We start from the raw sequence: 144179 nt of genomic DNA on the forward strand, positions 1-144179 counted from the left end.
GAGGTCCAAAGAATAGAAAAGAGTTGGGTTTTGTAATATGTAATAAACCTCTAGCCTCAGGTGTTGTTGATACGGTTTTGCCAGATCATGATTGAAACAGTTTCCATATCTATGTGTAATTATAACTGGACTGGTTCCTTTACTAGGGACTGTATGACAAAGCCGTGTTAGCTAACTGAAAGATTAGTCAAGAAAATAAAATAGCATAACTATACTGTTAACTTGGGTATAATTGGGGGGGGGGGGTTGATATTAATATTGGTTTGTTCAGCTTACCAAACAAACTGTGAAAACCCTGACCCAGATTTGGTTAAGGAATTAGACTGCCTTTTAATTTGGTCAAGGCTATGCTTCGTGGGTTGTCAAATTTCTGCTCAAATGTTTCTTTTCCTACTGGGTGTTACTTTCTTGTTCAAAGCCCTTATCACTCTTGGTGGGTGATATTTAATTTCTCCAGGTTCACTTGGATTCCAGATCTTTATCTACATGGTATCTTTGGAAGTGGGTCTTCCCTCTAACACGTGATGTAAATACCCGATGCCTGTGACTTACTACTTGTCATGGGGTCTTAGCTGCCTCTGCAGCTCTGTGTTGGGTGTAAGTAGCCATGACCCTACTGCATTTTGCTTTCTGAGTCTTTGCTATTCTGAGAAGCAGAAGGAATAGATGTCTCCTTTTCTCATCCACTTTTCGATCTGAAGAATTACTTCCTGAATGGGGTCTAATCCTCTCCTGGGTGCACACGCTGGTGGGCGGGCACCCCGTGTAATGGCCTCGGTTACAACGAGAGCTCAGAGTCATTACTTCTGACCTCCCTCCCTGGGCCGTGGGGTTCAGATGTCATTCAGCCTGAGAGTGACTCACTCTGTCCCAGAGCCGGCTGGCAGGTCTCTTGGCTCTGCTGAATGTCCAGCTTCCCAAGTCCTACCTACGATGGCCTCGGTCCAGTGCTGTGCTTTGGGAAACGTGCTTTGTGTACCTTTGCTTGGTTTCTACTCTCAGGCCGGGCTGTGCCCATGGCCATCCGTGGACAGTTACTGGTACACCGTTTGGACCCCGTCTACAAACCCTTTTCTGTTGTCTTTCTCTTGCCTGGAGATTGCTCCCTGTGGACCCAAATCCTCTGGGAATTAAAAGGGACAGAGGTCACCATAAGTTTGTTTTTGAAGTCTGTGAGTCGGTTTCTGTTTTGTAAATAAGTTCATTTGTGTCATATTTTTAGATTCCACATATACGTAATATCATATGATATTTGTCCTTCTCTGTCTGGCTTACTTCACTTAGTATGATCACCTCTAGGTCCATCCATGTTGCTGCAAATGGCATTATTTCATTCTTTTTTTATAGCTGAGTAGTGTTCCAAAGGGGAAATTCACCAAAGGGGAAAGGTGGGGGGGGGGGAGAGGGATAAATTAGGAGTTTGGGGTTAACATATACACACTACTATATATAAAATAGATAATCAACAAGGACCTACTGTATAGCACAGGGAACTCTACTCAGTATTCTGTAATAACCTATATGGGAAAAGAATCTGAAAAAGAATAGATATATGTATTAATATGTGTATTACTGAACCACTTTACTGTCAACCTGAAACTAATACAACATTGCAAATCAAGTATACTCCAATGTAAAATGAAAATTAAATTAAAAATTTTTTAAAAAGTCTGCTGGATCATGATCAATCAATAATCAATCAATCTATTGTTTATATTTCTGCTCTTAATAAAATAAAAGAGATAGGGGTGACTCTCTCATTAGCCTGTGCTGGAGAGGTGTGTGTTTACTATAAGTACCTGCAATGGGAACTGGACCCCAATTTCCCCAGGTGTTTGGTGTATGATAGTTTCATTTTGATTTGAGATGCTTCTCAAAATGCTCCCTTACTGACCTACGTGGGAAAATCCAGAACACATATTCATGTCCAAAGGTATCAAATTTCTCATTTCCTTCAAGTTGAAAATTGATAGCTGAAAAGGCAGCCCAGGTCAAAAAACAACTCTGGACTCAAAAGCTCCACTAACTGTGAGACTCAGGGCAAATCCCTCAAGCTTGTTAGACCTCCGTTTCCCACGCAGTCAATGGACATGACATCACTTTCTACTTTTGAATGAGGCACTGTTGGGTGAAAAACACTTTTGTACTATTTTAAAAGGTGAGCCCAATTTTAATATTATTATTTGTTAAAGCATGAAATTACATTTTTCTCTGGGATTGCTCATAACCTGCATGCTAAATTTTGAAAGTGGTTGTCTGTTTTACTAAGTGTGTGTTATTTGGGCTAATGCTTCATTTAAAGCATATACTTGTCATTTATAAAATGAGTTGAAACTAGTTTATTTAGAACAAAATGGTCAGTTGTAACACACTATCCTAGTTTCTAAATTTCCTCTTTCTGAAATTATCTGAGACAGCATGACTGTATTTGGGTTCAAACATATGAAAAGAGCAACAGTGAACAAACGAACATCCTTGATCAAGCTGTCACTTCCCATACCACATGTTTGGTGCCTACAATAATTTTTATTTAAATATCAATTGAAAAATTTAGTCTTTAATATAACTGTAAGATAGGCCCTCCCCCCAAATCTGGGTCTGAGAAAAGATTTCCTGATTCAGAAATTATGTTTCTCTTTATATTCTATATAATTAAGCTTCAAAAATGCAGCTTTCAATGGCAGAACAATTCAAAAACATCTTTACAAACCGAAATTCCCTATAAACACAAACCCTTGGCATGTATACAGTGCTTTCAGTTCACAATGTCCCTTTCCTCTGACCTTTAGGACAGCCCTGAGAGGAAGCTAGGTTTATTTTTATGCCCATTTTATAGATGAGGATACTGAGGTTAGTATAAACTCATTCAAGATCACATAGCTAAGTGTGGGGCATGGTGAATCAGGACTAGAGCCCAGAGATCTACCCTCAGTTCTAACATTTGCTGTATTAAAGCCCAAAAGAGAAACAAGCTTATGCAATTTCTCTATAGCCCATCACCTAGAATTCTTCAAATCCAGCCTGATTTCTGGGCATATGTTAAGTTATTCTAAATCATACAGAGACTAACCTGTTACAGCTTAATCTTTGTAAGGTCTGTATCAGATTCGGGAATAATTCTGTCTGACTGCTTCTATCAAGGCTCAGTTTTGGTCACTCTTTATAGAAGCTTAAGACACTGAATTACGTATTTTAGCGTTACAGGAAAAGGTTAGTTCCGGAGGATCTGTTCGATTTAACAACTAAGGATTAGAGTGTGGTAATTTATGCTTTGGTGCTGAGAAAGTTTATTTTCTGTCCTGGTTTACTCCCTGTCACAGCCAGCCACCTGAGTGTTTGGGAGAGCTGTGTGGGTGTTTTGGAGTTGAGGGCTGGCCCTTACTGTATAGCCATGGGGTGAAGCCCAGCAAATGGAATGCAGTTACCTTCTGGTCAGCAGCAGCTAAAGGCTTTTGAACACTTGGTTATTTTTATTACATGACTTTAGGATCCTCACCAGGCATCCTTATGGCTCATACGAACACATGCTTTTATTAAATGCTCATTCACACTAAGTTTGGGATGAGGCCTGTGATTTCCATGACGATGTTTCTATGTCTTCGACGCTTATGCTTCCTCGGGACAGTAGAACATCCAAAATTGCTATTGCTTTTCTGTTCTGTGTGTCTGGTCCTTGTGGAAAGAGGATGTGCTGACACTGGACTGTAATTATTCCTCTCCTGTGTTGCCTAAAATGTGGCCAGCCCGCCTTCTTTAGATTTCCAGCGCACGTGCCTCGGGCTGCGGTATTTTATTTCTGAATGGGCTGCCTGTGTTTTTGGTGGTGGAGGTGACTCATTTTCATGGCACCTTCAGATATGCCCCCTCTCCTCCAGTTCACTGTCTTCACTCCCATTTTTTTTCCATCTCCCTCCCCAGTTCGACCTCAATTTTCTCCTTCCTTCTCTCTCATTGGAAGCATCTCCTGTGAAATAGGTGGGATTTTGCAAACCCAGGGCAGCTGCGTCCTTCTAACCCCTGAGTTGGAGCCAGCAGCCCTACTCACGGTTAAGAACTGCTTTTAAAGAGTGGGCTTGGGCGGGGGGCCTAGGGGGTGCTTTTCAATTACTGCTTCTCGTCAAACTGGCCACCCCGAGCCATTAAGCCGCGGTGATAGTTTTGCTAATTTGATTTCCTACATAAACAACCTTGGCTGCCCTTTGAAGTTCTCAAGAAAGGTATGAGGAGTTTCAAATTGCAATAATTCAACTCCCAGCATAAGGCGAATTCATCTTTTTTCTTTTTTTTTTTTTAACAAATAAATCAGTAAAACAGAAGTTAATTAAAGTGTAAACAATGGGTAGCATTGTGGCCGGGCCTCAAAAGAAGCCTGTGGAATTCTTTGTGTGATGGGTTTTACCTGATTACACTCAGCGGGTGCGGCTCAGGAAGGATCCTGTTACTGAGGCTTTTTCTTCTTCCCTGAACATAAAAAAAAGACAGAAAACCAACAACAACAGATGCTTTTATTTTCCCTCCCTGAGCTGGGTGATCACTTCCTAAGCCCACTCTTTCCCAGGGAGGCTGTCTGAGGGCCTCCGCCCAGTGGCCCCCCCGCGTCGGATGGCCGCTTCCTCAGTGGCTCTGCAGAGACGATGTCACTGCAGAGCGGCTGACACCAGGCCAGTTTGTGCAAAGGCTGCCCTCAGCACTGATGCCATCCCGCCCAGCTCTGCAGATGCCAACGGAGACCCCTCCCCTCACAAAGTGCAGGCTTGGCCGAGAGACAGGTGCAGGGGAGGGAGGGTGTGCCCAAAGTGGCGCAAACGCCAGAGTGATTTCAGGACAGATCCGCTTATTTTGATCTTGAGAGAATACAAAGACATGTGCTAGGAGGGCAGGCAAGAATTCCAGCATAGCCAGGGACAGGACTCGTGTGCTCTTTACAGATCAGGTGGGGTCAGAGGAGGGAATATTTTGCTTAGGGAGTGAAAATCCAAAGAGTAGTAAAGTGGCATTGCCCGCCGTCACCCATCACAGTACACCTAGCAAGTAAATGCGCTCGGCAGTGGTACCTCCTGTCCGTCTACAGCGCTGATCGCCTGCATGTGTGTGTGTGTAAGCACATGAGTATGTGCACATGCCTGTACATGTGTGTGCACGTATGTGTGGATCTCCAAGTGGGGAGAACAGAGGAGCCTGCAGAGCTGGGACCAAGGCAAGCGGGGCAGTAGGGGGTCCCCCACGTGGTGAGCCCTAAGAAGGAAGTCTCCCCTGCAAAATCATCCATCCCAGACTGTCTAGAAGACCTTAATTTCACTTTTCCTGCCAGAATTTCTGTCATTAAAGATTCCATTTTACAGATAACAAGATTCCCTTTTAACAAGCAGGCACTCCTCTTAAATGTTTATAGGCCTTTATATAAGAATCAGTTAGTCTAATGAAAGGCTTTCTTTATAACATCAAGCTAAAAAATGTCAGCTTAACGGAGAAAAGGGAGCATAGTTTTTGAAACATACAGGTGCCATAGGGATGGGAGCCCAGAATGAGGGCTCTGGGGAAAAGTAAGGGATACAAACTGTAATAAATGGTGTTAAGAGTGGGATGGGGGATTGGGAGGGAGTAGTTGCTTTCTCGCTAGTTTTTGTCAAGGGCGAGTGCCGGAGCCCAGGAAGGATTCCCACGAGGTGGCTGGCATCCGAGGTACACGTCTACCACTCACCACTCGGTGGGAACGGGGCTCCCCTGAGGCGCTCAGGTTCTCTGAGCCCCGGTGAGTGCCCTGGAGCTGACGGATTCTCTCCAGAGCTGCTGAGGTGACCAGGGCTCCCCAGCAGCGTGCGGCCTGCACCCCCGAAGGGGTCTCCAGCAGAGCCGTTAGCCAGGCCTCCAGGGTTGCCCCGCAGCCTCCGGCAGTGACATCCACTGACTCTGACGCTGAAAAGCGACTCTTACAACATCTGCCGCTCTAAAACTTACTTATGGAGCTAAAATTTATCCATAACAGCAAGTGTTTTTGTTTTTTTTTAAAGATTTATCGTTAGCTACGAAATTTACTGCAGCTGGAAGGTTAGAACCGCAGTTACCAAGGGCCCCAACTGTGTCACAAATAGTGTCTATTCATCGAATCATCCCAGAGGCCCCGTGAGGTCAGCATCCTCAGCTGCAGCATGCAGGTGAGGAAAGTGAATTCCAGAGCCAGGCAGCGTGAATGCCGGAATGCCGACACATGTATGCCCACTCCCAGGCTGGTGATCTCCCCACATGCTGCCAGGCTCCCGGCTGAGAATTGGTGCCCAAAACGTCACGCACACGTTTCCAATCTAAATGTTGGCCACGCTTGAAAAAGGCATTGTCCTTTCTATTCAGTGGATGTTAGAGAAGGAAGAACATCCTTTTCACTCCCCTTTTTCTCAAGCTACAACCTGAGAACTCAGGTGAATTGAGAACCATAGGGAATTACAGAGACATAGCTGAGAAGAACATGCCCTCGGTGGTTTTCTCCCAGGGGCACAAACGCTGCATCTGCGATTCGGGAACCTCAGCAAAGCTTGCTGTGTCTCACTTTCTCCTCTCGGTTGCAAAATAAATCCATGGACCCCCGTGCCCTCCTTGGGAATTTGTCAGATAAAACCCACAGGATGTGCTAGTGAACGAGCCCAGGCTGGTCCCTGCCCTCACAGTGCTTACCTGCTCTGTAGGAAGAGAGACAGGTGATGAGAAACAACTGAACGAGAAACAACTACAGGAGAGCATGGTGCCGGGAATGAGGACCCCTCTGTGTGTGTGTGTGTGTGTGTGTGTGTGTGGTGTGTGTGTGTATACGTGCATGCGCAGTAATCCTGTCTGCATCACCCTGAGCTCTGCCACTGACCTGCAATGTGAGCTTGGGCAAGTTCCTTAGTGTCTTTGGGCCTCAGTTTCCTCATCCATAAAACGGGGATAAGGATACTCACACATTCACAGAGTTGCTTTAAGAATTAAATGGGTTAATACGCAAAGCTCTCGTTCAGAGCAGTGCCAGCCCACAAGCAGGGCCACATGCGTGTGAGTGAAAAGGGTCCTAGGGGAGAAGCCGGTGGGCTCGTGACAGGCGGAGGGAAGGGTGAGCACAAAAGCCCTGGAGTGGAAAATAGCCCGTTTGAGAGAATTTTTTCCATATAGGAGGATTTTCCTCTACAGTCATGGAAAGCTTACCCATTTAAGTACCTACCAAAGCTTGTATCATATTGAGAAATAAACATTTAAAAAACGAGTTTCCACATCTAAATAAATGTCATGTGGATCATTTCACGCTATTTCTTAACTACTCATTATTCACATCATCTATTGCACGATGACACCAGTCAGGTTGGAGGATGGTTGGCCCCTAAACTAAACGGCCCCAGGGTTTTGTCTTTGTGAGCTAATTATCCTACTTTTACCTTTTTCTTTCTTTGTTCACGTGGCCAAACTAAGCTGCGCCCTTTTTTGGTATCTCTTCGGACGCCCAACTGTGGCAGCGTGGAGACCCTCTAATATTCTGTTTTCCATCTGCCTCGAGGTGAGAAGCCTGAAACCCCATCTGCATTGAACACGATGACAGCAGAGTTGGAGGAGGGGGTCCTGGGATGAGGCTTCTCCACTTAGCGACTCAGGCCTGCTGTGTCTGATCCTCTTACCGAGAAACACGGCTCACGGACGGGCGCCCTTCTCGGTTCCGACGGATCTAGAATAAGGGCTTTCATGTCACTGGAGCGTTACCGTGCAGCTTCAGTGCTTGATGGTCCTGAAAGGACTCCGGTGGGGCTGGTCAGTATCCCTGACTGAATACGCAGAGTCTCGCCACGGGAAAGTTGCATTTCCCTCCGGAGAATCACAGAATTTCAGAGTCGGGGATGACTGACAGGTATGCACTTCCGTGCCCCTCAGCCCCGGAGGAGAAACCCGGGGTTAAAAGAGGGGCAGGCGACGCATTCAAGGTCACGCGGCACCCAGGTGCCGACGTGGCCGGGGCCTTCAGTTTCTGGCTTTTCTGCTTCGCTGGAACCTCTCTGTCAGCGGTCTCCCAAGAGTGGTAGCTCTGAACCCCCGGCCCCCGGAGAATGAGTCCTGGCACTCGCTGGGCTGGGTCTCCTGAGTCCCCACGTGGTCCCCGCGGCCTCGGGCCGTCTCCCCACACCAGCATCCCAGCCTCTGAAACAGCAGATAAAACAAGAAGAGGAAAAACAGTCTGTGGGTTTGGAGTTTAAATAAACAGGGAGGTGAACCTAAAGGCTGGTTTCAGTAGGTTGGCGGCAAAAGGGATTCCTGCAGCTGGAGGCGATGAAATAAAACTACGCAAGGGATCTTCCCAGTCAAACTACAAGACAGGCCTCAGAGACCAGAGGAGGCTTTGGCTGAAGAGGACGAACCCTCCTTCGCCCAAGACTAGCAGGAGAGGCCTTCGTCAGCGCAACGTTTGGGGTGAGAGGGGTTTGGGGGTTTGTCTTTTTGTTTCTGTTTTCCTGGTTGCCGGGCTAGTTCCTACAATTATGATGGTTCTCAGAGAGGACGTGAACTCTCGTAATAAGATCAAGCGATGCCAGGTGCCATCTGCAGAGTGTTGGTCAGTGGGGTGCCAGTCAAGGGTCAAGAACTGGCTTTCCAAAACAGTGAAAAGAAATGAAAAAGCCCTGATTTGTGGCATTTGCCCGTGTCCGTGGTGTAGACGCTCCACGTGGGCTGATTTTAAGCTACTGACAGGGTGTCACTGTCCTCTGATTGGGAAATTGGGCAGAAGAATGAATGGCCAACCCCGCTGCCCGGACACCAGGCAGCACACAGCGACGGGGGGTTCCAAGCGACGGGAGAACACGTGTGTGTCACGGGGAAAGCGGAACGCTGGCACACGCCTGTGTACAGGGTATAACTGAACTCTATCTACTCACCCACCCACCTACCTACTTACCTCCTTGTCATGGTGGGAACCTTAATTGTGGAACCAGATTACCAACACGGCACTTTCCGGTTCTAATATTTTGTGGTTTCGTCACGAGATGTTATCTCATCGAAACACTTCATGGCTTCACCTTTGCTTTCTTTGTCATGGTGCCCATGCCCTTCTGTGTCTGTCCTCACAGCATTCTTGACCTCTCAAGATCCTAGGTATCCACTTGTCATCCTGTGTTTTCCCCAGAAGCTGAGCTCACTGGGGACAAGGCAGGTCCCCGGAACCTACAACGGGGCCTGGCTCACGGCGGCACCTGGAAGGCATGTGCTAAATGACATGGTCCAAGCTCTTCCCCGTAAACTTAGGGAAATCGAGGTCCTAAGAAATGAAGGGATTTTCCTGTCGTTTCGCCGCCAGGGATTTGTGGCAGAACTGAAGGTAGAACCCACCTCCTGAGACCCAGGCCTCTCCCCTGAATCATTCTTCGGCTCACAAAGTCCCAAGTCACAAAGGCCTAAGAACAGGCCCATGTGTGTTCCCAGGTCGCAGAGGTTACGGGAATGGAGGGAGTTGAGAGCTGCCTGCCCTGCTCCCCTGACCCTCGTGCTTTCCCCTCACGACGGTGTCCCGTCTCCTGATTCTGGTCTCTTCGGGGAAGGCGGGCCCCTGAGTTGCTCTATGTGATCAGATTAGTTTATGGTCTGAGGGCCCAGTGGAGGTGGAATTTGCGCTGATTCTGGCCCAGGGACATCCCCTTGTGCCCACGGTCATCAGAAGGCCTGCTGTGTCTTCGGCCCCTGCTCACTTCAGCAGAACCTGAAGGTCAGGTCCTACGTTAGCTGCAGGAGATACAAAGGAGGGGAACACAGGTCCCTGGTCTGCAGAAGGCCCAGGCGTCTGGGGGTGCTGGGAGAGCATGACAAACACACGCCGTGGGCAGTGTGACGACCAAGGGAAGTTCCCAGCTGTGGTGTCCAGGGCAGGGGACCCCACGCAGAGAGCGGTAGAGGTGTTCTAAAAGAGACTAATTTGGGTAATCTCGAAGCTACGTGCTTAAGGGTTTTCTCATCTCCAAAAGGAGTTGTATTTGTGAAAATGAAGGTCTCCACCCACCTGCAGAAAGTTCTACAAAAGCAAAAGGAAAGCCCCTTGGAATTCTTCTTCTTGCAGACACTGTGCCCACACTGCAGACCACTCAGCCCTAAGGTCAGGTGCCCGGCGATACCCTAGTGGCACATCCTAGGGCCGCATCAAGAGAAGGACTACCTCATGCAGCTAAGCAACTCCTTACCTGTGTCCCAGATGGACCCTGGCCATGACCCATTCGAACATCTCAGCTGGATTAAGAAAATTTACTGGATGGAAATTCAGCGGACTGAGTCAGCAGGACCATTCAGTCACAGTTAAATTACTTCAAGCCTGAGGTCGCCATAAAGTTTCTGATTTTACAAATCATGGAGAGTCTGCAGGTCCAGGGCTTTAAAGAAACCTCGCTGTGGGTTGCTGTCAGTTTTAGTTAGATGTTAGAGCCCAGCATTAACCACCTGGAGACCCGTCACCGAGGGGCTTCCTCTCCACTGCCTTTAGTCCTATGAACTCTCAGGCATGTCCACCAGAAAAAGTCAATGAAACCCAAAGTGCTTTCCTGCCTGGGGAGTCCTGAGTCTCCTCAGTTAATGGTGAGGTAGGAAAATGGCTCTGTCTCAGCCGCTGGGGACAGCTGCCCTGGGCTTTACCTGCTGACAGTTAAAAGGGAACGGACACACCAACTTTTGCTTATCTCACTTTATGAAAGTTATCACGCGGAAAGGTAAATCAATAATGGCTGAGATCAAACATACCGATCTCCTGCTGAACACACAATGCTCTCATTTAATAAATCTCAGCCCTTGACGTGTCCCCCTGTGAACACAGGCGCTGCCAGCCTGGCCGAGGCCTGCAGCTCAGGGCACTGCTGCCGGAGGTGAGCCGGGGACCCTCAAGTCCAGGGACTTCCTAATCGACCTGCTAACTGAGCAGGAGACCAGAGCGGGTGATTTGAAGTCCCTGTCTCGCTCCCCTTCTGGGGAGAAAGGCTGGCTGTGGCCCCGGGTGAGCCCAGGCCAGGAGCCAGGGAGGGGCAGACTTGCCATCTGCTTAGTTAGGCAGCTCCATCTTCCTCTCAGACCTTCAGAGGCGGCCCTGTGTCCCCCGAGGCCAGCTCTCTGTGTGGAGCTGGGAACAGTCTTAAAGGGAGGATTTAAAACTTCTGCAGGATTTTCCAACTTTGAAAAGTTCCCAGTGGTTGGGCCCCCTGCCCTCCGCTCCAAGGGCCTCCGGCTGGGGACAGAGGGGGCCGGACTGGGAGGAGCCGGGGCGGGGGGGCCTGTCTTCCTCTATCTTCCCCCCCAATGCCCAAGCAGGCGTGGGCTCTTCGTCCTCTGCCCACCGTGACGCAGTGCAGGCCGTGTGGGAGCCAGCTTGGCTGTCCCACTGGACGGTCAGCCCTCTGAGCGTGGTGTCCGGCTGGCCTGGGGCCCAGCAGTTCAGATGTGCCCATGAGAATCTGTCAGAGAATCAATTTACTGAAGGGAGTTAGAGGGTCCCAGGGCCCCCGTGTCCACTTAAAGACTTCAGTGCCCAGGGGTCCCTGTTGTATCTAAAATTCCATTGAGTGACCAGTGGCCTCACAGGTGCTGTCAGTTGCAGGGTTGTCAGTTACGGAGAGGAACTCTGAGGTGTCCCTCAGTGGAGCCCTTGGGCCAGAGTGAGGGGGAGGGTCCCCTGGTGAGAACCGTGTCGGGTGAATGTGATCTAGAGGCCGTGTCCTGGGGCACATACGGCTCATTCTGTAGGGACTCGGGGTGAGAACCGTGTCGGGTGAATGTGATCTAGAGGCCGTGTCTGGGGCGTATACGGCTCATTCTTTAGGGGCTCGGGGTGTTGAGGCCGGCTTGTCACTCCTGTCCAGGAGGTGAGCAGAAGACCCCAGGTCCTTCCTTAGTCCATCCTTCAACTCCTAGGACTGGTGAAGCCATTGTACCCTCTTACGGAAGAAAGAACACGGTGACCACCGAGGGGCATGTGTGTGTATACACATGTATGTGATATTTATACGTATATAAATGTTCCAGGGAACAGCCATGTCTATTTTTAAAACCCTTTCTGGTTCAGATCAACCATGTTAGCTATGTTAAAAACAAGACAACAGGCCCAAAATGGAGTCACTTAGGCTAAGCCTCACGTCACCAAAATGAGACTTGACTTAATTATGCTCTCAGAAATGGGGTTGTAAACCATCACTAGTGAGGGGAGGTGCCTGATAGACCCCCGCCATCTTCTAAAGGGAAGTAACCCAGCAATAACCAACCTGCTTTTCTGCTTCGTATAACTTCCTTGTCCCTCCCCCTCCCACCTACGAAATCTTCCATTTTGTACAGTATCTTGGAGCTCCTGTCTGCTAGACCGGATACTGCCTGAATAGAGCCAATAAAATCTCTAGCATTTGCTCTATTGAATTTTGATTTTTAACAGTAAGGATCTATTATTTTTTAGATAATATTCGACACGTGGGATAGAAAGGCAGGGACATGCTCCTTGCACACCATGAAGTCACGGGTTGGGGGATCGTCTGAGCCTTGGTCAACTTCTCTTTGGCTTTCAAGGTGAAGAAAGTGAATTAGAGAGATTTCAGAGAGGAATTCCTGAAACTCTCTGCTTATGGAATGATAATCTCTAATGTGATATGTTACAGCAGGATTCTAGTTTAATGAGGATTCATGATGTTAAAGTTATAAGAATATTCTGTTATGCTACCTTCTAGGATTATTAATAATGGAAAAGGCAACATGTCAATCTTTAAGATTACTCATTTTTTCATTAAGATTATATGCAAGGATTACAAATCAAAAATCTCTAGAGAAAACATTCTATGTCTCTTTCTCATACCTTCTAAGTGCTCATGGTTTAGCCAAGGAGTTAGCAAGGCTGCCATGTACGGTTGCACAGGTTGTGCACTGCTCCAATCCAGGGAGCACCACACATAGACACCGATGGAAACAGTGCCTCCGTGGAGGTGTTCACTGCACACTCTGCACAGCCATCAATGGTGACACTGCTTTTTTGGCACCTGCCATGCATTTGGAGTAGGGGCCATAGATGTAGGCCATGTCTTTTCCAACAAAGGGGCTGTGTGGTCTGACTGTCCTTGGGCCATGACAGCACCCACAGTTGGCTCGGATTAACAGCCAGGGATGACCAATCAACCTCTGCTTTGAGCCTCACTCTCGGGGTCACCTGTGTCCTGGTCATTTTCCATTTTCTCCTCCAGATCTTGGCTCAGCCCTTGTCTGTCACGCCCAGGAGCCTGACCTCTCAGACTGTGTGGCCCATGCTCCTTGGCCCTTGGGCTTCTGGTTGGATTTGGTCAAAGGGAAGCTCTGGCAGGTGGCCAGGGAGAAGGAGGAGAGAGTGTGGGCGTTCGCTTGGGCTGATCTCTCTTGCCAGGCTGTGGTTTTGGTGGCGGGTGCCCTCTCGGCTGTCCTCACAGCTCCATCCCTGGGGCTGCTGCCCCCTGAGATTCCAGGATCTCCCGCATCTCCCTCGACCCTCGCAGACCTGGGGCAGTGCCTTCCCTGGTCCTTGTCCCTGTGTCCTCCACCACGCCTTCACCTTCCGGCACAAATGTAATAACTCTGCCCAAACTCCGCTCAGTCACCCCTCGGAGAGAGCTGTGTGCTCATAAATCTGCAGTTTTATTTCACTTCCTCTAGCTCACTTATGTCCTTGATGTTGGTCCCACCATGTCATCATTTCCCATGGACACCTGGCTGCTGTCCCCTGCCCCCAGAGACAGCCCTGTAGCCATATCAGTTCTCCTTCTACCACGACTTGATTCTTTTTTTTTTTTTAATTTAAAAAATTTTTATTTGAGTATAGTTGAGCCATAATGTTATGTTAGTTTCAGGTGTACAGCAAAGTGAATCAGTTATATCTATATCTATCTATATATCAATATACATATATATGGCCATTCTTTTTCAGATTATTTTCCCATATAGGTTGTTACCGACAAGGAATTAATCTCCAAAATATACAAACAGCTCAGGCAACTTACTTCTTGAACCTTCCCTCCCACACGACTGAGCTTCAGCCCTCTCATCACCAAGGTCTCCTAAGATCACCGCCGGGCACGGTTTGGGAAGTTGATCCGAGCCTCTTACTGGAGTGTGAGCCCCAGAGCGCAGAGGTCGTGCATGCCACCTTTGTGTTCCCCATGGCACTTAGACAAGCCCCCTGCATGTCAAGGCCACTCAGTGTGTTTTGGTTGCACCAAGTAGCATTTGGAAGGAAGCGAACACGGCGCAGACGACATTGCACGTTGTGATGGGGGCACATCTAGTCCTTCATGTGGGTCTTCTAAAACTATTGGTTCAGATGGAATTGCACTGTATACCCTTATCTGCACTGTTTTTAGTTAACGATGTGTCTTGGAGAGCCGTCTGTATCAGCAGGGAATTTTTAGTCTGTTAGTTCATTGGTGTCTTTTTAAAATATGGAAACATCATATACGTGTATATATGAAAATCTCTCTTTCACAATGAAGAATTTTGGCATACATAAAATGCTGAGAATAATATAACAAAATCTTTACCCAATTTACGTATAACTTTTTTCCATTTTGTTCAGATTTTTTTTTTTTAACTAGGGAGAAGAGAGCTGAAGCCCTCTTTGTACCTCTCCTCACTGCCCCCATCGTTCCTTCTCTCCCTTGCTTTCTTCTTCCCTCTCCAGAAATCATCATTATTCTGCAGTCGGTGGATCTTTCTCATCCATGATTTTATACTTATACCACCTATGAATGTACCCATAAACAGTAGTATAGTGTTACTTTTTGTATTTAAAATCATCACAAATTCTGTTGTAAACTCTTTTAACATTAAAAACTTTTTTATTTGGTAATAATTTAAAACTTTAAAGAAAAGTTGCACTTAACCCAGATTCACCAATTTTCAATATTTTGCCATGTTAATGTATCATTCCCTCACACACAGACACACACAGGCATGCACACACACACACACACACACACACACACACACACACAAATATTTTCCTGAAGCACTGGAGAGTCGTTTATACACATGTCTGTTGACCCTTTAATATGTCAATGTTTCTTCTTAAGAACAAGAATAAGGATATTATCAAATTTAGGAAATTTAAGATTGACGTAACATATTTATCTAATCAGCAGCCCATATATTAATTTCATCATTTATCCCAATAATGTCTTTTATAATAACTTTTTCCAGTACACAACTTAGCCCAAGGTCATGCACTGAATTTAATTGCCGTGTCTACCCCCTTTATCTGGAATATTCCTCAGCTGTTCGTTACCTTTTATAATGACATATTTTAAAGCACACTGGCCAGTTATTTTATCAGATATCTCTAAATTGGAGCTATCTGATATTTCCTCATGATTATACTCAGCTGCAATACCATTATGGTTATTAACAGATCGGAACTTATTTCTTCTTTCTCTGTCTCTGCCTGTCTCTTGATATACCAAGCTTTCTCTTTATTGGATTAATTGGATTTGCATTATTCATCATTTCCTCTGTATTGGTTAATAAGTTACAGGACTCCCCCTCTTTTTAGTAGTTACCTTCAACATTTTAATATACATGTGACTCAAAGTCTCCAAGTCTTAATATTGTGGTCTAGTATTATTGTTCCTGTTAAAAATGCTTTCACTTTAGCCATTTATAGGCTGAAGTCTATAATTTACATTCCTGCTATGTTCTTCTGTGGAAGGAACCTACATTTTTGTGACCTTCGCCAGTCCCCTCAGGTGAGGAGGCAGACCTTACCTGTTGATGAATTTGGGGGAGGAACTGAGCGTGTAGAGAAGATTCTCCCTTGATTCCTTCTCCTTGGGATCTGGTCCCCACAGCTAGGATCCTGCTGGTCCTCCATTCTGTGTCTGTTACCTGGGAAACAGCACTCACCACAGTGATAAGCACAGTTCTGGGAATCAGGATAAAGAGGCCCATTATTGACATCATCTTACTTTCTCAAATATCAGATTTTTTTTTTTAGTTATGAGGGTAATATTTGATCTCCAACTACCTACTCTTTTGTGTTTTGTGTTGACTAGTTCCCTACTCAGGTGTGACAGATGCGTGCATTTTATTGAACGTCTTTAAACCCTACTTAATAGCTACTATTTTTGTTGTTGCTATCATTATTATTAATGTAGTAACATTTTGATGTATGAATATAATTTTTTCTTAGTTTTTGCTTCTTGAATCTTAATACGTTCTTCTGGGGTCAATTTTGTAACTAAAATGTGCCCTTTAATCTTTTAAATATTGTTAATCTATCGTCTTTTTTAGGATTATCCTATTATCTCAAGTTCTGGGGGTGTTTGTTCTTCTATTTGTTCTTTTGTTCTTTTGTCTTTCCTAGTGTTTTATTTCTTTTTCTGACATTAACTTTTTTGGGAAGCCCATCCAAATGGGGGTTGTTTTTCTAAGAGTTCTGTATGTATAATGCACGTTGACAGTGTCTCTGCAGAGCAGTTTTGCATTTATTTTTATCTGGGTCCTAGAGTTTTTTAACTGTCGTTATTTTCTCATATTGTAGCTTCTGTCACATAGAGGCATAGCATAAATATTGTTGCCCAACACACACACGGCTCATGTTTGGAGTTTGTGTTTCTCCCCTTTTCCAACCTAATCTTCAGTCAGAGAGGAAGTTCCCAATGTCCTTTGCTGGGGAGTCATGGAATTTTTTTGTGTCACCTTTTCATGGACCAGAGACAGTACGGTCTCTCAAGCCCACTGCCCTGATTTGTGCCAATGTGCCAGAAGTTTTATTCACCAAGGTTTTGTACAACTGATGCAAATGCCAATACAGTAAAAAAAAAAAAAAAAAGCCATAGTGTCCTAGTATTATTATAAAAATAGTTTTGACCTTTCAGATCCCACGTCAGGACCACATTCTGAGAACCAATGTTTTAAGAGGTTGTAGATTGCTATTCATATAGGTTTAACAGTGAAGGGCATGGCTTTGGTTCCCCTTAGGTTTTCACACCAGCAGGGAGTTCTCCAGAACTCTCTGAAATGGTGGTCAGGTGGTTTTCTGCTGGACTGGACAAACTCTGGTGGCTTCTGGCGACTTTCCCCAGGCAGCAAAAAATAGAGTCCATGATTGTTGTATCATCTATGTAATCACAAAGGACCTGTGACTCTTCCTACCTCTCCTCCCTCCAAATCTCTGGAACGTGGCACAGAGAAACAGACACTCAAAACTTATTTGAACGAAACTGGATTTGACTGAATGTGGCACTTATTTAGTATGAACTTTTAAATTATATCAGACTTTCTTTTTTTTTTAACATCTTTTTTGGAGTATAATTGCTTTACAATGGTGTGTTAGTTTCTGCTGTATAACAAAGTGAATCAGCTATACATATACATACATCCCCATATCTCCTCCCTCTTGCGTCTCCCTCCTACCCTCCCTATCCCACCCCTCTAGGTGGTCACAAAGCACCGAGCTGATCTCCCTGTGCTATGCGGCTGCTTCTCACTCTAAGATATATTGAAAAAGGATCCCATAGAATTCGATTTATATGTTTGACTTAATGTTGAATAATCTCTTCATTCCACAAACAGGTACCGTGCGCCTCTCACGCAGACCCCACAGATATGAATGAGCAAGCTGCTTCTTGACATTAGTGGTTACAGCCCAGCATATGTACTAAGAAATACAAAAAGAGGTGCTCTAGAGAAACTAGAGGACAAGTAGACGTGAGACAGAGCGGAGGTTCGGGGAAGAGAGTGCTCACCTTTACCTGGAGGCAGGTGGGGTCCAGAAAGGTCTCTTAGAAGAGCTAAAGGTTTGAAGTGAGCCTTACAAGGTGAGTGGGTGTTTGCCAGGCAGTCAAGTGTGGGGAGGGCACTGCGGGCAGAGAGACAGCTTGTGAAAATGCAAGAATGCAGCGGCTAGGTGGCTCAGTGTGGCTGGAGCGTGGGCGATGCAGGGAAGTGAGGGTTAAGGGTGAGGAAAAGATGAACAGGGAAAGTAGGAAGAAGCCAGATCATGTAGGAGTTGTAGGTAAGGCATATAGATACCATCCTGAAAAGGAGGAGGAACCACTAGAATGTTTTAGGACGAGGTTACATTTCAGAGAAGTCACTCAAACACAGACCTTCGTGGTGGAAGAGGGGACAGCGTTTGAGAACCGCTGTTGGGCTGGGAATCCATCCTGACAGCCTAGAACTGAGGGAGAAAGAAGAGGGCAGTGGCTACAGACTGAGGGACTTGGCTGTGTGGTCAGTTCAGCTTATAAAGCACAGTGGATCCGTAGGATAATTAGAATTCTGAAATCATTCATGCACGACTAATTTTGTTACATCATGTACATTGTTTCGGACTCATTAACAGCCTGAGTTGGAGCTGAAGCTATTTGAGATTTGCGGCTAGAATACATCGGTTTCTGTTCACACAACCGTTTACATTATTTGGGTAATTTCTTATACCTTAGGCACTAGAAATGGAGGACACACTTTATTCTTGGTGGCTTATGTCAAAGTGCAATGTTCTTAATCTCAGTCCTCGATCTTTACAACGCTCTCTATAGTATACGCCAAGAAATGTAACCAAAGGCTTTATGGTCTGAGAATTTCATTCCTTTCATTATGTCATACTAGAACCTATAATCACAAAATATCTTTTAAAGCACTAACTTCTAAATTAAGCATTTACTGTGAAGTTGAAATTTAAGTTCCACTCACATAAAGCAAACATTCTTGTGAATAACCCTTGGATTTTATGTCTTATATTTGTTTCTATCCTTTGAATTATAGCCTTAGGCTTGTTAAATAACATGCATACATAAATATATAATAAAGTAATAGGGGCTTCAGTTTCTTGAAAACACTTGGGGACATCATCAGCTGTGGAAGGTGCCACGTGCTGCTCCAGGCGTCACCTTCCAGCAAGCCTGTCGGCCTTGGTATTTTTCACCATTATTCAAGCTGGGGATTCAGTCTTGAACTGCCCTGATCACAAAGGTGTGTAGATGGTTGACTTCTCATCACTTTCCTCTAAACGTGATATGATACACTGGAAGATTTTATAGTCATTTTATCACTCTCCCTGTAGAAGAAGCCACGTGTTCTTAGACCACTTTCTATTGATATTTTTTCCTTATGGTCAGTGTTGACCCTTCTATGCTGTTCCAAGGGTGTGAAGAGGTCGGTAGAGTCCTATGTACAAGGCAGCCTTCTCTCCTTCTAATATTCCTCAAAACTTATCTTCACCTTTAGAGCAAATCAATTGTAGTGGAAATTCTTGATTTTCCCAAGCACTAGTGTTTTAGACTTCTTATCCTCTGGAAATGAAAAAGAGGAAGTTGTTAGGAGACAATCATTCATTCATTCTTCCCACATTCATTCTGTGTTAACACTGGGGCAGTGCCATGTGTAGCTTTGAGGAAATAAGGATGAATAAACAATCATTCTTGCCTTTAAGGATCTTAGTGTCTGATGGAGAGAAAGACATCTTTGTAATTAACTGGAGTGTGAGACAGACTCAAAAGATGTAGAAGAAAAGTGTAGGCGAAAATTAAAGTTAGGATGTGTAACTGACAAGATAAAGCACAAATTATGTCAAGGTACGTTGTGATTTACATGTGTGTCGTGACATCTTAAACTCTATTGGATAAGGGCCACAGAAACTGTCATCATTTGATAATAAAGGTAGGCATGGGCTCATTTCAGAACGCATTTGAGATATCATATATACTAATAATGTTGATAGTAATGGCAATAAGGATAAAATGAATAGTGGGTAGCTCCAACGTGCCAAGTACTTGTAAAGGATTTTATGAATGTATCGCATTTGATCCTAGAGATAAAACGCAGGTGTCAGGGAAACAGTAGAGCAGGTGGTCCATGAAAAGGATGTGGGATCAGACACCCTGAGCTGCAGCCCTGGGTCCATCCTAGTTACACACGTGACTCCACGCAAGTTACCGAACAACTCCAAGTCTCGGTTTTATTTCTTGGGGAGGATGGGGATGACTCACTCAGAGAGTACTTATGAGATTGTTGAATTAATTCACCTAGCACAGTGTGTTATTATTTTTTTAACCTATGGGAAAAACCCTGGTTTAGAGAGTTTATATAACTTTCCAAATTCCACAGGCAAGTTAGTGGCAGAGCTGAGGTTCACCCAGATCTGCAGGCTCCGAAGCCTGAAGTTCTTTTTACACTAATATTGGACATATTTTAACAAGTCTTTATATATATTGATGATATAGTTATATATCATTATAAATCTTAAAAACTTCCAACTTCAACCACCATGACATCTAGAAATAAAAGTTGATTTTACTTCCTCATTTTAGATTACAACTTTGTGTGCACTTCTCGTGTGTCTAATAAGTTTAGCTTTAATTAAATGACATGATCTTCTGTGGTGTTAAAAGTTGGCGTGTCTAAATCATCCCATGAGCTGATATCAGATTAGATTTAGAAAACTCTGCGTTATGATGGAGATGTGTAAACACTGGCCCACTCAGACATACAGAGTTCCCTTTCCTGACCACTGCCTACGTGATGCTATCTTTAGTTTTGTTAGTTTTGGAACAATTTGGGGAATGCGTTTTACAGCTGACTAGTGAAACTAATATTTAAGTAATGCTGACACAGCAAAAACAAAGCAAAAAAAGACTCTCTGCTGTTCTCTTTGCTGTTGTTGTGAGAAGGAGCACGTTAATAGGAGAGGACTTGGCAGCCGGGGTAGAATGGCAAGGCTGGCAGTGGCGGGCGTGTGCTCTGTGCTGCAAAACTTACAAAATTGCTTTACTGCCACATACGCCTCATTTTTCCTGAAGTTCTTTCTTCCTCATGTGCAAACCATTAGAAAGTACCAAACCAAGGCGTTAAAGCACTAGGAATTTCTTTTTTTTTTTTTTTAACATCTTTATTGGAGTATAATTGCTTTACAGTGGTGTGTTAGTTTCTGCTTTATAACACAGTGAATCAGCTATACATATACATATATCCCCATATCTCCTCCCTCTTGCGTCTCCCTCCCACCCTCCCTATCCCACCCCTCTAGGGGGTCACAAAGCACCAAGCTGATCTCCCTGTGCTATGCGGCTGCTTCCCACTAGCTATCTATTTTGCATTTGGTAGTGTATATATGTCCATGCCACTCTCTCACTTCATCCCAGATTCGTCCCTTCCCCCTCCCCGTGTCCTCACATCCGTTCTCTACGTCTGTGTCTTTATTCCTGCCCTGCCCCAGGTTGTTCAGAACCTTTTTTTTTTTTTTAGATTCCATATATATGTGTTAGCATACGGTATTTGTTTTTCTCTTTCTGACTTACTTCACTCTGTAGGACAGACTCTAGGGCCATCCACCTCACTACAAATAACTCAATTTTGTTTCTTTTTATGGCTGAGTAATATTCCATTGTATATATGTGCCACATCTTCTTTATCCATTCATCTGTCAATGGACATTAGGTTGCTTCCATGTCCTGGCTATTGTAAATAAGCACTAGGAATTTCTGGTAAGCTTTAGGGAAGGCAATCAGTGGACGATTCCTCCTTCAGCACCTGAAAAATGTTGTGTTACTTTATTCTGGCCTCCATGATTTCTGATGAGAAATCTGCTGTCATTCAAATTATTTTTCCCTATAGGTAATATATTATTTCTCTCTTGCTTTTTTCAAGATTTTAAAATTTGTCTTCAGTCTTCAGAAATTTAACTATACTGTGTCTTGAGGTGGATTTCTTTGGATTTGTGCTGTTCAGAGTTTTCTTCAATTCCTGAATCTTTAGGTTTATAGTCTTTTGCCAAATTTGGGACGTTGCAGGCATTATTTCATCGAATAATTTTTCAGCTTCATCCTCTTCCGCCTTTCCTTCCAAGATTCCAGTGACAGGAATGTTAGATCTTCTGTTACAATCCCATAGGTCCCTGAGGCTCTGTTCATTTTTTTCAGTCTCTTTACTGCAGTAGATTCTGATATTAACTGCTAATTCAGCCTCACAAGGAGCTGGTGAAATCCTTAAGAAAACTGCCTCTATTCGAATTCCAATACGAATTTATCTTCTTTCATTGCCCTGGCTCTATTAAGCGTGTGTTACATATTATTCCTATTTTATGCTAGTAATAAATAATCATTATGACGATAGTAATAGTAGAGTGGTAGTAACTGACATCTATATAGTTCCTTCTACATAAATTAAATGATTTAATACAATGACTCAATAATTAGTTACCCTTATTATTCTCTTAATACAGATGAGAATTAATGAAGGGGGTGACTCAGTGACTTGCCAAGTTCCCTCAGTTAGTAAGTGGCACAGCTGGGGTTTGAACTAAGACAGATGTGGTCACTTTTCTGTTTCAGAGAGTTTAGCGAAAATCGCAGAGAACTCTTACTAATTCTTTCAGTTGGCCATGACTTCAAGTCCAAACTTGAAGCACAGTCTTGACCCCTCACTTATTTCTCAAGTGGCTTTGATTTCTTTGAAATGTCTGCCGCCAGTGATTAATTATCCTACGAATGGCTTCTCTGCCTGATGTTCTCTGGTGCGAGACCCTCCTTCTAACATGGGCTTCTCAGGCTCACACATGTCTTGCTATGTCTCCTGAGCATGCAAGTCCCTGACTGCCCTTTACCTGGGCCATTTCTCAGGGTTTTGTTTGCACTGAGAGCAACCTTGAGGGAGCAGATACCATCCCCCCTCGAAAAAGGAGCAGGCTTACGTCCACTAACTATGAAAGCAGCGATCTCCCCAAACTTAGGGTTTCTCACCTGCAATGCACGCCAGGGTAGGAGGAGGTGTCCTCAGTCTCCCCATGCTCTTGTGGGGTGTGGGGCTTGGGGAATTGAGGCAACTATGTTGACACCCCGGCTACTGCTTTCGCTGGGAGTAATAACATTTTTTGTCTCTGCCCCAGGTGTCCTGGGTCTGCTGGAGCGTCAGTGAAAGCGTGGCAGGCTAACTTGTTAGCTTGCAGGTAGGGAGGAGTTCCAGACCCTTCAGATTTGACGGTGATGCTGGTCCCCTCTTGCTTCCTAATCGGAAGTGCTCTGGGGCTCAGCTCACACTTAGATGTGGGAAGAGTAAGTCAAACATTGAGTTCAGGCAGAAAATAATTTCAGAAGCATGAACTTGCTGATTCTTCCTGTGTAACATTATTAGAAATTTTCCTTGATTAGAGCAGTTTCACATTCATCATTCCATGCCCACAGCCAAACAGACTAAATTGATCTGTTGGTAATTTGTTATCTTATCCATCTAACTACCCAGGGGAAAATTCTAGAAGATACAGGCTGATACGTGCTTTTTTGGTCAAGTCAAAAAATAAAGACATTTTGGAGAAATGTGATGAAAATAAAGACTTTATGCTTGAGAGAATTTCCAGGATAAAAAAAAAAATGAGAAGAAATAAAAGCAGGGGGCTTCCCTGGTGGTGCAGTGGTTGAGAATCTGCCTGCCAATGCAGGGGACACGGGTTCGAGCCCTGGCCTGGGAGGATCCCACATGCCGCGGAGCAACTAGGCCCGTGAGCCACAATTACTGAGCCTGCGCGTCTGGAGCCTGTGCTCCGCAACAAGAGAGGCCGCGACAGTAAGAGGCCCGCGCACCGCGATGAAGAGTGGCCCCCACTTGCCACAACTAGAGAAAGCCCGTGCACAGAAATGAAGACCCAACACAGCCCAAAAAAAAAAATTAATTAATTAAAATATATATAAAAAAAAAAAAAAGCGGAACATACTCACTTGGAAGTTATTACTTTACACATAATGAAGGCAATGTTTGCTTTTGTTTGATTTAAACTTGTATTTTGCCTCCAAAATCTTAACTTTCTAGATACTCTTCTAAGGTGCTGGGTTTGTCACCTGCCTGTGACACAGCCCTCACTGGGTTCACCTGAGGTCACATCTCCATCCATCCTCTTTAACATTAAACACCAGACATCATGATGATCACAAGATAGGAGGGCGTAGCCTGTCCCAGAACCATTATGCAGGGTTCATGCAAACACTTAGCCGATACTTTGTGAATGACGTGTAGTAGTAGTAGCCTTGAAGGTGGTAGAGAGTTTATTGTCTGAAAAGAGGCAACTGAAAGAAACATGAACAGAAATAATCTAATGACAGCCTGGAGTGAGGTTAGGAACTGCTAGGAAATGTCAGCAAATTAGCATCAAATATTCCTCTCCTGTTGTTTTTTCTTCCAGTATCATACCAACACACACACGCACACATACACACGATTCTCACACAAACTAAAAGATTCAAGGGAGAAACTGTCTTCAGAGAACAGACTTATGTTTGTCAAGGGGGAGGGGGGAGAGGGGAGAGAGATGGAGTGGGAGTTTGGGGTTAGCAGATGCAAACTAGTGTATATAGGATGGATGAACAACAAGGTCCTACTGCAGAGCACAGGGAACTGTATTCAATATCCTGGGATAAACCATAATGGAAGAGAATATGAAGAAGAATATATATATATATATATATATATATATATATATATATATATATATATATATATAAAACTGAGTCACTTTGCTGTACAGCAGAAATTAACACAACGTTGTAAATCAACTGTACTTCCATAACATAAATTTTAAAAAAAGCAAAAGAGAAACTGTCTTGTAACCACTTCAGACTAAGCTGTGTCCTTCCAGCAACCCAGACAAAGTGGAGATGAGAACAAGCCGGGAGGTTAAAGTTTAAAAGTCTCCCCCTCAGCTTCCTCCTTACTGAGAGAGATCTGACACAGTAGGCGATTTCCTCAGGGCAGAACACTCTGGAGAAAGATGAATTTCAGTGTCTCTTTGCTCCCCACTTCCGTTCTTTCTCGCTCCTGGCCATCCCGTTGTCTAAACACACTTGCCCATGCTGGTTTGTTTTTTTTTTTTTTTTTTTTTCATAGTTTGCTAAATATGCCTTTTAAATATCCTCTTTAATTTTCTCTATTTTTTTCCCTCTGGTTTTTGTCTTTGTTTGTCTGGTTTCTGGGCAGGAGGCTCAGCCTGGTTTACATGTCTTTTTGTGTGTGTGCTCTTTTCAAAACAATTCCTTCCTTTCTCATTATTATTCTCATTCATTTATTTTCTCATCAGAGAATTGAGTGATGTGCAAAAGGGACTTCCTAACTGATCCTTCGGGGTGAATGTTTCCTTCTGTGCCTTTAAAAATATTCTTTGATGATGTTGGAAGACGGGGTTTAGTGCCTTCCTTACACATTTTGCTGCTGAGTGAAATGATATTTGTTTTGACGAATGATGCTCACTTCTCTTTCCTTCCTCTACGGAACTGGGTAGAAATTGTGCACATGTCTCTGTGTGTTTGCAAGCCTGAGTGTGGTGTAGCTGCTGAGGAAATGCTCTGTTTGTGCTGGTGTGTTTGTGTGTCTGCGGGTTTGTGCGACCGTGTACGAGGCAGGGGAGATGCATGGAATAATGCTCCACTGCGCTTTGGCATGTTTATTTTGGAATGTCATCTCCAATCAAATCTAACATTTATAACTGGCCTCCCTTCGTGGCTTTCTGGGCCACAGTTTAAATGCCCAAGAATAAACAAGTCAGCTCTGAATGGAAGATTGTGGTAACAACCGAGGCAGCTTGCATCTCAGCAGCTGCTTAAAAAGTAAAATTTCTTTCGTGGTTAGACCTGCTTACAGCTATGCCTATGGGCTGTGAAGAAAGCAGATATTTCATGGAGTGAATGGGATAGGGGCTATAAGATGTTGAAAAATAGACAAGATACCTTGTCTGTCATAACAGAGAGCCCCCAGAGTATAGGAAGTTGAGCCAGAATGCTTTTAAAGGAATTTCTCCCAAAACACCACATTCTAGTGATTCTAGAATCAAACAAGATTCAGTTTTGCAGTGGGATGTGTATTCTGTAGTTATTAATGCCCAGAGTCGTATATTCCTGTGGAAGTGCATACGTTTTAAAGATGTCTAGTTGCAAAGAGAAGTGTAACTGAAGTTTTATTTTCTATTTGAAAGTAGAGAGTGTTTTTCACAAATAACTCTACCCAACTTACTGACGCCTCCTCTGGATTTATCAGGCAAAACAGCACAGTGTCAGGAGTAATTTGCCAGTGTCTTCAGTAAGCATGAACTTCATACGTGTTTCACATTTAAGAAGCCAGCAGAAGCTGTCAGCTTGCCCAGCCCAGGGGTGTCCCACTGAGATGGTCCACGGCTGTCAAGTGAAGGCAATGATATATTACTTTGCTGGTGATGGTGCAGGGTGCCTGTGTCAGAGGCTTCTCTTACGAGATGTTACTCACCGTGGTGCTTTCCTTGATCATTATAAAATATATTGATTCCCCCCCTTTGCTCTGGCCAATTGAAGTGGTCTGAGAAAAGGGGTTTCACAAACAACTCAAACGGATTCTATATCACATAACACTAGCCTTACTGCTATCGTAGCTTGGGGCTTTATCAGTGCAATCGAACCATTTTCTGGATCCTCACACGAACAAATAATAAGGCAGGAGTTTATTCCTTGAAACATCAAGCTGTGGCATTGGGGGTAGTGATGGTGGCCCGAGTGACACGTGACATGTTCCCAAATGCTTCGTTATGTCCCCAGACTTTAGTCCGAGAGAGCAGCAGACCAACAGCTGTTGACCCAGAAAGGTGGATCAGCATTCATGGCTACAGCCTGTATTAGTTTCCTTATCTCTGCAAGCTGGGTCCTGTTGGGTTTCAAAGCCAGCCACCTCCGATGGACAGAATGCCTAGAGCCACGACACGTGAAGGGGTTACCAGGTATCGCCTAATTCTGTGTTTGCTTGTAAACAGGCAGGTGGGTACGCAATGAAACTGATGAGGACAGTTCCAGCCAGGATGAGACCACAGCCCACGGCAGTTACAAGAAGTCTATAACTTTTTTCAAGGAGCACTTAGCTTGTTAAATGATTGTTTAAAAAGTGTCGCTTCCATGTATTAAGTCTGAATTGTCTTTAGATGAATAGCAGGAAGTTATGTCTATCTTTTTAAAAAATATAATGTCTATGTTCATGCAAACAAAATGAGGTAAAGCATTGAAGTTTTATCTGTATAATTCAAGGCCCTAACTTTCCTTTATCTGAATATTACAGGAGAAAAATCTTGGTGGATTGGATGTGAATAGGACCTAAACTCTCTGCAGAATTGATCTAATTCTCATTTTATGGTTTTATTTTTCATATAACCCACAGGACATGACTTTTAACCAAATAAAAAAAGAAGACATTGCTATCGAATACAGGTTACATATTGACAGGAAAAACTGCATCAAGATTGGTTGAAAGAGACATTGATAGGGTTTAATAATCTTCCATCTTAATTTCAACTGTCACCAATTAGACATAGTTGGTGTTACGCTACCAATAAAATTTGGATTCTGATTTCTGTAGTCTCTAAAGTTCTACAATTGTAGAGTTTATAGCTCTGTTGTCTTTAAATTTAAGTATCATTAATGTATTTACAGATATTTTCACTGTTTTTTTCTGTGGCAGTTATGCACATACTAATCTTTTTTTCCCATGCTTACTGTAAAAATAAAATTCACCAATGGTTATCTAATGATATATATCTGACAACCCCTTGGTTACGGTAAATTTCGCACATACTGACATTACTTTGTGAAAACCGATTTGTACCTCCACTCCCATCCCAGGAGAATGTTCTGACTATCTCAGTAATGTCCAGCAGATGAGATCAAGACCTGGGTCAGCTGGTGAGCACATGTGGGATTGTCAAGAAAATTGGCCTGAAACAGCTCAAATTCACCAATAAGCCATGCCCTGCATGGTATTTTATTTATCAGGAATCTTCATAAACACTTCCATCATAATTCTCTTCAAAGTCGCCTTGGCACACTCGGATTTCTTCCTTCTTAGGGTCTTTATAACTCTGTAAGCATGAACTGATAAGTCGACAGATGCCCGGGGGGACTCAGCCATCCCATGCCCAGGTCCTGCTCTGAGAGCCAGCGAACACTGTTGAAGAGTGAATTAGCTGCCTCTCTAAGGCCTTTAACAGAAGAAATTTCTCCAGTAATTGTTCGAAGCCTTTCTTAACCTTAAGTGGTACCTGAAAGAAAGCTGTAGACATTAGAGGGTTGGGAAGAGGATTGTTGGATTCTGGTGATTCTTGGCCATGCACAAAGCCCGCTACACTCCCTTTACTGGGATCTAACACAGATGGAGGGCTTACTGGGGGTGCTAGGTGCATTGGCAGGTACTCTCTATTCAAAGTAGAAAGTACTAGGAGTAGTCCTTTCCCCCCAGAGAAAATGGGTGGAGCTCTTCGTATGGAAACCAATGAATCTGAGTACATCTGACACAGGGCTTCCTGACTAATAGCGGGGGAGAAGCAGATAAGTCACTGACTTGGTTCATTCGAGGCGTTATAGCAAAATACCACTGAGTAGGTTACTTATAAACAAGAGAAATGTATTGCTCAGAGTTCTGGAAGCTGGGAAGTCCAACATCAAGGCACCAGCATAGTCACCTTCTGGGAAATCCCTCTTCCTGGTTTACCCCCAGTGCCGTCTTGCTGTGTCCTCACCTGGAGGGAGGTTCGAGGGATCCCCCTGGAGCACTGAACCTCCCAAAGGCCCCACATCCTAACATCACCATCCTCGGGGGTTAGGATTTCAGCACGTGAGTCTGGGGTGAGGCAGAAACATTCAAACCAGAGTAATCACGTCTGCATACCTAAGACCGAGACTCGTTCAAGGGCACAGAAAAAGGTATGGAATTTATTTGAAATTATTAAGAAAGGGTTTTATTTTTCTACCAAAGCAAATACTTTCTTCTTCTAAATGTCTGTGCTGCAAACTCTTTACTATTTTTTTTTTCACTCCGTGTGCCAATCCCCTACTGGCCTCTTTATTCCATCAGAGACAAAGAATAAACAGTGTGAGGGTCAACGTGTCCTTGGGAGCGGGTCTAAGTGATGCCAAGAGAATGGTTTCCAGGGGGAGAATAACTACTCCTGAAACCTGAACAACTCTTATTTATTATAGAGCCAAGATGTTGACCTATTGCCTGCATCCAGGTCAAAATTAGAGAAAATAACATTAGATCATTATAATTACAAAAAAGTAGCATAAAACTCGAGGCAAAGTATAGAAAATGTTAATACACAGTACTTAGTGATTGTATTGAATCTTCCTCTTCTTTCTAATTTAAACCCAAGGACCACTCATTACTATAATTCTACCCCCCCCCCCCCGCCCCCAAACGCCACTAGAGCCTCCCACCGGCTCCCATCCCTTCACCCTCTGCAGGTAACCTTACCTGTTTTACTGAGACAAAGTTATACACAAGAGATGTGAAACCGTTCAACACCCTGCCTTCTTATTACAGCTCTGCCTGCTCAGCGAAACTTCCCTTTTGTCTCTGGTTCCTGCCCCAAACCAGCCTCTCCCCAGGGCCATTGATCCTACATTCTTTCGTCCCATCACCGTGTATCTGCAGTGTGTTCCTTCTGCACTAATTTCTTTTCCTCAATCGATACACACGGTCGATTGGCCCATCCTCGGAGAAGCTCCTGGGCCCTGCCCCATTCTCTAATCATGGTCCCTTCTTTCTTTCTCATCCAATGTCATCCATTCATTCAACAGAGGTTCACTGTGCATCTATTCATTGCCAGGCAACATGCTAAGCTATTTTTATTCTATAATAGAAATAACACTTAATTCTTTTTCAGATGAAAAAAAGCACATAACTTTTAGGTTAGGAAAATATAGACATGAATAGAGAATAAAAATCACAAATACTCTTACTTATATACTAAACGTTACTAATGCTTAATGTATAGCAAACCATTTATGTATAACTACATATTGATAATGATAGACTTTAGATGTAGACATAGAAAAATACAAAATGTGACTTACACTGTAGCCACTGTTCTCTCTCTTTTTTTTAAGGTTGATATTGTGAGATGCTCCTCATACTCTTGGATTGTCTTTGAGGCACAATTTGTGATAGTTGCACAGTGTTCCGTGTGACCTGAGTAGCTAGCGCATGACCAGACACTCATGGTCTTATTTCATTCTGTAAAGTTGGTCTGGGACGTGGCTACCTTGCTAAGATTAAGTTTCCTAGCCCACTTTCCTTAAGGTGGGACCATGCCACGAGATCTCATTAATAGTGGTGTGTGTTACTTCTGGGCCAAAGCAGTTAAGAACCAGGGATTTCTTGTCCAAGCCATGACTTCCCTTATCTGTTGACTGGAAATCAATGGCCAAGGTCACTCTGGTAGCCATGTGTTGAAGACTGACAGACAGACACTCTGTCAATTAGGGACACAATTGACTCCCCAGAGTTAAGTGCCATCCTATCTACCCCTACTGCCAGCTAAATTTTACATAGTGAGAAATAAAATGTTATGGGATTAAGCCATTAAGATATGGGGTTTGTCTGTTATATTAATTAGTGTTACTTTAATACAGACATTAGTACTGTAAAGTGGATGCTGCCGGAATGCAAGTCTTAAAATATGTGGCATTGTTTCAGAGACCAGGCGGGATACAGTAGGAAACCCGACACTGAAGGCTGGGAGGATGGAGGCCCAGGTCATGGAGTGACAGACCATTCGGCTGAACTGTCCTCTCTTTGCCTTCTTCCCGGCACTTCTAAACTCGTTCTAATCTAGCCGCCACCTCACTGAGCGAGTGGAAACCCTTCTGGATAGTCTGTAATGACTTCCCAGTGATGAGGTCAAAAGGACATAGTGAATTCCTTGTCTGACTTCAACTCTTTATAGCATTTCTGAGACAGTGAACAGAGACTTTTTCTTCCTTGTTGCTCTCTGCTTTCTGGGCTTCTGGCTTTGTCATTTCATCATCGCATCATGGTGATGATTCAGTAGTTGTCACCATGCCTTCTGTGCCTCCCTGGGTCTTCTCCCTGGCCCGGTCCTTGCACGTTGGGGGTGCTTGCTGTCCTGCCCTGTGCTTCGCACTCACGTTTTCTCCCTCCACAGATGCTCCAGCACGTGCCTCCTGGGTGCTGGCGGCTTCCGTGTCTGCGTGCTCACCTCTCACGGCCGCTACGGAATAGTCCCCACCTCGGCGTCCGCCCAAGACCTCACGCGAAACAGAACCGACTTCACGGTTCTTTCCTCCTGCAAACCTGCCTGCCCCTCTATGCCTCGTGTGGGTTGGTTGCTCCACGATTCACTTGTTCCCTGGGCTGTTGAAGTCACTCAGTCTTCTTAAATATCCGCATCCCGTTCTGTGGAGCTGCCAATATTCTTCATCCACATTTTGTGACCCAAGTCTAGCTCGTCGTCACCTGCAGCATAACTGTCCTTTTGGGTTCCCTTGCTTTCGGTTCTCGCGTTGTCCACAACCCCATTCTCTGTATCAGGCCCTTAGCGAGCCTCCTAAAGCACGGCGTGACAGTGCCAGTGCCCAGCATAATAAAGTCTGTTTGCGCCCGTCAGCGTACAGGGCACAGGAGAAACCCAGTACCCCGCGAGGGCCTGCCTAGGTTTGTAGATTCAGGCCCACAGCCCAGGAATATGCAGCTGCTAATTTTCCCTCTTCAGATGGGGTTTCATAGTGTTGCACCTCGGCATGTACTTTTTTCCTTTGGATGAAAGTCTGTTCTTCTATTATCATGGATATTGTTGTTGCTGTCATTGTTATACTCTGAAAACTTGTGTTGTTATTATGCTCTCTAAGTGTATTATTGTTGTTGTTGTTACTGTTATTTTCCGCAATCTTGTAGTTATTTAACAAAACTCACTCGTCAGTTGCACTGGAGGGGCCTCCTAGACACAGCATTGTCCTCTGTTACTTTTGTTTCTGTGCATGATGTGCTCCTATTATTGCTGCATCACACTGTGCCATTAGCAGTTTTTAATCCGCTTGCGTTCCGTCTCTCTCGCTAGACTCTGAGCAAAGACCTTGGATTCACGGCACACAGCACAGTGCTGTGCTCAGCAGCTGCCGTACGTGTTTGTCAAGTAACAGAAGCTCAAGTCAAGGAAGATTCAAAGAGCAATCTCCCATACATAGAACTTCCTTTCCATCATGCGTCTCATAAATTCGTGAATCTAAGTTTCTCCCCAGTTCCTAGACCAGAAGCGTTTACGAGGGAGCGTATGCGTAAAGAGGAGACAGGGCCAGCTCGGGCCACCTCACTGTCACTTGGTTGGTGATGTCTTTCCACACCAGGCATGGCAGGAGGCAAAGGGAACGTGCTGACGGGCAACGCGTGGTCCGTCAAATGGCAGCATTTAGAGGGAGACTGAGACGCAGGGAGGTTTAATGACCTTACCCAAATCACACTTCTGTGATTAAGACAGGATGAGAACTCGGTCAGGATCTAGAGCTTTTCTCTCAGCTGCTGACTATACTGCCATCGTGCAGACAAAAAAAAAAAAGATGGTGGGAATTGTAGGTAGAAGGTCATCACAGTAGTCCAAAGTAGAATCTGAAATTGGAGATGAGAGCGCGGCCAGGAGAGGGGAGCGGGTCTGAGCCATGTGTCGGGGGCGTGATGGAGAGACGATGGTGACCAGTGTTGGCGGGTGTGTAGGGGGTGGGTGTGCGGGAGACATGCGGCCCCCACTACCACCCTCCTGGACTTCACAGCCTGGGTGATCCCCTCCCCTTGGGCTCGGCTGGACCCGGTGACCTGCTCCTAATGCAGAGGGGGGGAAATTGATGGGCGTCACTTCTGAGGTTGGGTCACAGACTCTGTGCCTTCGGCCCGCTGGCCCTCTCCCCCTAGAGCAGAGGGTACCTGGGATGGAGCCGCCAGCCTGTCGGGCTGAATGCCGCCTACAACCATGGACACAGCTCGGAAGCTGAGATTCGGCTTCATTTGAGCCCTGGGATGACCGTGGCCTTGACCGACACCTTGATCCCAACCTGGTGAGAAATCCTGAGCAGAAAACCCAGCTCAGTCCCGCCCAGCTCCTGACCAAGGAAACTGACGGACGAGACAGGCGTGGTGTTTTGGCGACTACTTTATTACACAGTAACATCACTAATACAGGGAATAAGAAAACAAACATCATTATGTTAACATTTCTGAATTGCAACTTTTGAAATTTGTGATTATTAACGAGGGGAATTTTCAATGGTAATATTCAGATACTTCTTAATACTGGTGTGTGGAAATATCACGTGTTAGCTTCTCCTGGCGTATATGATGTGACAGAAGTATTTTTCTTAAACGTATTTATTCATTCTTGGTATAGGTACTACATGAGAATTATAAATGTGTATCTCAATGGTCAAGAAATTATGTAAATGTTCATTAATCATACAGTAATTAGAATACATGGTTAAATTAAACCTCAATTATTGACAGATAGCTATAAAGAATCAAAGCAATGCCCCTTGACCTTACCTTGTATTAACATTTCCTTGTGTAACAAAAGTGCCCCCAATTCCTTGAAAACATGCACAGCATTTGGCTCTTCCAACGCAAATTTAAGTTATCATTTTACATACCCTACAACGTAGCAAGTGGCTGCAGCTCCCAGGGTCCTGGCTAATTGCGTGTGTATGTGACTTAATTTAAGTGGCTGTCTTGTTTCGGTCATTACCTTAATACCCCCACCTCCCTCTCTCTGTTTGAAATTACCTCCAGGATGAAACAGAACGCTCTCATTCTAAGGGTAGAAAAACATTCCTTGTGAGCCACTCTTCAGTCACAGGTCAACAATTTTGATAGCTGGCGTTCCATTGGCCAGCAGGGTGGAGACTGACGGTCTCGTGGCTCGGGGACTCACCGAGGTACTAAATACCCGCCAGAGGACAAAGACAGGTGTCGTCAAGGAGGGCAAGTACCATGGCACATTTTATTGTGAGCTATGGCTGCATGATGAAGTTTGGTTCCCCAACAGACATAAATCACATTCACAGATTAAACTCATTTTCTGTGGCCTAAAGGAGCTTTTCTAGATTCGGTCATTAAATTTTTCGTTTAATCATTTTCATATGTGGAAAAAATGATGTTTTCTACAGAGATGGAATGGTTATCCCTACTCCAGAGAAATTTACAGCATTATATTGCCGGGGCTTAATAGAGATTTAGGTTGCATGTGGGGAATGTACCGAAGATAAAATTTAATGGTGCGTAGAACCACAAAGGTGACTGGTCCTTGTAAGTCATACGAAAAAGCCGTTAAGTGATGAGACTAGCTATCTCCTCACTGAAAGAAAACTGTGAAAACCCAAACTGAAAATAATGCCTGTACCATAAATTTTTATTTCTATGTACTCTTGCCTGTCACCAAGTATCACAAAAGAGCACTCCCTTCATTCTGAGATGTGTTGACTGTAAGTCTATATTTAACACTAAAAAATGACAGCAGGCGGTGTTCTACTAACCTACAATTTAAAAAGATGCTTTCTCCCTCTTTGTACTTTACAACACAAAATAAAAGCAGGTGGATTTAAATGATTTAGTGGGTTTCTCCTAAGTTTTGCTCCTCACAAAGGATCCCCAGACACCCTGTACGTCCCCATAAAACTGTATTTTTTCCGCCTCATTTTGGCACCCAACATGAACTAGCTTTTCTATATGGTGCCTTTTGCTCTGGACCTTTTGTGTCTCTTCACTCCATCCAGCATTTTCAGTCCTATGTTTTTATTCCCTCAATTGTTCAGAACAGGGCTGTCAAATAGAGCTTTCTTGATGATGAAGATATTCCACATCTGAGCTGCCTGAGACGGAGACCACCAGTCATGTGTGGCTATTCCTCCCTCGAAGTGTGACTAGTGCAACGAGGAGCTGAGTTTTTAATTTCATTGCATTTTAATGAGTTACAATTTAAATACTCACCATGGGGCTACAGTATTGGATGGTGCAGTTCAGATAATCAAGGGATTTACATGCTTTGTTTAAATGTATTGTTCCTCTCGGTATACAACTCATTGTGTTCCCTTAGCATTTTATTTATTTTATTTGGTTTTATTGAGTGCTTGTTATGTGTCAGGCACTGTGCAATGTTCATCAACACAGATGAACACTGCATTTCTAATTTCCATTATTTTTATTTATTTCTGAACGCTAATTGGCCACTGAGCCTCGTAGGAAACTACCTTTGACCTTAGAGTGACTTGAGGGTGCTTGGAGCTTTCACATGGAACGTCGTGGTTCTCTCAGCGATGTGCCCTTGGCGCTGGGCATCCTGCTGGGATTTCACAGTCAGCTGGGGGCAGTCTCTACCATGCACAGTCAGTGGAACTGTGCATATGATTCAATGGAAAATATGTTAAATAAAAGGACTTTTCTGTCTCTCTTTTTTGCCTTTCCCCAAATTCTCTCTGAGATTTTACATTAAAGCAGTGAGATTTCCTTCTAACGGAATAAGAACCTTGTATCTAAAAAAATGATACAACTTATCATGAACTTATTTATACAAAACAGAAATAGACTCACAGACATAGAAAATAAACTTATGGTAACCAAAGGGGAAAGGCGGGGAGGGGATTAACTAGGAGTTTGGGATTAACAGATGCAAACTACTATATATAAAATAGATAAGCCACAAGGACCTACTGTATAGCACAGGAAACTATACTCAATATCTTGTAATAACCTATAATGGAAAAGAATCTAAAAAAGAATATACATATGTATAACTGAATCAATTTGCTGTATACCTGCAACTAACATAATATTGTAAATCAACTATATCTCAATAAATTTTTTTAAAAGGACCTCGTATTGTAATGTCTATGGCATTTTCATAGATTCTCTGAAAACTAAATCCCAAATTCCCAAATGTAAAAAGACACCATTGAATGCATTTTACTTAAAAGTATTCAGGTATTATAGTAACAACTAAGTAAATTTTTCAGAACATTTCTGCCTGATTTGATTAAGATCAAATTTATTAAAATATGTCCGAACCAATTAAGTACATTGTGATATCATGTAAAGTACAAAACACCCAGCAATGATAATAATTTCTATCAACATTTCACATCTGCAGTTAACTTAAAGCAGATGCTATAAGACATGGCCCATTGTTTTATATTTGCATGTGACAACATGTTTTGATGTTTGCTTTTTAATTGTAACATCATGTAATGCAGCTTTTAAAAAGTACGTGTGTGGTAAGTGTCAAAGGCTGAGTTAAAATTTTATTTCCAAAACTCTTTGTAGCATTTCCAGTGATCCTATCTTTTTCCATATACTCGACAGGATCGACAGATTTGGATTGCTGAGAATGGAGTTATGGGTTCCAGGCACACACACATTTTGCTTGTGCTGCTTCCTATGTCTAGATGATGAATCAAAATTATCCTTTTTTTATTTTCACCAAGGAACTTCTGTCTAATTCACAGGGGGGGGGGCCGGTGGTGGCCTCGCCGTTCAGAGATGCCCTGCGACTCACACGTGAGGGGCTGGGCTGGGAGAAAAGCTGGGACCCTTTACTTTAGGGAACAAGTAGGAAAATGGGGAGAATCCTCAAATTTTCTTTTTCTTTTTGGTCTCAAAGTGACTGTGCATGGATGTAGAAGAAAAAGCTTTTCCAATTAAGGAAAGTTCTTATTACCATTAAGATGGGTCTGAGCAAAATTGTTTAAAATGTCATGACTGCCTTGAGATAGAATTAAATGAGAGGCATATTAGAACGTGAAAGTACCTTTTATTAACATACTTTTTAAAGTTTATTAAAGTAAATATTTGCACAGAAACCATAATTCAATAGCACAAGTGGAACTAGGTTAAAGGAAACACGCGGACATCAGATCTGGTGCCTTGGGGCCCCACCTAGTTCTTGACTTTCTATAAACATTTGCTGGTAACACGCCCAGGTGGGCCAGAGCGCAGACGCCCCTTCTTCATGGCATCCTTGCGCCCATGGTCCCTCTTTACTGCATCTCTTTCTTCCTTCCTCCCTATGACGCCCTCACCATGCAGTTAACCAGTAGGTGCTGTGCGAGGGTCCCTCTCCCACCCCCATGCGTTTCTCCAGCAGGGGGCCTGTGAGGAGACCGGGGCCCAGCTTCCAGGAGCCCCGCAGGGTCCCCGGTGGAGACCCAGACACGGCGTTTGGCAAAGAACTGAAGACAAGGCCAGAGACAAACGCAGAGTCAAGGCTCAAACACATAGTCCAAATCCAGGGTTCTGGGTCGATGGTTAAAACCAGTCCCAGCAAGGAGATCACAAGGAGGGACAAAAGGACAGGGAAGGTGTTGGCCCAGAGAGGGCACAGGGGCTGGTAGAAGATGTTTCACTTCTACACAGACTCTGCGACCTACGGGCATTGGAGCTATTTTGGAAAGTAGGAGGAGACCAATGTGTATAATAAATGGTCTTATCGAGGAGGTCTTGGTGAGGAAATGTATTGCTTGTTGCTAAGAAGAAACCATCACATGTTCAAAAGATACTGACGGGTAGGGTCTAGTTGAGGTGGAAATGATCCTTATAAGAATGGGACACACTTTCTTTGCAGAACATGGTCATCACTAGTCCACACATGTGATGATGTTTGTTGTTTTCCTTATTTTTCTCACAGAGGCAATTCCTGCATCACTCACTGAATTGCCGTGTGGTTGATCCACCTGGAGAGTTTTCAAAGAGTAAATCGCAGGGTTGGACGGTGCTACGGTTTGGTTCCTCCAGGCCTCATAACAAAGGGGTCCGACTGACTTACAGCCCATTCACGTGTAATGGCCTTGGCCATTACTGCAGTGCACGTGCGCACACACACACGCACACGCGCACACGCACACGCACACAGTGCAGCCCTTGTAGAGATCTGACCATCAGCTTGTCAAATAGACAAATGATTCCAAATTCTGAAATGCGCCTCAAGAATATAGAAATGGAGTCTTCATCATGACAGGAGACTTTATCATTCTGCTCTAAATTACACCTTTTATGAAAATTCTCCAGGTTATTTTTACAGACTGCAAGGACAGTTGGAAACTGGTTGATGGTTAAAGATCAAACTGGAGAGGAAGAATATACCTTATTTTCCACGTAGAAAATTAAGCAACCAGTTCCTATCAAATATATGTGTGGTTCTTACGTAAAGATAGAGTCTGTGTGTGTGTGTGTGTGTGTGTGTGTGTGTGTGTGTGTGTGTGTGAGAGATGTATTTTCGGCTTTCTTCCTCTAGCAATAATAGACACAGAGAATGATGCCAACGGGAATTTTCTCTTGTTTTTCTCCTTGTTTTCCATTGAAATGTGCTAAAAATCTTCACATACAATAGCGTGTGTAGTGGATTAAGATGGTTTCTTCCTGGGTTACTTACTTGAGGATCAAGGCTTTGACATTGTTCTAACTGCATTAGTTTTTAACTGTTGAGGGTGAAGGCCTCTTTGAAAAATCTTATTAAAGATGTGGACTCTCTTCCTAGAAAAAGTATATGAACATACTTGAAACCCTGGCCCATGGGACTGCCACCCCGGGTCTCTCCCACAGGGCACACAGCTGAAGCCCGGGGTTCTCAGGGTGGTCCCCAGACCAGCAACGTCAGCATCACTTGGGAGTTTGTTAGCGAGGCAGATCCTTGGGCCGCTCCCCAGACCCACTCGATGAGGAACTCTGGGGGTGGCCTGGAAATCTAGACTTAACAGGGTGATACTCATGGATCCTGAAGTTTTGAGGACTGTTGTCCCACGGATACTTGGAGCTAGGAATACAGCAGCTTCTAGGTAAGCAATCAGTGCTCCTGCAGGGCATACACCCTCACCTGGATGATGAAAGAGGACACAGGTCTCTGGGTGGATCGAGAGGAAGTTAGCCCTTCCTTCTGACATTGGATGCTATCGGGAATCCATTTTGGCTCCGTATAGAATGATGATCAGATTTAGCACTCCTCTTGTTCTTCATGCCACGAGCACCCAGCATAGGGTCCAGCTCAACACAAACACATCAGTGTATGTAGCAGATTCAACCGTTGTAGAGGTATGTGTCTACAGATTCTTGCACTCAATCTAACGATACGAAAACTATACCAAAAAGGACAGATTCTGTCTGAAGTGTGTGGAGATACATAGAAAACACTAGGAGAATTCTTGAAATGTAATCTAAATGATGACAAACATCCTACGAATTGTCTGGTCGCGACGTGTAGAAGCGCCTCGAAGGTTTGTGACTGTTGGTTTCCAAGGAAGTACTTTTGGTAAAGTGAGTGATCACAGGAATTAAAATCTGAAGATCTCAGCTCGAGCCAGCTCCACGGCTCACGGGAGTTGTGCAAACCCGTACAATTGCTTAACTTCCTCGAGCCTTGGTTTCCTTCTCTGTAAAATGGAGCTGATATTATCTACCTCACAGGAATATTAGAGGAGGACCAAGCTTAACACACTGTCTAACATGTGGCATGTGTTTTTCCGTAAGTATGTCTTCTTCATTTTTCCCCAGCTAGAGTATTTATTTTTATCTTTCCCCACTCCCCTGCCCTAGCCCAATATATCAATTCTTTTTATATGAGGAGTTAGTCCAGCATAAACTTTCCAATAGGCTATTGAATCAACTTGGTATAATACAATATTTAGGGCGTATGTCTATCAGTATACCTTTAAAAGAAAATAAACGCAGAACATCTGCTTTATTGCTTTTCTAGATTAAAAACAATCATCCTAAAGGAGTAGGGGTCTCAACTTTCTGCATCTTGATCTTACTGGAAAGAATGTAAAAGGGTTTAAGAGGCACAATCACTTTATGTCTCTAGAGACTTTTGTGTTTCCCTCACTTCGTAGGAGAACTGGGAGTAACTCTTGCATTGGACGTAATTTCACTTGGATTGAATTAGATCATTTAAGCATTTTGCCTCTATGAGACTTCTTTTTGAAAACGCCTTTTGATGGGAAAAGGGAGGGGAGATCTGGGTGACTTCTGGAATGCTTTTGACACATGCCTCTGTGAGCCGAGGATAATGGATCTTGTTTTGGGGGAAGGTTCTGTAGCATCTTGCTACTCAATACATGCTCCACAGGGACCATCAACACTGGCCACCCTGGGGGCTGTTCAGAAATGCAGAATCTCAGGCCCATCCTCAGAGGTACAAAACCAGAATCTGCAATTCAACAACATTCTCAAGTGATCTGTACTCACTTTAAAATTGGGGAAGTGCTAATCTGGTGTTTGCTTTTGACAAAGTGTAACCTTTTGTATCTGTGTGCCTACTTGTGATATACTAAGGGAGGATTTCCCAGGCTATTAGAGTGAGGCTTCCTTTCCATAGAAGGAGGGAAAATCAAATATGATAGAGCACTTCCTATAGCCTCCCAATGGACCCAACATTCGAACTCGGGTCTAAGAGCTTTTCATCAAGCCATATTATCTATGGGATATAAAAAAGCAAGAGTTTAGAACTCAAACCCCCAGAGACCCAACCCTGAGCGAGAGTGTGAGGCAGGGCGTTACTTCATGCTGTCCCCATGTCACTGTCCTGCACACCCTCCATCCCAGCCTTAACCACACCCTCTTACTCCTTCTGTTTCTTTCTCACCTAAGAATTCCTTAAGCAGTGACTGTAGCATATCTAGGAATGGAGTTGCCTTTCCTAGAGATCTTTATTACAGCCTTTTAAAAACTGAGGCCCCCAAAGTCTTAATACCCAAAGGAGGGTAAGTATAACTGTGAGATTCTAGGCATCATAATGGATTGAGCTTTGGCAGTAAGATCCCCCATCTTGAACTCTTTTTTGTTTTGATTCGTTTTAAGTTCAATTTTTTATCTTAGATTGGAGTATAGTTAATTTACAATGTTGTGTTAGTCTCAGGTGTACAGCAAAGTGATTCGATTGTACATATACATGTATCTATTCTTTTTCAGATTCTTTTCCCATATAGGTCATTACAGAGTATTGAGTAGAGTTCCCTGTGCCTATACAGTAGGTCCCGTTGATTATCTATTTTATATATAGTAGTGTGTGTATGCTGAATGCTTTAAAACACACTAGGGACGTGTCTGTTGGTTTGTAAAGTCTGCTTAAAACCCAAGAACTGTGTCTGTGTCAGAGATGTAGGGGAGGCTGCCATGTGCACACTTGGGGTCAGTTTTCTTCTTGGGTTTACCATCTTGCAAGGTTTCCACCAGCAGGAAGCTACAGTGGACCCAAATTTGTAATGTAGCTGGTGCCCCCTGCTGGAATAGGGTTTCTTAAATTTCCATCTCTTGGGGTGTCTGTGCCAGCAGCCCTGTTAAGACAACAGCCTTGCCAACATAGCCTACGGGCATCTGGGTAAGTCATTTAATTAACCTCCGCTTCAGGTCTCTGACATGTTAAGAGTGGGGTAACAATAGCAGCCAATCCTAAATTTCTTGTTGAAAGGTAGAATTAATTAGGGAAGACAGTAAAATACTTTATGAAAACCAAGGACTGGAGAGTGATAAATGTTTGAACATGCCTCTGCTATTCTTGGGCAGGAAAATGACCACATGATATGTATTCTTATTAAACCTGCTGTTGCTAATTTTATCTCTATTAATTCTCACTACTCTCCAAGTTGAAATGCATAGACACACCTCACACGTCCCAGTTGATGTTATATAAGCTAAAGGATCTGGGTGATCGTGGGCTCTAGCGCATGGGTGTGGGGAGGAGGGGTTTCCATGGGTGTGGAGAGGATGGAGGGCCCCAGTCCGTAGGTGCATCTCGGCACCGCAGGTATGACACTTTGGAAGTCTGCTCTGATCTGTGCTTTCACTGATAAGGGAGCATGCTATCTCTCTGCACAACAGTGAGAGTGTGCCGTTAGGATCCCAAAGAACGAATTCCCCTGGAAGACAGAAGGGAGTAGAAGATTGAAGATGACCTTCCTGATACAGGAGAAAGAAGTGTCCCCTCCTTCTGGTCGAGCAGCTGATGGGAAAAAGAAGAGAGAATGGATTTGAGTGAAAAGGTCAGCGTGGGTCCCGTTTCCTTCCTTGAACTAGAACCCCAGTGGGGCAGGGGGAAGTCTGCAGACAGAGTAAAGATCTAGGAACTTTCCAGGAGCAGTGGCTATAGCTGGGGGGCTGCTTGTCTCCAAGAGGAGTTGTGCTCACGTTTGCATCCTGCCTGAGGCACCAGCGGCAGAAGCACAGGGGTGAAACAGGCAGGCCTGTGGTTCCCGCTGCCTGTGTGCGGTGTGCCAGAGATCAGGAAACAATCCCGGTGGGAAATGGTGAAGGAGTGAGTGAGCCTGGGCTTAAGACCAAGGGTGCAGTTTGCTAAGCCTTCAGGATTCGGGGCAGGTGGCTGGGACCATGGATTTCGGCAAGGAGAGCCATCACAATGCCCGGATGGTCCTGGAATCAGACACACCATAGCGGCTGTGGGCTGGCGGGTAGACAAGATCACCCACCCGCAGCAGACACTTGAGGATGTTATAGATCCGGACGACCCTGCTCTCCGGCCACTCAGGCCACAGCAAGACTACAGTAGGTCCACTCCAAGTGCCCAGATGCTGTCTAGGAGGGATAAGGACCACTGAGGATTCACCCAAAGAAATAGTAAATTATTGGATCAGACTAAATTCACCAGACTGAGAAAGTAGATCAGCCCCAAGAAGTGAAGAAGCTCTCGTGCACAGCCTACTTTAGTGTACACATTTGTGGCCCCTCTACGTGTCTCAAAAACTGTACCAAAAATGCACGGATTTCCACCGGTGGCCCAACTAGTTTAAGCATTATCCAGTACAAAAGCGTTGTATTGATACTATTGCCTGCACTGTAGAACTTGTTACAAAGGACCTGGTCTGGGTTAACCTATGAACTAAATGGACTTTTGTAGGCCCTCAAAGACGTAACGTGGCCCTTACCACGTGATGTCCGGTTAATAAAATTATTATGGGATATGATGTAAACAGAAAGGATATATGCCATGCATGGAGAAGAAATCGGCAATGGAGGATTTCAGTTTAGATAATAGCCAAATTTGTTTTCTGTAATGGTACAGAGGTCTGAGCAAGAACCAAGAAGCCAGATTCACTGACATTTAGAAACAAGAGGAATCTGGGCTGTTCTCTGGGTTTTTTTGTTGTTGTTATTGTTGTTGATGCTGCTTTACAGACTCAAGGCCCACTTTTAAAATAAATGTATGGGACATATACACACTACCATGTGTAAAATAGACAGCTAGTGGGAAGCAGCCGCATAGCACAGGGAGATCAGCTCAGAGCTTTGTGACCCCCTAGAGGGGTGGGATAGGGTGGGTGGGAGGCAGACGCAAGAGGGAGGGGATATGGGGATGTATGTACATGTATAGCTGATTCACTTCGTTATACAGCAGAAACTAACACACCATTGTAAAGCAATTATACTCCAATAAAGATGTTAAAAATAAATAAATAAATAAATAAATGTATGGAATGGACGGATGGAGAAAGTATGTTTTCCTACTTAAAGCCATTGTCAGTGAGGTTGATACTAATGACATCACTATTATGACTGTTGCCATTTCGTCTAATATTCATTCACTTAACTAAACAGCAGGACTGAAAAAACCCATGGGTTTTGGACAAGCGAGTCCCTGGGGACTTCCAGTCTGGACTGGACCGTGTAGCCCCATCTCTTCCTGCTCTTCCCTGATAAATACAGCTAAACATCCTGGAAATAAAGCAGTAGACAACCAGAGGACAAAGTGAGAGGAGGAGTGAAGAAGACAGACTGACCGGCGACCCCTGAGAGGAGGGAACCCACGGGGGCGTCCATCCAGTGACGCGGCCGTCAGGCCTGGTGTTGCCTGACACGCAGCTGGGCAGGAGGTCGGCCCTGGTCCAAGGGGAGTCCTGCTGGAAACGTCACTGACCGCCTGGAGACACCTGGCAGGAGCCCTTCTACAACAAGCCCACCTGTCTGGAAAGTGCCTTTCACCTCGACCTCAAAGCCAACACTAATTAACAATGATGAGAGACTCAGGTTTTGTATGGATGTCAATGTAAAACCTAAATAAAATGTTAACAAATAGGACCCAGGATCACATTAGAAGAATAATATACCATGGGCGGTGGGTTTATCTCAGGAATACAGCCTGTATAATATTCACAAATTATTAATACACAATATTATACCACGGGTTTACCATGTCACTTGGCACTTGGCGACCATTTGGTAAAGTTTTATGAGATGGATGAAGTCAAACAAGCTGGAGACCAGCAGCCTTGGCCATGGGGGAAACACCCACTATAGGGTGTGCCGTGATCTGTGAACGGTCCGTGTACTGCCTGCTAGCAAGCAACCTCCTGTGGGGACCAGGGAAACAAAACACAGGAATGAGAGGAACGGCAGGCCTTCCCGATGGAGCATTGGCCCGGATTCCGCTCTCAGGAAAAGGGAGCAGCCGTCCCTGACACCGTTGGGAATATCTTTTTAGTTTTTGAGTAATTCTCAGTGTCAGAGCCATTTAAATTTTCCGAACGTGCAATGTAAAACAAGTGCTCAGCTGGGGAGAAAAGTCCAAGAGGAGAAAAGACTAGAGGCTGCAGACTTGTTTCCATTAGTCGGTGGCCAATAAATGATGTCTAGACTCTGTGTCTTGCCCCATCTGGAGGGTTCTTACATAATAAACGAATCGGAGGAAAACAGTGAAGGGCCGGAGAAACAGCGGGCTGTCCGCATTTTGCTTCCTTTACGATGTCCTTGCCGACAGGAAGACAGCTCTCCTACTGAAGCCAGTGAACCCCATGGAAACTGCCTTCTTCCCAGCCTTTCTGCCCCCCTGACTAGCCAAGCGGTTTGGGGTCGCCAAGTCATATTTTGGCTCAGGACTTTCTTATACTCTGAGAATTCATACCAAGAATATTATATACATTTTCTGACTTCTTTTTTCAGAGCCTGAAACCAAAGAAATGTTTAAACGTTTTATTATCTCTCTCTGGTGATTACGTCTGTGTAAGTGATCAGTGTTTTCTAAGGGAAAGAAAACGGCAGATTTTGTTCGGGGAAGGGAGCAGCAAAGAGAGAGCGTGTTTCTTGTGCAACTGCGAGTGAATGAAATGAGAGTGACGGAGAGGGCGCGGGACTGCCTCCCGGCCTCGGACGGTTCCTTACATTTGGGTAGACTGCAGCTATCTACGCTTTACTGAGTTTTCTCTGTTGCCCAGGTTCTTGCGCGAATGAGAACAAGTCTCTTCAGGCCCGAGGCCTTCCTAGGGGGAGGGGTGCTGTCCAAGGGGGAGGGCTCGGGCCCGGGAAGGAACCTGGCTCCTCACAGCGGGCAGGAGCGGAGCTCTTGGAAGTTTCCGTGGCGTCCTGTGATGCCCCTCGGCCCCGTCTCCTGCATCTTCGGGTGGCTGGAAGGAGGGAGGCTGCGGGAGGCTTTGAGAATGGTTCCTGAGCGGTGTGGTCCCAGCTCGGCTGCTGTCCCGGGCACCTGTGGTGCACCTGGAAGGTGCAGTCCGAGTGCCGGCCTGGGAGGTCACGGCCCGTGTAGGGACCGAATTGTGTCAACGGCTGCAGAGCCGTACTCACCTATGACTCTGCTCGTCAGTAGAGACGTTTCTGCTACTCTGTTTGGGGGGCATGTGACACGCTGTGATGGGACAGGACATAAAGGCACGAAGCCTGTACTGCTTTGGTCAGAGGCACACAGCTCAGCGCTCCCTCTTCGATTCCCCACGGCTTTGTTTCTAACTGGTACGTTTCCACGTCTGTCTGTCTTGGGCTGGCGGTTCCCGCCGCGCCTGGAACAGGGAAGCAGCTGTGACTCACGCTTTCCTCATCCTCCGACTTCTAGGTCTTCATGCTTCGCTCACACCCGAGAGTCTGGCGGCTGCAGCTCCGCACGCCGCCCTCTTACAGGCGTCTTTTACTTGCCATCACCTCTAAAACCTCAGTGTTTTAACAAGAACGGCAAGTACAACACTGAAACCTGCCGTGGGCTCAAGGGCAGGGGGAGCGGCTCATTCTTTCCTGGCCGCTAATGTTTAGAAGGAAAGCTTGGGCTAGATAGGGCTCAATAAAATGTGGTGTCTGCTGAGCTTCCGTTTAGGTGAAATTCCTCCAGAATTAGACCCCGAGACAAGGATCTGAACGCGTGTAGTTTGGCGGCGGGGGGAGGTCCGGGGTCAGGATAAAAGGAGGGGTGAAGTGATACAGGGAAGGGAAGGCAGCCGATAAAATGTACCTTATCCAACCTACTACCACAGGGCCCACGGGAGCTTAATCCCACCGAGAAATTCTGGGACACATTGTAAAACACGTGCTTCCGAATCTTCCCACCCAAGAGGCAATGGAGCCAGTGCGATTAACCAGCAACTTCTGAAAGTAGATTAAGGGCTGTTTCCTGGAGTGTTCATTCCCTGCCACTTCCAGCCTGCCTTGCTGGGACCAGAGTGACCTTCCATGGCTCAGGAACTAAATGCCCTCGGACACAAAGATGCGGATAGAAGCAGCTGGAAATCCACCAGACACACTGACAGCCCAAGGTCGTCCAAGGGCACAGATAGGATCTGCTCCAGTTAGTTGTTTCTAAGTGAAAGTAGTTGTTTATTGTACTGATGTCTCTGGCTATAATTTTAAGGCTATCAATGACATTTTTATCACAGTCATTTCAGTAATATAAAAATAAGTGCTATTTTAATAAAGCCCAAATTATCTCTTTTTTATCCCTCATACTTTTGGTGTCATGTCTAAGAATCCACTGCCATTTCCGGTCATGAACGTTTGCCTCTGTTTTCTTCTAAGACTTTTATGGTTTCAGTGCTTCTATTTAGGTTGTTGATTGACTCTGAGTTAACTTTTGTACATATGTGAGATAAGGGGTCAAGTTCACTCTTTTGTGTGTGGATATTCAGTTGTCTCAGCACCACTATTCCTTCCACACTGAGTGATCTTGGCGCCCTTGTCAAAAATCCACAGGCCATGATGTATGGTTGATTTCTGGACTTTCAGTTCTACTCCATTGGTCTAAATATCTATTCCTATGCCAGCACTACCTTGTTTCGATCACTGTGTCCTTGTAGCAAGTTTTGAAATTGGGAAGGATGAGTCCTCCAACTTTGTTCTCTTTTTCAAAATTGTGTTGGGTATTTGGAACCTCTTATAGTTCCATATGAATCTGATGAACTGATTAACCATTTCTGTAAAAGAAAAGACCACTTGAGTTTTGATAGGGGTTGCACTGAATCTGCCATGTTAACAATATTAAGCATTCTAATTCATGAATATGGGATGTTTTTCATTTATTTAGGTCTTTTAAAATTTCTTTCAGAAATTAAAACAGTTTTACAGTTTCCACTACACAAGTCTTCCACCTACTTAGTTGATTTTATTCCTAGATATTTAATTCTTTGAATGCTATTGTAAATAGAATTATTTTCTTTCTGGATGGTAATTACTGGTATATAGAAACACTGATATTGGCATGTAGATCTTGTACTCTGCAATTTGCTGGATCATTTGTTAGCTCCAGTTTTTGTGCAGATGCTTTGGGATTTTCTATATATAGGGTCATAACATCATGAAAAAAGATAGTCTTACGTCTTCCTTTTCAATTTGGATAACTTTCATTATTTTTCTTGCTTCATCTATCTGGCTGTAACTTCTAGCACAGTGAAATCAGGGATCTGTGTCTTATTCCTGATATTGGGGGAAAGCTGCTACTCTTTCACCATCGAGTATGATGTTAGCTGTGGGTTTGTCATAAGTACTTTTCATTATGTTGAGGATACATGATATTCTATTCCTGTTTCTGAATGTATATTATGAAAGGGTGTTTGATTTGAGGAAATGCTCTTTTGCATTTCTGTCGAATTAGATGATCATGTGACTTTTCCGCCTTCATTCTGTTAATGTCATTTATTACACTGACTGATTTTCAATGTAATACTGAAATGTTGAAACACCCTTGCATTCCGAACTTTTGTACATCAAAAGACATTATCAGGAAAGTAAAAAGACAACGTACAGAATGGGAGTAAATATTTGCAAATCGTACGTCTAAAAGGGGTCTAGTATCTAGAAAATATAAAGAACTCTTACAACGGAGGGGGGAGGGTTAATCACCAAGCCAGCCATGGTACAACACCAAATTCCTAAAACTGTACACATGAGAGGCCACATTCTGCGAAACTGTGGTGGTTTGAAAGCAATCCCCTGTGCTTATCTATGGAGGGAAAAACGATGTTTTCTATGAATCAGGCGCCAGTTATTGGAACTGTGTTTATGGCTCTCAACTTGGCAGAAATGCTTTTAATAACTTTTTAATATTTTATCTTGGCATTATGGATTCCTGGCCCCCATTAGTAATTGTTTCCTGCTTTGTACAGGTCTGGCTGAGATGGTGATTTCAGGTTTTTATCAGTTCCCTTATTTGCTCTTACAGCTGAAGAGTGATGGACAAATGACGTTGCAATATTATCATCCATATTAATAGTCTACTTAGGATTTCATATTTGAATTAGGGATTTTATGTGTATTTTTTGTGTTTATATATGTTACATAAAAACATTAAAGAAAATTTAGAAAACAGAAATGAATTATAGGAGAAAGTTAGAATTAGCCATTACCCAGAGATAACTGTTGGTTAAATGTTAAGAATATTTCATTCCAGACTTTTCTATATACATAGCTATGAACTTCATAAACATATATATTATAAATTTGCATTCATGCTGTTTTGTATCTCACTTTTTATTTAAAAGGGATTGTGAATATTTTTGCATGCAATTAGACACTTGCTGTTTTATTACATTCCTGGCTCTTACCTTTAATTTTTATCTTCGTATATATACAATGTATTTTGTTTCCTTATATATTCTCTAGTGACATACAGAGTCCACGGTAGGCCTTTTTTTTCCTTCTTCTTTTTTTAATTGAGGTATAATGAACACATAACTTTATATTAGTTTCAGGTCATGATGGGCTTTTATATGTACTAGTGGTTAACTTTAAGTTTTTCAAATGTATTCTTAACTTCTGTATTGTCAGTCAATGAAACAGGGAGTTCTGAGTTCTTTCTGTGTAAGAAAATTAAATAAACATCCTTTTGCTTCCATATTCTGTTTTCTTCGATAGCTTAGTCTTTGTCATTTAAAGTCTAGGATTTTAGACTTTCAGTAGAATTATTTTTTAATGTATAGATTATCTTCTTTAAGAGTTATTAGTGGCTTGTTTTGTACCAACATATATCGTATAATTTGATGTTGGTCATTATTTTCTCTCAGGATATTAAGGTTAGCATCTCATCCTCTGATTTACATTGTTGCTTTTGGGACGCCTGCTGTTAGTCTAATGGTCATCCATCTGTAGGTCATTTGTTTTTATTTCTGATGCTTTTGTGATGTTCCTTTCTGTCTGTGGCTCTATGTCACTTCATTATGGTATCGTGCTTCTTGATTGTGAAGTCCCTCCCTTCCTTCCTTCCTTTTTTCTTTCTTTATGTTGTTTGTTGCTATTGTTTATGCCCTGGAAAAGTCTCAGCTAATAACTCTTTAATATTTCCTCTCCTATTCTCTATTATTTCTTCTGGGACTCTGATGAGGTGTATATTATGTCTTTTCACTTTGTCTTCCATATCTTTAGGTTTCTCTTTTATACTTTCTATTTTTTGGTACTACTTTCTGGGGAGTGTTTTCAAAGCTATTTGTCATTCACTGTCTCTTCAGCCCTATCTAATGTGTTGATCAGACATGATGCATTTGATTTTTTACTCTCTATGGTGATATTGTTTTTTTCTGTGATACATATTTGTTTCAAATCTGATCATTTTAATTATCAGAAGGAAGGAAGGAAGGAAGGGAGGGACTTCACAATCAAGAAGCACGATACCATAATGAAGTGACATAGAGCCGTAGACAGAAAGGAACATCGCAAAAGCATCAGAAATAAAAACAAATGACCTACAGATGGATGACCATTAGACTAACAGCAGGCGTCCCAAAAGCAACAATGTAAATCAGAGGATGAGATGCTAACCTTAATATCCTGAGAGAAAATAATGACCAACATCAAATTATACGATATACGTTGGTACAAAACAAGCCACTAATAACTCTTAAAGAAGATAATCTATACGTTAAAAAATAATTCTATTGAAAGTCTAAAGTCCTAGACTTTAAATGACAAAGACTAATTATCTAACACCTTGATCAGTTTTTCTTGTCCCTCTTGTAGATCCTTAAGCAAACTTGGCATTTATATCTCATAATTTAACACTGGCAGTCTAGGTTAGTTGTATTCAATTTTAGGTTGCTTTTGCTGAGTCTCACTCACACTGGATTTTTTTCCTAATTTGTTTTGTGATTTTCTTTTTAATTGTCAGTATATGATTCCTGAAACTTTGTGAAAATTATTTGAGGTCTGGGTTTCACAGAGTTTTTTCTGTCGTTCACCTGGGACAAGCTAAAACTAGATACTGTCCCTGGATTTTTGGAGGTCATGGAAATAGTGTGTCCTCTAGCCCCCAAACACAGATAAGGTCGCCTCTCTGCTGTGAATTCGAATGGAGACGGCTTGCAGTTCTCCTAACTAGCCATGTCCTCTCTTATCTGTCACCTTGCTTTTGCTTAGAGTCTGCTCTCTCTTTTTCAAGACTAGGGAAGCATATCCTAACCAACCAGCCCTACTCAGATTACTTAAGGTTTCCTCAGGCTGGTGCATCACCTAGTTCTTAGCAGTTTTTTTTTTTTTTCCCTTAAATAAATAAATGTATTTTTTTTGGCCATGCCTCACAGCTTGTGGGATCTTAGTTCCCCGACCAGGAATGGAACCCATGCCCCCTGCAGTGGGAGCGTGGAGTTTTAACCACTGGACCATCAGGGAATTCCCTCTTAGCAGTTTTGACACTGTATTTCAATCATCTGAAACCTTCCTGAAAGCAGGCACTCTATCTTTTCCATCTCTTATCCTCAGGGCTGAGCACAGTCTTTGCCACATCCTAGACATGTCATAAATCTTTGCTGAACAAATGAATAAAGACAGTTCAAAATTAATAAAAACAAAAACATAATACTCCCCTGTTGCTGATGGCTTGACTGTAGCATCACATTTCAGGCCCAATGGTGAAGAATAACTGAACATATTTACCAGTTCCTGTCATCAGGGACAGTTAAAAACAAATTACTGCTCAAACCAAAATCGTGATATTGGGAGAGACTCCTCGGGATTACTGAGTGGGTAACACTAAACAACACATGCAACAAACTCACTCATCTCATTATGTGGGGACCATGGAATGCGTAGCTTAATCATCCCAGTGGAATTGTCTCCGAGCAGCTCTTTCCAAAAGCCAAAGTTGATGTCAGTAGAAAGAACAGCCTGTAGCTCCCTGACGGCCGCCTGACCTTGTGCTCCTGACACACCTCTGCACACATTTGGGGGTTTCTGGGAGGTGGCCTCTTGATGCAATTGTGCAGATCTGAAATTGTTGTTTTGGGGAAGTACGGATTCTGCCTGTCCAGCTTTTCCTGCACCCATCTGTAAAACGTGGTTAGAATACAAGCAAATTTCCTTGATTTACATCAGTTTGTCATCTACACTGTTGGCATCTCAAGCTTTGGCTGTTCTTTTGATGAATAACACAAAAACACTCACACTCCAGTCGCTTTTCAGCTTTTTATGATTTGCCAAAAATCCAGCTACGAAAGTGGACCTTCAAAGGGGAAAGTATGAGCAGTGTTAACTATTCCTTCTTTTACAGCCCAAATCTCTATCTCTGTATCCCATCAGAGTATCAGAAAGTCAAGACCTGCAGTTTATTCCCTTGGATGTCCATAGAAACTTTTATAGTTCAAGAATAGATGCCTTGATTCCAGGTCAGGGTAAGAAATGAACATGAAGAATTTGTTGTTGAAACCAGACCTTACCCTAACCTACGCGATAGATTGCTTCTTATTTAGCCTAGTGATGTTTATGGAGCACTTATTGTTCCAAGAAAAGTTTATCTTTTCAAGAACTAGTAGACTATCATTAGTTACATAACTCAAACTATGCGGTGCCTTGAACTTCCTTCTTTACTTTTGCTGCCAGAAAGTTTAAAAGTAATTTGGGGGCTCAGCTGCAGTGATTTTCTTTTAACCTCACATTTCTAGTGCAATTCTCTCTCCTCCACTCTTTTCCCGTCCTCCTGATTCCGTTCTCTTCTTGGTTCTTATTATCTCACCCCTATTCAATCTTATTAGGGTTTAAACATTATATTTCGTGACCTAAACAAGACAAGTTCCTTTATAATAAATAGGGGTGCAGCAGCATTGCATTTTTATTCTTTGTCAACCAGCGGTCCAGGGCAGCATTAAGAGTCTTAAAGATCATGATGAAATACACCAAGTATTTCTGGCTTAAAGGAACTTAGCGTCAGGTGGAAACTGGAATACCTGGGCTCTACAAACTCGAAGTCCTGAACAATGAAGCTATTTTTAAGGGCTTAGCTGCTTTTCCTCAGTTCTGTTGTATTGTGAGATTGGATGAAGCAGCATTGCTGACATGGCATTTAGAGTTGGCTGTAGCGTGACAAAAGCCATCATTCTGGGCCACCATCTCTCGTCCAGCAAAAACAACTCAGAAATTAGGAGCTTTTATTTTTTTTTTTTTTGCCAGTTGGATATGATGGTAGCACAGGTTACCTAAGTTTCTGAAGCATCTAAGCTAACCTATGACCTGTCACATCTATGTAAAAGTTTTTAATAAAGGCCCATTTATGTATCAATATCATCTGTTAGCAAAGAAGGTATGATGATGACTTATTGAAACACAATCTAAATGATTTTGAAACAACAACAATAGGCATACTAAATTGCAGCCCAGCAATCGAGGGGGTGGATATTTTAGAAGATAAGAAATATCCTACCTTATAATCCCTGTAGACTATGTAGTGTGTGTGTACCATTCACACAATCATCTTGTTCAGTTTTCACAATGCTGTGTGTTGACTAGGGCAAGATTAGTACCTAAGATTCTAAGGTTCAGAAAACTCAATTCCAATTCTAAGTCTCTGAGACAGCAATTAAAATAAGTAAACTAGATTTACTTGTATCATTATATATATATATATATATATATATATATAAAACTAAAATAATAATTAATAAAAGTTAATTGCAATGCATGCAAACATACTTCAGGAATAATGATTACACTTGGGGGCATATACAGAGGATGAGATGGACAGTTGTATCTATAACATGTCGTGCAAAAAAAAAAAATACAATAAAGAAACAGGGAAAAAGCTAATATTCCTTTAATCTGGATTGTGAGTATATAAGTGCCTGTTATAACGTTTTTTTGATGTTTGAAACATTTATTTCAAATAATTAAAATTTTAAATTAAAAATCCTCTATGTCTTTGTGATCTCATCACTTATCCATGGTCACATGGATAGGAGTTTGATTGGAGCTCTTCCTACAAAAAATATGTCTGCCCAGAACATCAGAATGTGGCTTTATTTGGAATAAGTTCTTTGCAGATGTAACTAAGGTCAAGATCTCAAGATGAGATCGTCCTGGATTAGGGTGGGCCCTAAAACCAATGACAAATGTCCTAAAAGACAGAGAAGGAAAAGAAACAGAGATACAGGGGAGGAGGCCGTGTGACGATGGGGCAGAGACTGGGGTGACGTGTCTACAAGCCAAGAACGCCTGGAGCCACCAGGAGCTGGAGAAGGAAGGATCCTCCCTGGAGCCTCCAGAGGGAGCCGGCCCTGCCGACATCTTGATTTAGTACTTGGCCTCCAGAACTGTGAGAAAACACATTTCTGTTGTTTTAAGCCACCAAGTTTGTGGTGATTTGTTATGGCAGCCCTGAGAAACTGATACAGAGGGAAATATAAGACACTCGCTGCATTTCCAGACTCGAGTGCCTCTTGCATTTACTTCTAGAGAGATTCCAGGAAGCCAAGCAGCCAAGATGCAGACTTGCCAGGCTCTGCCCCATCATGGGTCACGCACAGGTGCTTGGAGCCTTTATAAATACACAGGGAACGATGCCTTTCCAACAGCAGCAAAGGTGGATGGTTTCCTGGAAGATGGTGAGGAAAAGAATGTTCTTCTTTTCCATTTAAAGGTTTTTCAGGAAAATGTCCAGATTTCTCTGTGTTCTTCCTTTACCATTTGCGGGACTTAAACAGACACCCAACTCAGGCTGCCAGACAAATCCTACACTTGGGAGTCCTGTCCTGGGTGGATGGAGATAAACATGGGGCCCTTGGGAGGTCAGATGTGGAGCCAGGGTCAGGCCAAACCCTGAGCACGAGGTCAGGGCTGGGCTCGGCCAGTGTGACCCCAGATCCTGAGACGGGAGAGCAGCTGGGGACCAGGCAGGGAGACTGCAGGCTGGCGCACGCGGTCGACCCCTCGGCCGGTGCAGTTGGAAGCCGGGGACTCCGCTCTCAACCTGTCCACCCCTCCCAGCCGAGCAGCAGGGCGAGCCCCGTGTGTCCTTGGCCGCTGCCCGCTAGCTGAGCTCAGCTGGCTTGGCCAGAGAGGCTTGTCTGAGCTTCCTCGCTTTCTTGGCAGGAAGACCAGAGAAAAACATCAGCTTTGGAACGAGCCTGCACTGGCGAGTGCAGCTCACTGCTCTGTGGACAGCAGATCGTTTTTCCATCTGTGTGTGAGGCTTGCATGTGGCCTACAGGTTGGTGGGTGTAATGGACCCACCCTTGCGCTTTGGTCTCGGTTCCACAAGGAGTTGATGTTTCTTGAGGGGGCTTGAGGTCACCCAGCAGATTGCTGGTATTTCACCCGAGTGGGCCAATGCTTTTGCTTTTCATTTTCTTTCCCTCTTTCTTTCTCTCTCTTCCCCTCTCTGTTTTCTTTCTCTGTCCCTTTCTCACTTTCTTTCTTTCCTTCCTCCCTCCCTCCCTCCTTTCCTTCTTTCCTTCTTTCGTTCTCTCTCCCTCCTTCCCTCTTCCTTCCTTCCCCATCCTCCCTTCCTTTCTCATTTGTTTTTCTTTCCCTCCCTGTCTGGATTCTGTTCTTCTCCTGTGTCCATTAGCAACGGGTCTTCAGTGGGCTGCGGTAGGGCAACTGGGGAGCCATAGGGTTGAGAGGTTCTCAAAGCATCATATATCAAACCCCTTCTTAAAAATATCAAAAGAGACTCTAACTCTCCTGAAGACAGTGGGAACGGTGCAGTGTGGACTCAGGCAGTTCATTCCCAGCACGAGGATGCTTACTGAGACCCACGGTGGGACTGGCTCCCTGCCGGGCACTGCGGAGCTCAGAACATCTGTGTCATCTTACAAATCCAAGTTTGCACAAGTCTTTTTCCTGATGCTTGGCCCGTACTAAGGAAAAGACAAGAGTTCTGCTTTTCAAAACACGTTCGGTACTACTGGGGAGACAAGGGGATTTTTCAGAACAAAACAGAACAAAATATGTATATAAAAATAGAGGAGAGGAGGGAATGGCTTGAGTACTGGTCTCTCTGCGTCAGAAGGGTTTCCTGACACCAACATGGGGCATGGTTAGTCCTGCGGGAGGGCGACAGGGCCCCCCCCGCAGAAGCAGCAGCAACAGAACGATTACGATCCCAGGAACCGAGGACTCTGGCTTGGCCACGCGCAGCCTTCGTGCTGGACGGTGGCGAGGACTGTAAGCCTGGACACGTGGATCGTTAAAAAGGCTGAAGCTTTGTCACATTTGTCCTTGGCTCTATTCTAGGCGGGCAGATGGTCTCCTTCTTTGACCACAGACTGGGCCCTGGGATCGGGCTGTGAGAACACAGCACCTTGCGATGGGGATCCTGACCCGACATGCATCTGGCTGCAGTGGGCCTGCTCAGGGACGTTTGTGACCCCCATGGGCATGTCCACGGCCACACACACACTACTGCAGGCCCAGCCCACGCCCCCATCTCCCGAGACCAGCACTTCTGCATCCTCTGGCCCCGCCTGCACCGGAAGTACCGATTCTCTCTGCCAGGCCTGACTCCCCTTTGCGAATTGATCCCAGTTTTTCCTATTTCTTTCAGAAAATGGTCCTTTCAGTAACCCTCCTGCCCTGCCACAAAATCAATTCATCATTTCTTCCTTTCAAATCATTATCACTCTAAGTGGGTCAAGGTTTTCCAAATTCTAAATCAAACGGACAAAACTTCCCTCTTAAAATCAAACAAAAGAAGGACATAAAAAAGAAAGTTACTTTTTGCACAAATTTTCCCCCCAGTACAGTCACATCCCACTTAATCACGCACATCCAAACTTTTTAAAGAAACTGACCCTTATTTACTTAAATTAGTTCACTGTGTTTTTTGTTTGTTTGTTTGTTTAACTTGGCTTCTGCTCTACAACACAACTGAAATCAGTCCTACGAACGTCACCAAACATCTCCCCTTTGTTACGCTGAACGGACCTTCGGGTTCTCGGACTCCTCACTCATCACCGTATCTGGGACAGTTAACCATTTTCTTCTGATGGATTCCGCGGTCTCTCTCTGTGTGTCTCTGAGCGTCGCTTGTTTCTCTGAGTCCTCTTTCTCCTCCCATTTTCCAGTCAATACGGTTCGCTGGAGCTTCCTACCTATGCCCTTCTGTCCACAGTCTCCTCCCGTCGTTGCGGCTGGGACCTCTCTGCGTGTGACCTCAGCCCGTCCCCATCTCCTCCTTGCTCTCGCTTTAACCGTCATCCCCCGCCCCCCATCTCTGCCTCCTGCTGAACGCAGTGGGTCCAAAACAGTCCCCCTCATTTCCCCAGACGTACCAGTGTCTCCTCTTAACTGTTCTATTCCTGGAATCATGCAGTGGAAACATCTGTAAATTCCTCTTATTCTCTAAATTCTCTTAGTCATCAATTCTTAGTGCGGAAAAGCATTTTGTACCTTTTTTATATTCCCGCTGCCCCTGCATCTCCCCGTCTCTGTTGTCAGCAGCTTTACTGAGATATAATTCACATGCCATACAATTCACCCATTTAAAGTGTACCATTCAATGTTTTTTTTGGTATATTACACCATTAGCTTTCAAAATTGTGGTAAAATATCTATTACATAAAATTTCCCACTTTAACCATTTTTCAGTTTCAATTAAGTGGCATTAATTACATTCGTGATGTTGTGCAACCCTTTAGTTGTACAACTATTTAGTTCCACACTTTTTCACCATCTCGAACAGAAACTCTGTAACCATTCAGTATAACTCCCCCACTCCCCTCTCTTCTCAGCCCCTGGTAATCTGTAATCTACCTTCTGTTTTTAAGAATTTTCCTATTCCAGGTACCTCATATAAATGAAATAATATAACATTTGACTTTGGTTGTCTGACTTATTTTGCTCAGCATCATGTTTTCAAGGTTTATCCATGCTGTAGCATGTTTCAGAATTTTACTCTTTTTTATGGCTGGACTCTTCCACTGTATGTGTATTCCACATTTTGTTCACCCATTTATTTATTGATGGACATTTGGGTCGTTTCATCTGTTGGCTGTTGTGAATAGTGCTGCAATGAGCATTGGTGTACAGGTATCTGTTCAAAGCCCTGCATTCACTTCCTTTGGGCGTAATAGGAGTGGACTTGCTGGGTCATGTGACATTGTACGTTTAGCTCTTTGAAGAACAGCCAAACTGTTTTTATAGCAGCTGCAACATTTTGCATTCTCACAAGAAATGTACAAGAGTTCCAACTTCTCCACATCTTCACTATTATTATTATTATCACTATTATTATTATTATTACATCCTCACAGGTATCAAGTGGTATGTATCTCTCTTATCATTATCTGGTGCCTGGACTATTATAATAATCTCCTACCTGATCTTCCTGCTGTCGTATTTCTTTTTGAATACATCCAGCACACTAATGCTACGTTCTCTTACCTAAAAAAAAAAAAAATTCTCTGATCAACAGCTTTCAATGACTCTTTATTGCCTCTTGAAAAAAGTCTAGACTCTACTGGCCTACAAAACTTGCCATTTTCTTGGCCCCAATCTATCTTACCTGAACATGGGGGCATAATATTCCTCCCTCAGAGGGTATTTGGAAAGGAAAGATAACACTCGGTTAGCACAGTTGTCTAACACATGTGCTCAGTAAAGGTTTACTCTTTTGAAGTAACAGCACCTTATTTGCAGATGAAAAAAGTAAAGTCCTGAAAAGATAAGTGGCTTAACCGAGACTAGCTGCTCAGTCTGAGATGAAGTCCGATTCTGAGCTGTCCAGGGTCAGGTTCAAGTGAACTAACCCCTTACTTGTTCTACTGGTCCACGTAGAATTATGAAACAGGGATGATTCACGGCCTGTGAGACATCGTCTGATGGTCAGATTAAGGAATGACCCTATCACGGGCCACCCATCTCCTGGTGTAACATCCAATCTTCGGTTTGGTTCCACCTATATAGCCACTTTCGCATAATCTCTGCCTTATCCTGATGACCATATATCATTGCAAAGATTCTGTTTTAATCCAATGGCAATTTAGTCACGTGAATAAAATCATTCTTCTGATCATATGTGGACTTCACACTCAGAGGGGTCTCCCCGGCCCGGGGGGCGGTGGGGGGGGTAGCTGACCACCACCTCCTCATCCTAGGCCGCCCCCATTGTGCTCGGCTGTGATGGGTCCACCTTCGTGTCCAATATGCCTCTGAATCCACCGAAGTACCCTTCCTCCGTCTTCCCCATTGTTTCCTGAGAGCAATAACCTTTGATTTATAATATGTATCTCCTCTCCCTTGATGTTTTTAAAGGTCTTTGTCTTATTTAGGTGATAAGCCCAAGGGATCCAAGCAGCTCTGTTTTCTAAATTCAGAGCAGCTCCAAGTATGCTGTCAGCATTTAATTATTAACGCATGAAAACAGTGAAAACAATACCAGCAACGACAGGCAGATCCCACCATCTGCTACTGCTTCGGGCTAAAAGGGGTGCAGGTCCAAGACCAGCTGTTTTGGGGGGCTTCACTTTTTCCTGCACCATTTGCTTTCCATTTGAGGGCACCGGGGCCTGAGAACATTTTTAGAATTTGTTTCCTTACTGACATGGTACTAATTTCCATATTATCATCTTATGGCTCTAACATTCTCATTTCTACGTCATATTAAAAATTCTGCTGGAATATTTCATAGCTTTTCCTATATCCTTTTTACCCAGTGGAGATCAGAACTGCCAAAAAGGTTCCAGATGCACTTGAACCGGGCTGTGCAGAGCAGAGCCATTGCTTCCTTGTCCCCCAAGCGAGGGTCCCCCGTAGAAACCCGAGATGGGCCTGCTTCCCCCCCGACTGTGGGAACGAAGGGAGTGGGCGCTACACCCGGATTCTGGATCAGTAACATCTGCTCACACCCACGCCTCCACGCAGAGCAAAGATGCTATGTTTTGATACCTTCATTAAAGATCAAGTCAGTTTACTTTCCCTCCATCTGATCTGGTGTTTAGTAAATGGTCCCCTAGGATTCAAAATATTCACGGAGGCTTCTTCGAACCAAAACTGGAAACCAGCTGGAGACAGATTTGCTACCTTGACTGTTTTAACACATATTAAATGAATAATACTTGAAATAGACTTCCAGCAATAATTTTTCTGGAAAAGTGAATGTTAGAGTCAAGTGCAATATCTATGAATTAAACTATGTCCCGCATAATGTTAATAAAACTTTCAGAAGTAAATGTTTCTTCCCTGTACTTGAAAATTCTATATTGTAGGTTATTAAGATCCCTCAGTATAAGGCTTGTGAGAGAGGTCTGCCATATATATCATATAATTTTTTTTCATTAACAGGTGTGAAAACCTTTTAAAATTCATGGTTGAACATAATTCCTAGAAGCTGTCCTTATTTGGGGGACATTTTTTCACTTGTGGTACAATTAAAACCAATGAAATAGTAAGCTATGTTGTTATAGGCTTTCCTCCAGAACAGCCGGTAAATTGAATGGTCCCCAAGGCTGTTCCAAGCTCACATAATTTGCTAAAGTTCCCAATCTCATCACACTTCCACGCATCCCAGCACACTTTCCGTATTATTTTGCCTTCAACATGAGCAAGAAAACAGAGGTCATTAGAGGTGAACGGTCTCTCCATCCTCATCCTTTCACTTTACATTACATTTTATACCTGTCTCTGTTCACACTTAACTATTTACCTTCCACTTCTCAAAATCAAGCCATGGCCCTCTTCCTTTTTACTGGAAATCCCTCCTCTGTGACTTGGTCATGGAAGAGCTTGGGCATGGGGTCATCCAGACTTCTGTTTGAACTCCAGACTTATTGACTAGTTGCCTTCTGTTGGACCAATTGCTTCATCTCTTTGAACCTTTGTTTCTCCATCTGGGACAGAGAAGGGGATGCAGTGTGGTGAGCCAACAGTAGACACTCAGAGCACGATTCTCCTTCCAAAGTCTTCCAGGGCCTTTTTTCTCTTGACTATCTCTTATTTCTTGGACATGTTCCTTCCCTCTCGTCATTGGCTTCTTCCTCGGTGAACAAACAAATTTCCCATTTTGAAACAACAAATAAGTTTTTAAGTGGAGCCTTCCCCTTGTTAGTGTTTCTCCTTTAAGCCATACTTCCATTTCTTTTTCCAACTTGTTTCAATGTTTCTTGAAATCATATATTCACTGTGCCACTGTTCACATTGCTTTATTTCTTAACCACAACCCCTGGTTCCTTTCACTGCTTTATCCAAGGTCTTCATTGGGCTTCTATCAGTTCTGATTCTGCCAGATGCATATGGAGCTTTTTACCATATTGAAGAGTCCCTCCTAAAAATTGTGACATGGTTTCTGAAACTGAGCCCTCAACTCAATTCGTTTTCTAGCCCTCTAGCTCCTTTTTGGCGTCCTTCTCTAACTATGCTTCTTCTGATCACCTGGTAAGTTAAGCTGTCCCTGACATTCTTTCCTGGGACATTGTTACTTTTGCCCTCTCCTTGGACAATTTTATTTTCTTCCATGCCTTTGAATTTATGGAAACAACTTACACTTGATCATAATACCTGAATATACAAATATAGTGAATGTCTGTGTCACAACAATGTTAGCGGATGTACCTTCTGAAAAAGTAAATGTGGGACTATCTGTTTTTCCTCCATATTTTTTTCAGTTCTACTGGTTCACTCCAAGTTCTAACTATGTTGCCTTTAAGCCAATTGTTCCCCATTCAAAGAAAAAACTCATTTATTCGCCAAAACGACATTTTTAAATGTTGGCCAGAACAAAGGCCATCAATCTTGAGAAAAGTGATGACATTCCAGTATAAACCATGATCTCTAGTGATCTTTCCTAAACGTAGAATAGCTGAGGGAATTAGAAGCCACCCCTGAAGACCTATTTCTGTGAGAAAGGATTATAAGGAAACATTATGAGTGACATATGCCAATACATTAGACAACATAGATGAAATGGAAAAATACATAGGAATACATTAGTTACCCAAAGTGATGCAAAAATAGAAAATCTCATTCAACCTATACCTAATAAAGAAAAAAATGAATTGATAATTAAAATCTTCCCACTAAGAAAAGCCAGGGCTCTCATGGTTTCAGTGGTGAACTCTATCAAAATTTTAAGAAAAAATAATAAAACCCTACATAAACTCTTTGAGAAAATAGAGAAGGAAGGAACACTTTTAACTTAATCTACAACCTTGATATGATTAGTATAACACTGATACAAAGCCCATCAAACATATCACAAGAAAAGAAAACCACAGACTTATATCCCTCATGAGCTAATTGCAAACATCCTTAAATTTTTAGCAGTGTCCATCAACATTAAAAATTGATTGCATATCATAACCAAGTGGCATTAATCCCTGGAACATAAGGTTGATTTAGCATCTGAAAAATCAATCAATGTAAAGCACCATATAAGTACAATAAAGGGGGGAAGAAAAGCATGATCATTTCAATTGGCACATTAAAAATTGACAAAATTAAACACTCATTCATGATAACAACTCTCCATAAACTTGGAACAGAAAATAATCTCCTGAAACCAACTAAATGCATCCATGAAAAATCTACAGCTAACATTATATTTAATGCTGAAAGACTAAATGCCTAAGATTGAGGAAAAGGCAAGGGTTTTCATTCTCACCATTTTTACGCAACATTGTGCTGAAGGGACTATCCATTGCAATGAGATAAGAAAAATAAATTAATGGAATACAGATTTGAAAGAAAGGAAGTACAACTGTCTTTATTTACAGAATACAGGATTCTCTGTGCAGAAAATCCTGAGGATTCTACAGAAAAATGACTATAAGTAATCAAGTTTAGCAAGGTTGCAGCTTACAAAAATCTACGTTATTTCTGCAAGTTAGCATCAAAACATCAGAAAACAAAATTGGAAATACAATTTCATTCACAATAACTTATGAATACATTAAATACTTAGGAATACATTTTAACTTAAATAGTGCAAGAGCTGTACACTGAAAATTACAAAATATTACTGAGACAAATTAAAAATCTGTATAACTGGAAAGACATAACAAGCTCAGGTATTGGAAAACTCAATATTTAGATGACACTTCTCCCCAAGTTTATGTGTAGATTTGACACAAAATCTCATGCAGAATTACGTATAAATTCACAAGCTGACCCTAAAATTTATAAGGAAATGCAAAGGACCTAGAAGAGACCAAATAATTTTGAAAAAGAAGAACAAAGTTGGAAGACTAACACTACCTAATTTCTAAACATACTATATTGCTATAATAATCAAGACAAAGTGGCATTGGTTGTAAATATATATATTTACATATGTATACATATATGTTTACAAATTTAGATATATACTTACATATATGATATATACATATAATACATATAAATGTAATAGATTAGAGAGTTCAGAAATAAACTTAATTTTATGTCAATTGACTTTTAAAAGTTGTCAGATTTAATTCAATGGAAGAAAAATACTCTTCAATAAATGCTACGGAAAAATTGGATATTCCATATGCAGAAATATTAACTTAGGCCCCTCAAAGCATAAACAAAAAATTTATTAAAATATATCATTATTCTATATTTAAGTGCCAAAGCTATAAAACTTCTAGAAGTAAACATTAGAGAAGATCTTTGTAATCTTGGGTTAGATATATATATTTAGACCTGACACTAAACACACAACACATTACAAATAATACATTGAATTTCATGAATATTTAAAGCTTTTTTCTTCAAAGACACCATTAACAAAACATAAAGACAAGCCACTGACAAGAAAATAGTTGCAAATATTTCTTGTAAAGAACTTGTATCCAGACATATAAAAAGTTCTTGCAACTCATTAATAAGACAAACAACCCAATTAAAAAATCAGCAATAAATTTGAATAGACATCTCACCAAAGAAGATATGAAAAACTAATAAGAATTATGGATGAACAGCTAATAAGAAAATGAAAAGATGGTCACCATCATTGGCATTAGTGAAATGCAGATTAAACCCAAAATTCCATACCATTAAATACCCACTAGTGTATCTACAATCCAATATATGACAATAACAAGTGTTGACCCTGATGTGGAGAACTTGGAACCCTCCTACACTGCTGATGGGAAAAAATAATGATATAGGAACCTTGGAAAACAGTTTGGCAGTTTTTATTATTTTCCATATAATCCAGAAATTTCATTTCTGTCCACACAAAGACTAGTATGCAAAAGTTCATACCAGCATTTTTCATAAGAGACAAAGACTGAGAAAAATCCACATGTCCATCAACTTGTGCATGGAAGCAAACTGTGGTGTTTCTGTATAATGGAATACTACTCAGCAATAAAGACAAACTATCGGTACATGCAACAATACAGATAATTATCCAAAATATTATGCTAAGTGAAAAAAGCCACAAAAAGACAACATATTGTATGGTTCCATTCATAAGAGATTTTAGAAAAGGCAAATCTATAGAGACAGAGGGCAGATCCAAGGTTGTTTGGGACTTGGGGCAGAAATAGGAATTGACTGAAAACCAGCATGAAGGAACTTCCTGTAGTGATGGACAAATTCTAAATTTTGAATTAGGGTGAGGATGGTACAACTGTATGCATTTCATAAAAATCACTAATAACTGAATCACTTTGCTGTACACTTGAAACACTGTAAATCAATTATACTTCAATAAAAAATATTTTAAAATTTCATAAAAGTAAAAAAATAAATACAAAATAAAAATAAAAAAATAAAAGTAATCCCACCCCGCCAAAAAACGTCTAGTGAAATTCTAAGTTGCCTGACGCAAATAAAAGAAAAAAATAAATGTCTCACAATATTTGAAAAAAAAATCATTAAACTTTACACTTACAAAGGGTGCATTTTTTTCTACTTAAATATAGCTGTTAAAAACTTTATCCTGTCACTTCAAAAATTTAGCAAAACTGGAAATGTATTACAATTCTAAGTGTGCCTACTAATCATAACAGTAATAAATGTTATATATTAAATTTAGGAAATTGGAAGGGAGGAAATTTGTAGTCTTGATTGGTATTTAACAAAGAGATGGGTTGTCAAGAAGTTGTACATTAAACATGAGCTGCAGATGATGTAACTAATTGAAAACCAATAAAGTTTCTCTTTATTGAGTCTCATTCTGTAAACCCCAACACAGTGATCTTGTGAGTCCTAATTTATTCCATCATTTAAAGAAGCCTTAATTCTTGCAATAAATATTGCCGCACTTCCTTAGACACAAGCATTGTATATTTGCTAAGTCATAATATGAATAATAAACACTATTTCAACACTTGAAAAATTGAAAGCACATTCATCTGAACAATATAGATGTCATTTGTTTTAAATCACTTTGTTATAAAGCAGAAACTAACACACCATTGTAAAGCAATTACACTCCAATAAAGATGTTAAAAAAAAAAAGCAATCTGAAGTCTTTAAATGTAAAATAATTCATTCACAGCTGCATAGGTAATTTTTTGGTGGATCCAGGTCTAGAACTTGCCAGACAGGTATTTTGTGACCACATATATTCATTATTTGGCTTTGAAGGGATACCATATTTCAGAGATGCTGGAGTCCGTTGATTTGTAAAGTGGGGGCCATGACCCATGTATAGGTTGTGAGTATAAATCAGCTCGAGGAATGTGAATATAAATTTTTTTTCTAATGCAAGAGAATATTACAATAGAAAACAATATGAAGCCCAGGCAGTAAATTGTGGTAGAGATTATTATTCTTTCAGAATTTTCTTTTCCTTCCCACTCTTGCAATAATTTGGCCTTTGGCTTTGGGCTTGTCTATACAATTTACTGTGACCAAAAGAACATGGACAGAAGTGGCAACACGCAGTTCTCAGCAGAGGCTTTAAGGGGATCACATGTCACCACACATGCTCTTGGGCACCTGTACAATTTCACAGGAGATTCTGGTGCAAGATGGGGAGACCAGTGAAGTAAGCCCAATTCCAGCTCTCATCCTGGAGCCTGACCCAGCAGGTCCTGACTATTCCCAGCAGAGTCACAGCTGACACACACAACCCAGTTTGAGGAAGAAATGCTTGTTACTGTAAGCCATTAAGGTTTGGGGTTGTTTGTTATGTAGCATTAATACCGCAAAACCAATTAATACCCAAAGTTTACTATTGTATCATGAAACTTTTTTTTCACTTAGGACACATATGTTTATGTGTTTGAGGAACTGAGCCATCCCTACAGTTGAGACATAAAATACATTTCATTTTGAGTGTTTGGTCAAAAATTGGAAAATTATTTCCTTAACTGACTAAAAAGGGAAACTCCTTTTAGACAACGGAAGATACATATTTCTCTCTAGGGAGTTATCAGCTGTTTTTTTGCATCACTTTGTACCTAGTGGTCAAATTCATAATTTTTTTTTCAAAATATCTGGGCTAGAAGTACAGTCAGGAAGGGGTAACGTGGAGCCATCAGCTAAAGCTGGAACAATTAGGCATCCTTAATTGTTAAGAGCCTGCAGGAGAAGAAAGCATTCCCTGGGGTCACGGCTTGTTTCAAGTACAGGCAGGAAGAGCGTGTGACGATGGTGCCTCCTGATGAAGTGCGCCTACAGTGGAATGTTCCAGAAACTCGGAACCACAGAACCAGTGTGGAGATGATGCAAGCCGATTAACTAAGAAGTATCCCTGAGCCGCAAGATGTGGGGAGGGAGATTTTATTCTCTTCTTGATTTTTTAAAGCTCTATGGGAAAATACTACTCTGTAAGAACTTTTTGGTATAGTAATATTCAAAAATTATATAAGTGAAGTCAATTTTTTAGGTTTAAACCCTAGGAATGGCCCAATGATGCATACTAGGTCTCTCCTGCCTGCAGGAAATATTTGGGTAGAAATAGCTGAACCCAAAGTTGGAAGTCATTAGAAAAATTAAATTAAAGCGATAATTTATATCCAGATAGAATAGGTTTTAACAAAGAATTCAATTAAGAATTTTAAAAATTTCTGGAGTAGGTTCGAGGAAAATAGGATTTGCCGGAAGTATCAGGTCTTTTGATCCGAGTCTGGGAACCCTACAAATCAGATAGCTAAAATGAATGAAGACAAAGTGCATATAGCAATGCTTAAAACCTGATTAAGCATGATCACAGGACCAATTTTGGCTGAAATAAAATGTATGCTGCGTAACCCTTAGTGCACAAATTAAATAGAGAACTTACGAAATTCTAGGGGAAAAAAAAAGAGAGTTTGGTTTTAATCTGAGGTGTTCAATTTTCCTGAGGAGGAGGTGAAATGATAAATTCCGTGCTTACTAAATGGTTCTCAACTTTGGCTGCATAAAAAGCACGCCCACTGGCCAGGCCTTATCCCACACAGTCAGCAGCGTCTCTGGGGGGTGGGAGCACCGGTGACTTCTGATGCAGCCTAGGTTGAGAATCACTGCTTTAAATATTCTAAATAAGTGTTTAATAGAAATATATGATCATTTATCAATATTTGGAAAGTGGGAAATGATAAAAAGTGATATGAAAGTTTTTTAAACTTTTTCTTCAGTGGGGCTGAGAAGAGTATTAGAGCTGTAGCCTTAAGGTAAACTTTTGATAAATTTGGATACTTTGTCCAACATTTGACTGATGGCTGAACATGTTACTAAAGTCATAGGGGGCTCTGGTGCTAGAGCATTTCCTGAACATACCTGGGATCTTCTAGATTTAACCATTTCCATCTGGACTGGGAGAACACTGGATCTTATCAGTAGCCCAAGTCCTTTAGTAAAAAAATAACGAATTGTAAATAAACACAAAATAATGGTAAACACCAAGTCTTATTTTTTGATTCATTTTGGCAATGCAACCTTTCAAGCTGGACTACATATATGTCAGAGGGAAGGGAGGTTGCTGTTTTATGGGTCTAAGAAGAACATTTTCTATTAAGATTCAATCTGTAACATTTGCCATATTTTTCAAATAATAAATTGTCCTAAAATTTCTTCTTATAGAGCCACTGTGAGCTCTGTATATTAACAAGTGGGACTCCTGTGTCTCACTTGTATCCAGCCCAATAACACAGCCCATAGTAAATACTTAATAAATATCTGTGCAATGACGGCGGAATAATTCTATGCTCGTCTTTCAGTGAATTAAATGAAATGTTATCCTAAATTATTTTTACTAGTTACACTAGTCTCCCTGCCCGCCCCCACCCCGGCCTCCATTTTGCTTTCCGAGGTTCCAGATACCTGTGGTCCACCAAGGTCCGAAACTCTTACATGGAAAATTCCAGAAATAAACAGTTTATACGTTCTAAACGGCGCGCCGTTCCGAGCGGCTGATGGAATCTCGCGATGCTATGTCGTCCCGCCGGGACGGACGTGAATCACTCTCGGTCCAGCGCGTCCCGCCCGCCCGTGAGTCACGTGGTGGCCGTCTGGGTTATCAGACCGACCGGGGTGTCGCAGGGCTCGTGCTCAAGTGACCCTTATTCTACTTAATAACGACCGCAAAGCAAGAGGAGTGAAGCTGGCAGTTCCGACACGCCAGAGAGAGGACGCACAGTGCCTCCTTTGAGGGAAACGGCGGAAGTTCTGGACTTAATCAGGAAAGAAAAAAAGGTGTGTGCCGAGGTTGCTGAGATCCACGGTAAGAACGAGTCTCCTGTGATGTCGTGAGGCAGGAAAAAGAAACGCCTGCTCGGTTTGCTGTCACATCTCAAACTGCAAAAGCGACAGCCGCAGCGCGTGGTCAGTGCTTAGTTACGATGGACAGGCATTAACTTTGTGTACAGTAAGATTTTTGAGACAGAGACAGCTTCACGGAAGTTTGGACAGTAGGTTGGCATAGTTGTTCTATTTATTATTCGTCATTGTTGTTCATGTGTTCCCTGTGCCTAAGTTACAAGTCAAAACTTGACCGCAGCTCTGTGTGTAGCGGGAAATATATGCAGGACTGTGTGAGGTTTCAGGCATCCACTGGGGGTCCTGGGAGTATCCCCTGCGGACACGGGGGGACGACTGCATAACCTAAATAATCTCTCTCTCTCTCCTCTCTACCTCTCTGTTTCTCTACTATTCAATAGTAAATTGAATGAGCAGGAACAATGTATGTCTCCAGCTATCCTTTGACTATATACTTGGTGAGAGAACTTTTTCTTCAATTGCTAGTGCATGCCTTTTCTGTTCTTTCATAGGTAATAATAATAATGTCCCAAAGAGTTTCACTCAGTTATTTGTATGTAATTATATATCATATTTAAGATCTATCTATACATTTATATGTATAGATTATTATTATACGTATAAATGTATAAGATCTATATATCATATAGATATGATATATCAGTATAGATATAGATGTCATATATCATTATATAAGATCTATATATCATATTTAAGATCTGAAGCTATACATTTCCTTATATCTAATAATTAAAGTTTACAACTCCATTTAATGTAAGATTTCTCCTCCCTGGAGCCCTGGGAGGAACCTGCCTTCAGAGCAGTGTTTGGTGGTTCTGTCTCTTTTTTTCTTCTTTCCTCCCCTACTTTCTGGCTGCTGTTTGCACCCCTTCTGGTGGTGGGGGGAGGGACGGAACTCGTGGACCCCACCGTATCAGATTCCATGCTCATTCCCACATTAATGCACAAAACCCTCAAAAACGTCTATGATGTGAAAACACACCCTGCATTCCCCCCGAGACTAAAGCCAACATCAGTGCCCAAAGTGAAAATACGAGCTCTCTGCTGAATGTAGAGATCTCTCAACAAACCCTGCTTTATTCCAGATACAGCTTTTCCTGTCAAAGTTGTATTAATTCCAAGCTTTGACAGCAGAAATTGTTCTATGATCAGGTGAAGCATAGATCTCTTTATAAGACATAACGATCTGAAGAGTTAAAAAAAAGAACAAGGAACGAGGAGAAAAGAGAAGTACATCAGAATGCGGAGTAGAAACTATGATTAGTGGTGGAAGGTTGAAGATAACGTCTAAAAATACGTGATTCTGACTCTCTTTGGCTGATAATGTAGATATCGCTAATGCAGCAGTCACTCAAAGAGAGCAATAAAGGTTTCTAATGCCTGTATTTGTATTAATCTGAGCAAGTCCCTGGACTGGTTTCCAAAGATCTGCTGTTCTGTAGGCCTCTCGGACTTGTCATGTCCTTAAGGAAGCTGCTTGGTGTACGATGTTTATATTTTGCTTTGTTTCTTTTGTTTTGTTTATTTTGAATTGGTGAAGCGTGGGGGGCTGGAGAGAGAGGTTTTCAAGAACTCTGGGTGGAAATCATACTAATACTGTGAACAGTACTTGCCACATGCAAATAAGAGGTGCCAGATAAAATAGGGGTGTTCAGTGAAATGTACCCTTTACCCCAATTTCCCCCCTGATTAGTAGTCCTGGGAAGGACAAAAAAACAAGTTGCAGATCAGAAAAGACTTGCTTGCTGCCGTGTCTGGGAAAGCTTTTTGGGAGCGGGTGGTGTGAGCTCCGTCTGGGTGGCAGTCTGCATTGGTCTGTGTACCCTATGTGCATTTTCCACCGTGAGGAGCAGTGCCTTTTAAGTCCAAATAGTGACGTTCGGAAGATCAGAGAGATTGTTTACTTTTTCCACACCCTGCACAGGGCTTCCTGAGACATTTCATCATCATGGCCTGCACTGCCAAGTTTAACCCCCTGGATACTCCCTCACTTGACAAAGCTTTTAACACTTTTTGGTTTTAAATCCAGATGCTTTCTTCCACAAACACCTGTACTGTAAATGAGAACATTTTTTCTGTAACTATTTAGTAGTCAGTGGCTGACAACACAGGAGCTAAGATAGCTGTTGTATTAAGTGCAGAGGCATACAGGATGCGCTCAGTCATCCGTTTATGTGACTGGTCTGTTTGTGATCTTTGTCTTTTGGGGGGGCCCAGGATTTGCTGGGAACCAGAGAGCTTTACCACCAGCAAACAATACTCTTGTATTTTCCCTCATGTATGTGACTTGGAAGCAGGTTTGGGGGTGTGACTGTATGTAGCTGTCGTTATTTTAGATGACTCCCAAAATAGATGCTGCTGAAGCCCTTTGTAAATGAAAGATTCTAACACCTCTTGGTAATGGTAGGCGTGATCACTGAAGAATAAAAAAGCAACTTTTTGGGTCTCAAAGTGAAAAGATAATTATGCCGAACACCGCACCTGGTTCTGCCAGCTTGTCTCATTACAGGAACAGGATATTGAAGGTTTTCATCTTCCACAGTCCTTCACATCACTCCAGCTTGATCATTTTCTAAGATGTGGTTCTATCACGTCTCTCGTGGAGGTGTCCTGCCCCCAGCCACCTCGCTGTGTCTTTCCGTGAACTCACATTTCTTACTGCATAGAGAGTTCATTTTGCAATCAGTCTTATTTTGTTCTGTGAATTTAGTTTCTATTTGAGAGCTGGCATTTTCTTCCCCCATGCATTTAGGACTCTTCATTTAAACAGAAATGAAGTCCTTCTCGAGGGGAGGGACTGTCTTAATAATACCCTAAATACTAAATACCCCCAACAGTACTTTGCACATGGAAGGATTTTATTAAGCATTTAAAAAAATTCATTGCTTTGGATAAAAATTAGTGATATGACGAGCATCTCGTAGAGGCATCTTAAATGAGTCACTTTATTAGCCTTTGAGGACATGACAGTGGTGTGTCCGCAATGTGAGAAATGGCTTACATGTGGAACCTGGAATCACACACAATTTATGAAGTTTCTTAATAGAAGATGATCACCCAAAAGAAAGTACTCAGCAAATGTGACTTGTGAGTCATCGTATGTGGGAGTCTTTCAAAGCTGGCATTACTTTCAGTCTAGTGTAGAAGCCCATTAAATGTGTAAGATACACCCAAAAAACCAGGTCTTAAAACTCCTTCTCAATTGATTCAATCCATCTCTTGTTAGGGGTTTTCTCTCCTTTCCTTTTCTTTGCTTTGCTTTTTCTTTTTAACGAGTGACTACTGTCTGCTATGCCCTTTCTGGGCCTTTGCCAAGATTTCGTTTCCAATCTTAATAACCAACTTACAAATGCACTTTAATTTCTTATGGCACTGTAAAATTTATCAAAAGCAACTTGACTTTTACTTCTTATTAAGTTAACATGAATACTCTATTTAAAATGTGTAGAGAAATCTAATATCTTTCAGGTGCCACTAAAAGTACTTCCAAACAGTTGTGATTTATTCAGTTTCCAAATAGTATCTTTTCATTCACAAAGAGAAAGGTATCAAATTTCTTAAATGAAATATAATTGTATTATTTTGTAAATTTGTGGTAAATATTCTTGGCACTCATCCCATTTATATATAGTTATTTTAAAATTTTTAAAAGTTTTTAGTTTTTGGAGCAGTTTTAGGTTTACAGCAAAATCAAGGGGAAGGTACAGAGGTTTCCCACATACTCCCTGTTCCCATAGGTGTACAGCCTCAGCCATGATCAACATCATGCCCAGAAGGGTGCATGTTTCACCAGGTACCAGGATGATCTTATACAGACACATCATAACAACGCAAGGACCTTAGTGTACCTGAGCATTCACACGGTTGTTGTACATTGGATGTAAATAGTTATTTTTGACATTATCTATCATTTCATAATTCTCTTAATAAAATATTTGAAAATGATCTATTTCTGATAATTTTTATAATACAACAAACAAAATAGTGTTTTGCTGTAGTTGCTGGTTTATTAACATGAATTTGGTAGTTCTCCAATATAAATGATTTGATAAAAATGAATGATTTACAGTGTCACATTTTCATTTATACTTGCATAAGTTCCAGCATTCAGGAGTTCTCAAAAAGAAAAAAAAAGAGAGAGAAAAGAAGAGAAACGAGGTAATAAAAAAGGGAATCTCTCTAGAGAATTTCTTTGGTGAAGCATTTACACATACAGACATTTTCATCTCCAAGGCAGCCATCAGAAATAGGATTTTCATAAGTGCAGATTTAGATGAGTATAGCAACTAAAATAATATCTAATCATAGTTGTCAGTTTATTATGGAAATATTTAATTTTCCATGGATTTTGAAATTATTGAGTTATATTTTATATTACTTTTTATTGGATAAATGTAAGTGAACATATTTTAAAATATGAGAAATTGGAATCAACGCAAAGCGGCCAGAAAGGAATTACAGGTTTAACCCCATAGGAGAGAGTTCCAAGATAAGGAACATGTGGATATCTGGCCATGGAGCTGGTCTTCACACAAATGATTTTTGGAATCAAACAAACATTTTTGGGGGTTAATTGATGATATTCTATGAATCACCTTTACATTCCAAGATGTAAAGGTGATCCCTTTGCTTTCAGAGCTCATGGGTGTAATACCAATCAAGTCACCATTTTCTTCTCTTAAGCTTAATTAAGTCTGAGAAAGAAAACCAGGTAGATGAACAAATAGGAAGCCGATGAAAAGAGCACCTATTTAGAGAAGTAGCAGTGAAAATATTTTCATTTGTAATTGGGCGATATTAAGTTACTGGTGCTAACATCCATGTGATATGCTCAAAGATCATCTTTTCTTCCTGGGCACACAACCAAGTATGGTTCTGGTCTCCTTGTAGTTCATGGGACCATGCGACTGAGTTCTGGCCAACAAATGTGGGCCATCCACGGGTGCCACTCCCAGTGCTGGCCTTTCAGGGGTCTTCCCAGCACTCTGTTTGCTAAGGGGACGGCCAGGGACTAAAGACCTAGTGGAGGTCTCCAGGGCCTTCTGGGTTCCCAGGTCAGCGGATGGCAGACAGTTAGATGGAAGCAGCCTGAATACCTGAGTCATTTCACGGCCGAAGCTGTGCAAGGACACCACCCAAAGTGGGACATCTGCACTGGACGTTTGTGAATGAAAAATAAACTATTACCTGGGACTTCCCCGGTGGTCCTGTGGTTAAGACTTAGCCTTCCAACGCAGGAGGTGTGGGTTCGATCCCCAGTCGGGGAGCTAAGATCCCCCATGTCTTTGCGGCCCAAGACAAAAAAAAAAAAAAGCAACATAAAACAGAAGCAATACTGTAACAAATTCAATAAAGACTTTAAAAATGGTCCACAGCAAAACAATCTTTAAAAAAAAAACCAAAAATAGATGATTACCATGTTAAGCCCTTGTGATACTGGGTTTGTTTGTTACAGGGCTTAGTCAGTACAAGACTAGTACTTTCTTCTGGATACCCTGAAATATTTACGAGACTGCGTCTGCTTTAGGAAGAAGCTAGAGGTATGTATCTCAAATGGAACGAATGAAATGGGGAGATATGTACACGTATGTGTATTTTTATTTAATACGAGGCTTCTAGTCTTATAGATAATTCTTTTACTCATCAACTTTGAAAAGGCTTAGCTTAGAAAATGAGACAGATTTTGGCTCTGCACTTAAGTTAATCGTAGCTGTGTCTACACAGTGCTAAAGCTGAGCAGCATAGGGTGCAAACCTAGGAGCACCAGTTGGATTATACAGTCAATTGTTTTCAAAGAAGTAGTCTGTGCGCTGGCACAGGATTCTACCCAATTGCCAAATGACAGAAAGGGATTGCTTCCTTTCCCTCTGATTCTGTGTCTGCCTCAATCCTAGACTATCCAGACAGAGTCATGGTGATCGCCTGAATTAATTAGAGAAAACATTCTAATAAATTCTCCAACATCCCAGCATCTGCCATACTTGTAACAGTAGTGGCAGAACCCAGAAGATAACAAGCGGCCCGAATTGTGTCATGTCTCACCTCAAGTGAGATTTGATGTACTTTTCATTTTAACCACTTAATTCCAAAAATATTTAGAGGTGGCAAATGTCTAGGGAAACCTTCTTGTACTGGATACAAGTGGTTAGCTCACAAGGCTGGGACTGTATCTACTTGGGGGGTACGGTTCATCTCAGGAAGTATGGGACAAAGTGGTTTAATCACAGGCTTGGGTTTCTTAATAGCAAAACCAGGGCTCCTGGGGGAAGTGTTTCTGTGACACACGCTCCCTGAATCCATCAGGGCTGCCTTGACTGAGGGGAAATTTCTGGTTGAAATGAATAGCTCTGAGGTGAGAATGAATGCAGCTGCTGTGGTCTTTTAGTGTCGATGCTGGCTGCTGCTCGCTGAATGGCAGGGGTGTTAAACCTGCCAGTCTGGTCACCGTTAGCATTCGGTGAAGAGGTATCAGGTTACTGCCTGCTTGGGGACCTCTGCAGCAGTCTTTAAGCAAAAGTTGTTCTGGTCCAGTTGGAAGTTAAGAGCTGTGGCTTCTTTTCTTTGTTTCTTGTTTAAATCACTAAACTACTCCCTTTAAAATATGTTTGTGTATGTAATATGCGTGCAGTTTCCCCCTCTGGAAATTTAACAAGATACCTCCTATTTCACGATAATTATGTATTCCTTATTTAGATTAGGAACTATTGTGTGTATTTTTTTAAATTTATGCTTTGGGGCCTTGTCAAAAACTGGTGATTAATTAGTGTAGATTTTGATATTGGAACCAAGATAGCAGAAATAATTAAGTTTCCAATTTAAAAGAAATCAAGAATTTGAAGCAAAATTAAAAACTGAAGTTAAATAATATCATGACATAGTCTTCTGAAATGTCATCTATTGTGTGAATTTAATACACACTTTAAAAAGGAGACTAAATAGGTTTGGTGAGAGCTTAAAAAGAATGGGGCTAGATGTTTGGTAGCTTGATAACAAATTAAGTATTCTCTAAGCTTGATTTTTATAATTTGTTCTTTTATGCCTTATAGAGAATTTATAGTTGAAAGAAAATACTTGCTTGATTTTAGTCAGTTGATGAAAAAGTTGGTAGAATCTAAGGATCATATCTAGGAGTGAGAGAATGACATTGAGAAGGACATGTGTGTGATTTGGAAACCTATTTCTAATGTGGGATATATCCTGTGTACACTGTAGACTTCCCTTTCAGGTAGGGACTGTTATTACTAAGAAGTGTGTCTGTTAATGCTTAAAAATTTTCAGTCTGAGTAAGACTTTACCTTACGTTTTATAATGGTTTTCCTTTTCTAAATGAAATCAGCAAAAACTTTCTGTAACCATTCATTTAATGTCCTGCCCTTCTCCACTTGTTTTCCCATGGTTATGAATTCTTTGGCTGTCATTACCCCCTACTGAAAAAGCATTCCCTAAAATTAAGATTTTCCAAGTGAACTAGAGGATTAGTTGCCACAGGGATTTTCAAAATTATTATTTTTTTTCAATGTTTTATTTATTCTTAAAAAATTTTTTTATTTTTATACAATTTTTAAAGGTTACTTTCCCATTTACAGTTACTGCAAAATATTGGCTCTATTCCCCATGTTGTACAATACATCCTTGAGCCTATCTTTTTTTTTTTGAATTTTATTTTATTTATTTTTTTATACAGCAGGTTCTTATTAGTCATCAATTTTATACACATCAGTGTGTACATGTCAATCCCAGTCTCCCAGTTCATCCCACCACCACCACCCCTTGCCCCTTCTTTCCCCCCTTGGTGTCCATACATTTGTTCTCTACATCTCTGTCTCTATTTCTGCCCTGCAAACCGGTTCATCTGTACCATTTTTCTAGGTTCCACATATATGCATTAATATACGATATTTGTTTTTCTCTTCCTGACTTACTTCACTCTGTATGACAGTCTCTAGATCCATCCACGTCTCTACAAATGAGCCAATTTCATTCCTTTTTATGGCTGAATAATATTCCACTGTATATATGTACCAAAACTTCTTTATCCATTCATCTGTCAATGGGCATTTAGGTTGCTTCCATGACCTGCCTACTGTAAATAGTGCTGCAATGAACATTGGGGTGCATGTGTCTTTTTGAATTATGGTTTTCTCAGGGTATATGCCCAGTAGTGGGATTGCTGGGTCATGTGGTAGTTCTAGTTTTAGTTTTTTAAGGAGCCTCCATACTGTTCTCCATAGTGGCTGTATCAGTTTACATTCCCACCAACAGTGCAAGAGGGTTCCCTTTTCTCCACACCCTCTCCAGCATTTGTTGTTTGTGATTTTCTGATGACGCCCATTCTAACTGGTGTGAGGTGATACCTCACTGTAGTTTCTATTTGCATTTCTCTAATAATTAGTGATGTTGAGCAGCTTTTCATGTGCTTCTTGGCCATCTATGTGTCTTCTTTGGAGAAATGTCTATTTAGGTCTTCTGCCCATTTTTGGATCGGGTTGTTTGTTTTTTTTAATATTGAGCTGCATGAGCTGTTTTTAGATTTTGGAGATTAATCCTTTGTCCGTTGATTCGTTTGCAAATATTTTCTCCCATTCTGAGGGTTGCCTTTTCGTCTTCTTTGTAGTTTCCTTTGCTTTGCAAAAGCTTTTAAGTTTCATTAGGTCCCATTTGTTTATTTTTGTTTTTATTTCCATTACTCTAGGAGGTGATCTAAAAAGATCTTGCTGTGATTTATGTCAAAGAGTGTTCTTCCTATGTTTTCCTCTAAGAGTTTTATAGTGTCCGGTCTTACATTTAGGCCTCTAATCCATTTTGAGTCTATTTTTGTGTATGGTGTTAGGGAGTGTTCTAATTTCATTCTTTTACATGTAGCTGTCCAGTTTTCCCAGCACCACTTATTGAAGAGGCTGTCTTTTCTCCATTGTATATTCTTGCCTCCTTTATCAAATATAAGGTGACCACATGTGTGTGGGTTTATCTCTGGGCTTTCTATCCTTTCCCATTGATCTATATTTCTGTTTTTGTGCCAGTACCATATTGTCTTGATTACTGTAGCTTTGTAGTATAGTCTGAAGTCAGGGAGTCTGATTTCTCCAGCTCCGTTTTTTTCCCTCAAGACTGCTTTGGCTATTCAGGGTCTTTTGTGTCTCCATACAAATTTTAAGATTTTTTGTTCTAGTTCTGTAAAAAATGCCATTGGTAATTTGATAGGGATTGCATTGAACCTATAGATTGCTTTGGGTAGTATAGTCATTTTCACAATATTGAATCTTCCAACCCAAGAACATGATATAACTCTCCATCTGTTTGTATCATCTTTAATTTCTTTCATCAGTGTCTTATAGTTTTCTGCATACAGGTCTTTTGTCTCCCTAGGTAGGTTTATTCCTAGGTATTTTATTCTTTTTGTTGCAATGGTACATGGAAGTGTTTCCTTAATTTCTCTCTCAAATTTTTCATCATTAGTGTATAGGAATGCAGGAGATTTCTGTGCATTAATTTTGTATCCTGCAACTTTACCAAATTCATTGATTAGCTCTAGTAGTTTTCTGGTGGCATTTTTAGGATTCTCTATGTATAGTATCATGTCATCTGCAAAAAGTGACAGTTTTACTTCTTCTTTTCCAATTTGTATTCCTTTTATTTCTTTTTCTTCTCTGATTGCCATGGCTAGGACTTCCAAAACTATGTTGAATAATAGTGGAGAGAGTGTACATCCTTGTCTTGTTCCTGATCTTAGCGGAAGTGCTTTCGGTTTTTTACCATTGAGAATGATGTTTGCTGTGGGTTTGTCATATATGGCCTTTATTATGTTGAGGTAGGTTCCCTCTATGCCCACTTTCTGGAGAGTTTTTATCATAAATGGGTGTTGAATTTTGTCAGATGCTTTTTTTGCATCTATTGAGATGATCATATGGTTTTCTTCAATTTGTTCATATGGTGTATCACATTGATTGATTTGCATATATTGAAGAATCCTTGCATTCCTGGGATAAATCCCACTTGATCATGGTGTATGATCCTTTTAATGTGCTGTTGGATCCAGTTTGTTAGTATTCTGTTGAGGATTTTTGCATCTATATTCATCAGTGATATTGGTCTGTAGTTTTCTTTGTTTGTAGTACCTTTGTCTGGTTTTGGTATCACGGTGATGGTGGCCTCATAGAATGAGTTTGGGAGTGTTCCTTCCTCTGCAGTTTTTGGGAAGAGTTTGAGAAGGATGGGTGTTAGCTCTTCTCTAAATGTTTGATAGAATTCACCTGTGAAGCCATCTGGTCCTGGACTTTTGTTTGTTGGAAGTTTTTTAATCACAGTTTCAATTTCATTACTTGTGATTGGTCTGTTCATATTTTCTGTTTCTTCCTCGTTCAGTCTTGGAAGGTTATACCTTTCTAAGAATTTGTCCATTTCTTTCAGGTTGTACATTTTATTGGCATAGAGTTGCTTGTAGTAGTCTCTTAGGATGCTTTGTATTTCTGCAGTGTCTGTTGTAACTTCTCCTTTTTCATTTTCTAACTTTATTGATTTGAGTCCTCTCCCTCTTTTTCTTGATGAGTCTGGGTAATGGTTTATCAATTTTGTTTATCTTTTCAAAGAACCAGCTTTTAGTTTTATTGATCTTTGCTATTGTTTTCTTTTTTTCTATTTCATTTATTTCTGCTCAGATCTTTATGATTTCTTTCCCTCTGCTAACTTTGGGTTTTGTTTATTCTTCTTTCTCTAGTTCCTTTAGGTGTAAGGTTAGATTGTTTATTTGAGATTTTTCTTGTTTCTTGAGGTAGGCTTGTATTGCTATAAACTTCCCTCTTAGAACTGCTTTTGCTGCATCCCATAGGTTTTGGATTGCCGTGTTTTTGTTGTCATTTGTCTCTAGGTATTTTTTGATTTCCTCTTTGATTTCTTCAGTGATCTCTTGGTTATTTAGTAATGTATTGTTTAGCTTCCATATGTTTGTGTTTTTTACATTTTTTTCCCTGTAATTGATTTCTAATCTCATAGCATTCTGGTCAGAAAAGATGCTTGATATGATTTCAATTTTCTTAAATTTACTGAGGCTTGATTAGTGATCCAAGATGTGATCTATCCTGGAGAATGTTCTGTGTGCACTTGAGAAGGAAGTGTAATCTGCTGTTTTTGGATGGAATGTCCTATAAATATCAATTAAATCTATCTGGTCTATTGTGTCACTTAAAGCTTGTGTTTCCTTATTAATTTTCTGTTTGGATGATCTGTCCATTGGTGTAAGTGAGGTGTTAAAGTCCCCCACTATTATTGTGTTACTGTTGATTTCCTCTTTTATAGCTGTTAGCAGTTGCCTTATGTATTGAGGTGCTCCTATGTTGGGTGCATATATATTTATAATTGTTATATCTTCTTCTTGGATTGATCCCTTGATCATTATGTATTGTCCTTCCTTGTCTCTTGTAACATTCTTTATTTTAAAGTCTCTTTTATCTGATATGAGTATTGCTACTACAGCTTTCTTTTGATTTCCATTTGCATGGAATATCTTTTTCCATCCCCTCGCTTTCAGTCTGTATGTGCCCCTAGGTCTAAAGTGGGTCTCTTGTAGACAGCATATATATGGGTCTTGTTTCTGTATCCGTTCAGTGAGCCTGTGTCTTTTGGTTGGGGCATTTAATCCATTCACGTTTAAGGTAATTATCGATATGTATGTTCCTATTACCATTTTCTTAATTGTTATGGGTTTGTTTTTGTAGGTCCTTTTCTTCTCTTGTGTTTCCCACTTAGAGAAGTTCCTTTAGCATTTGTTGTAGAGCTGGTTTGGTGGTGCTGAATTCTCTTAGCTTTTGCTTGCCTGTAAAGCTTTTGATTTCTCCATCCAATCTGAATGAGATTCTTGCTGGGTCGAGTAATCTTGGTTGTAGGTTCTTTCCTTTCATCACTTTAAATATATCATGCCACTCCCTTCTGGCTTGTAGAGTTTCTGTTGAGAAGTCAGCTGTTAACCTTATGGGAGTTCCCTTGTATGTTATTTGTCATTTTTCCCTTGTTCCTTTCAATAATTTTTCTTTGTCTTTAATTTTTGTCAGTTTGATTACTATGTGTCTTGGCGTGTTTCTCCTTGGGTTTATCCTGTGTGGGACTCTGGGCTTCCTGGACTTGGGTGGCTATTTCCTTTCCCATGTTAGGGAAGTTTTCGACTATAATCTCTTCAAATATTTCCTCGGGTTCTTTCTCTCTCTCTTCTCCTTCTGGGACCCCTGTAACGTGAATGTTGTTGCATTTAATGTTGTCCCAGAGATCTCTTAGGCTGTCTTAATTTCTTTTCATTCTTTTTTCTTTATTCTGTTCTGTGGCAGTGAATTCCACCATTCTATCTTCCAGGTCACTTATCTGTTCTTCTGCCTCAGTTATTCTGCTGTTGATTCCTTCTAGTGTGTTTTTCATTTCAGTTATTGTACTGTTCATCTCTGTTTGTTTGTTCTTTAATTCTTCTTTGTTAAACATTTCTTGCATCTTCTTGATCTTTGCCTCCGTTCTTTTTCCAAGGTCCTGGATCATCTTCACTATCTTTATCCTGAATTCTTTTTCTGGAAGGTTGCCTATCTCCACTTCATTAATTGTTTTTCTGGGGTTTTATCTTGTTCCTTGATCTGGTACATAGCCCTCTGCCTTTTCATTTTGTCTATCTTTCTGTGAATGTGGTTTTTGTTCCACAGGCTGCAGGATTGTAGTTCTTCTTGCTTCTGCTGTCTGCCCTCTGGTGGATGAGGCTATCTAAGAGGCTTGTGCAAATTTCCTGATGGGAGGGACTGGTGGTGGGTAGAGCTGGGTATTGATCTGGTGGGCAGAGCTCAGTAAAACTTTAACCTGCTTGTCTGCTGATGGGTGGGGCTGGGTTCCCTCCCTGTTGTTTGGCCTGAGGCGACCCAACACTGGAGCTTACCCGGCTCTTTGCTGGGGCTAATGGCAGACTCTGGGAGGGCTCACACCAAGGAGTACTTCCCAGAACTTCTGCTGCCAGTGTCGTTGTCCTCACGGTGGGACACAGCCACCCCCCTGCCTCTGCAGGAGACCCTCCAACACTAGCAGGTAGGTCTAGTTCAGTCTCCCATGGGGTCACTGCTCCTTCCCCTGGGTCTCGATGCACACACTACTTTGTTTGTGCCCTCCAAGAGTGGAGTCTCTGTTTCCCCCAGTCCTGTCGAAGTCCTGCAGTCAAATCCCGCTAGCCTTCTAAGTCTGATTCTCTAGGAATTCCACCTCCCGTTGCCGGATCCCCAGGTTGGGAAGCCTGACGTGGGGCTCAGAACCTTCACTCCAGTGGGTGTACTTCTGTGGTATAAGTGTTCTCCAGTTTGTGACTCACCCACCCAGCAGTTATGGGATTTTATTTTATTGTGATTGTGCCCCTCCTACCATCTCACTGTGGCTTCTCCTTTGTCTTTGGATGTGAGGTATCTTTTTTGGTGAGTTCCAGTGTCTTCCAGTTGATGATTGTTCAGCAAGTAGTTGTGATTCCGGTTCTCTCACAAGTGGGAGTCGGGATTTTCGAAATTATGAATGAGGAAGTGGAAGAGAGTTTTCACTACCAACAAAATGTTTGCAATCCACCTGAAGTTTCAAGTAGCTCAAGGACCCTCGCTTGACTCAGCACCTCAGAGACACTCTTCATGGAGTGAATCGTGACTGCACCACATAGGTGCTCGTCACTCCTCTCTGTAGGATGACAGTTCCCAGGTCGGGCATATAGGGATAATAGACACACCATCCATTAATGTTTAAGGAACAAATATGAGTCTGAGGATGTGCTAAAGAGCACTCTTAAAGATCTTATTTAAATGGAGGAAATAATCTTTTACTTATTTTGAAGCATCCCAATGAGCCTTCAACATGAACTTTAGCATCATTGCTTTAGAACGTGCCTGCTTGTGTGTATAAAGGCATATTTTAAGGTACTAGAACTTCTTCCAGAACAGAACACAGGATGATTTAAGAAGCAGCAAGTGACTAGACTTATTATGGTGATCATTTCACAATATATACAAATATTGACTCACTAGTTTGTACACCTGAAACTAATATAATGTTGTATGTCTATCATACCTCAATAAAAAACCAAAATGTCAGATGCAGAAAAGAATGAAGATCAGTGAAAATGATAAATATGTGTGTAAGTACAAACATTTACTATTTAAATATTTAAATCAAATATACACAAAAATAGCATTTAAATTTACTTGTGGAGATATTTTAAATATTCGGAAGGCCTTACATTATCTGGTAAAATAATTATTAACATTTGATTTTAATAAGTCATGAACACATGCTCTAATATCTAAGATGATCATTAAAAGAACAGAGCAAAGGATAAAACAATCAAATTAATAGTGAGAAAATAATGGATAAATAAAATGGAATGGATAATAAATGGAATGGATAAATAAAATAAAATGGAGTGTTTATTTTTCGATTTGAAATTGGGATAAGGGAGAGAAAAATGACTCAACAACTGGTGATGCACATAAAGAGTATGTAGTAGTATGGCAAATTTAAACTCAAATTATACATAATTACAACAGATATAGATGGATTATATACTCATTATAAAAGACAAAGATTATCACAATGAGTATTTTTTAAATGTCGAACTATACTATAAACGTACTACAATGTTATCGAAAACATCATGCTAGAAAGGTTGGAAGTAAATCGTTGGAAAACATATGCCATGCAAATATCACCAAAAGAACTTGTATAGTGATTCTTCAGACAAAATATTCTTTAATGGAAAAGGCATTATTGGAAGCAAAAAGTGTTACTACATATTGATAAAAGGTCATGTATTTATATGCTCTTCAGAGCATGGCTTTATAATGTATAAAAGGCTCTACTTTGGGTGCAGTGTGCTGAGATTGCTGGGACCCTGGTCACCCTTTTCCAGGTTCATGAGGTAGTGGATATATGCCAGGAGAGACGAGCAGAGAGCTTCATAGAGAAGATGCAGAAAAAAATGTTGAAAAGAACAATGGTTTAAACTTTCCAAAATTTATTAAAAACAATAACCTCCACATCCAGGAAGCTTACAGAATTCCAAGTAGGATAAACACATAGAGAACCACAAACAGACATACAAAAGAAAAAATGCTGAAAGTCAAAGACAAGGAGGAAATCTTGAAAACTATAAGAGAAAAATAAATCACTACTTACAAGGGAATCCCAATAAGATTAACAGCCAATTTCTCAGCAGAAACAATGGAAGCCAGAATACCATTGGGTAACATATTCAAAGTGCTCAAAGGAAAACAGCTGTCAACTGTGACTCCTATATCCAGCAAAACTATCTTTCTAAAATGAAGGGAAGATAAAGCATGTCTCAGATAAACAAATACTGAGAAAATTTACTGCTGACGTACCTAACTTACAAGTAATACTAAAGGAAGTTCTTCAGGGTTAAAGCAAATGACCAGGGTTGTTAATTTGAATCCACATGAAAAAAATGAAGAACACCAGTAACTTAATTATGTAACTATTAAAAAACGATGGAAGTGCGCATTTTTTCTTCTTTCTTCTCTTAACTTTATTTTAAAAAGCAATTGTATAGTATAATATGTATATAATGTGTTATTGAGCCTATAACATACAGAAACATAATATATGTGTTACATTTTCCAATAACATTACAAAGGAGGAATACAGTTGTTTTGGGCTAAAGAAATGACTATAAATTAATAATTATAACAAGGTAATGTTGGTTTCATAACATTAATAGATGCAATATGTACAGCAGTATTATCACAAAAAAGGAAAAAGGGAATAATGCTATATAGCAACATTTCTATATAACACCAGAATTAAGTTAGTGTAAATCAGAAGCTGATTCAGATAAATTAAGATGTATATGATAAACCCTAAAATTACTATTAAAAATAACTTTAAAATAGTTAAAAAGTCATTAAAGAAATTAAAATGATCCATTAGAAAAATACTCAGTACAAAAGAAGGAGGAAAAGAAGAATAAAAAGACATGGGACATATAGAAAAGAAAAAGTAAAATGACAGGCAGAAATCCACTATGTTAATAATAATGCTAAATGTGAATGGATTAAATAATCATATCAAAAGACAGAGATTGTCTGATTGACTACAGAAAAAACAAACCATGTACAGCTGTATGCTGTCTTCAGGAGACACAGTTCAAATTCAAAGATTCAAACAGATTGAAAGCAAAATGGTAGAAAAAGACACATCATGCAAACAACAACCACAAGAAATCTGAAGAGCCTTTACTTTTATGAAATAAAATAGACCTTAAAACAAAAAAAGTTACAATAGATAAAGAGGGACATTTAGCAATGATAAAACAGTTAATACATCAGGAAGGCATAAAAATTATAAACATATGCACCTAATAGCAAAACACCACAATATATGTAGTAAAAATCACAGAAATGAAGTGAGAAGTAGATAATTAAACATTAACAGTTGGACACTTCAATAACCCACTTTCAGTAATGGATTGGACAATTAGATAGAAATTCAGTAAGAAATTGGAAGACTTGAAAAACACCATAAGCCAACTAGATCTAAACGACATCTTAGAACCCTCCACCCAACAACAGCAGAATACACATTCTTCTCAAGTGCACGTGGAAGTTTCTCTGGAATAGAGAATACTCTGAGCCATGAAACAAACCTCAATAAATTTAAAAGAACAAAATTAATACAAGCTATGTTCTCTGATCACAATGGAATGAAATTAGAAATCAATAGCAAGAGAAAATTGGGGAAACTCGTAAATATGTGGGAATTAAACAATACACTTCCAATGAGTCAAAGAAGAAATCAAAATGGAAGTCAGGAAACACTTTGAGATAAATGAAAAGGAAGGTACAATATACATAAGAGTTCTAGGAAGTAGCTAAAATAGTGCTCAGAGGGAAATGTATAGCTGTAAATACCTATATTAAGAAAGGGAAAGATCTCAATTCACTATCCTAATAATGCAACATAAGACACTGGAAAAATAAAAGCACACTAAGCTCAGGTAAGCAGAAGGAATAAAATAATAAACATTAGAGCAGATATTATTTAAAAAGAGAATAGTAAAACATAGAGATAATAAATGAAGCCAAAAGCTAATTCTTTGAAGAGATTGAGAAAACTAACAAACATTTAGCTACAAAAAAAAAAAGTCTCAAGTTACTAGAATTTGAAATGAAAGAAGAGACATTACTACTAATCCTCAGAAATAAAAAGGATGAAAAGGAACACAATGAACAACTGTAGGCCAGCAAATTAGATAACCTAATTCCTGGAGAGACACAAACTATTGAATCTGACTCAAGAAGAAACAATCTAAGTAGACCTATAACATACGAAGAGATTAAAGTAGCAATCAGAAACTACCCACAGAGAAAAGCCCAGGCCCACATGGCTTTACTACTGAATTCTACCAAAGATTTAAAGCAGAATTATTACCAGTTGCCATAGTCTGAGGGGTAATAATTACTGATACTGGTCAAAACTCTGACTGTGATTTCCTAAGAGAAGTTTTCCATTTATAGGCACACCTCAGCACCCACTGTGTATTGTAATTCTAATTTCTTTCTTTAGATGCATGGCTGTGAAGAGTAAAATCTGGCAGCGTTCCTGATGATGCGAGGTCAGAGTGGTGAAATATTGACTTCACCCTGGAAACATGCATCATCTTTACTTTATTCAACATCCTCATGCTGCTGTTTGTATAGATAGACGGTATCCATGTCCTGACATAAATAAGCAGGGTGGAATGTTTCCTCTAGTGCAGTTGAGGTTTGTATTGATTTGTCCCCTATTCTCAGTTCCTAATGACCCTGCCCATAAATATGAGATTGCTGTCTACAGCCAGGTGTCATCTGTGGCCATGTGGCCACACGCATATGCAGATGTGGTTTGCACCCAAGGCTCTGGTCTCATAATTCTACCCTCCTCTCAACCGAGCCAGCCAACAAGAAATAACCTGTGTGAGTCAAATGTCTAGAAATTCTTCACTGTGATAATGCAGTTTCCTGAAGGAGAAACAACAGATACCCTTTAATACAAATAAAAATAAAATAAAATTTGAGCTGTCAAATTCATATAAGCTTTCACAGAAGAAAAATGTCCTTTGAGTCTTAAAATAATGCTATGTTAGGAGGTGTATTATGGGACCACAAGATAGGTGAAGTTGGATTGCAACAAAGTCTTGGCTGATTCTAGTAATTTGAGAACTTCCAAATTTAAATCTTCTGCGCTGAATTGCGCCTTATAATCACGTTGTAGAAAAACAAGGTGATTTTGACAAACCAGTTCTTAATTTGGAAGGCTTCTTCCTTGTGTAATGTTCCTGTCAAGCTCTTTTGAATGTTGTAGAGTTTTAACAAAGCACAGCACAGTGTGTGGGGAAATGGTGTTTCCAGTGAAACTCTACCCTGCAGGGGTAAAGTCTGTGATACTGTGAATTTTTCATGGGATTTTCTAATAATGAACATGTTTTTCATTCTCAAAACTTTAGTTACCACACAGGAATTTGCCCGTTAATTACAGTGTGAGCGCATGCTATTTCCTGATAGCCCTGTAGATAGAACAGTTGGCATATTCCACACTGGAGCTCTCTGCCAGATTCCTGCCCAATTACAAATGAATCGTAACGACAGAAAGATGACATTATTTTATATTCTGGAGAACTGCAAGGAGATCTGAGAATGTCAGGTAACATGGTAATTACGTTTAAAGTAACTTGGTAATTCAAAAAAATATATTACTAAGTAATCTGCCGAAGCATGTAGTTATTATGTGGCTACATGTCTCTTTCCATTATGTTAGCACCAAATTATGGGTTAGAATTCCTATATCTACCTTTTTTACTCTCTCAACAAAAGATGCCGAGTTGAAACGCTGGTGAGGAGGGGGAGGAGTTTTTTCCCTACTACAGTTGACAAAAGAATGAAAGTTTCAAGCACAATGCAACATATAATTTCTTTCAAGTTTTTTCTTAAGCCGACATCTAAGCAGAGCAGGGAGGCCCTCTGGAAGACTATTTCTGTCATTTTGAAGCTGGCGTCATGTTCTGCTGATGGAAGAAAGCAAGAGAGGGTGTCATTCAAAGCGCTCTTTTCCATGGCCATCCGGGGCTTCATCTGAATGTCTGCACAGATGAAGCCCTCGGGGCATCCCAAAGGATTCCTGTTACCTTGGGGCTGTAGTCACCACAGACGCTGGCAGACATTCTAAGTCCCCAAGAGGTGTGCGTGGAGTTTATCGTAAGGTGTGATCACACAGGTTAAGGGGATAGATTAGCATTTCATTTGGCAAAGAGGAGTCAAAGGAATAAATATATACATTCAATAATACCAACGTTTGTTTCTGGGAAATAATGCGAAAGGGAAGGCAGGTAAAGTCCCTGGTGAGAATTTGTGTTCTGTGACAAGGCAGGAGGCAGGTGTAAGCTATTGGCACTACGTAAATGCTCGCTATCATTACTGGTGCTGTTTCTAGAGTACAGGCATGTTGGAAATGCTGGGCCGTCTGTTCAGGATAGACTTTCCGATGAGAATGGAGTGTGCCATTAAAGCTTATGGGAATGGAAGGTAAGTCAGTGGGGGGCAGTGAAGTCCAGGTGAGAAGCGAACAGACCCGGCGGAGGACGGGACCGAGAGCAAGAGCCCCGAGTGAGAACTTTGGGACAAACAAGAAAGGAATAAATAGGTATTTAAATCATACTCTCTAGGTACATGGTTTTCAAAGAGCTTTTCTTTGTAGCTCAGTGGCGGTTCCTGATGGTCTGCGAGGTAGTCTTTGATGGGTCACAATCAATGCTGAGTATCCTTAACGTTCATCGTTTTCTCAGTTTAACGAGAACGTTGGCTCAACTGTGATACAGCACTCCACCAGCATTGGTATCTCCACCATCACTCTCCTCCTCCCCATACTCAATTTATCTTTAAAGTTGAACTTTTTAATTGAACTTACAGTAACATTTGCTGAAAATGTCAGAATTTTCATTGTTGACATGATGATATCCAAAAGTTTTACTTTAACTCTATGACTCAGAAAAACAGCATTATTATTGAAACTGTTAACTGATTTTCTGTTTGAATTACCAGATGACAATGATTTAAGACTTGCGTCATGCAACTATTTATAAAGTTATTCTGCTCATGGAGGAACACATGAAATAACCACCAGTTCACTTTTTGCACATTCACTGACAATTACACTTGGAGATTAATTAAAGAGGCCGGTTATGTGGTCTTAATGACAAATCTTGTTGTATAAAGTAATAGGTAAACATGGAACCACATGATGGATTGTCATCTTCGGTCAAAGTCTTTGCAAAAGTAGCTACTAATCTTGAAGCAGATGCTGTTGCTTGGCCAGGAAGTTTGCACTTTCTGCTGTCAGGGTGGTCACTGATGTTCCCACTTCTCCCACAGTAAATAGTAAATGTTAATGAATACTTTGTGCAAGTGCACATCATCTTGCCGAGAAATTAAATTCAGTACTTCTAAAACAATTATTGGGTATTCGTTCTCTCTCTTTCTAGCTCACTTCTGCCAGTAGAGGAGTCTGGAGCCTTGGTGTCTGTAACTACAACAAACATTAAACATGGCCCGACTCCTTGTCAGATTAATCTAAATCCTGACACTAAAGGTCAATTTATGCCATGCTCATACCAGTTACCTTTTGTAACATGTCCACTTTAAAAAAAAAATTACAAGATATGCCAAAGGCGAGAAAAAACACAGTCTGAAGAGACATAGCGACCATCAGAACCAGACCCAGATATGACACAGATGTTGGAATTATCACAAAGGGAATTCAAATAACTATTAATAATTTAATGGGAAAATAACATGCAAGACCAGATGGGTAACACCAGCAGACAGGTGAAAAATACAAGAAAGAATCAAAAGGAAATGCTAGAAATCAAAAACACAGTAATAGAAATGAAAAGTGCCTTCTGTAGATTCATCAGTTGATTAGGTTTAACCACAGAAAGATTCAATAGATTTGAAGAGAGATCCACAGACACTTCCAAAACTCCAACATAAAAAGAAAAATGAAAATTAAAAAAATAGAGCATACAAGAACTGGGGGGGGGGGCAATATCTAATATAACATAAGTATATTTGGAAGAAGAGAGAAAAAGGCAGAAGAAATATTTGAAGAAATATGGCTGAGAACTTTCCAACACTGATGTTAGACCAGAAAGCTCAGAGAATCTCCAAGCAGGACAAATACAAAATAGCAATAACAAAAAACCTAGACATGCATATTCAAATTACAGAAATCCAAAGAGAAAATCTTGAAAGAAACCAGAGAGAAAGGAAGTGTTACTTACAGCCAGAAAATGTTGAATTTAGTAAAATCATGTTCCATTTATTAGCAATGAACTATAGGAAATTAAGCCTATAGGACGGAGGACTTGAGCTGTAGTTCAAGTGACTTACCGGCAAGTTTTGAGGATATATTGCAGTTTAACTCATCTAATGTACGATATAATAATTATTGCTTTAATAAAGTTTTTTTGGTTTTTTTGGGGTTTTTTTTTTAGACTTTTACTTTTTTTTTTTTTAAGTATTTGTTTACTTATTTATTTATGGCTGTGTTGGGTCTTCGTTTCTGTGCGAGGGCTTTCTCTAGTTGCGGCAAGCGGGGACTACTCTTCATCGCGGTGCGCGGGCCTCTCACTATCGCGGCCTCTCTTGTTGCGGAGCACAGGCTCCAGACGCGCAGGCTCAGTAATTGTGGCTCACGGGCCCAGCTGCTCCGCGGCACGGGGGATCTTCCCAGACCAGGGCTCGAACCCGTGTCCCCTGAATTGGCAGGCAAACTCTCAACCACTGCACCACCAGGGAAACCCGCTTTAATAAAGTTTCATTTTCACTTATTAATGGCTATGATTTTTTTAAATGTACCTTTTTACTGATCTGCGGTGTTAGAGACATTGCTAGAGCTTTTGTATGTTTTAAGTTTTAGGGACAATTACTTGACATTTTCTCCTTGTAGAGCTGCACTGTTTAAGTGACATCCAAAGGACATCTCAATCGGGGGGGCGGCCCTTAGTGGTGTGGTCCTATTGCTGGTTATGCCCATGTGAAGCTGTGACCTCGGTGAATAGTTATTTATTATTATTTAGCTTATACAAGCTGAGAGAACTCGCTATTAGCATAGGAAATAGAATGAAGCATACCAAAAAGTAGGATGCTGGGTTGAAATAATAAGCAGAGATAAAGTCTTGAATTTGGATTCCACCCGTGTATTTCTGCGTGGGTTGGGCGAGTCAGGTTGTCTGGTTGTTCCTGTATGTGTACTGCGTGTGCGTGTTGAGGGGTGTGCAAAGCAGCATCTTGGGTTTTTCATTGCCCGTGAACTTAAAAACGATCAACCTGGCCCTGATCTCTCTTTTAAGTCTAGTGAGTCTCTGACCGTGCCACCGAGGGCTGGAACTCAAGGAAGGCCTCACAGCCCTGTTTTCAGCCCCGGTCAGACATAGTGTTCGTTTCCGGGAAGCACCATTTCAAAGGGCTGTTTATGAAGTAGTGTGAAGGATCTGGAAATTAAAAACACCATGTGGGGGAACACTTCATAAAATGGGGGCTATTCAGCCAGGATAAGAGAAGTCTCACAGTGGGATCATTGCTGCCTTTTAAGTATCTGAAGTTCCGTCGTGTTGAACATATAATAGGCTGTTCAGCTTTGTTCTTGGAAGGCAGAGCTGTGAACAACTGTCGAAAGTGACAGAATATGGTCAACTGGCTTAATGTGAAATGGACATTTCCAGCTTCTAGTGCTTTTCAATCAAACACACCTGAGTTCCTCCTTTCCCAGAATAGAGGATGGAACCATGGAGTTTTCTTTTTACTCAGAGTCAGGGCTTTGAAATTGTCTCTAAGTAGCACAATAAATAAAATTTTATGGTAAGTTAATTGGTAAATCATTACTGCAGTTACAAGTTAAAAATAATTACTCTTCTTCACATGGCTTCAAATCAGTCTGGTTAATTATAATAAACTATATTTCCACGTGTATTGGGATAGGTTATGATCCTTTGTTCAAGTTTCCTAATATTTTATTTTTAAGGTGATTACCTAAAAACTTAACAGAATAATCCGATGTGAAGCAATATTTTATTAAAATCCCCCATTTTGAATAAACATGTTGACATTTCTTGTATGAAACAAAAAGTAGAACAATTTTATCCATGAGCTTATGAAAGCTGTCACCACAACATTATTTGCACACATAAGTAGGAGGCAAGGTAATTGTGATGGAATTATTCCCACTTTTTGCCCTATAATCAGCTATCTAAAGACATTTTCTAGAAAAAGGAGAGAAATGCAATGTTTGGAAGGACTGTTGTTAATATGAAGTATATGAGAAGAAATATTTTGATATGGTCGTGAGGCAGGAGGCATGATGTGGTTTCCGGTCAGAGTTGGAGAACTTCCTGCAGGGTTCTCAGAGGAAGAGATGCTCCTGGTTCCAGGCTTGAGCCTGGAGGACAAAACTAAGGGTGTTCTTGAACACACGTGGCCAACCATGGGAAGATAAAAGTCATGCTTCAGAGAGCAGAGCCCATGCTAACTAAAGGAAAGAGACAAGGATGTGTGTGGGAAGGACGTTACAAAATAAGAGGAAGATGAAATAGTGGGGAGTGTGACCTTTGACCTGGGAACTCAATAAATGGGCCTGACAGTTGGAGGGAGGGACCGTGCAGGGCTGGTAGAGCGGGGACAACATCAGTCGGTCCTGGAGCCGCGTGATAGGCTGGATGGAAATTCCAGTCTTCCCTCGTGCTGTCTTCAAATTCCTTAGGGTTAAACAGTCCTTGAAAGCTCATTCGCTTTCCCTTGGTCCTCCTATTCTTTAGCTCCCAAATTCACTCTCCCAAGGTGGAGGGGAGGGGGGAAACATTCTCATCAGGGTGGTCCCTTCCTCTCATCCATCCCTCCACACGCTGAGTTCTACTCCCCAGCAGTAGGGGTAACACTTCTACACTGCCACCTCCTTCCCTAGACCTCTGGGTTTGTACCTCCTCTTCTGCCCCGCTTGCCTTTATCTTTATCAAGATTCTGTCCAGGCAGAACCCTCCCATCCTTTCCTACTAGTTGAGACGGGCGTGTAAAGCCAGCCAGCAGGTCCTAAAGGCACAGGGTGCGGGGAAGGCACTGAGTCATGTTCATCTTGCCAGAGCAGCAGTGTACGGGCTGAGCAGTTGCTTTTATGGAAACCTTGGTAAATGTCTCCTGATTGGATCATACCAGGTTATGTAGCATACAGCATAGTTCAGTGTTCCAGAATTCTCCATTAACTAATGGTTGTCCAGGTCTCCTAACCACTCAAGGGCCAGATTCCCTCATTTATTTGTAAAGACTATTTTATAATAACAAATTCCCCAAATGACCGTGTGAGTTGAATGGGATGTCAAGAGTAAAACACACTTTGTGAACAAGACAACAGAAGTGGTGGTTATTTTTTCATAACAGCCTGGCCTCAAATCATTGGCCATTTCAATTTTTCCTTCTAAAGGCCGATGTAATGTGTTATCCATGATCTCTCATTATTTTCTTATTCCTGATTATGTGAACAAAGCTGCAAAATAATGAAATTTCAAAATTAAAGAATAGGCAATTAAAAGGTTAGAAGCCTCAGGAATATCAGGATAAAATCAAGAAATTTGAGGTCAGCATAGTGTGTTGTCAACTGGTCATAAGTAGTAAGTGGGCATCACCCATCTATTTGTTATTTATCCAACAAACTGTGACCAAGTGCTGATTAAGAACCAGACACTCTAGTGGGAAGGGGACCTCATACGCTGTGTGTTTCCGCTGGGAAGGACTCGCATTTGAATAATTACTGACCTCTGTCTCTCCTGTTCATGTGAAGTGACTTAACCTGCTTGCCTGACTGGATTTTTTTCCTCTTTTCTCTCTTTGCTCTTTTCACCTTTTGAGAACGACTCTGATTCTCCATGGCTGTGACTCTGGGCAAATTCAGTCCAGAGGAATAATATCAACCAGCTCACTTGGCCAACAGACGAAAGTCATGCTCATTAACCTACATTTTATCAGAAGCAAAGGTTATATTTTAGTCTCCATTTGTTTGACTCACTTCGTTCTCAAATGTGTGTGTGGAGCGAGGGAAGGATGATTTTTGTTGCCTGCCCCTCACGCTGCAACAGGTACTAGACTATAGATGACCATGACATAATCTGGCCTTAAGATATTTTCTAATAGGTAGGATGAAAGAGTGAGCACAAACAGAGAGACAATTCAGACACCGGGGTTTTGAGTCTCAACTCTACCGTTTACTAGCTGTGTGCTTTGGGGGAAAGTTAGTTTAATCTCGTTGAGGTTCGATTTCCTCGTATGTAGAGGGTAATAACCCCTGCCTCATAGCGATAAGATCAAAGATGATATTGCTGTGAAAAATTTTATAAACTCTGGTGCTAAGTAAACCTTGTCCTAGCTTGTCTTCCTTAAATCAGTCCCCTCCCATCGCTTACCTGCCAAGTCCCTACTCTGATTATTTAGCTGGCATTCCACAATACTTTCCTTGTGTCCAAACATGGATTGGACCAGTAGCCCTGAAATTCAGTTCCTAAGTTGGAAAGCACCAAAAAGTGATGCCAGTCCCAAATTCCGTTTTTCAGCTGTTACCTGTTGCTGACCTCAGGTGGTTTCACCCAGAGTTTGTCATCGACCAGCTCCAGCCTCTACTCTTTCTACAATTGGTTGTCCTATACCCCTGCTATAATTGTTTGTCCTATTTCCCTAGCTCTGTGCTTTTCACATTTTCCTAAACTTATTCCTATATGTATATGCCAATATGTAATAATGTCCAGAAGGCAGAATGTTGAAAATTTCTTCTTGTCTTTTTAAATCGGCGATATATGATGGTCAAATCCAACTCCTATGGTATGAGTTAGTTCCAAATAAAAATTTATGACCTTAAAACCTTATAATCCGAGTCACTCTTGGTAAAAGCAGCTGAAACTTCCAGTTATAGAACTTATTTAGAAATTTTCCAGATAATGAGGGTTGAAGAGGAAACACCAAAGACTGCCCCAGAATAGCAACAAGGCCCCCCTTGGGCAGCTGCAGCCAATCGGAGGGGGCTTGAAATCTGCCTCAGACCTGAACTGAGACTCTGAAACTTGACCAGCTTGCTAACAATAGTGTATGGTGCTGAGTAATTGCTAAGGGGGGAAAGACACACAAAAGAGAAAAAAATAATAATACAGCATGTTATTCATATTATTTGAAGGTACCTATGAGTCATCGAGAGAAAATTCACCAGAAAACATACAATATTGCACATGTCAACTCCCACTTGTTAAGAAAATAAAAAACAAAAAACAGTAGTTACTGCTGAAAGGAGATGCAAATGCAGATATATTTTTAGAATGGAACGACCATTGCTCTCTGAATTAAGACACTTGGGCCCCATCTACATGAGGTCAGTTATTCCACCTTTGCTGTGTAATTTGGCCCCAACATCACCTCTGCTTTGCATTGTCAGGCAGAGTGTAAGTGTGGGAGGCTGTTACTGATAACAGGGTGATAACAATCTCTGAGGTCTAATGTGGAGAGAGATTCCATCCTTGACCTTGGTACTGCGTGCCAGGATCTATCAACCCACAGGGCCAGGTCCTCTAGCCAAGTCGTTTGGTCCGTCCTCAGCAACATGGAGGCTGGTCAAGTGCCCCCCAGAGAGGAGGCCTGCGGCCCTGAGTAGATTCCAAAAGACATCTTTTGGGACGTGGTGTGGGCTCCATCAAATGGAGGATCCGACGGAGAAGTACCTCTAAATCTCCCAGTACTTCGTCAGTTTGGGAATAGGAGGTTGTATGCCGAGGGACTGTTGTTAAAACAGAATCCAGAAATGACGTTTCTAGGTCTCCTGGGTCTTTGAGTTGGGAGTAGTACAAGTGGCCATTGAATTCATTTGATTTTCCGAATATGACGGAAGAAAATAAAAGGAAAACATTTGTGATTGGGGGCTAGAGAAAGCCTTCTGGAGAAAGAGTTAAAATTCAGAAGACTTCAAGGAAAAGACAGATTTATCAACAACATACATATAAACTTACAGTTGGGGAAAACATCAAAAATAACATTAAAACTTAGGAGGCATTCTAGAAGAAAATATTTGGAACCAGACTAGACATATGATTCATATCCCGAATACACACAAAGCTACTAAAAATCAACAAGAGAAAGATAAACGACTCAGTAGAAAAAAAGGTGACAAGATATGAACAAGTAACTAATTCATAAAAGAATACAAAGTAAGGCATAAAAACAGTAACTATAATTAGACAGAAGCAAATTAAAACAGTATCATTTTTATATCCCACATTTCCCAAACAAACAAAAAATAAACAAGATGTAACAGCCCAGCTTGTCAAGGGTGTGGAGAAACAGCGAATATGACAGTGCTGGTGGGGCTGAATTTTGGCCCAGCTTTTATTGGAAGGTTATCAGGACGTATTTAACAAAACAAACAATGAACAAATGCGATTATTCAGCAATTTCAGTTCTTGACAGTGACCTGCAAGATGCTTACTCACGTGTATAATGATACACAGGGTGTCCATTCCATACCGTTTGTAAGGACAAATGGAAACAATCTAAATAAGAATAGAATGATTTCTAAGCTGTTACAGTATATCCATACAACATATTATTATGTAGCCATTAAAAAGGACCATGCAAATGTTTCATGATACTTTTAGTGCAAAAAGCAAGTTACATAGCAAAATGATGCTGTGTTTATAAAATAAATTGTGTATACCTGTCTGTATATGTGCATATTAAACAGAAAAAGCCTGAAATGTTATCCTCCAAACTTTGATCATGGTAACCTCGACTGGATGAATTGGATGTAATAGCTTCTGTCTCTCCCTGTCTGAATATGTGTAAAATATGAGATATTTTGACAGTTTTCTTGTGTTTCTCGTATTTTCAACAAATTCACCTCAATTGTGTAAAATACAGTTATTTATAAGTTTTCAAACTATGCATTTTTTTAAAAAATTAATTAATTAATTAATTAATTTTATTTATTTTTGGCTGTGTTGGGTCTTCGTGTCTGTGCGAGGGCTTCCTCTAGTTGCGGCAAGCGGGGGCCACTCTTCATCGCGGTGCGCGGGCCTCTCACTATCGCGGCCTCTCTTGTTGCGGAGCACAGGCTCCAGACGCGCAGGCTCAGCAATTGTGGCTCACGGGCCCAGTTGCTCCGCGGCATGTGGGATCCTCCCGGACCAGGGCCCGAACCCGTGTCCCCTGCATTGGCAGGCAGATTCTCAACCGCTGCGCCACCAGGGAAGCCCCCAAACTATGCATTTTTAAAAATGTGATTTATAATTATAGTAGCAGAGAAGAAAAATCTAAATAATGATATTTCTAATTTCAAGGTGGCTTGAAAAGGCCATCAGCATGACATGTGATGCCAATGATTGTGAGTGCATTAAATATTAAGTCGACAACCATCAAAATTAATGGGGAATTTCTACTGCCATAATATTAGGCATAATTTACATTTGTGTGTCACAAAATAACCCAGATGGTATATTATGAGACATTTCAAACAAAATATTCTGGAATCAGAAGAATCAAATTGAAAAAAAAAAATTTCTCATTTTGCCAATAACAACCATGTTTTCAGTAAAATCTTGTTAAGAAGTTTTAAAAACATGTTGATGTGTTGGCCCTGTTACGTTTTAAGTAAGCACAGAAACAAAGCCTCACCGTTTACAGGTTCCGAAAAACCTGGTTCTGTGCCTCTGTCTTACTTCGTGTAAATGGAGGAAGAGTTCTCAGTGAAGACCTAACCGAACCCCTCATTTTGCAAATGAGAAAACCAAGGTCGAGAGACGAGAGATAATCACCAAGGGTGACAGGGCGCGTTGGACTCCGCTGGATTAGACCTTGCCTGCAGCCTGAGTCCCGGGAAGTCGTTGGCCTCCCTGCTCTTGTGCGAGTGGGTAGAGAAATAAGAATAGAGGGACAGGAATGAAGGAGCTAGAAATGCGTGGTGCGCCGTGTTGCTTAAGGGGTGTGCGGTGACTAGGGACACGAGTGTGTGATACGAGATGAGGAAGGAAGCAGTGTTGGGAAGTCCGGAGGTGATGGGCTGTACAGGGAAGCAGCAGTGGACCTGAACACCAGCAGAAGATGAGTCTCAGGTTGTCTTAGCAGAACTAGCATCCTTGGAGGCACTATAGTAGCAAATTCTTACGAAGTGTGTGAGGTATGCCAGGCATTGCTCTCTGTGCTTTAGATATCACGGCATAAGTTAGTTATCGTTATAGGACAGTTAACTACGGCCGAAATCATGCTGTGTAACAAGCACCCCTGAACCTCGTGAGCACGAGACAGCAAGCTCTTCGTCACTCCCTGTGTTTCAGGCAGGCTGTCCCTGGCTGGCTTGCTGGTGTGTCTGAGAACATGCTGCTCTGGCTTGAGTTCAGCCGGGGTCTCCTGCCTCTGCTTCCCTGTCTCTCCTCCTCATCCTGGTCGAATAGGTCAGCCCTGCCACATTATTCCCTGGGTGATGGCAGACGTGCAGGACGGGGAGCCCAGCTGCAGAGGAAGTTTCCAGCCTTTAGTCACTCATCCTGGGTGTAACGTCTCGTTGGGAAAAAAAGTCACGGAGCCAAACCCAAACTCAAGGCTTGTGTCAGCACCCTGACTCACAGAGGGAGGTGGGCTGCAGTGACTGTTCTGAGCCGGGAATCTGCATTTCCACGGCGGGCACTAGTATTACCTCCATAATGTAACATCATAATTTGCTCAAGGACGCAGGGGTAATGAGCAGAAAAACCAGGTAGATTGTGGGCAGGGGGTTCATGCTCTCAACACTGAGATACACATGGGGACCACTCTTAGGGGGACAGCACAGTTTTGGGGGAGCTAAACGGCCCCCAAAGTGCTATGTGCACGGTGAGGGCCTCCACCCTGCAGACTGGCTGCAGAGGCTGCCCGCCCCCATCCCCGCCAGGTCCCCTCCTCAGTGGCCACGTGGCCATGGGCCTCCAGGCTCTAAGATACTACAGCCCTTCTCCTGACAATGCAGGAGAAACCCTTTATGTTCCTGTAAAAAGGCTCCTGGAAAGAGAATCTTAGGGCCCACAGCTCTGAGAGCTCCTGGGCTGGCCTGGCGCGGGGCACTCAGGGGCCATCTGGCTTTCCTGGGGAAGTGCCTTTCTTCACTGACACATGAAGTCCTGGTAAGTGAGACAAACACAGGCTGAAGCCCAACTATTCCCTGCGACTCGCTTGAGGACTGTTTCCTCCCCTGTGCAAAAGAGGGAGTGGAAATGTGGACGCTGCCTGATTTATATATAATTCATGTTTGTATTCACAGCTCATGTAAGAACTCATTTGTTCACACAATAGAGTTTTCAGAGATGAATATATTAACATACAAATATGGTTTATAGTCACAAAGGACTTGAACTTTTTGTCACGGGTCATTCTGCAGACGGGCAGTGAAAAAAAAATGAATGTTTTCTTTTCTGCATTGTGCACACAAGTGCTCTTTCGGTTTATTGCCTTTTGCTCTCATTTTAAAAGGAGGAAAGAAATTCTCTCACCCCATTTCCTAGTGTTCCAAGTCCGACAGTCTACCTCTTGCCCTATTTTTATCACTTCTTACAGTTTTCAAGGTTGTGTTGTTCATCTTTGTTGAAGGCATATTTTACTATTCTTTTCTTATACTTTCATCATCCTATTCAGCTTACCTTATAGCTGCTAGGAATTCTTTTATTGTCATGCGAAAAAATTTCACATTTAACTTGACTCAACTTCTAGTAAATGTAAAGGACTGTGTGAGCCTTTCATATATCTTGTATCGTTGAACCCGTAAAATTCTGTGAGATAGATATTACTTTCAAGATGGGAAAAGCGAATCTCATAAAGGGTAGCCCAATTTCTCAAGCTCCGATAACCAGGTAATGTTGGAAGAGACGTTTCGGGTGCCCTGACTGCGTCACAGCAAAGCTGCACATGAGCGACCTCTTGCCTCCCCCTGACGTACCTCACACTGCTTTCCTCTTTCCCCGCTAAGTTCTGGGCATCAGGGCTTCGTTTCCGTTTCTCTGATGCTCCAAGCTCCTTCTCGTCGTGAGGACTTTGTGCCAACTCCCCTCTCTGTCTTCACAGCAAGCTGCATGGGTGGGGCTCCTCGTCTCATCCCACGGTCAGTGTCACCACCGCCCAGACATTTGTCCACTGCAGGGGAGCTGGCCAGCCGCTCTCCCATCTCCCGACCTTACACCTTGGCACAGCCCTGAGAAGCATCTGCCCCACTTGCTGCCTCGTCTTCTGTGTACCAGTCTCCATTCGTGAGAATACAAGCCCCGCAAGAGCACACTGTCCATTCCCTCTGTGTCCCCGGCTCCCAGAGCACCCCCTCTGAGGTCTCCAACAAGCGTTTGATGAATGAATAGATGACTGTCTCTAACTTGCTGAGACAGAGCTAAATTCCGGGAGGACGACATGGCCTGGTCTTGGCTCCCAGAACGTGGAACCCAGCACCTGGTGTGTCTTTATGCAGAAAAGGGCAGGTGGGACCAGAATTAGATTAAGACGGTGAGGCTCGATTTAGCAGCAACTAAAAATAAGCACTGATATGTAAATTCGGATGTTAGCAAATCCATTCCAGATCTTTAAACTAATTTTATACATAGACATAAACTTATAACATGCTGTCTTAAAAAATACCACATAACAAGGACTTAACTACAAAGTAAGTTTGGAAGACTGCTGTGGCCACACTTTGAAGCCTTCTTGAGCTAGAAAAAGAGGATTTAGTGAGCTGCCTGGGAGAAGCCTTAAAGGAGTCTGTGATAAGGAGACAGAGAGAGAGAGAGAGAACCAAGAGAGCAGAGGCCAGAGACCTCAGGGAGCGGACGCACGTCTCCTCGAGAGGTGGGGCCACGACGTGTGTGACGAGTCGCCCACCTGGTTCCCACCTTATCACCCCCATCGATGACAAACACACATGTGCTGAGTGGATGAGACGCTATAGGATTCCATTCCAGCGGATATGGCATGATCCCAATTCCAAACAGAGTTCATCTCAGGCGTTCAAAGGCCTGGGGCTCCCCAGAGGCAGCTGGAGCTTGTCCTGGGGGAGCCCTAAAGAGCACCTGACGCTCCGTCAGGTGTTTGCTTTGTTTCCTTAGAGGGAGTCGGTGGTGCTAAAGTTGTGTTTTTGAAATCTTAACAGGAATCTAAAGACTAGTGTGAAATTGGTTGTCAGTCTCACCATATACTTTATTAATCAACATTTCAAGAAAAGATATAAAATAGGGGTAATATATTTTTTTTTCTAAAGTACTTTATTTATTTATTTATGGCTGTGTTGGGTCTTCGTTTCTGTGCGAGGGCTTTCTCTAGTTGCGGCAAGCGGGGGCCACTCTTCATCGTGGTGCGCGGACCTCTCACTATCGCGGCCTCTCTTGTTGCGGAGCACAGGCTCCAGACGCGCAGGCTCAGTAGTTGTGGCTCACGGGCCTAGTTGCTCCGCGGCATGTGGGATCTTCCCAGACCAGGGCTCGAACCCATGTCCCCGGCGTTGGCAGGCAGATTCTCAACCACTGCGCCGCCAGGGAAGCCCAGGGGTAATACTTTTATTTAAATATTTGCACTAAGCTAATACAAAAGTATTTCGCTTCTATTCTAGTAGTTGTGAGGACTGCAAATTTCTGTGTTTCCTTGCCATTTTTAAAAAACTTAATTTTCCCCAATTATTACAACCAGGGAAGCCCCTATTGATATCTATTTTTAAACTGTTTTCAAAAGTTTGTGAAAAATATCATCTCAGCGACCTGTAAATAAGATTCTTATTTCATCACACACCCATCAGCATTTAACAACATCTTTAAAGTACAACTTCTAATTTTACAAGTGCAAAAATAAGTTTCTTCCCCAACTGGAATATCTTTGTTTACATAGTGAGATAAAACATTTTCAAAATGCGTTTTGACCCTTTCCTCCTTTGTTCTTGGTTACTCACTTTCTTGAACATACCATGCCCATGTGGTGGTTTCTATAGCCGGCTTGTTTTTCTACATTTGGGCTGGAACAAGTTATAAGTCCAGCCTCTTTCAGGAGCTGTGACTCACTCACATATCTGGGAGTAACTAGTGGCAAAGAAAGACATGAGCAGTGCAATCTCACATTGTTAGGTCAGTTGTGCTTAGGCAAAATCTTACAAGAGTCTTTATTTTTAAAAAAGAGGAGAAATATTCAGAGTTGAAATAATGTGTCCACTGATGATTAGTATAATGAGAATTCTAAGACTTTGTATGTGAGGTGCTCATCGATGGAGTGTGGATCACTAGGGAGGAGGGGCAGCCTGGGTGGGGCGGTGAGCTTTCCCACCATCGCTGACGTTTTCTGCCAACACCTTCCAATATATGCCTTTTCCTAGACTCATCCAGAGCTGTGCACCAGAGAAGAAAATGCAGCCATGGGTGTCATTACCTTTCACCGTGAGGCCATTGGACCCACAGGCAAAGACACCTTCCGATGATTGTCCGGAACTAGCATGCTTCTTAGAAGAGCAGCTCGGGTGTAAGACCGTTCCCCTCAATCCCTTCATCCGCCTCTGAGAGCAGGACGCATCTCCTGCAGGTCTCTGCTTTCTGAGCTGGCATTTGCTACACATGGCTCAAATGTACACGGTGTTTGAAAACCGATCCTTTGTCTGAACAAACTTTTGAGAGCTCATGACACAGGCCGTGCACAAAGCTGGAGATGTACCGTGGACCTGGGAGCCGAGGGGTGTTTCCAGATGCTGCCATGGCTTGGCTCCTGCTTTACCCACCCCGTGGGACTGTCATCCTGGGCGCCCTCCTTTCACTGACAATTGTCCTGCCTGTAACTTCGTGGTGCTGAGCTGTGGACACCCGAGAAATTAAAACGGTTGAAAGTAAAGCCCATCAGTGTTCCCAACATCATCAGACAGGAAGTTTTCCAAAGCCATTTGTGAATATGCTGATCTCTCCACATTAACATCTTCTCCACGTCCTGATTTTGAAATGTCCCAAGTGCAAGTTCATTTCTCTCAGAGCGAGTGTGCATCACGCCAAGGGCCCGTCAGCACCGAGACTGTCCAGTGAGTGACCCACAGAGAAGGACACTAGGCAGGAGAAGAGCCCTCCTTGCTCAGCGGTCACTGTCATTAACACACCCTCCGGCACGAGCTGGGCTCTCGCCTGACGGGGACCGACGTCTTTATTGGATTGTTGTCATTTAACATCTTATGATGGGTATGGAAGGGAGACTGGGAAATAACGCCAGTAAAGTGAACTGTTCCTTAGAACAGATATTGTAAATATTCTTCCATCTCTTCCCTCCCTCCTTCCAGCTCCTCAGTGCATAGGTGTTCGTGTAGGACGAGAAGCAGGAACCGTGTCTCGAGGTGAACAGGACTGGTTTGTCCCGACCAACCGACCTGCAGGAACGTTCTTCACAAGCAGGGCCTGAGTGAGATGAGGGAGTGAGCCCACTTCTGGCCGGACACGGGTGGAGAAAGCAGGCGTCTTTGTTCAACATTTGGATCTTTTGTCCATGATGAATTTTTATGGCAATTTTGAGTTTTAAAAATATCGCATTAAAAGATGATGTATCTGATTCCCGAGTTTATTGGCACGACTTAAATCTGGGCTGCAGGTCATGGCCCTGCTCGCCTCACCCTGGGACTCTCCAGAAACACGTGCCGGAGAGAGAAAATGAAGAAAAGCTCTGCTCAGAAAGTAAACTCATTGGTAAGAAGCTACCGGAGACAAGGAGAGATAAACTCCAATTCTACAAAACCCACCTTGGGTCATGGAGAAGGAATGGCAAGATGAAGATTCAGTACTTTTGCACAATCATCGCATTTATGCTCCTCTGTGACTTTTTAACAAGTCCCGTGCCCATCCCACTTCTGTGCTTTTCAGCGGGAAAATAATACATTCTGAAGTGGCACATTCATCACTCATTCAAATTCCTTTTCCATTTCAGAGATTCTTTAGAAGAGTGGGATTTATGTTGTTGTTGTTTTTTTAATCAAAAAGAACATACATCGTCCCTTTAACTAGTATTTTCCAATTGCCTCATTACTTTTTGGAATCATATCTTGGCTTCTTTGTTTTAGAAATGTCTGCGATTTATCAAACGTGTTTTTCTTCCTAGCTATGTGAATTTGGAGGAATAAGTAGACTTGTTCCTATCCACTCTGCTTAGTTAGTTCTCGGAGGCTTTTCACTGTGTATTTTTATAACTCTTCACAGTGGATTCCGCTGGCAGTATGATCACCAGGCTCAGGGGTTTTGAATAATTCTGTTTCCCAGAGCTCATCACACCCAACATCGCGCCACGCACCTGCTATCACTATTACATCTGAAAGGAGGGATTGCTCGAGGCACAAGTCTCTGTACTCGGAGTTTTCTTACCTCAGAGAATTTCTGTGAGTAATTACTACACAGGCGTGTCCCTAGCAAAGAAGACATTCAATCAGAGCAGCCTCCATCTCTGCCCCTCACCCATCAGTACTGTGATGGATACTGTGATATTCTCACATCTATGCTGCCCTTTTCTGCTGAAGAATTCAGAGCTCTTCCAGTATAATTACTCTTGCGATCCCCAATGCCACGACTGGGGAAAAGTGGAGGAAACGAAGAGTCTTGCTAGATGAGTTTGTGGGTCTTCTTCCTGCAGCCGTGCAAGGTGTCTGCTTTTCTTCAGAGCCCATAACTTTCGGCTAGGTTCCCTGCCATTCCACATTTAATTTAGAGAAGTCCCGTTTGGAAATGTGCAGAAGACTGCTTCTGAGCTGCTTTCCCAGCAGAGAGGAGGAGATATCTGCCTTTGATCAAGCTCCTGACCAGGTCCGCAGAGGCAGAGATGAAATAAGGTGAAGAGATGATACACTGACAGCAGAACTGAGGTTTTGGATGAAGGAAAGAACAGCAACAATTAAGCAAAAATCCATACCGCGGCCCTGAGGTTTACAGACCCCAGGTCCCCTCTTCTGGCCCGGCCAAGGACGTTCACGAGTCTGTCCCCATTCATCATGCCCTCCCTGGCAGCCGCGGACCACAGCGCATGTCACACCCGCATGGAGGAATATCTGCGTCCGCCCGGGTCTCCCAGGCAGAGGGCACATCCATCACCCCAGGGGTGGGGCACGTCTGTTGGAGCAGCTGTGGCTGGGACACTGCACAGAAGGACAGGGGCCTGCGGGTTCCTCTGTCAGCTTGGTCTGCTCTGTGGTTATAAACCTAAGGAATGTCTGAACCTGGAGTTGTCAAAAAGAAGAAGGCTGTTTTTGCTGGAATGTCTGGGATTTTATTCATTTTCCCCAAGATCCCCATTTCAGAAGCTTTACATTTTATGGGTATTTTTAAAACAATAAAATGTTGAGTTTGTAAATGTGGTTCTAAGACATAGAACCCCCTGAGAAGTCTAGATTTGGTTCACCCAGAAAATCCAAGCCAAACGCCTTGAACTTAACCTGAACTCCTCCCCTCTCCCCACAACTGCAACGTTTTCCACTTATAACATCACTACATTATAACTTGGGTCTCTGGCAAGTGTGTCATCCGTGATTAGTAAAACACTGACACGATGACATCATGTCTATAAAATAATCACAAAAAATGCTAACTATTAATGACTAAGTCTCAAAATGGAATTTGAGCAATGCCAGTGGTGGCTAGGTTCGCTTTCTGTATACTGATCTAGTGAAATTTAATAGATTTGATTCCCACCTTCTCCTCCTGCCTAGTTTCTGCCCTTTGGCTGGTTCTCCACTGGTCTAGCCCCTTCCCTTTCCCAAGGAGTTTGTAGTAAGAAGGCCTGTTGAGTTTCAAAACCACCCAGTTTGCCCTCTGATTTTTCTTGGGAGCTTTCGCTCCTTTCCAGCCAGCAGCACAGCAGCTCTTCTGTGAATCGAGGTCCTGCTTGAGTTTGCAGTCACTCTACGGTCCACGAGCAGCGGGAGAGGCATGGCAATTTGAAAGCACACGCATTGTCCAGATGAAGGCAAATAAAAATCTGTCTTGCCTACTTGGATGGCGGAAACCAGGAGTATAGCTCACGAAAGTCGTGGAATGTCAGACGCTCGCAAAGCAATGGAATGTTAGGGTTTGAATTCACTCCAACACCTCCACTGACTGTCGTGAACATTTTAAAAACACGGTAGGCTTTTAAGCTTAAGCCAGAGTGAATTGTAAAGGAAATACCATCCGTGTGGAGAAACTTCCAAAGTGCCCTGCACCATAGCTAACTCACTGGTTCTGCTCAGCTCCTTCCTGTTGCTAGGTCAGCTGTGAATCTTAAAGTCTATATTTTTGGAAGAAATGCATGTGTATTTATTTATTCAGTAAATATTAAGAACATGTTCTCCCGTGTTAGATGTGAGGGTTTTCTTTTCTTTTTTTTTTCGTTTTTAAGCGGTGGTCCAGCATTTAGAGTGTGACACGGAGCCCAAGTTTTGTACAAATATATTTATACACTTCAGGTCTGTCGTGGAGATTTCCTAGCTCACTTGAGTTCACAATAGCTCACTTTTCTGTTTGGGTATAAATTCCCAAAGGGCAGGAACTCTTGTGATGCGCCGTCCTACTTCCCTGGGGGAGGAGATGCTCAGTAAATATTTGTTAGAATCAATCAGTCAATCAGTGCATGTTGTTCTTGATAAGATTTTATTTGAAAAAGATAACGTTTTAACGTTACTGCTCTACATGATGGCTAGAAACGCTTAGGCTGATGTGAGCTCAGCTGACTCGCCACGGTGATTTCTGAACGTCGAGTTGTGGTACCGACGCCCAAAGCAGTATCCTCATTTCTCCACTGCCGGTGCCACTTTCTGGACTCCTGTGCTAGTTTGCATCTGTGATTCCTGCTGCAGAGTTCTCAAGCATGCGGTGATTTTCATGAGGCCGGTAGATTTTGAGGCCCCAAATTAAGCACCTAGAAAGAACCCAGACTGGGCAGCCCTTATAACAAGCCCTCTCTGTTCAGCATCAGTAACTTTGCATGAACTCTGTAGGTGACCTTTTTCCTTTCTCTGCTTCCACTTAATCAGATCCTGTGACCTCTGGGAGCCTGGTTCTGGGATGTTGACGAGGACATGAAAGCATGAAAACACACACTTTTTTGGGTCCATGCCTTTGGAGGCATATTAAAATCCTCTTGAATGCTGTTGTCTTTTTCTCACTGAAAATATCAAGTCTGTTTTCTATATAAACAGGCATTTTCTTTTATCTTGCTGATATTGTTTTACATTCCAACCTTATGGCTTAAATATTTTATTTGTCTCAAAATCATTTTTTGAACATGGCCTGATTATTTGAAACAAGCACGCTCATGTTGGAAAAGAATTGTCGGTGACCTTTCTTTCAACTGAAGAGGAAAACAAACATACAAATAGTTTTTCCCCTGGATGATTTGCAGGGGTTAGTCATACACACTTTCTCTGAGTTAAGCATAACCTGAAATTGAAAGAGAAGCATGAAAATGAGCTTTCTGAGTATCCATCCCATATGGGATTGGCATGGAGACGCTGACCTAGGCCACCAGCTTGAGGAGAAAAAAATGACGTCAGCGTTTGGAGACTAGAACAGTAGTGTATTCGTTTTATGTCTTTTTAAAAGCTGAAGTATAGTTGATTTACAGCGTTGTGTTAGTTTCGAGTGTATAGCAAAGTGATTCAGTTATACATATGCATGTGTGTGTGTGTGTGTATATATATATATATTCTTTTTCAACTTCTTTTCAATCATAGGTTATTACAAGATACTGAGTGTTCATTTTATGTTTTACATGAAGGTGAGTCAGAGATCAAAGCATTAGAAGCCTTATGGACAGAAGATTAGGTGATCTGTATTTGCACATTGGGTTCATTGATTCATGGCAAAGTCACAGAGCAGAAGACATTTGTCTTTGCTGTCACTGGGGTCCTAACCCTCTTATCTTGCCCGCCCTGCTTCTCGCCCTCCCAGCCCTCCCCCAAGTCCCATTCTGTAAAGATGTCCACTCATATCTCTGCCAACTATACTGAAAGCAGAGGTTGGCAAACGTCTTCTGTAAAGGCCAAGCTAGAGCTCTGCTGTGCAGGCCCTTCCCGCCTCCGTGTTTGACTGGAGTGTTTTAATGTAGACACGACACCTCCCCAAAGGCGGTACCTTCAGCTGCTTTCTGCAGGTTGAATCGTGGATGGGTATAGAAGGAAAGCGCTGACGGGGGGTTCTCTGGGGCCTCACTCCCACCCCCAGCCATGGCAGGGGGCAGCCCTTGTGTCCCTCTTCTATTTCTGAACCGGGGGGCTGACTGCTTCCGTCCTGGCAACCAGATTCTCCTGGTTTCTGAAAACAGGCTCTTTGCCCCAACCATTTTTTGGTTATTAGGAATTTCTCTTTGACTCTGGAATAAATTTGATTGTTGTCCCTTATTTTCAGCCAGTGGTGTTAGAAATGTGTACTTACTATGTGTCTTTCCAGCTACACCATGTGAGTCACATTTAAAATATCAGCCTGGGTCCTCTTTCCTGCTCACGTCATGCTTTTCTGTACTAAGTGACCCAGACCTGGGAACGGAATGAAGGCTTTGGACTCTTACCCTCACCGCCATCAAGCTCTGGTGGGACATTACCTGTAGAGTTGCCGCTGTGGTTTTCACAGTAGCGCCGTAGTTCCACAGATCCAAATGGAGTAATAGCAATACATTTTGGAGGAAGAATTCACTCTGAGGTATTTATTAAGATTTTGTCACAGACATGTCGTTTACCTCAATATTTGGAGAAGTTACAACCACTGGATGTATTTGAAAAGCAGTTTTATCCGCTAAACGGGATGTGCTTGAATAAGGCTGCCATGACCTATCTCACCATTAGACCCTGGAAACACCAAGTCTGGACTGAACATCCCTGGCAGAGTAAGGAGACTGGATAATGTGGAAGCCTGGGCCTTGCTGAGCCAGATCTCTCCCTGGGAAAACTTAACATGGTGTTTAGCGTAATTTAGAGATTCCTGCCAAATATGGTTGTAAAGACCCTAAAGGTGAAGAATAGAGGCCCAAAGAAAGGAGACTTAGCTAAGCTCACAAGTTAGTGTCAGAGATTGGACTATACCCTGGGTGCCCTGGGTACGTCTCTGCTTCTCCTTCCCCGTTCCCATGCGTCTATATCTGAGTCCTCCATCCCTGATGTAACCCACTCAGCGAAGGCCCTGGCCGTGCACATCTTTGTGTGTCCCCGCAGAACCCAGTGCAGGGTAACGATCGCTCAAACAGCATTTGCTAAGGTAGATGATCGGCCCTAAATGTCTCCTGACCTCCAGCGTCTCACATCCTTTGTTGGCTCGTGTACCTGTGTCTAGGCAAGGCCTCAGGTCTCCTGATTATCTCCCACAATTTTCTCCACAATAGAAACTGTCAAGGTCAGTTATGTGTCATTTAGGTGTTTCAGTCTTTGCACAGAAATGTTATTTTTTTCTTGCCATCCTGGAAGGATTTCACAAGAATTTCAGAGACTGACTAAATGATTGCAGAATTTCTACATTTCCGCCAAATCGTGTTTAACAATAACAACAGAGATAAATAGCATTAGCCCAGAAGTCGTGCAGATGTAGGTTCAGGCGAGAACTAAGCAGGACACGTGTGCGTTGGCCGCCTGACGCGGGTCTCACCACCCCACTCTGCTGCCAGCAGGGATGACCCTGAGAAGGCCCTGGCAAGGCTGCCACACACTTATTTGTTTTGGGGCTTTGATAATATGTTGGCTGTGATGTGATCTTTGTTACACAGAGAGATGTAAAACGCAGATTGTTTTCAAAAGCCGTTGCCAATGACTGACGGTATTTAGTTCAGTGGCACCAGAGATCTGAGCATCCCACATCATTCCATACTTGCTCACTTTTCCATGAACAACTTGCCACGTAAAGAGGACGTGTTTGGACTCAGTTGACCTCATTGTATAACCCCAGGTTCATGAGGGATGTCTCGGCAGGCTGGGGGAGAATTGTCGTGTCTCTAGGACAATTAACTGTGCTTCAGTTCTTGATTTAGCTCTTACTATATAGGTGAAGGCCCAAACACTTACTTTTGTGATGAAATATTCAACAGAGCAGCATTCACAAATTGTTCTGAGGCCTTTCTGCTTAGTTCAACCAAGTATGATGGATTCTCTGGTTGTAGGGGGCGATTTATGTATAAGTGTGTTTGTAAATGAGAACTATAAAGACATCTGGTTTTGTAAAAACATGCAAGGATGACCTTATCAAAGCCAGAGAGCAGATTGCTTGTGTACCATCATCAGAACTATTTCCTCAAGGAATTTTTCCCAAGAGAGTCGGAGAAGTTGCATTTTGGAGGTGTTTTAATGAAAAGCCTCCTGGGAAAATCACGGGTGGTGGGTCACTCCCAATTTCATGGGTTTTCCCTTAATTAGACCACCCCTAGGTTAACTGTTGAGTTTACATCATTGCACTGAGGGGTTACGAGTTAAGGAGGGAGGGGGGAAGGGCAGTTGTTCAGGAGAAAAGGGTACAATCACCCTTCTGGTGGGGGAGGAAGGAGGGGGACCAGGGGGAAGGGTGGAGGTGAGGAGAGGAGTGCAGAGGGGGTGATGTGCACATGTCCTGACCCTAGGTCTCCAGACAACGGGAAGCTCTGCTCCAGGGATTGAAAACTGGCGAAGGATTTTGGAGCACTTTGAGTTTGAGGGCTTTTTGATGGAGCACGTGATCTCCAGTCCCACAGACTTTGGTGTTTCCACAGCCTCATGCCTGGGCTAGGGGTCTTGGGTTTCAGAACTCAAATCCACCATGCTTGATCTGTGTGTAGAGCAGCAGCCCTCCAGAAGATTGTTTCTTCTTCGCTTTAATTTCTAGAGCATGCTGATCTATGTTTCTGCAGGGGATCAAGAATTGGGCTTTTATTTCATCAGAAAAGGAAAAGGAATCCACTGGTTTCTTTCATATATTTTCTAATTTGAGCATGAATTGCATACCAAGCATTGTCTTTATTACAACCAATCTTATTAAGAAAGCCGTCTTTGCCATCCTCTATTTCTCCCCCCACCCCACCCTAATCATTCCACAACCTGCTGGGGGCTGGCTTCTTTTCCTTATCACCCCATCCACACAGTCCTAAACATTAATGGTCTTCATCTTACCTAATTTAGTGGGTTGTTTTCCAATCTTCCTCTTATTTGACCTCTCAGCAATGTGATCCTTGATCAGTCTCCAAATCTTCTGAAGTGTTTGTCCCTTCTGTGACGGTATCACCTGCTGACCTTCCACATCTCCACTCACTCATCATTTTCCTTTACTTTCTCGTCCTCTTCTTCTGGTCATTAAACTTTAGAATTCCTTACGACTCAGTCCTGGTCTTTCTTTACTTCTTTATATACACATTTTGGGGCCTCATAAACCCAGACTTGTTTCCCAGGTTTTAATATCCAGTCCTGACCCATCATGAGCTCCAGTCCCACATCCCCACTGTGTACTCAAGATTTCTTCTTGGACATCTTGAGGACATCATAAACTCACGTCAAGGAGAAGAAAATTCAGCCCCACCCATGAAGCCAATACTGTTCCACTGTTCTCAGTTTACTTGTGTCTTTGGATCTAAAGTGAGTTACTTGTAGACAGCAAGTGATAGTTTAATGATAGTAAAATGATAGTTTGGTCATTTAAAAAAATTTATTCTGACCATCTCTGCTTTTTAATTGGAGAGTTTAATCCATTATATTTAATGTAATTACTGATAATCCTTTCCAACATAAGGTCTTTGCACCTTACTAGTTCCTCTACCTGAAACGTCCTCTCTTTCTCCTGCCACAAAACAAAACAGAAAAGCTCGTTATCTAGTTAATGCCTATTATGTCTTCAGATCTTGGCTCAAACATCTCCTCTTCAGGAAAGCCCTTGTGGACAACCAATCTAGGTCAGATCCCTTTGCCGTCTGCCTATTTATCACATCTTTCCTTTTCTTTAGAGTTCTTATGATACTTTTTACTTGTACATTTATTAATGAAATGATTTGATTAAGGATGCATACATTATTCACTAGACTATCAGCTTTTTAAGAGGAAGGCTTGCCTTGTATTTGCTGCATGTTGTTTACTCCCTGTCTAGTGCTGTCAAATTTTTGTTTACTGAAGAAATGAACGAGAAAATGACCTGTCAAGAAGTTTTAACTATAGTCTCATTTAATCATTCATCATTTCAGGCAGGTAATATTTTCTGCAATTTAGAGTTGGGGAAAATGAGGTTTAGAAAGATTAAGTGGTTTGTCTAAATTAAAACAACTACTCATGGTAGTGTCATGATTCAAAACAAAGTTTCTCTTACTATAAATCTACACTTTCAACCAAACCGTTGCACTACTTCACCCAGTTCCAGATGAATCTGTACCACATTCAAGGAAAGCTCTTAGTGGAAGGAGCTAAGTCATGTAGCAAAGACAGAAGAGTTTGTGATCCATGATAGAAATGCATGATGAGCTATGAAGGGGGCACACCCAATCCACTCAGGGTGACAGCTGGATGTAGAGTGAAGGCTATGAACATTTCCCAAAGTCTTCAGTGAACGAAAGAAATGGCCCAGAGGTTGATGAATGACATTCACAAGAAGGGGAAAGGGGATGTTAGAGTCAAGTGGTACGGAACCCCAAACAGAGTGATGAAAACATCCTAGAAAGCAAAGATAATGCCCCCCTGATCTCTTCCTCAAATACTAAGGTGTGAGAGAATAAACTGCTGGGAGAGGTTAGGGAAAATGATTTCCTCAGAGGAAGACTGATTTCAGTGAAGCCAAGGAGAATAAAGAAAGCTCTAGGAAGAGTGTGTCGATTGTTGGGTCTTGAAAGGCAGTTCCCAAAGGTGCGTTAGAAATGCGTGGGAAGTGGGTGAGGACTAGAGGTCTGGGTGAGGTGCCAGGAAGTAAAGACATGATGGGAATCGACTGATGAAGAGAAATTAGAGCCCTAATGGATTTGGTCCTGATGGTCTGTTTGAGGTTGTGGTCTGGATGCAGAATAGTGTCCAGACGACTTGGCTCATTTGCCTCTGGGATGATGAGCGTTCTGGTACCTGCAGTCTGAGCTCACGGGTCCTAGGGACGTGGAATAAGACAGCAGAGCCTGGGTGGTCCTGAGCCTGTGGGTACGGAAGCACTCAAGTGGTGAGAAAGTATGACAACTGGACTGACTGCAGCCCTACACGTGTTTTAAGTGTATTTAAATCTCAAGTATTCATATCTAATGCACAGAATTTTTTAACATTTCTTTTTCCTATTGCTGCGGTTCTCATACTCTTGAGAAACATGAGGCTGGTGAGACTAGTGTAAACTCACTTTTGTGAAGACCTGTGTGGGAAAATGGGGCGCTGCAGAAGAGAGAATGCACTCTTCAAGATAAATGGCTGGTGATGAGCAAGGAGAGAAGGCCTGGGAGAGAGGAATTCAGGAAGGCAGGGCTGGGAGAGCTGAGAGAAAATCAGGGGGTGGGGGGTTCAGTACAGAGAGAATTTGACTCAAGTTTTGTGGAGAAGGCAGCTGATGTAGCTAACAAGCTCTCTTTCGTTTGTGTATTCTAATCCTCTTTTGGTGAACGGATATACTTTCCTCACTACATCCGTATTTCAAAATGTGACTTGGGGGTGGTGGTGGTGGGATGAATTGGGAGATTGGGATTGACATATATACACTGATATGTATAAAATAGATAAATAATAAGAACCTGCTGTATAAAAAATAAAATAAAGTAAAATAAAATTTCAAAAAAGAACCTACTGTATAAAAAATAAATTAAATTAAAAAAAATTGACTTGGAATCTTAATGAACAACTTCTGTAGTCATCTCCATCCCTCACGTGTAACGGGATTGTTTAGATCAATCCGTGACATGAAGATTTCCAATTGTTTCTACTTTCAAGTTAAACAAAAAAAAAAATCTTCCACCTCCCCAGCCCTGCCCCCAAAATTCCAGCGGAAAATTTTTATTATAGACATCGATCTCATTTCCTGTCAGGCAGAAGAATAAAGGTAATAGGGTGCTGTTTGGGAAACACATCATGCTTTCCAGTTAACTTTATGCTATTTAAATTATAAAATCGAAAAGAGAAGTTTATTTAGTTATCGTGTGTGTTGCATGTAGCTGGTAATTTCTGTCTGTACTTTCTCCTTTCAAAGAATAAAGATAATAGTCTTAAGGCATCAGGAAAAAAATACAATTCACTTTGATTCCTCCCTTGTGGCCCATAATGTATACCACACAGGGTCATAGAGTGGAAGAAATCTCTATTTCCCTATCCCACAATAATCTGAAGATAAATTCTCCTATTACTGGGTAAGCTTGAAGAATGCTTACCCCTTTAGGCTTATGATCAGCAGAATGGGTTCTAGAATAGTTTAAAATTGAGATCATGTCTACAAATCCAAAGCACCAAATACTGCTGTCAGGGGTTTAGTGGTAAAAGCAAAGAGAAAATGTTACCAGATCCCTTTTCTGACCATGGCAGCCAACTATAAGTTCTCTGACCTCTTTTTGGCTTGTTCATTTTCCCCAACGTAATGCATTTTACTCATGTAAAAACTTGTTCCATTGAAGCCCCAGTTCTAGGCACAGTGCTTCCCTCATTCTCAGATCTCGTGATAAGATAAACATCACCCTGTTGAAAAGATCCCCATAAAGGAGAGTGGCTCTACTCTTTGATTGTACAGGACATGATTATAAGTACATTTAAATAGGACTCGAGTGAAGTTAATTTTTACCTAATTCAGATAGCTTTTGACACACATAGAGCAAGTGTTTTTGAGCTGTGAAAAAAACATTCCTGGAAGAAAGTGCAGGTTTGGCTAATTTTTGCTGATATAATAATAAAGAGACAAGACTGGAAATTTAACACTGAAGACTGCGTCAAAAATCACGAGCATTTAAATGTTTCTCAGTCTAAAAAGTTGCAAAGCCAAAGCTTTAATTCTTTCCAATTAAAACAGTAATTAATAACAGCTTAATTTATTATTTATGCATTAGACCCTGTCAAATGGCAAATTAGGGGGGGGGGAAATAAACAGTATCCATGCAAACTATTTGAGAAGGCAAAATAATGCATTTTTTTTTGTTCCTTTTCCACCAAGATTTTATTATCAATGTCTTTTATCTCTAGTTGACTTGTTCAGATTCAGACTCCAAGACCAGTGATCTAAGTTTATTGACCGTTAGTCCTGCTGCAGTATTCCAAGACTTCTTGATGCTGCCCTAGAATGTGGACACCAGATGTTAGCAATGAACTGAAAAATTAGCTTAACTGATCCTTAATCATAGTCATGGGGTACTTGAGCACGTTGATCAATGGACCTCAGCCCTCCCTCTCTATTTGATGAAGAGCTACTGTACCTGACACATAGGTGAGATTAACCTTAACCTGGCCGATTTCTTCTCTTCATCTATTCAGCTGTAAGGGACCTACATACTCAGATGCATTCATGATCTCTGGAGTCACCGTCTCCTGTGGCTCGGACCGTGTTCTCCACGATGAGGCTGGGGTGACCTTGTCACGCACGCTCTGATCTTTCTCTAGGGGGCTCCCTCTGCCCCCAGTGTTCTACTGCTTTTCGTTCTCACGCTGCCCTTTGATTCCTGCTGTCTCTGTCCGCACTCTTCCTGTTTTCATCTTCCACCTGTGCCCTCTGAAAGCCCACTGCCATCATGAATTCCTATCCTATGCCACCATCCTTTCACAGAACTTTCCCTCTATCTCTTAAAGAAACCCTGGCTCTACCCTGCATCTGTTCCTTTTATGCTGTCTCTGAAACGAAAGTTCCCAGGCTACTCAAAGCCTAGGAGAGGGATTGGTATTCCTTGAACTCCTCAATGTTATTTCCACAGAATTGTTCTTGCGTCTTCATGAAAAACTGCTTTCTTTCCAAGTTAACATGACCCTGCTTTTCCCATCTTTAACCCTCCTTTCTGTTGTAATGCGGTCACCTACGTTTTGGTCATCCTGCTACAATTACTGAAGATGCGGATACCTAGGTCACAATCATCCTTCATTGCCCACATTGAGCCATCAGATTGGCCAGTTTCAATATTCACACGGCCAAAGCAGCCAACACCTCAGAGCCCAGCTTCTTGGAAACCATCAGGGTTATTGACCTTCACCTTGGCCTGCTTTCAACCCCCTTCATTCTTTGATTCCGTGTCAGAAAATCTAAACTCTTGCGGGACTGCTTTCGGTCCTTCTGCCTAACATTCCGCTGTTCACTGGACTTGCTCATCAGCCTTCTGAGGCCTCCAGGTTCTTTATTCCTCAATTATCCTTCTCTATCCATCTGTGGTATGTACCTGAGCTCATTCGTTTCCTTCCTTCTCGACTCAGTTCAGCGGACAGCTGAGGGCTTTCTCATGGACCTCTCTGGCATTCTGGCTATTTCCTTGTGTCCCCCTAAGAACACTCACTGGGGAAACGGAGGCTTTCTGACATGAGCTGTGCTCATCTCCCCCTGCACCCCCCAGAGGTGGTGAAAGCTACACCTGCTCTTATCTCATTTACCCCTTCTCAGCTCAGCACCAGGCCCTCCTCCTGTATTCAAGGCCCCATTCGTTTCTGCTGCTTCTAGGGTCTTGTCCATCAATGAGGCATCTTTTCCCTTGTATGGTTAGTCTTTCCTTTTTACGCTGACACTTCTTTCTCTGTTCCTATTTTCAATGAATGGTGTCACTTTTCAGAGTCACTCAAGTTGGAAATTGGGAGCTATTCTACGTGTTTTTACCTTTTATGGCCATATCTACTGCATAATAATAGTAGTGTTACTATTCAGTTATGGAGTGATTGCTGTCTGCTGGCACTAAGTGCTCTGCACATGAGTTTTCACTTCATCTTCACAGCAGTTCTAAGAACTTGATATTACGCTTGTCATCATTTTGCAGGTGAAGACACCGAGGCACAAAGAAGTTAGGTGGCCACCCCAAGCGCCCACTGCTGGTAAGTGGTGAATCAGAGACAGAGCATCAGATGCTGGGTGTATCTCCTGAATATATCATGGAGTTTCCTACGATAGTAATATTGTCTTATTTCGGGCCCTTGACAACTCTTGCGTCAGTAGCAAAAGTCCCCAGAATAGCCTTGCTGGCTCTTGTCTTACACCCTTGGTGTCTTTGTAGTGATAGACAAATCGGTCAATCATAGATACTAATGTAACTCCACTGTTTACAACTATGAGTGCTTGGAGTAGAAATGATGATTGTTTTGTTTGGAGCAATCTGGTAACATCTTTTCGTCTTAATTTACATTGATGATTTATAAATGTTTAAATTGGGCTGAAGAAAGCTTATAGAGGGAATGTAGTGAAGTAGTTAACCTTAGGTTGATACTTTCAAATCCTGACTTCAGCACTTATTAGCTGTTGGACTTGGGGCAAGTTACTTCACCTCTCTGTGCATTAGTTCCCCACTTTTAGCATAGGTATCATAATTGTACCCCACGTACAGTTATGTATTTATGTACCCCGTATACAATTACATATTTATTCCTAACAACCACCCTATGATACGGGTGGTTGTTAGGACTAAATTAAATTATTTAACGTACGTAAAGTGTTTTTAAGGGCACCTGCTAAGGAGTAATTTGCTATATCAGTGTTAGCCATTATTATCCACATGTGCACGCTACACACGCTGGTGGAAGATCAGGCTTCGAATTCAGAATCGTCTTGATAAACCATCATACTTTCCATCAGGAGACAATGATAGTTTGCTTGCTGGAATTCCTTGTAATAAATATCAGTGACGAGCTGCATGATATTGCTTTGTGATGTAGATCTTGCACTTTGGGGACTGAATCGTGTTGAAGCCTGTCTTCTAGGATTTGAAATTGCCCTCCTTGATTTGGAAGCAGAAATAAAAGCCATTGCCAAAGTAACTCCATATAGACATGGACCCTCTTCCACACAAGTGTTAAGTTTCTTTGAGAAAAGCGTAAGGGTTCTAATCCACATGACATAATTTTGAAGAGACTATGTTAGAGGCCCAGTAGGCCAGGAAATCAATCTTCCAGGCACCACAACCCTGTAGGAAACATCTGTTGGACCATTTGCCATAAAAAAGAATGAAAGTAGGCATGGGGGCCCGGGGTGGGCAGGGGAGCTCCATCTGGAAGTGCTGATGGAGGCACCCTCTGGCTTGGGAAGGGTAGCTTTCTCCAATTTTTGAAGGCGTAGAAGGGACATAAAAGATGGTTTGGACAATGGTTCATGCTGACTCGTCCTCCAGACCATCCAACTACTGGGAATAGTTATCATTCAAAATCTGTCTCTTGACCTAATGCCTACTCCGCCTTTTGTGAGCTCTGAGAGACCTAGGCTTGCCCACTGGACCTGCACTTCTGTACAAAATTTCACTCCAATTGTTATAGTCCAATAATTTATCTTCTAAGTTAAAACTGGACACACTTGGCAGTCAGGCACATGAAGCAATGCTAGATTTGAAGTGTGGGATAAAGAAAGAAGACTAAAGATGGATTCAACCTGACCTTGGAAATAAGCGAGTAGCTTACAAAAAGAGGAGGGGGCCTGGGAACCAACAGAGGCAGCTCCACAGCAGACAGAAAACGATTTAACACTCAGACAGGGAAGAAAATTGAGATCCTCAATGATGGCCAAAAGATACAACCCACACGAACTGCATCGAAACGAGAGCTGAGGGCAGGCTGTGTTACAGAGGCTTTCCCATCACGAGATGTAAGCTAATCTACTTTGCTAAAAACAAACACATTTCACCCCTGAGAGTGTATTAAGTGCTCTGAAAAGGGTCTGGGATTTAATTTGCAAGACACATTTCATCAGATATTTAGAATTTTCACTGTAGAATTCCTGGCCTCGAGTGTTCTTTATTTTCTGATTCCTGAGAGGTAATCAGAACCATACCCACTCAATAGTGGAGCAAGTTGCAGGCGAACATTTTCCTAACCCTTGTATTGCCCAATAAGGAAACTCTCATATAGCAATTTTTTTTCCTAAATAAGGGTTTCAAGGCATTTAACAACAAACCACCAACGCAATACTATTCTTTATAAATAAAGCAATGGTCTAAAGAAGCTAGAAATCACTTTATCCATTGCCCTTTCTGAGGTGGCAGTGTTAACAATTGCACGTGTTTTTCTGTGATGATACTTTTGGTATTTTCAACTTTAAAACTTTGAAGACTATCTTAATTGTTCAGTAAATTTTTTTTTTGAGCACCGACTGTATCTGTCCTATAACATAGCATAGCTGTACCTTGTTTAGTCTTCTTGTATGTTCACAATATGGCTTTAAACCACTTAAGAGAAAATGTATTTTTCTCTGTGCTCCACGATCAGAGAACACACAGTGGTTAGAATAAGAGTTAACAATGAACCCACCATCGGATTACTTGACTTATACTGACTCAGATACTAAAAATACTTTGCGGAAGTATATCAAATTATCTGATAGGCCTGTGGTTAAAAGGTGATAAATATTGGGGATAGGAGATTAGCCGGAAAATGAAGTCATGTTAATTCGAGTGGTATTTAAAGAGAAACGACACACATGCGCTTAAAACTGAAAAACATAGGACTTTCCACATCGTGCTTTATTTGAAAGACCTGTCATAGAAGCATCCTTCAAAGATAGCCCAATAGAATGTGGCATTCTGGAAGCTGTCTGTTTCCCTCACTTTTAATTCATTCCTCTCTATCAAATATTGTTATTTCTAGAAATCCTTTCTGCTGGTGCTTTGCTCTGGGTTCATCTCTTTCCTCTCCATGCCTCCTTCTACCGTCAAGTACAAGCCTTCAAACTTGACAGGTGCAGTGGCTTTCAAACTGCTGTGTCCTCCAAGCTGTAAGCAGAGACCTACCTAGTACACTATATAAACACATCATTTTCTTGCTTAAAATCTCTTGGTGGTTTTCTAGAACACAATGACTGAATCTAAGCTGGACCAAAAAACTGGAGCTAAGACTGAAATATAAGGAAAAGGACAATGGATATTTAAGAAGTTAGGGCTGGGAGGGTTGATACAGAAGCCTTGGATACAAAGCCAAGGCGTCCTACTCCATTTGACAGGCAGTGGCCATCTATCAGGGAAGAAAGGTGAAGAACTGCCCTGCATCAGCTGTGAGGGGCTGGGGGTCCCACACCGTGGGCGACCCTTGATCGGAACAGGGGGCCATGGTGCTCCCACCGCGAGGACACTGCCGTTGCCCTCCAGCTGTGTGGCGCGGTGCTGAGATTGCTGTCCTGTCCCACACTCCTGACAGCTCGGTAAACATCATAAATACACACACAGCACATTTACCTAGTTTACCGGCTTTAAGGGTTTTCAGCTGGGAGAGGACCTTTGTACAGCTGTTCGTGTGTTATTTCTAGCGGGATGTGAAGCTCTGAGTTCTGGAAATCTTAGAAGGCTGCCTTTCCCTCTGAGCCTGACTGAGGTCAGGTCCACCTACGACTTCGTATAAAAAGCTGTTGGGCCACTTTCTTCTACGGCAGGGAGGATCCACTGGTTGGATGAGCGACCAGAGCTTTCCAGCTGTGCCCACTCGTAGCCAAATGTGCGTTGCTGGGTTCACAACTTAACAACCAGACCCTACGGCGCTCGCTGGACATGAGTGAGCGGGGAGAGGGGGCAGACTGGCGGGTTTGGACTTTCCATCCCCCTCCCCATTTCAGACCCAAAGAAACATCACGCACGTGGCTGGAGCAGGTCAGGGGCCAGGCCCAATGGCACTGTTGGTAGAGGAGGCCATGCTTTGGAAACCGTAAAGGCCAAAATGCTGTTTTTAGAAGGAAAGTACTTCAGGGCGATACTGTGGCCTTTAACTTCATCAGTCAATTAAAGAATGAAAGTCTCTCAAAAGAATCATGCAAATAAAAGGGAGCTGCCCAAGGCTGCTTCCAGGGGAAGAAAAGAGCCTTTTGCGATGCAAGGCCAGAGGTGTGGGTGTAATGTTTTCCAAGGAGTATGGGAAAAGCTTTCAAAAATTCATTAGAGGCTCTCCACGGGCTCCTGCCCTGGGGATCTGTGGGTTCCGGATCATAGATACAGGAGGAGGCCTCTCAGAAAGGTCTTACTGGAGAAACTTGAAAATTTTTATCTATATTCCCATTTCCAAACGTATTTTCGGTTGGATTAAATAAGCAACGTGTTTAATAATATCATCTGGAGTTTTTAAAAACTGTATTATGGCAGCAATAAATTTAAAATATTGAAATATAAAATACTTTCAATAAAATTTAAGGATCCTCTTTAAAATTGAAATCTTGGCCTTTTAGATGCTACTTGTCAAATGTGGGGATTCCAAAATAGTTCTCATCTGTTCTAAACTTTCTCAGTTCAGTTGGATTTAGGTATAATCTCCAAGCATATGATGCCCCAAAGTACATCTTTAATTGGGGAACTTTTTCCAATGATTATACATATTCTATCGTAGCCTTTGTTCTCAAAGAACTCATATTCAAGTGGGGAAGACAGTTAAAAAAACTCAGATAAATATATAATATGTCAGTGTTGAGGACAGGGTAAGGAGGATTGAGTGTGTGTAAGGAGGGCGTCTCATGATGATTGATACATAATAAAAAGGCAATAAATTCATAAAAACTTCAGATTATCATCTGAATTATTCAGGGTCTTCAACACCTGTGAATGTAAAAATAAAAGGCAATTTATTTTTCATGTTGGCTTTCTTCACAGATTTAACTCATGAGGTGATTCGTTACCCTTTTTATTTTGTATGGTCTCACGTGATCTCATAAGTTTAGTTTCTTCAGGAAAATGAGTGGTGACAAAATCTTGTTCAGAAAGCATTTCCTAGTGTTTGGAGAAACAGAATACTCACATATGCAAGGTATTTAATGTCAGTGGACCAAACTGTTCCTTCCTCACTAAGTTTCATATATTCTTGTGTCCTTCAATCTTAATAGACTCACTCACCTTGAAGAGTTACCCACCATAAATGTTTCTCCCTGGACGGATATTTATTCACAGTCGAGGGAAACCAAGCAGTTTGTATTTGAATGATGCTGAAGACTGCAGGCATTTGTCAGATATTTGGAAAAACTGTAGTTCTGTACGAAAAGCTATAGTTCTTTCTCTACCATTGACTATTTCCATGGAGTTGGTTGAAACACATAACATCTTTTCTTTCCACAGAAATAGAAAAATGTCCTTTGGAAACGGTAAATGTTCTCAAATGGCAAATGTATCAGCTTTTCCTCAATACTGAGTCCCTGAGTTTAAATAATTTCCAATAAGTCAAAATGTTTAGTGCCCTTCAGCCCATGTGTTCAACACGGTGGACTTTCTAAGTCTTGCATCTGCTTTAATGATAGTGCTTTGTCAACCTGTGACTATTTCCGTTGAAAGAAGTCGTGTATCTACCACTTGACCTCACACTAGCCTGTGGCAGTAAGCACATTTCTAATCCACTTCTGCTCTGATTTTGCAGAAACTCTTTCTATGCATTTTATGTGGTTATTTAAAAAACAAATTTCATGAATTTTCCTTATTCTAAAACAAACTCATGCCCATTTTAAGAAGCTCGGGGACATTACGCATAAACTTGCTATGCAAGAAAATAGCTTTCTGGGGGTGCACCTACATTTACGCTTCTGCATGAATGCTGACATTTTGGGGTGTGTGTTCATATAGTCTTGTGAATGATTTCCCTGTGTCATTGTGTGTACGTGAAAACATTCTTATTTTGAGAATCAGCATAGTAGTCAGTGAGGGAGACTCTGCAGCCAGTTGTATGGGGAGCTGCTTGGGGGACCTTAGTCAAGGTGTTCTACATCCACAGCACCCCGTTGTCAGCAATTCCTGCAGGGCGCTCTGGGTGTCTTCCTCTCTTTTACTCTTCATCAATCTTGCCACACTGTTTTACCTGGTATAATAAACACATTGGCATTCAGTAATATATTTTTCCATATACTTCATTGCTTTCTGCCCCACCTTTATTACTTTCTCTTTACTTGCTTCTTCTGTTTGTTGCTCTTTTTTCCATCACGGGGGTACAGAAAGAAAACCAAAATTTTCTGTGTATTAGTTTCCTAGGGCTGCCGTAACAAAGCACCACAGACAGGGAGGCTTAAACAGCCTAAGTGTATTTTTTTTTACAGTTCTGGAGACCAGAAGTCTGAGATCAAGGTGTCACGATGTTGGTTCCTTCTGAGGGTATGAGGGACAATGTACAGAACAGAGTCAGCAATGACCAATCACACAAGAATACAAGGCAACACAAAGATATTTTTTTTTCAAAAGGACAACCAAAATAGAAGGACAAAGACTTCAAACATTCAAACTATTAGACAGGTCGTAGATCCATTATGCTTCTATAAGTAAACAAATGCGAGGCCTTAAGAGTGAAAGTACCTTTAGGAAAACAAAAAGCTGTATTAAGTGACCTAACAGGTTTGAAAATGATCCAAATTAAATTTTTGGAAAAGAACAAAACGATTAAAGTTGTAACAAGAATAAAATTGGTAAGAGTGCAGGTGAATCTAAATGACCACTGACTGTAAAACTTCAACAATAATCATGTCTTGAGGTGTTTTAGAAAAGACAGAAACAGCGGTGGCCAAAACAGCATACAAGCAAGCACAGACATTGCTTTAAGGTCCTTGTATTGTCATCTGATTGAAGATTAAAATAATTAAATTTTAGATTTTGTCAAGTCTGCATATTTTAATTTCTATGCTAGCAACAAGTAGAAAAGAAAATAACTTCTGCGTTAGTAGAGAGAAAAACACAGAAGTACAAAAATCAGTCAATAAAAGTGGTCCAAAAAGGAGAGAAAAACATAAACCACAAAATGTGATAGTATATTTAAACATAATTATGTCACTAAATGTAGTATGGCAATTACATTAAATGTAAAGGGACTCCAGGACACATTTTTTTCAGAGTATATTTTTAAAAATTCAACTCTATACTTATAGGAGACATATCTTAAAAAATGCCTAAATTTTAAGGGCATAGAAAAAGATGGAGAAAGATATACCACATACATACCAACCAGAGTTTTATAAATATAATAGAATGTCATCTATGATATGTTAATTAGCTGCGACCATGACAGTAGACATTGATGTGAACTATATTAATATCAGACAAATAGAACTTAAAGTGGAGGGCATTCCCCAAGACGAAGAACGTGGCTTTACAATGATAAGTGGTTCCACTCGCTGGAAGAAAACATCGTTCATACTGCCCGTTACAACACACCCTCCAAATACAGATGTAAGATCTCCCGTCCACAATGATGAAGTCCACAGAGCTCTGAAAACTGAAAAACTGAAAGACTTGCAAATTGGCTGCCCAAACCTGAGCTGACTCGACAGGACACCATGTATAGTCTTCATTTATCCACTGCAGGGGCTTCGTTGTAGAATATTGATACTCTTTGATACTCTGCCTCTGCTCTGGGTGGTACATACGTGCTCTGTATGTTCTGAGGTTTTCTCTGCGAGTGGGAGAGAGTGGGGCACAAGAGTGAGAGGGAATTGAAGGAAGAAACAAAGACAAGTCCCCGATCATCATCAGAATGTAGATTTTGAAGTCATCTTTCTGAGTGATTGATAGAACCTGCAGACAAAAAATCATGCTTAACAAACTTGGCCAAGAAGACAGAGAAATGATGCTGTGTCCAACGATCGCAGGAAAAAGATTCTTTTAAATGCACAGGGACCATTTTTTTTCTTTTTAAACTGACTATATATTCGGCATGATTCAAATTTCAACAAATTTCAGAAGATTGAAATCACACAGAACGTGTTTCATAATGCAGGTGTAGGTTACAAAACACTAAAGAAAAGAAAGCTCATTATCAAAAAGTAGGACTGGGAGCCCATTCAGAGGGCAGGGAGGGATTTGTGTTTGGAAGGAAGCACACCAGGACTTCTGATGTACTGGGAGGAAAAAGAGGAGAAGGCACAGCCTGGACCACAGGGTTTTTATTCTAAAAGGTAAGACGTAGGAGAGACATGGGTGGTGTCTTCCATGTATGACAAAGGGTCAGGTGCTGGCTTGAATCAGTCATGTAACACCCCATCTCACAGCAGTGTATGGGGTATAGGAGAAGGTGGTAAACCAAAACCACTTGGAAGCCACTTTTGATTATAAGATACACTGTGTAGAATTGGTGACTCTCCAGCAGTGAATCCAAAGCATTTATTAACGCTTATTACATTCACAGTCTTGCACTACATTCTTTAATATATATTACAACACAAGCCATCACCTTAAGACATCAAAAGATAATGGAGTAAGGAACGCAATCCTAAAAGCTGTTTAGTAAACAAAGTAGTCCCGGCTCTTTTTGAGGATAGTGGGGCAGAATTGGGCACATGAGCTAAACCAACAGAGACAGGATTGTTTAAGAAGAACTAGAACTTTCGCTGGACATTAGGAACAGGAGAATTTGTTCAGGCAGAAAGGAAATGACACAAGGACAGGTGATGTAGGCAAAAATACCTTGTGAGCAAATGCAGGAAGTGGAAACCCGAAAGGCCTCCATGGAGAAGGATTCATGTGAATAGCAGTAGAGAGAGAAAAGAAGTGAACTGTTGTGTTGATTTTTATGTTGGTTGTATATGTTTTTAAAGACTGGAAAACAATCTAGACTGATTTAGGGGTTAGACTTCCTACTAAGAAAGACTAATATCCCTTTCAGCTACATAATTTAACAATATGGCAAGAAAGTTTTTAAAAAAAACTAATAATTTAACTCTTCTGATTTATGCTGTATATGAAGGAAATATTACTAACCCAGGATTTTGCAGCTTTCTAGGTATTTCTAGAACCAGGCAACGAATCAGAGAGGGTTGTGTAACTCTCCTGAAGGTTACCCTCTGCTTCATCATGTCATTCTTTACAGGGTCTGTATTCATTAGCAATCAATTAAAGAGAAGGAAAATTAATATCACAGGCTTGAAGACTAATTCCTAACAAAAGCACACACAGGGAGAGACAGAGAGAAAGAGAGCATCTTGGCCCCGCTGGAAGGCACCGTGCTCCACTTCTTCCTAGTGAGGAGGCTTTACCCTCCTGGCACCACAGCCCGAGGCTTTGGGGTTCACCAGAGTGCCCAGGAGGGCTCAGCCGCTCAAGAGTACTGCTCTGCTCACATTTCCTGAGCCAGTGTCAGTCACGTGGTTGCCCCAGCTTCAAGGGAGGTGGGAAACACCTTTGCCAGATGGGGTGATGGGAGTGAGGTGAGGTGAGGTGGGTGGAAATGTCTGTGATGTGCAGGGATGTCTCCCATATCCATACAGAGGCTCTCTGTAGCCGGACACGCTCAGGTTCTCACAGCTTATTTTGTTACTTAATTATAATAAAATACAACTCATGACTTCTTTAGATAACTTTTTCCAAATTGCAGTCGACTGCTTGGTAAGGAGGGATGTTGACACTCTGGTGACTTTGATAAAGCTGATGGTACCCAGGAGCTCTCAGTAGCATATGACCACCTAAATTCCTCCCTTACTCTCCCGACATTGCAGTCAAATTTGGAATCACCGAATCCGAACCAATGGAGCAATGGGTTAGTTGGGAGTTTGGAGTCAGATTTCGTAAATTCAAAATTCACATCAGCCACTTAATTAATGTGCCCCTAGGTATTTACTTTCCTCTCCCTGGAAGAATCTCTGTACTGGACGTGGCATATACCTGACACATAGGGTGTCAGGAGGATAAAAGGAGACGGCTTTTGTAGAGTGTTAATAAATTGTCCCGATGGAGATGCAATAAATGTTACTTCTTATCACACCACTACAAAGCAAGTTGAAGTTAGAAAATCTTTTTTTTTTTTTTTAAGAATAGGGCCTCAGGGAGGTTTTTTTCTTTTTTAATTAATTAATTTATTTTTATGGCTGTGTTGGGTCTTCGTTTCTGTGCAAGGGCTTTCTCTATTTGTGGCAAGCGGGGGCCACTCTTCATCGCGGCGCGCGGGCCTCTCACTATCGCGGCCTCTCTTGTTGTGGAGCACAGGCTCCAGACGCGCAGGCTCAGTAATTGTGGCTCACGGGCCTAGTTGCTCCGCGGCATGTGGGATCTTCCCAGACCAGGGCTCGAACCCGTGTCCCCTGCATTGGCAGGCAGATTCTCAACCACTGCGCCGCCAGGGAAGCCCCTAGAAAATCATTTTTTTAAGAGAAGATTTCATGTAAGAAATAGAAAATGGTATGGTCAAATGACAGTGTGGGATTTCAAGATACTGGAAGTTTTCAAAGATAAGTCATTTCAGAAATAATATAGTCAGCCACCTCATAGCAAGACCCGGGGGGAGGGGAGGGGAACTAGGGAGGGGGGACTCCTACACATGTGTGTGTATGTATGTATATACATGTGTATATGTCTCTATATTAAGGGAATCAACTCAGAGTATATTTATATATTTCTTATATAATAAAAATAAATGTTATAAAAATTAAAGGCATGCTGTAGATAGATAGTCAATCAACTGGATGGAATTTTTTAGGATAAGTATAAAGATATATTTTTCGGTTGACATTTGATAGAAAATTGTATAATCTCACTTATGTTATTAGCTTAACAATTACTCCTTGAAAGTCTTTTGGGGAACAACATATGAGATTTAGCAAAGTTAAAATAAGGGAATCGGAGAAGATGAAAAAATCTAGGTAGCTAATCTACTCAGGATCAAATATAATTCCGAAGCCCACTTCATATAGATGAAAATCCATGAAAACTCATTTCATGCTTCTGTAAAATTGCTTTCAATTATTTTCAAGGATTAGTAAACATTGGGAAAGGTGAATAGAACAGGCTGGTGCCACCAAGATTTAACAGGATGGCTAAAATTAGCCTTTACAATGAAAACTGCATTTTCAAATTAAGAAATTGGACAAAGTCCTGCTGAGGCTTATCTGGGTTTGGCGCTGAGCCTGCAAAAGTACTTATCATGGTCAAACTCTGCTACTGAAACATTTATTACAGCTGGATGGAGACAGACTTGGTCAAGGGGAAGGATGCTTCTCACTGCATTCACATTCAATGCCTATGTTTTCCACCATATTTCAATTCAAAATAGTCTATTTCGTCAGGACAGATTTCTCTATCCTCTTCCCATGTAAATTTTTTAAGTAAAATTTTTATTGGGGAGGTGTAGAGCTTGATTAAGCTTTAGAAAAGGATTGGTTTTATGTACCAACGCCCAGATCAAGAAATAGATCAGACATTATTCAACATGCCAAAAGTCCTTCTAATTCTCCATCCTTCTTGCTACCCCCCTGAAAGTAACCACTGTTGTGATTTACCTGCTGTATAACTTTGTAGAAATGGAATTATATAGTATAGACTCTTTTGTTTTGACACTGTGTTTTGACTTCCAAACATGTTTTTGCATATAGCAAGAGTTTGCTCATGCTTATTGCTATAAAATATTTCATTCCAAGAATGTACCACAATTTGTTTGCCAGACCTACTGTGCGTGAATGAGTGTTAGGATCCCAGATCTGGGTTATTCTGCATAGTGCCACTATGAATTTTTAAATACATTTTATTGAATATCTGTATGTCTTTCCGTTATTCATAGTCTAGAACATATTGCAGAGCTGGAATCCCTGTGTCATAAGGTGTGTACATGTTCAGACTTAGTAGATGTCATCAGTTTTCCAAGGAGATTATAACAATTTACACCCCTGCCAGCAGAGTATGAAGTGTGATGATTCCCTGTTACTTAAATCCTTGCCCACACTTGGTTTCCTCCCTTCCTCTCTTCCTTCCTTCCCTCCTTCCTTCCTTCTTTCTTTCATTTTATTTCCTTCATTTTAACCACATAAGTCCTTCAGCTTTGTTTTTCTCAAAACTACCTTGACTGTAGTTGGCCTTTTATCATTAGTTTGCAATTTTCACAAAATCTGCTGAGACATAGATTGGAATTGCATTAAATCTATATAACAATTTAGGGAGAATTAACACCTTTACAATACTGAGCCTTCTAATACATAAACATCATATATCCTTCCAGATGTATTTAGGTCTTTTAAAAGTGCTCTGAATAATGTTTTCTCATTTCAGTGAAGAGTTCCTGCACATCTTTTGTTAGATTTATTCCTAAGTACTTATTTTTATACTACAGTAAACAATATTTAAAAATTTCAGTTTTTATTTGTTTCTGATATATAGCATGGATTTTTGCATATTGACCTATTCTCCAGTAATTTTGCCAAATTCACTTATTAATTTTAGTATTTTATCTTAAAATTGGGGGGATTTTCTATCTATACAACCACCTTAACTCTGAATAATGTTTTTTTCCTTCCTTTTAAATCTTTACACAATTTTCCTTATTATACTGTCTCTCCTATAACATGATGAATAGAAGAGGTGACAGTAAAATCCTTATCTTGTTCTCATTTTCAAGAAAAAATTTCCTTCACCATTTGAAATTCTTCACCATTTCAAATTACCACTTGATGTAGGTTTTTTTTTTTTTAAAGATACTCTTTATTAAATCATGGAAATTTCATTCTAATCCTAGGTGGCTAAAGGCTTTTAAGAAGTGTGTTTATCGAATTTGATCAAATGTGCTATGCTATTCTGCAAATGCTGAGATTACCTTGTGATTTCTCTCCTTGTTTTCTGATAATGTGGTAATATCACATTGATTACAAGCCAGTGAATAAACAGTTTTGCTCTCCTGGTGTAAACTCCATGATGGTTGCAATGGGTTAATTGTTTTTATTATTGCTGAATTTGTTCTGCTGATATTTAACTTAAGAATTTCACTTCTATTTTCGTGAGAGAGGTTAGTTTATAATTCTCTTTTCTTATGATCCTTTTGGATTTCATCTCAAGGTTAAACTAGCCTCATGAAATAAATTTATAAATATTCTCTCCTTTTCTATTTTCTGCAAGAGTATGTGTCAGGTTGGCATTGTTACTCTTAATATTTGGAGGAATCACTAGTCAGACTTCGTGTGTGTGGGCATGGGGGGTGGTTAATAACTGATTCAATCACTCTAGAAGTATTCAGATTTCTAATTTCTTCCAGAGTCCTTTTGATTGTTCCTCTGAAGAAATTTGTTCATTTCCTCTAAAATGTTCTTGTTATTTTTTTAATATTTATAGAATCTGTAGTGATGTCTTCATTCTTATTCCCGGTAATTGTTCTTTGCTCTTTCCCTCTTTTTTAATTGTTAAGGTTTGCTACAGTTTATCCATTTTATCATTCATTTATAAAACCATTATTTGGCTCTGTGGATTTTCTCCATTAAGTGTTTTTCTTTACTTGATTGATTTCTTCTCTTACATATATGACTTCTTTCCGTTTACTTTCTTTGGAAGTGATCTAACATTCTCTTTCTAAGTTCTTCCAATGGGAGCTTAAGCTATTATTTTCCATCTTTCTACTTTTTCTACTATATTCCTTTAAGACTATATATTTCCCTCTTTATCTGTATCTCACATGTTTCGATATGTATGTCATCAGTTAAATATGTGATCTCATTTCCATTTTGAATTCTTGGTAGAGGAGCCATTTAGGAGTTTCTCACTTTCCAAACAGTGGAGATATTATATTTATCATTTTATTAATGACTTCTACCTCAGTTACAATGTGGAGAGGGTACATACTCTGAATTATGTCAGTCTTTTAAAGTTTTTTAATATTTGCAAATTTACGTGTGCTGTTGAAAAGAAGTCTTATTCCATCCTTGTTAGTTGTTGTGTTCTACACAGTACATGAGACGGAATTTATATGTCATCCAATCTTTTTTTGTCCACTTCTTTTATCACCTATTGAAAGAAGTATGTTAAACTCTCCCACATATTATGCCTATTTTCCCTATTCCTAATCCATACAGCCTGGCATAAATTATTGGATAGCCAGTTGCCAGGCTAAAGTGAGGTTTTCATTACATGTTGACTTAATATTTTGCTACCTGTAGGCAAATCTGAATAAAGTATATGCACATAAACTATACCAGACCAAAGCCCAACATAATTGATTATATTTGTACTCTAAATTTGACATAATTTCACCAAATATGTTTCATATACGTAGTATGTAGACAATTTGATAAGAGTGATATATGGGTTGAGGGAAAATTTATTGAGATATGCTAAGTACACAAATATTTTTTAATAAAATTCTAACCACATGTTACTTCTAGCCTGGCAATTCCTTCTCTCACCATAGAATCCCTTCATAGTATAACCTTTGACATATAAAATGTATGCAGTATATTTTTTGTAAAATCCCCTACTTTGTCTTTACATGATACTCCAATAGTAAAATCCAAGTATTAAAGTGGTTTTGCATTTGTTCATTAGGACAATATTGCTTTTAATTAAGCATTCATTTATAGTTATTACCGGGATGGCAATTTTTGTAACTATGGCTATTTCAGCACAATTGTTTTCTATTCTAATCACTTATTTTAATAATCTTTAAATTATTTTCTTGTCCAGTTAATTTTTATTCATTTTTATAATTTTAAAATGTCAAGAAAGATTATACAACTATTTAAACTTAAAGTAAACATTTCACATTAAAAAACAAGGACAATATTTATAATTTCCACCTTAAGTGAAAACTGCACGTGTGAAGTCGAAATAATCCAGGAATTTCCTTCTCTCTAGACGCTCGTGTCATTCTACCTTCTTATAGTTTAAGCTTAAGATGTCATCGAATTAAATTTCTGTGCAGTGTGAAGAAGCCAGTTTATCAAACTCTAGTCATTGAGAAAATCAACTCACCACCTTCCACATCGTGGTTAATCTAAGCTCCTGCAGATAATATCTTTATTGCCACACGGCTTCCCTTCCTCTCTCGCGGGCCACTCACAGAATGATTTACTAAAGGAGGTGGCGTGTTTTTTTGTCCTCCAGAAAAAGAATCCTAAAAAAGATTACCCTGAGGGCACTAGACACAAAGATAGTGATATATCACACCTGCAAGGGGTGACAATTTACCACCAGGGAGAACACCCAGGGCTGGGTTCTGACCATCAATATGTCTGAGAGAAAAAAAAAAAATACAGACTTTACAACAGAACAGCTTACTTTCTTAGTATAGATTATCAAATGAAAAGAGTGGGTTAGCAATTATGCAGCTTCTAGCATCTTACATCAGGAATAGAAATAACCCAGATCCAAAATAACTTGCAGACCCATCAGTCAATCAAATAAGGGCACTACTGGGGGAAAAAAAAAAAAGATCTAAATACCTCAGTCACAACAAAGACAACTATTTTCAGAGAGGCCACTGCACACACAAACTGTTTGCAGCTGCAGCCCGGCCTTGAGGAGAATGGTGTGAGCAAAGCAAGCCCTGCTGCCTAACCCTTCAGGGGGAAAGGAGGGTGAGGGGCCTTTTTTAGAACCCACAGTTGTCCAAGGAGCCTTGGGGCACAAAGCTGGCACAACTGCTTCCTCGAATAGACATGTGTTTGGGTTAGTGTCATGAGAGAGTGCACAATTGGCTGTTCTCCAAAGCCCCATGTTTTGATGGCTAGAAATCGGGAATCAAGGAATGGTAGCTCGTGGGCCCAGGGAAGAAGGAAAGACCTGTGCAAGGGTCTCAGAGCACATGTGGAAGGGCCTGCCCTCCCTGCTGGGGCAATCTGCAGGGTCTGCTGATGGAAGGGGAGAGGCTGCGTGGCCCGGCGGGGATGGTGATGGAGTCCGGAGGAGACAGGCAGCTCTGGCAGCCAAGCTGCTTCTGCTTGGAGCCTCGTGTAAAGCCCGGTCTCCAGACCCTGGAGAAGAAGGGGCCGTACACTGTCGCTTGGGTGGGATAGAGGCTCTGCCTGAGTCGATCCATTGCTTCACACAGATAATTTGAACACTTGGGAAAACAACCGATTCATCTCACTTTAAAGTGAAATCATCTTGCAAAACCACTTTGGTTCTTAGAAAAAATGTCAGGTGGGTATTGATATTTGCAATTGGAACCAAGGGCTTTTGATAGCAAAAGATGAAAGTGATGTGACCGTTCATGCCATCAGTCACCTGCACAGGAGCAGTTTTGAGGAAGACGCAGAGTGGGGGGGATAAAAAGCTCACCTTGGGGCTTCCCTGGTGGCACGGTGGTTGAGAATCCGCCTGCTAATGCAGGGGACACGGGTTCGAGCCCTGGTCTGGGAAGATCCCACATGCTGCGGAGCAGCTAAGCCCGTGTGCCACAACTACTGAGCCTGCGTTCTAGAGCCCGCGAGCCACAACTACTGAGCCTGCGCATCTGGAGCCTGTGCTCCGCAACGGGAGAGGCCACGACAGTGAGAGGCCCACGCACCGCGATGAAGAGTGGCCCCCGCTCACCGCAACTGGAGAGAGCCCTCGCACAGAAACGAAGACCCAACACAGCCATAAATAAGTAAATAAATAAATAAATAAATAAATAAATAAATAAATAAATAAAATTAAAAAGCTCACCTTGCCCCCTTCTTCGGATCTCCCAGAAGCAGGACACTGATCCCACCCAGTTCAGTGTCTATAAGAGGCCTGTCCCTGTTTTTCCTGTGCCCCTGAGTGAACCCTGGGCTGGGAAACCCTATTTGGGCCCCTCCCCCAGCCTCCTAAAACTGTGGTGAATCAGTTTCTGAGGGTATTTATAAGTTATAGATATACTTCTAAGTACCATTTTCCAGAGTACCCAATTAATGATGTATCAGCACTTAGATGTAACAATTCAGTGGTTTATTTACTCCCTCACTCTTATTTATTTTTCTTATGTTACTGATTATTTACAGTGTGCCAGGCACAAGGTCCAGCTTTACACAAAACAGGACACAGGCTTGAGGTATGGCTTCCATGTATGATGAAGCAAACATAAAAAGAGATGATTGGAACAAACCTACCATCTGCACCAGGAGCTAAGGAAGTCACCGGTCAACCCAGTTGAAGTTGAGACAAAAGTTCATAAGATAAATCCTTCTGGAGGACATGTCAGCTGAGCAAAGTCTAATTGTAAATGTTTAAGTGCATGAAGCCTCTGTACATCACCTTGCAAAGCCAGGTGTGTGTTCTGATTAGTAGAAATATTTCAGTTACCAGTTCATTGGCCCATGTACTTTTCACTCCATCCATTCCCTTTAGGGTGTAGGAAATTTGATAGCTACTAAGGACATACAATGGAGAAGGTGATAAAAAGCAGCCCTGAAACTGTATGTACCTAATATATATTTCCTTGCTCTGTCAGCCGAGAAGCCTAGAAGCAATGACACCCCAGAGGCAGTGAGCACACCCCAAGTGCCCTGATCCTGGCTTCTAATACCATCTCCAATAAAAGGAACCTGAGCCCTTTGCAGAAATAGCTGACTCTAGGGCTGAAGTGGGAGATATCGAAGATTGAGCCTGGGGCATCTTGCAGTGCCAGTACAAAGTGCTTACAAAAAACAAAAACAAACAACCCACCTGAGAGTGATGGGGTTATGTCCAGGGGACGAAGAACCAACTGAAAGAGCTCCCATAACCAAGTCTGGGGTGATATGAGCAGCTAAAAACCCAGTATTAGATCATAATTCAAATATTAGAATAAATATCCATGTGTCCTTACTGATATAGATTAATGATTGATTGAATAAACAAATAAATGGAAGAGAATAGGTAAATCTGTGCAGAATGATTTCATGTAATTTTTGCCAATACTCCACCTTCCGTGCGGTAGGACATACCCCTTACCCCGTAAGTGTGGGCTGTGTGTCGTGGCATCAGTAAAAGAAGTGCAGTGAGAAAGGGCTCGGGAAGGTAAGTGTACGGTGGAGAAAACCGACAAGCATAACCTCAGCCAGGGGTTCACATTGGCATCAACCATGAGGAGTCGCGGTGACACCAAGTGTCTTTGATCTGATGGAAAGACAGGGGTGCTCCACCTCTGGCGTCTTCCTCCCAAACCCACACTGTCCCATCATGAGAAAACCATCAGAGAAACACAAATTGAGGGGAATTTTGCGAAATACCTGACCAGTACTCCTCAAAACTGTCAAGGTCATCAAAAACAAAGCAACTCTGAGAAACTGCCCCATCCCAGAGAAGCCTACGGGAACGTGATGACTAAATGTCGTGTAGTTTCCTGGGTAGAGCTCTGGAATAGAAAAAGGACATTAGGCAAAAATTAAGAGAGTCTGAATAAGGCATGGCTTTGTTTAATAATAACATTATCAGTATTGTTCCCTTGCTTTTGACGAATACAGCATTGTCATGTAAGATGCCAACAGTAAGGGAAACTGGGTTGGGGTATGTGGGACTTGTTTTGTATCTTTGCAACTTTTTGTGGTAAATCTACAACTACTCTCAGAATATTATTTTAAAAAGAGATACACGTCTACGTCCCTTCCAGCTGGCTCTCTGCTCTCCTCCATCACAAGACTGTAGGTGGTGGAAGTGAGGGCGGTGAGAGACCCCCTCCTCCGCTCTCTCCCAGGGCCGATCTGACTTTATCCTGTCCCGAGAGGTGAGAGGGACGGCTGTGGTCAGAGGTGCCGCTGTCTGTCTGATGGGCCTTGAATCCTGGAGAGGGACAGCCATTCGGAAGGGGCACAGAGGGGAAACTGAGGAAGTCGTCCAGAGCTAGGACGCTGAGCCACTGTAACGATCACACTGAAACTACTTTCCACCTAGAATTAAATACATAAACTCTTACCAAAGGAAGGATGTTGTTTTTTTTTTTTTTTTTTTTTGAGTGAGATTTCTTTTAAAAGCATCCCTTGCTCTTTACGAGTACCCAGCGATGACGTGTTCATGGTCATAAAAATATAGCAAAAGTAGGAGAGACGTGTCATCTTTTGTCCACACTTAGACAAACAGTGAACATTTAGAAAATGTTAGGTTGTTGCTGTGAAAGCACCATCACCAACACCAATATGAGCCTGCGGCCGCTGAGGCTGAGCCCTAAAATGGAATCTCTCTGAGTCAGGGTCTGTGCCCACGGGACCAGCCGGGGGTCAGCCCAGGTCAGGGAGCAGCTGCAGGGGATGAATAACGCTCCCTCCTCCCCAGGACAGGCCCCAGCATCCTCGCTGGGGGAGGGCCAGCAGCCCTCGCAGGTTTACCCCTCGGACCTGCTTCCCGGTGTGCAGCGGCCTCTGCCTGCACCCCTCTCCCCTCTCCCAGCTCCCGCCTGAGTTTCCCTTTGACGGAAAGTGTGATCTGGGTCCTGGCAAATTAACCCATCAGACGTGATTCCTGTATCCTCTGTTACTGAGCAGTACGGTGCCTGATACACGTGGTCCCCTTCTTCCGAGTGGACGCAGGCACTTTTCAGGATGCTGTACAGATCTGGGGGCCCGAGAAGGTGAGCGTTGTCCTCGGGGACAGTTGTCTGGGAAGCCAGCGATGCTTCCTGAGCTCTGAGAGCTGGGGGCAGGTGGGGTTTAGTGGGGGGAGATCAGAATCGCCCAGAGCTCATTCTCATACTCGCTACACACACTCCTGGAAACAAAGCTACGCTCGCCCCTGGCCAGGGGTGTCCACCTCCCACGGGACATCACTGTCACGGTGAGAGCGTCCTGCCCCTCGGAGGCTGAGCTCGGGCGATTACTGGTCCTTCCATGCGGCTAGGTAACTCATCACGATCCCAAACCTCTGCGTGGCGAGATGGTCCCCCGCCTCCCCTGGGCCTTGCGACACCTGGCCCCCACGTGACTCACAACTAAAGGTGCCTGACACAGTGGGGGAGCTGCGTGTGCAGGGCCCTGCCTCAGTGCCCCAGCCTTGGCACGTGGGATGCCAGTGCCAGTTGTTAAATATTTTGAGCATCACCCCCGGCTGTGCTGAGGGTGGAGAGCTGCCATGAGTGGCCTGAGGCTGGGGCAGTCTCTGTTTGTTGATGATTCACCAGATTGGGAACCGTTGATCACGTCCTCTTACCATTCCTGTTCTCTGAATATCTGCCGGTAAAGTGGTAAGTGTGTGTGTGTGTGTGTGTGTGTAATTGTAGTGTGTAAATTGGGCGTGCTGAAGTAGTAAGGAGATAAGACAGTTGCAAAGAAAATAACATGCAGACTATTTATCAAGAAATAGGGCAACTTACCTGAAATAAATCTCATATCATCACTGAGCCTGTCACTGCTTTTAAAATGTCTAATCAAACAGGTGCCATAAACATTTATTCTTTCATTGATTCCCCTTCCGAAGTATGTTTTTAAACATGCCCCTTCTTCTCCATTCCCTTTGTCGTTGATCGTCCAGGCATGAATGGCTTCGATCAATTCCTCATTGTGTCCCTATATCCAGGCCCCCCCTCTCCTCACACCAACCTTCCTCACGATCACAACCACCAGAGGGGTCATCACAAACCCAAAGCTGGCCAGGCCATCCCGCTGCCCCGATCCCTCAGGTCCTCTGCATCGCACTCGGTGTAACACGCTAGCCTCGGAGCACGATGACCAGGAGGTGTTTATGATCTGGTACATGTGGGTTTATGTCTCAGCACTAACCCCACCTCCTACCCCCACCTCTGTAGACGCGGCTCCCTCCGCCAGGAAGGCTGTTACTCCTTCCTCTCTTCTTGTCTCCACCCTCATTCCCAATAACCTCCATTTTGCTGGTTGATTGCTCTGCTCCAGCTGGAATCCTGGGCCGTTTCTAGTGAAAGCCGGTTCTCGACCATCCCTGCAGAGGAAGGAACCGTTGCCTTCATACACCAGAGAGTGTGTGCACGCCTCAGTCACAGCCCCTGTCACCGGACACTTCATACCTTCCTGGTGATCCCAGGCCATGACACAAAGAAAAGCCAGGCCTCATCAGCCTGGGGAACTGCATTTGGCTTATTCTTCTCACCTCAGCTGGCCCTCCCACTCACTCACTCACTGTATCCTCTATTCTAGCTACACTGACCTTCTCATGGCCTTGACTAACTCTTCCTGCTTTAGAGAGTTTGCATATGCTGTGCTTTCTGCCTACGATGCCTTGCCCTTTTTCTTTACATGCTTCTTCCCCTGACATGTCACCTAAATAGGGTCTACGCATGAGCCTCCGCTATTTTTTCCCTAAGCGTCGCCTTCACAGCACATTTCTAAATCTGTAATTACATACTTACTTATTAGTTTACCTGTTTATTATCTCTCTGCCTCTCCTGATCTTTGTACTCTGTGGAGGCAAGGCCCATATTTATTTGGTCTGTGTTCTGTATCTACACCTTGCATAGAGCTTGCATGGTAGACATGTTAATAGATGTTTGTGATAAAACTATGCCAGCCATTGCCGTATGAGTAGATATATATTGCTCAAGGGAATGAGGGTGGATACATCCCCATTGATGGCAGGAATAAATAATAATGTCCATTATTATTACTATCATTTAAACTACCAAGCGAAGTAAATTGAGAATAAACACATTAATATGTATAAATGTCATCAAAGAGGAGATAAACATCCGTTTTTGCTGACGATGCTGATAATATGATTACCTACTAAAAATCCAAGCAATTGAAACAAAATGCTATAGATACATTAGAATTCAGCAGAGTCCACAATTTTTAAAAAAGTGTTTTTTAGTGTGAAAATCAATTGTGCTATCATAAACTAACAGTAAACATCCAAAAATGTGATGTAAAAAGACTCGTGCAAAAATCAAGATGCTCAGGAATAAACGTAATGAGTTGTAGGGCCCAGGTGGAGAAAAGCATGACATATATAAAAAAAATTTGTAACTAGGGAGAGGTACCACATTTTTGGATGGGAAAACAGTATTTTTAACGTATTGGTTCTCTACAAATTAACATCCATTTCACCTACTTCCAATGAAATCCTCAGCAAGATAATTTTGAACAATGACAAAGGTTTGTAAAATGTACCTGTAAAACGAAACATTTTTGAATATCGGAAAAATCCTGGCAAAAAGATAAATATATGGGAAACAAGCTTTACAATGAGTTAGTAGTCTGTGGTAAAATGGAAATGATATAGCATTACAAACCTATATTAATGTAACAGAACAGAGAGTGCAGAAATGGACTGAAGTATTACTTAAAGGAATTTAACGTAAGAAATGTTATCATTTTATCTTTTAAACATAATCATGTTTTTGAATAGGTAATAAGTGAATGCCATACAAAAGTCATGTAATGAAAAGTAAGTCACCCTCCCTCCTGGTCCTCCAGCTGTTCAATTTCTTTGCCCAGAGGCAACCAGTATTACCCGGCTGTGGTTTATGTTTCTGCACATATGTAAGAACCCCTGCTGATTACTGCTGGAGTTTGCACCAATGATAGCAAAGTACAGGTGATGCCTCTGCACCGCCCCCTCCCGTTTATTGGTTTTACTTAACCTTAGTAAAGTGTCTTAGAGGCTTAGCAATACTTAGTAGCTACTTAGCAATAGTATCTTAGAGACTGGTCCACATCAGTAGTTTGGTGTTATCTCATCGTTTCTAATGCTGTGTAGCGTCCCATCTATGAATGCTACTACATCCTGCACTGGATGTCCTTTTACACACATGCCTTCTCCCGCGTGTGACACAGCTGTAGGGCAAGCCCTCGGCATCGCTGGGTCAAAAGACACACCTATCTACATCTCTGTAGATCTACATAATCTTACTACATGTGCCACATTATTCTCTCCAGCGATTCATATTTCTAACAATGACTTATGAGAATTTCACTTCCCCACATTCTGCCAAAACTGTATTGTAGCAAATTTTCTGAACATTTTCAATCCGATAGGGAAAAAAAAGGTGTCTTATTATAGTTTTAACATTCATTTCTGTTAATATGGGTGAGGTGATGTATATTTTGTGATTTTTAAAAACACTTGTAGTTCTTTTACGTGTACACTTTCCTCATGGATTTGCATGAATCCTTACATATTAAGGGACTTAGTCCTTTTTTTTTATGCGTTACAAATATTTTCCTCAACTTATCACTGATCTTTGACATAGTGCTTTTTAAAATATGCATATTTAAAAATTATTAAATTTATTTTTGAATTTATCAAACTCTTCTTTTTTGGCTTAAGGGTTTTAGATCATATTTGAAATTTTTTCCTGATTTAAGACTATAAAAGCATCTTCCATATTTCTTTCATTTGTTTATTTATTTATTTTTTATGTTTAAATGCTTGATTTTTCCAAAATTTATTCTGATTTAAATTTTGAGTTTTTTATCTATTTTTTTCCAGGTACCCAGCAAGAGTTTTTGGGAAAAACTACTTCATCAGTGTTTTCAAATGTGTAGATGGCATTTTAAATCACTAGATAAATATGTTAGGAACACTTTGGAGATGTTAAAAAAAATACTTAAATTCCTACTTACTTTAGGCTAAAAAATCCCCCTGAATGTGAAAACAGCAACAAACTCTATTACACTGTAATGTTTTAACTTCATATGGCAAAAACACCATAAATAAAGTTGACGGACAAATAAGGAATAATTAACATGCAACAAATATGGCAGAAGTTAAACATTTACAAAGCATTTACAAATTTATATAAAAGATGAACACTTCAATAGAAAATTAGGCAAAAGAAAAAATAGACTAGACGACCATCTGTGTTCAAATGTTTGACCCTACCAGTAACAAAAGAACCACACACTGAACTCAGAGCAGCTAGTGTTTCCCACTCTGCTATTAGACCTGGAGGGTAAAAATCGTATAAAATGTATTAAAAATATTTTGTGTTAAATATGTGTCAAAATGGGCAGTTTCATATAATATTGGCAGTAGGATAAACGAACAGCCTTCTTGGAAAACGATCTGGCCAAATGTCTTGAAACTTTATATTTTCTTATCCTTTTACTCAGAAATTTATTTTTTTCTGAATAAATATTTACAGAATATTTTAGAGAATATTTACAGAAATGTATCAAAGGAAACCAGAAGCTGATTGTGCCATAATGCACGTGCAAACACGTTATTTCAGCATTATACGTCTGCTGGAAAGAACCCAACATAGCCTAATTGTTCAGTAATAGAGGCCGATTAAAACCTTTAGTCATGATCACAGATTATACCAGGATATTATTTATCCATTTAAAATGGTACAAGAATCTGAGGATTGACGTGCAAAATGTTCATGGAATGAGGTTACTGAACAACAGGTTATAAAACAGCATGTTTAATTTGATCTTCTGTATGTATCTATCTATCATCTATCTAGTGTCTCCATCTTTCTATCTGTGCAACCGTCCATCCATCCACTCACCTACCTACCTACCCATATACCCTAAAGGGTTAAATATCTATATCTATATCTATCTATCTGTCTATATAACCTATATATAGTGTTTTATATGTATACAACCTATATAAGGGATATATATGGTTGTGTGTGTGTGTGTGTGTGTGTGTGTGTGTGTATATATATATATATATATATATATATATATACACATATATATGACATTGCTGTTGCTTCACCACAACCTATTTTACTTCCCTTGGTAAATTTCATACAGGTATTTATACCTTCTTTCCTCAGGCCTGTGAGTTCGGGAGAAGCTAACTCCACCTCTGGCCCTAGCGGTGGAGTAGTTGATTAAGGCCTAAAGTGATCGGTGTAATCATATCAGCTGGCTACAGTGATTGATTCAGAGGTGGACAAGTTATTCCTCTCAGCAGAGTAAGATGGGAGAATAAGTTTTCTGGAAAATTGTCGTAATGACAGTTCTTTGCTCCCCTGAGAGAAATTCCAGAAAAGGCCCTCAATCCCTCTCCTTGGATATGGTCATGCACATCTGTTCCCATTAGTGCTTGGGACGCTCCTGACATCATAAGAGAAAGGGACGTTCCCTTGGTGAAGCCGATACCATGGAAAATAGAGGAGAAACAGAACACAGGCATGTCCTTGGTGACATCACCGAGTCCCCACGTCAGTAGCCCTTGAAGCCACACCACCAAGACAAGGGACCCCCTTCATCGTTTAAATCAATGTATTTCAATGGGCTTTTCTCCTACCTGCCGTCAGATGCACCATTGGGGTGTGTGTGTGTGTGTGTGTGTGTGTGCGCTCATTGGCAGATAGATACACACACACACAGAGGGAAAACATTTGAAGTGATATTCACCAGAATGTAACAGTGGCGCACTCTGGGTTGGAATTACAGTTGATTTTCACTTCATATTTGTACCTTTTAGATACCTGAACCTGAATTACTTGATGAGAGGAAAACAATAACAAAGGCAAAAAACAATTTATAAAACAAAGATCAAGCATATGTATTTGGGGGAAAAAGATTAAGTTCAGAATGAAGTGGAAAGAATCTGTGTGTGTGTGTGTGTGTGTGTGTGTAACTCTCATGATTTTCTGTGACCACAAGTACCAAATGAGCCAAAAGTATCATGTAGCAGCCAAAAAATACATATGAATATAATGCAAACTTAGGTTTTTTTAAAATACGAGAACAGTGTCAAGATCAAGGGTGTTAAAAATACCACTGTTCTCGGCTCAGGTCAGACCACCCTTGAAGTATTGTTTTTTAATTCCCTGTGCCTACAAGGATTCGGGCACTAACGGACATATTCCAGGGATACTGGGGAAGGATTTATGCGTTCAGAAAGAGATGGAATTTTAAGACTTTTGAGATTTGTTTTCCACATTCAAGATTCTATAGTTCTCCAATCTTATGCATTGCCCTTGGACATTAAAAAACAGTCATACTATATACAAAGCAACCAAGCCTCAGAGAGCTTAAGTGACATGCCCGAAGCCACACAATTCATTAACGGTGGAGTTTTGTCCAGAAGGCACTTCACAACCCACATATTAAAGAGGCTCTAGGCAGACTGAAGTGTTCAGAGTGACTGAACATGAACATGGTGACTAAGGCAGAATCAGTGAGCTCCGCGTGACTCACGTTAAAGAACCAGGAAGCCTCGTGAGGGTGAGAGTACAGAGGATTGTCATCCAATCAAGCCTTCTCGGGAAGAGCAAGGCCACTTGTGTGATGAGTTGAAACGAGTCCAGGTACACGGAGGGTTGGTGGAGACCTTCCTTTTTTGCCCTTTAAGACTGTTCTGATGTGAAAAGCTGTCTAAAGATCACCCACGGTGACTCAGGAGGAAGGGAAGGGACAAAGACTTATCCCTGTCTCTGGGATCACCTCTGCCCTTCCTCACGGCTGGAAGGCCCCGGGCTCTGGCCAGGTGCCTGGCTGCCCAGAGGGACGTGACCCTGTCCCGCCCTTGGCAGCATGACGCGGCCTGTGATGTCTCCGTTTACAAAATCACTCATTCTTTTTGCACACTGGCTAAAGGTTGGTGGCCATATGAAAATCCAGTAGTCTTGTGTCGCAGGGATTCAGAGAGTAGAGCCCAGATGGGCCGCCCAGGCTACACTTGGATTGCTTATGGCTTCTGTGCACAGCACCGTTTGCCATCCACTGGCTACCAGATCCAGGGGTTGCTGAAGCTGCGGCCCAGGGAGACTTGGGAAGAACTAGAAAAAAGGCAGCCGTGTGTCGTCTAAAGTGACGCGGTAGCTGACGGAGGAATTACAGTAGAACTAGGGCTGTGTGGGGAGCATAGGTAAATCAGATCTTCATCTGCCATTATAGTGAGAATTAGTCAAGAATGAGGGGTAAAAATTATCCATCTTTTTAGGTGAGCAAAGGGCACTGCCAGGAGAAACTGCCAACAAAGTTAAGAGGAGTCGCCTCTTTAGGAGCAGAGCTGGGTGGGGTGTGCAGAGGCAGGGCGCTCTTGCTTTCAATTTTAAGCACTCAATATTATTTTATTTTTAAATATGAGCACACATTCCTTTAGTAAAAATGCACACACACACACACACACACACACACACACACACACGCGCAGGGCTCTGGCTCTTGCTCTGAGTGGTGCTAAATGATTTTCCAACATGGGTAGAGCCTGCAAAGCAGCCTGCAGATGGGACACCAATGTATAATGGACCTATTTCTACCCAGAGGCTAGAGCGTTCATAACAGAAAATGATGCCGCCTTTGGTCTGTTCCCTCTCTGCGCGACACCAGGGAGAAGCGCTCCTCCCTAACCCTGCTCTGACTCTGACTTTTAACCCCCGCTTTCCCTGAGCTCACTGATCTCCAGTTTCCTCATAAAAAGTTATTGGAGCTTTCAGAATATTAGAACATGAATTCTGTTATATAAAGATTTAGCTGAACACAATTTTTTTTTTTTTTACTACAAACATTGTTTGAATATGCTATTAACTTTTACAAAATCAATTGTCAATATTACCAACATCCAAACAAATTCCTAGAGTCGTGTAAGAAGGACTTGGCAACAGGGCTTCTGAAATGTGAACACAATTTCTTAAAAGGATGTGTACTTTTTATTTGAAAATTCTCCTGCACTATGGCAGTACTTCCCAAAGAAGGAGCATGTTGGACGTTTGAAAAACCATGGGAGGTTTAACTGCCAGCAGCTCATGGGAAAACCTCCTACTATGAGCATCTGGTGTGTTTCTCCAGATCTTGTTGACATTGAAAGACACAGAAGAAGACATAGATTTCTCTTTTAACCCACAAGACCTGTTGCTCCCTTTACCGGTACATCCATCTTCAAAACCATTCCCTACAGCATTCTTTATTTTGTATTGTGTGAGTCACACATCAACTTTTTTCTTTTCAACCTCAGAACCGCTGTTTTTATCCCGTTATTGCCAAACTGAAGGTACAGGGTAGCAAAAGAACATGTTTTTCACCCCCAGCTCTCTGAAGGGCAGAGGGCCATTGTGCCTCAAGCTCCAGAAGAATACTCTTTGTCCCGTAGACATGGACTTACCAGCAGCGTCCGGGAGAAATGAGGACTCCTCTGGGAGGTTCCAGAACTGAGAGTTTGGGCAGCATGTTCCATGCATACGTTCATGTCAGAAGACCAGCTCCTGGCTTATGCTTCAAGGAGAGGGAGGTCTTTGCTGGGCTCCGATGGAAACTGGCAGGGTTCTCCAATAGGTGTTAGGGTTTGCAGGGAATGAGATAGTGACATTAATTTTGCAAAATGTTCAAATCCATAGAAACAACCCTATTTTGCTACACAGTGAGTTTAGGACAAGTAATGTAGTACCTTTGCTTTACCCTTACATTAGCGCCCTTGTATTTGTCTTTTTTTCCCCCCTTTTCCCTAGCTGGGTTTCTAGTTTCTGTTTTGGGTTTAATTGTAGGTGGTTGGAAAAGGTTGGACCCTGGGTGAATAATTTTCAGAATGTTCAGCACCTTGGAACTTCTGATAGGGAGAGCTTTTCTTGGTAACCTTCATCAACAATACTCTAATATTTCAAAAGAGGGAGGTTATATTCACCTAGGCTCTGGGAATCGCATTTTCACACATCTAAATAAAGAAACACTAAATATCATTCGAGTGTGCTTTTTTGCGAACAGGAATCCTTCCTTATGGAGTTATGAAGGAAGACAGAGGCTCTATTATTATATTCCGGGGTTTGATCTGTAGACGTCTGAAATG

Source organism: Eschrichtius robustus, chromosome 18, assembly GCF_028021215.1.
Source record: "Eschrichtius robustus isolate mEscRob2 chromosome 18, mEscRob2.pri, whole genome shotgun sequence".
NCBI classification, from domain to species: Eukaryota; Metazoa; Chordata; class Mammalia; order Artiodactyla; family Eschrichtiidae; genus Eschrichtius; species Eschrichtius robustus.